This window comes from Dermochelys coriacea, chromosome 24, assembly GCF_009764565.3.
Source record: "Dermochelys coriacea isolate rDerCor1 chromosome 24, rDerCor1.pri.v4, whole genome shotgun sequence".
Taxonomy (NCBI): domain Eukaryota; kingdom Metazoa; phylum Chordata; order Testudines; family Dermochelyidae; genus Dermochelys; species Dermochelys coriacea.
The window spans coordinates 14,920,157-15,033,074 of record NC_050091.1 but is presented as its reverse complement, the minus strand read 5'-3'; the positions used below and the strand labels follow the sequence as shown (position 1 = coordinate 15,033,074).

The 112,918-nt window shown below is 50.3% G+C and overlaps 4 protein-coding genes and 2 long non-coding RNA genes across 9 annotated transcripts; 3 read left to right on the top strand and 3 right to left on the bottom strand.

Moving 5' to 3' along the window:
- Positions 1-8,262: 8,262 nt before the first annotated feature.
- Positions 8,263-11,793, top strand: LOC119847897. Its single transcript, XR_005290176.2, has 3 exons — positions 8,263-8,390; positions 10,072-10,142; positions 11,707-11,793. It is a non-coding gene; the product is annotated as an uncharacterized LOC119847897 (long non-coding RNA).
- A 22,471-nt stretch (positions 11,794-34,264) lies between these two features.
- On the top strand, positions 34,265-34,731 carry LOC119847606 (40S ribosomal protein S19-like). The gene is given in 3 exon segments (XM_038382522.2): positions 34,265-34,302; positions 34,337-34,436; positions 34,439-34,731. Coding segments are annotated over 2 exon segments (387 nt in total). The 5' UTR covers positions 34,265-34,302; positions 34,337-34,342.
- A 2,560-nt stretch (positions 34,732-37,291) lies between these two features.
- On the top strand, positions 37,292-45,768 carry LOC119847605 (CD276 antigen-like). 2 transcript variants are annotated; one of them, XM_043501970.1, is made up of 6 exons: positions 37,292-37,748; positions 38,424-38,619; positions 38,883-39,230; positions 40,720-41,013; positions 41,274-44,398; positions 44,493-45,768. In XM_043501970.1, the coding sequence occupies exons 1-5, from the start codon at positions 37,431-37,433 to the stop codon at positions 41,525-41,527; spliced, it is 1,410 nt and encodes a 469-aa protein (XP_043357905.1). In that variant the 5' UTR covers positions 37,292-37,430; the 3' UTR covers positions 41,528-44,398; positions 44,493-45,768. The 2 variants fall into 2 exon arrangements, with proteins under 2 accessions (XP_043357905.1, XP_043357906.1); XM_043501971.1 differs by having other exon boundaries at positions 37,298-37,748; positions 42,628-44,398.
- Positions 45,769-52,157: 6,389 nt separating this feature from the next.
- LOC119847847 (CD276 antigen-like) lies at positions 52,158-55,527 on the bottom strand. 3 transcript variants are annotated; one of them, XR_006276876.1, is made up of 3 exons: positions 55,432-55,457; positions 53,129-53,533; positions 52,158-52,573 (listed from the first exon to the last, which is right to left on the bottom strand). XR_006276876.1 is itself a non-coding variant. In XM_038382987.2 (3 exons), exons 1-3 carry the CDS (start codon positions 55,258-55,260, stop codon positions 52,506-52,508), a joined length of 531 nt encoding a protein of 176 aa, XP_038238915.1. In that variant the 5' UTR covers positions 55,261-55,527; the 3' UTR covers positions 52,158-52,505. The 3 variants fall into 3 exon arrangements, 1 of the variants encoding a protein (XP_038238915.1); XR_006276875.1 differs by lacking the exon at positions 55,432-55,457 and adding an exon at positions 53,837-54,084 and having other exon boundaries at positions 53,129-53,712; XM_038382987.2 differs by having other exon boundaries at positions 55,203-55,527.
- A 2,344-nt stretch (positions 55,528-57,871) lies between these two features.
- Positions 57,872-64,065, bottom strand: LOC119848133 (cytochrome c oxidase subunit 6B1). The gene is made up of 4 exons (XM_038383532.1): positions 63,913-64,065; positions 62,830-62,945; positions 59,113-59,213; positions 57,872-58,129 (listed from the first exon to the last, which is right to left on the bottom strand). Exons 1-4 carry the CDS (start codon positions 64,032-64,034, stop codon positions 58,076-58,078), a joined length of 393 nt encoding a protein of 130 aa, XP_038239460.1. The 5' UTR covers positions 64,035-64,065; the 3' UTR covers positions 57,872-58,075.
- Positions 64,066-82,877: 18,812 nt separating this feature from the next.
- LOC119847805 lies at positions 82,878-90,483 on the bottom strand. Its single transcript, XR_006276874.1, has 5 exons — positions 90,155-90,483; positions 89,619-89,704; positions 87,961-88,314; positions 84,822-85,114; positions 82,878-84,565 (listed from the first exon to the last, which is right to left on the bottom strand). It is a non-coding gene; the product is annotated as an uncharacterized LOC119847805 (long non-coding RNA).
- Between the last annotated feature and the right edge of the window lie 22,435 nt (positions 90,484-112,918).

The window sequence follows — 112,918 nt, the reverse complement described above, 5'->3', positions numbered from 1 at the left end:
CCTTAACAAACTTAAGGGCCACCGTCCTGGCAGTGCAATTGCGGCATGGGAAGTCTTCTGGCCATCCGCTGAATCGATCCACTAAGACAAGGAGATATTTGTACCCTTGGGTCCGAGGAAACTCAGTAAAATCTATTTGCCACAACCGTCCGAGGCCCGGAGTGGGTTCCAGAGCAGCGGGTGGCCCTGGATGTCCTGGTTGGGGGTTATTCTTTTGGCAGACTAAGCAGTCCGCCTGTACCTGGGTAGCCAGGGGTCGGAGTCCAGAAGTTATAAAGTATTTTCCCATCAGTTGGATAAGTGTTTCCCTGCCAGCATGAGTGGTTTGATGTAATTTCTGTAACTCTGGCTGGATCAGGCCCTTTGGTAGAAGGACCTTCCCTTCCGGGGAATGGAGCCATCCCTCCTTTTCCTGGAGACCGAGTTTGTCGGTTAGCTGTCTCTCCTCTCCAGAGTACTGGGGGGTCGGAAGTTCCCCCACGGATGGGATAAGGGCATGCATATGGGCATTCTCAGTCTGAGGGGATATCAGGGTGGCAGCATGCTTATCCTCTCTATCTGCCCGGGCGTTACCCCTGGCCATATCTTGATCTTCCCTTTGATGGGCTTTACAGCGTACCACCGCCACTTCCGAGGGGAGTTGTACGGCTTCTAGGAGCCGGAGGATTTGGGGCCCATACTTGACTGGGGAGCCTTGAGCTGTCAGCATTCCCCTTTGCTTCCATAACCAGCATGAGCAGGTAGCACTCCAAAGGCATATTTTGAATCGGTAAAAACATTGACCCACTTTCCTTTTGACAGTTCAAGCGCATGGGTCAGGGTGACTAGTTCAGCCAGCTGGGCAGAGGTCCCAGTGGACAAACCCTTGGCTTCCACGGTGTCATGGAGGGTTACGATAGGATAGCCCGCCCTCCTTTGCTCATTTATCACAGTGCTGCTACCATCAGTATACCACTCATGATCTGCAGTTAGGAGGGGTATATCTTTTAAGTCCGGGAGGCTAGAATATTGGGCATCTATGATCTCTAAACAATCATGTTCCTGTTCCTCAGTCTCCGGTAAGAGGGTGGCGGGGTTAAGGGAGGGGCAAGACTGTAAGGTAACTTCAGAGTTCTCCAGAAGTTTAGCCTGGTACTTAGCCATCCAAGCCTGCGTGAGCCAAAGGCCTCCCTTTGCATCCAATAAGGCTCGGACCATATGAGGGGTATATATCTGTATTGTCCCTCCCAAAGTTAGTTTCTCAGCTTCAGCCAGCGTCAGGACTGTGGCTGCAACTGCCCGCAGGCACGCTGGCCATCCCTTTGCCACTTGGTCCAGCTGCTTAGAGAAATAGGCCACGGGACGTTTCCATGCTCCCAACAACTGTGTGAGCACTCCTAGGGCCACCCCCTTTCGTTCATGTACATACAACTGAAACAGCTTAGTGAGATCCGGGAGGCCCAGAGCCGGAGCTTCCATCAACTTCCTTTTCAAGATTTAAATGCCCTGTCGGCCTCTGGGGTCCAATAGAAGGGGTCATGATCTGCTCCTTTTACACAATCATACAGGGGTCTAGCCCACAGTCCAAATTCCGGGATCCATATCCGACAGAACCCCGCCATGCTCAGGAAGGCTCTGAGGCGTTTACAATTAATGGGAACGGGAACCTGGCAGACAGCCTCCTTCCTCTCATTGGAAAGCTGATGCTCCCCCTGCCTTATGTGGAACCCCAGGAATTGTACCATCGGGAGGGCAATTTGAGCTTTGCTTCTCGATACCCGATATCCTCTGAGGCCAATAAAATTCAGGAGACCCACAGTGGCTTTGAGGCACGGGGTTAGGCCCACTGTAGCAATTAACAAATCATCTACATATTGAAGAAGAAGAGCCCCCTCCTCATTATTCCACTCTTCCAGATTCCTGACCAAAGCCTGGCCAAAAAGGGTGGGGGAATTTTTAAATCCCTGGGCCAATACTGTCCAGCATAGTTGCTTTTTCATCCTTTTTGTGTCCTCCCACTCAAAAGAAAAGATTTCTTGGGCGAGGTATCTACGGGAATAGCGAAGAACGCATCTTTCAAATCAAGGACCAAAAAACGGGTATACTGGCCTCCTACAGAAGCCAGTAAGGTATACGGATTCAGAACCAGGGGGTGCAGAGTTTTAACCCGTTCATTAACCACCCTCAGATCCTGTACCAAGCGATACGTGCCATCAGGTTTTCGTATGGGCAGGATGGGAGTGTTCCAGGCTGACTGGCATTCCCACAGGATTCCATATGTTAGGAACCGATCTATAGTGTCCTGTAAACCTTCTCTGGCTTCCCTCGCAATTGGATACTGTTTAACGCGCATCGGGCCTTTTCCTGGCAGGAGCTCAACCTTAACAGGGACTTGATGGGTAGCTTTTCCTGGGACCTCCGCTGCCCACACTAGAGGGTACATCCGGTCTTCCCACAGGCTCCATTCTGGGGCTTGCATAGCTGAGGGCTCAACTGTAAGGGTCATGATCCCTGCATTCTCGGGGGGTAGGGAAGGGTTATTTCGTCTTGAGTAAACTGCAAGGTGGCGCCTAGGTGACAAAGCAGATCCCGTCCCAGCAGAGGCATTGGGCACTCGGGGAGATAGACCAGCTTGTGAGATATAGTCCTGTTTCCCAAAGCGCATCCCCTGGGGCATACACTGGGCACTTGGTGCCTCTGCCTGGGGCGCCCACCACGGTAAGGGAGTCTGCTACCGGCAACTGAAGGGGTCGATTCACGGCAGTTCGTGCCACTCCAGAGTCCACTAAAAAGTCTATTTCCGAACTTTCAACCCGCATCTTTACTCGGGGTTCCGGGGGCAGGGCAGTCCGTCCCCCCTGACACCCCTATTCCTGTTCCTCCATTGCCATCATAGGAGCGCCCCCCTTTCCATTCCTCTCTGGGCACTCATTCTTCCAGTGTCCCTCTTGTCTACACAAGGCACACTGGTTGCGACCCAGTCGTCTCTCCTGCGGGCCCGGATGTCCGCGTCCACGGCCCCTTCCTCCCCGGCCACTTCCCGTAGTGCAGGCCTGTACCGCCGCTACCATCATTCTAACTTGCTTTTTCTCCTTTTCTGCCTCCCTTAGACTATAAGCTCGGTTTGCAGTCTCTAAGATTTGTGCCATGGTCATGCCCATTAGATCCTCTTTTTTCTGTAACTTTCTCTTAATATCAGGGGCTGCTCTGCTCGTGAAAATTCCCTTAATGATTGCCTCAGTTTCCTGATCATCGGGGTCTGCATTGGTGTTCTGTCGAATAGCATCCAGAATACGCTGTAGGAAGGCCCCTGGGCTTTCCTTTAGATCCTGCATTACCTCATACGGTTTTGCCCAATTATTATGTCGGACAGCCGAGTAACGGAGTCCATGCAAAAGCAACTGCTTATAGGTGGTAAGCCGGGTCATACCTGCAGGATCATTTGGGTTCCACCTGGGGTCTACTTGGGGGACCTGCTCATCCGGGTCAGGGACATTATTACGATCCTGGTTGTACTGTCTCTGTGCCTCCTCCTTAGCCTTGGACACGACCTGTTGTTGTTCGACCTCAGACAATAAGGTGTGCAGGAGGACGTTGCAATCGTCCCATTCTGGCTTATAGCTGCTAAGGGAGCCCTCAAAAACTGAAATAAACCTTCTCGGGTTGGTGGAAAACTCCCCAGCCTGTACTTTGAAAGCAGCAGATCCATAGGATTAAAGGGCACATGGGTATAAACCTGCATAGTCGTGGCCGGACGCCCTTCCGCACCAGTACGGGAGATTTTAGTTTCGGTAAGTAAAGGATATAAGCCCACTGTAGGGCCCTATCAGGCAGGCACCGGACCTGCCATCACAGTTGGGGTGGGGGTCTGGGGACTAACATTAGCCACTACCGAACCAGTCGGAGTCAAATTACATTGCTGTAAGACATCTGATCAATTACACAAAGCCAAAAACAAGTGCGCATACAGATGTTCATTCCATTTCCCCATTCGCTGACAGAACAAAAGTAATTGGAGGATCGTATTGTAATTAATTGACCCTCCTGGTGGCCACCGCTCCTGGTCCTCTAGTTGATATTGAGGCCAGTCAACTGTACAGTATCGTTTTAATTTATTCTTCGTCATCAGATCCGATCCAAATACCTTCCAATTTGCCAGGATACACTCTAGGGGCGTACACTGTGCCCTCCCTCCCGAGCTCTGTCCCTGTCCCATGCCTACAGGGTAACTCTGGGCATCCCCAGGTTCAAAACAGAGCAGACAATCCAGATTTCAAAAGGTTCCTACCTTATCCGAAGGACCGGTTCCCCACCGTCGCCCGCGGCACTTCTCCACTTATCAGGCGCGTTGCAACGTTGTGCCCTACGGGGCTGGTTGGGCTATGCCCCTCCGAGGCCCCCGGGAATCACAATGGTGTGCACTTGGCGTCGGTCGGAGTTCTCACCCGCCGGTCCCCGCAAGAGATCTGGGCAAGGCTTGTGTTGTAGCCTCTGGCCCACCCAGGGACGCCAAAAACTGTTGCTGGCACAGAGTGCCCGAGGCAAGCAACAGCTGGATTCGTTGCCTGGCGTGCGTCGCCCAATAATCACAACGGGGTGGAGAAGTAGAAAAGTTTATTTGAAGCTTCAAGCGGTACTGGGAGACAACAATCTCAAATCCTGCACACCAGTGCAAGCAGTTACACATATTTTATACATTCATTCTTTAGCATGCTTATCCAATAGCAAGCTGCCCTGAGTATCCATATAGCCAATCTGGTATACCAGCCAGTTCCCCTTTTTCCTCTTATCATCTATTCCCCCATATATGGAGTTGTTTGTTCAGCACTATCTAACATTCCTGTCCTGCTTGACCTAATCTTGCTCCAGCCAGTCTGCGCCTGCAATACACTGTTGCAAACTTCTCAGCATGACTGCTGTGAGTATCTCCAGGCAGAAAAGGGAAGGGGGGGCCTCTGGGCCTAGAGCGAGGGGGCTTCATCGACACTTGTGGTCTTCCATCCCCTTGAGTTACCTAGTGGCCATGCCTGGTGTCCCCAACAGAATGCTGGGAATAATTAAGAAAGGGATAGATAATAGGGCAGAATATATCATATTGCCTCTGTATAAATCCATGGTACGCCCACAGCTTCAATACTGTGTGAAGATGTGGTTGCCCATCTCAAAAAAGATGTATTGGAATTGGAAAAGGTACAGAGAAGGGCAACAAAAATGATGAGGGGTCTGGAACAACTTCCATATGAGGAGATTAGAGAGACTGTGACTTTTCAGCCTGGAAAAGACAACCAAGGAGGGATATGATCGAGGTCTATAAGATCATAATGAGTGTGGAGAAAGTAAATAGGGAAGTGTTATTTACCCCTTCTCATAACACAAAAACTAGGGGGCACTAAATGAAATTACTAGGCAGCTGGTTTATAATATAGGGAAGTGTTTCTTCCCACAACGCACAGTCAACCTGTGAAACTCTTTGCCAGAGGATATTGTGATGGCCAAAACTATAACAGGGTTCAAAAATGAACTAGATACTTTTATGGAGGACAGGTCCATCAATGGCTATTAGCCAGGATAGGCAGGGATGGTGTCCCTAGCCTCTGTTTGCCAGAAGCTGGGAATGGGCACAGGGGATGGATCACTTGATGATTCCCTGTTCTGTTCATTCCCTCAGGGACACCTGGCATTGGCCACTGTCAGAAGACAGGATACTGAGCTAGATGGACCTTTGGTCTGACCCAATCTGGCTGTTCTTATGTTCTCTCTCCCTGGCTTTGGTTCTTGCATGTTAAAGTTCTGGAGTCGAAGAATTAAACAGTGGGATGTTGCAATCTCCCAGTGAGATCTGACCAGTCTGTGTGTATGGCATGAATGTAACACTGAGCTCCTGGGGTTTCATAGAATCATAGAATCATAGAATATCAGGGTTGGAAGGGACCCCAGAAGGTCATCTAGTCCAACCCCCTGCTCAAAGCAGGACCAAGTCCCAGTTAAATCATCCCAGCTAGGGCTTTATCAAGCCTGACCTTAAAAACCTCTAAGGAAGGAGATTCTACCACCTCCCTAGGTAACGCATTCCAGTGTTTCACCACCCTCTTAGTGAAAAAGTTTTTCCTAATATCCAATCTAAACCTCCCCCATTGCAACTTGAGACCATTACTCCTCGTTCTGTCATCTGCTACCATTGAGAACAGTCTAGAGCCATCCTCTTTGAAACCCCCTTTCAGGTAGTTGAAAGCAGCTATCAAATCCCCCCTCATTCTTCTCTTCTGCAGACTAAACAATCCCAGCTCCCTCAGCCTCTCCTCATAAGTCATGTGCTCTAGACCCCTAATCATTTTCGTTGCCCTTCGTTGTACTCTTTCCAATTTATCCACATCCTTCCTGTAGTGTGGGGCCCAAAACTGGACACAGTACTCCAGATGAGGCCTCACCAGTGTCGAATAGAGGGGAACGATCACGTCCCTCGATCTGCTCTAGGGTTTGGCCTAGTCCTGGGCTGAGCCGATTCTTCCACTTTACCTAGGGGCTCCTGCCTGAGTCTTTTCCCCTGCGAGGTTCCCTGCCTGTGGCCAGCCCCATCCCATCAACTCTCGTCACTTCATTCTCTTCCTCTGCTCTTCTCCAAGCAGCTCCCAATTCCTGCCCTTTCTCCAGCCTTGTGTGACACCCCCAGGAATGCCCTGTTCCTGCTTCCCATTCCTCGTCCTTCCCAGCCACTGCCTGGCTCTTCACAGAGCCCAGGTGCCCTCTCTCAGGCCCCATTGGAGGCAGCTAATGAGTCACAGGGGATCTGGACCCATTCCCTCTTAGTGGGGCAACTCTCTGACATCCTCTCTTGTAGGAGGAGCTCCCTGTAAAAATCTGCCAACCTACCTGTACAGGGGTCCACTCACCACAGCAGCCCTTCCTTGCAGCTGGGTCTGGGAATTGGCTTTTAGCCAGCCTCCCCTTTCCGTCGGTTGCTTGTGCAGGGGCCCCTCTCTCTCTGTGACTCAGGGTGCTCCCTCTTCATGACTCAGGCCACCTTGTCGGCAAGTAGGGGAACCCAGGCTTTCCCTCTACACTGCTAGAAGCCTAGGGACCCTGTACCCAGCAGCCAAGGTTGGCACAGTTACACCCCTTGCTGCTGTTTCCCTGAGCTACTTCCTATCTACCTAGCAACCTCTCTTGGGCTTTCTTCCCGCCCCCCCCTTCACCCCAGTCTTATAATTATGATCTGTTTTGTACAATACATACCTTGTGAGGTATCAGTTTAAAAATCTTGATTTGCTGAACAGTAATATCCTGTTGGATTGTATATGCTAGCCTTGTACGTGAGGTTATGAGGTATTTCTACATGCGCTAAACTATGAATTTATTTTTATTTCTTAGGTAATCAGCTCTGATCTTTATGCCTGCTACTTATAATCACTTCAAATCCAGCTCTCTGTAGTTAATAAACCTGTTCTATATTTTACTTAAAACAGTATGTTTTAGTTGAGGTGCTTGGGAAATCTGGTAGGGTTACAAAGGCTGAGGCATGTCCACTTTCCTATGAAGAAGTGGCAAACTAAGTACTGAGCTTACACAGGCCAGGCTTCTGAGCAGGGCAAGATGGTACAGTCCCTGGGGTGCAAGGCTGGAGCTGGGGGGAATTGGCTGGAGCCTCCCTATTGATGGTTCATGAGGGTCTGGAAGACCATTAATATAACCCAGCTGGGTTTGTCCCAGCCTGTGGATGCTGTGTAAGTACAGTGCCTGTCAGAGGCTTCTAGCTTGATATCAGCATCCCGGTATGAGAGGCAGCTCAGGCTGGTGGATCTGAGGGCTCAGTGGTCCCGCAGTCCAGGTTGCACCCCAGGGACCCCAACACACTTGGCTGACTCAATTTTTCACAAAGCAACTTTCTTTCCATTGAATATGGTCCCCCAGTGCCATAGAATGTGATCAACTGTTTCTTTGGTTCTGGGCACATTACTCAGCCTGTTTTTCTGTTTTTTTCATAAGTTTAGCCTCTCGTTTAAGGCACAATGGCCTGTTAACGCCCTAAAAATGGTGACTTCACTTTTTCTGTCAAGACTGCGGAGTATAGCATTATCTGCCATTTTTCTGTGCACCCATCCTAGACCCTGTGCTGGGGCATCTGCCCCACACTGACATGTAAGGGGTTAATAGAGGTCTAGGGAGGCTGTGTGGGGAAGCAGCCAACAGGAGAGCGGCTGTGAGGAGCAGCCAATCTGGGCCCAGCATTCCCTTATAAGAAGAGCTGCAGGGCAGAGCAGGGTCAGTCCCTGCCTGGAGCTCAAGGATGGAGGACTGGTCCCTCCCCTCCGTACTGGGAAAGTGGATGGATGGTTGGCTGTACTACACCCGGAAAGGTGGCAGCACAGATGGTGATACAGCCAGAGGGAGGATGTCACAGTCCCTGTATTGATGTGGGTCTGGGAGCAGATGTGATGTGGGTGAGGCACCATTGGGGGAGGGTGCACTGACCTGCACAGCTAATCCCCAAGATGGCCAGCAGGAGGCACCAATAGTGAGTCACACCCCATCACAGATCCTTTGTTCTTTTCTTTCCTTAGTCCATAGTTCTTGCCATTCCTTCACAAGTACCCTCATGAGCATGCTTTTAAATTCTTGTCTACTTAAGAATATCGTAATATCCCCCTCTTTTGTTTTTTTTAGAGCACGTTTTGCTGCTTTGTTGTTTCCAGCTATTTGGAGATGTGGGAATGTTATTTCACTTATGTCATTTCTGCTTTCCAGAGTCCCTGTTTTGTTTGTCCTTCTGCCTGACAAGGAATCAGATCAAATTAGAGCTGTAGCCAGCTGCATGTCTCTAATCCAGTCTATGCCAATATCCTCAGTAGTGCAGCTGCCAGGATGATCACATAAGTCAATCGCCTTTTAGATTTCTAGACACCAAGGCTAGGAACACAGACGGCTGTCCTGCTCTACCCACCCTGTTATCTCTGCATCTATCTCTTCAGATGTCAGCCCCCTTCTGCTATAAACTTCCTTTCTTTATAGCACCAGCCTGCTCCAGCCCAGCTGGGCTTCAGGATGAATTAAGGCTGGGTCTCCTTCCAGGGGCAGCCAGGTGACACAATTGGCTTCCCAGGCCCACATTAACCACTCCAGGGCCTCTGTGGAGCATTCACCCCATCACACCCCCTCATCCTCTTCCTACAGATCCTCCCTGCAGACCTCCCCTTTGCTGTGATACTTGCAGAAGAACCTTGGCTGCAGTTCAGCTGCCAGTGCGCTGAGCCTGCTGCCGATCACGCTGCCCAGTAGCGTCTCCTTATCTGCTGTCTCTTGTCTTAGACTTCGGCTGTGTCAGCTCAGAGTCAGGAGAGTTGTTTTGTTCAGTGGGGTCCTGGTCCGTGACAGGGGCTCCTGAGCACCACCGTAATATACCTAATAGATAATGTACAGCTCATAGCACAGTGGGGTCCTGGCCCATGACTGGGGCTCCTGAGCACCACTGTAATACACCTAATAGATAATAATTATTATAATGAATAATAATATACACCCTGCTCTCATGGACACATCACTGCTGCTCCACCTCAGACAATGAGCCCCAGCAGCCTGAATCATATCTGTGCAAATGCAGATTTGTTAACAAAGCTTCAGTGCTCTAATCCAATCTCAACTGGGGTCAATCAGCCGTCGCTCCATTGGGGTCAAAGGGGCCAGATCCCCAGCTGGAGTCAATGGGCCATCGCTCCACTGGGGTCAATGGGGCCAGATCCCAGCGGGGATCAATGGGCCGTCGCTCCATTGGAGTCAATGGGGCCAGATCCCAATGGGGAGGTCAATCGGCGGTTGCTCCATTGTGGTCAATGGGGCACTTTCAATCTGAAAGTCAGGAAACAGGCACCGCATCTTTTAATCTGGCCAGGCAACAAGGACATGAATCCCACTGCCAGGCTCATCCCAGGCACATCTGAGCACCCTGACCACCAGTGAAATCGGAGGGAGATGGGGGAGCCCGTCTCTCACCTGAAGATATTGGGTGTCCTCGGAATGGTTAGGCCAGCTGGTGTTGATGCATGGGCTGGTCTCATTCATAACCGGGTCTAGCCCACCTGTCTGGTGTTTGTCTTGCAGATAAATGTGGGTCCGCTCCTTTTCCCAGTCCATGCTGCTTCCCTTCTTGATTCTCCACTTTGCCATGGCAGGTGAGTGATATCGGGGTCCCAGTAATGGAGGGAGAGTGGAGTGTTTATACAGAGCGAGATTGTGGAGCTTGGGGAATGGGATGCTCCAGGGGCAGGGACTATTGCTCGCTGTGTCTGGGCAGTGCCTGGCAAGATGGGGCCCTGATCTTACTTGGACTAAAGATGTTCCTGTGACATAAATAATTAATTACATCCATAATGCTACATTAGAGAACATTGTTAAGTTTACAAAGGCACACTCAAGAGGTATGAAATGCCAGAGTTAAGGTCACCCTGTGCAGCTGTATCTCTGCCCCTTTGTGCATCTGAATCATGACACAGCCTTTAATGGCAGGATAAAACACTGCCACCGGCCCCCTGCCTCATTCGATGCACATGGTGACATGCTCACTTAATGGACAGCTATTCAATACTTGGTTTAATCTTCCCTGGTCCATGTGTGGCCCCAGGCCTATTCCACTGCCAGCTAGTCAAACCCTGCTCTGGAGATTTTTTTACTTCCTCATGGGATTTTCTGTGGTGTTTCCTCACTGTAGCATCTCATTCCTTCATTCACTGCATCTTCCCAACTCCCCAGCAAGATGCGGGGGGCATGTTATCCACATTTTACAGCCGAGACCCTGGGAGATCAAGCAGCTCTGCTTTGGGGGCCCTTGTGTGAGATGCCTGGGAGCAGAGTTTGCAGAGTACTTAGCATTGCCTTTTTGGCCTAAGTAGCTCATTGAGCTCCAGGGCCTGGCAGGGTCATTCCAAGGGGAAGCGATAGTGTGAGTAAGACTTGTTCTCAGTGGACTCTCATTCCTTCCCAGTTAGTGTCCCCCCTGTCCTTTTCCCCAGAGCACAGTAGAAACAAAAGCAGGAGGCCATTCCTTGGCTCTGAAATCCCCAAGCCTGCCCCTCCAGTGAGCCCTGTTCTCATACAGCTCTGTCTTTCTGTTTCCTCCCATGGTCCTGCTGGCAACTCCTGGCTTCCTACCTGCCATAGAAGCATAGAAGGTTAAGGTTGGAAGAGACCTCAGGAGGTCATCTAGTCCAATCCCCTGCTCAAAGCAGGATCAACACCAATTAAATCATCCCAGCCAAGGCTTTGTCAAGCCGGGCCATAAAAACCTCTAAGGAAGGAGATTCCACCACCTCCCTAGGTAACCCATTCCAGTGCTTCAACATCCTCCTCATCATCTTCCTCGTCCCCCAAATCCGCATCCCTGTTGCATGAGATCCATTGACGGAGTCCACGCACAGGGCTGGGGTAGTTGTAGGGGCACCCCCTAGAATGGCATGCAGCTCATCATAGAAGCGGCATGTCTGGGGCTTCGACCCAGAGTGGCCATTTGCCTCTCTGGTTCTTTGGTAGGCTTGCCTGAGCTCCTTAAGTTTCACGTGGCACTTCTGCAGGTCCCTGTTATAGCCTCTGTCCTTCATGCCCTTGGAGATTTTTTTCAAATATTTTGGCATTTTGTCTTTTTGAACGGAGTTCTGATAGCACAGATTCGTCTCCCCATAAAAAGGCCTCAGACTGTTTGAACCAAACAGATGGTGTGACTCGTTTTCCACAACAATTTAGGGGCTCGTCCGGGATCCACCGTGTGCCATCCATGACTAGAGGACCGCAGGCTGTTTTCCTCCAAACCCAAGGTGCCATGTGAAAGGTAAGGGACCTTTTGAAAATCTCTGTACTGGGTTTTTGGTGGAGAACTGACTGTAGGCTCTGGAATTGGGTAAGCTGGATCTGAACTTTATTGTCAAACAGCTCTGACACTTTCAGGTAGGCCGGAAAAGTCACAAAGGTGGCTGTATAGGACTTGGTCTCTCTGTGTGTGTGCGCCAGTGTGAAGGCAAGGGTCACAGACTCCCAGAGTCCTCTGCGAAGCTGCAGCTCGTGACCAGAGGTGTCTTTAAAGCAAGCTCTGTGGCCCCAGCGGAGAAGGGCGGTAAAAGCCCTGGCCAAGATGGGCTGTTTTTGCATGGCTTGACCGGCAAAACGGGCCCCGTCTGAGGCAAGGAGTGCTTATCCCTATTTTTCCATCCTTAGACAACCCTAATTCTTTGGGTTATTGACTAATCCTACATCTCGCCAGACACAATAGAGTATGTGGCACTAGCTGACGCTCTTTGCTGAAGGGGGTTGTGAGAGTGTCATGGACATCCTCTGAATTTTCCTTGTACGAGTGTGTTTCCCTCAACTTCTTTCCTTTGGTTTCCCCTTTACCACCTAAGGATGGTCTAATAGACCATTGACTGGTCTGACCTCCTGAAAGAGAGTCGTGGAAACCCTGACAATAAACCTTCCCTGAAAGGGGAAGGAATGGGAGGCGGTGGGTCAAAAACGATCCCTGTCCCGCCAAAAGGCATGCCTGCATTTTATATGTACAAGAATTACAGTCCTAGCACTTGCAAGTATCTGGAGAAATGGAATTGGTATACCAGGGATAATCCGGACTTACAATTCCCCTTAGAGGGGAATTTTGACCTTGATAAAGTAGAACATCTTAGGGGCGCATTGTTGACTTATAAGATGGGCCAAGGTCAATTTAATGCATATTTTAGTTGGTATGGGGAAATGGAAAAATGGTGCCAAGAATCTCAGATAAAGAGTCTTAAGGACTCCAATGAGAAACTTAAAAATTCCCAAGAACATCTTAAGACCCAATTGCAAAAGGCAAACAAAAAATTAACGGTATCCCAAACCCCTTTCAAGTCCCAAACCCTATCCCAGACCGCTGCTGGCCAGCAAATCACTCTCTAGATCTCCCTCCTGAGAACCTCCCCATCCATCCCTACTCCGTCGGGTCCATCAATTGATCTTATCGATCTGTTTTCTGGAAACAAGACAACCTCCTGTTGCCCCGCCGCCAAATGTGCCAGGAAATCCTGGTCGGGGGTTACAAAGTCAAGGATCAGTGACACCACCCTTTAACCACAACTCCCCTCTGGATAGCTCCCAGCAAATGCCAAAGGCCTCCTCCGACAGCCCATCCCCAGAGGCTTCCCCTTCATCACTTATTGATTTCCCCGAACAACCAATGTCCCGAAACTTCAACAGCCTCCCTCCTAAACATAGTTCATCGACTATTTACTGAGGTGTCTCACACAGGAGACGTTCTTGATGACCTTATTGAACCAGGTGGTCAAATGATTCTATGTAGCTAAACCCACCCATCTACATCACATCTTAACATGCCCTTACGCCAACTCCCCGGTATAGGTGAAGAAGGTGGGGCCTTGGTGACTGTGCATACACCTTGGTCTCCCTTGGATTTGAATACCATCACCAGTAATTTTCCAAAAATTAGGGAAGACCCTATAAAATTTCAGGAAGAGCTAAAAACCATTATAAATTGTTATAACCCCACTTGGGTAGACCTAAATCAACTCCTCCAGGATGTCCTGCCCAAGGAGATATTAACTCACCTTTATGTGGCAGCTGGCTGGCCTAGCACTGACCCAGGCCACCAAAACCCAGAACAAACGGCCTCTTTGAGAGAACATAAGCAAAAATTGGTGGATGCAGTCCCCTTGGTCTGCCCCCACAGGGCGGACTGGACAAAAATCAACACTTGTAAACAAACTAAAGGAGAAGACCCTGCTGACTATTTGCAGCGCCTTCAGCAGGTCTTTGAAAGACATTCTGGCACAGATAATGTGAACCAAGGCATTACCCAAGCCATAGTGGCAGCCTTCGTTCAGGGACTCCTTCCCAGATTAGGAGACCAATTAAAATTAGGCATTATAGGGTGGGAAACAAAACCCCTCGATGACATCTTGGCAGCTGCCAAGCATTTTTATCACCAAGCAGAAAAGAAAAAGGACGAAACCGAGCAAAAATTGTTGACCCTCCAAATTCAGAACTTTCAGGGGCCTCAGAAGAATCGTCCATTCTGCGAAAAAGGGGGAAGTCTAACCAAGGACACCACCGTTCGCCTTCCCGGAGCCCACCCGACGGCGCTTACTATTATTGCAAGCATATGGGGCACTGGAAAAGCAAATGTCCCTTCTGCCCTGGTCAACCAGCTTACCCTCAGGTCCTAGTCCAGACTGTCCATCCCCTGCCTACCGTGCCTCCCCGGGAATACTAGGATTGCCAGGAGATTAGTAGCATCATCGCTTCACTCGTCCCCTTGGACCAGTCTGGCCCATATGTGACTTGTATTATCAATGATATGCCTACTTCTTGCTTGGTAGACACCGGCGCATCACGATTCACCCTTCGCGCCAGTGATTTTTCCCTCTGCCCCATTACTTCTCAAATAGTGAGCACTGTAGATATGAGTAATACTCCGATTCCTCATCCCCTATCTGCACCCCCCACTATCTCCGTTGGTCCTCTGTCTGATCAACACGCCTTCCTCCTCAGCCAGTGTTCACCTATTAATCTTCTGGGAATGGATTTGCTGTGTAAATTAGGCTGTAAAATCTATTGTACCCCTGATGGAGTATACTTAGACGTTCCCAATCCCAACCACAATGAGGTTCTGGTGGTCTTACAAACCAATGTTCCAGAGGAGGTACTTGACCTCGGCCCTTCCGTACTGCAGTGGGAACTGCTGGCTAATGTCCCTCCCTCCTTGAGGTCGGATCATACTAATGAGGTTGGGTGCATTGCTACTGCCCAACCTGTTAAAATTCGTTTAAACCCAGCAAAGCCGCTTCCCAGGCTACAGCAATAGCCTCTTTCTAGACAGGCTGAAGGAGGGATCTGACCAGTAATTGCATCCTTGATCCAACAGGGCGTTGTTGTCCCTACATTCAGCCAGTATAATACCCCCATCCTGCCCATCAAGAAACCTGGCAAACAAACCTGGCGCTTTGTCCAGGATCTCCGCGCCGTTAACGCTGCTGTTCTCCCTACCTTCCCTGTCATGCCAAATCCTGCTACTATCCATCCCATATTCCCTCGTCTGCCACCTATTTCACTGTGGTCGACTTGGTCACCATCCACACCGATAGCCAATTTTTGTTTGCTTTTACCTATCAAGGCCTTCAATACACCTGGACTAGACTGCCCCAAGGTTACACCAAGTCTCCCACTCTTTTCTCCCAGACCATTGAAAAGGGCCTGGACGATATCAAATTCCCTATGGGCTCCACCCTGGTCCAGTATGTGGATGACCTGCTTCTGGCATCACCTTCATTAGATGCGTCCCTGACCGATTCCCTCGTTCTGTTACAGGCTTTAGCCTACAAGGGCCACAAAGCATCTAAGTCCAAACTTCAGCTCTGTCTACCAAGGGTCTGCTATCTAGGACATGATGATTCAGCTGGAGAACAGCATCTATCTTCTTCGAGGATACAAGCCATTCTCCAGGTCCCCAAACCGACTACCAGGAAGCAAATGCATGGCTTCCTGGGCATGGTCAGTTATTGTTGCCAGTGGATCCTCTGGTATGCAGCTATTGTCAAGCCCCTGCAGCAGCTAACTCTTGATAAAGTTCTCAAACCGCTCCCATGGTCCCCTGAGACAACAGAGGCTTTCACATAGATTAAACAGGCCCTTACCAGGTCCTCTGCATTGGGCTTGCCAGACAACCAGAAACCCTTTACACTTTTCTGTCATGAGTGGGAGGGCATTGCTTTGGGAGTTACCCAGATGCACGGTGATGAACAGTGGCCCGTTGCATACTACAGTTCACCTCTCGACCCCGTGGCTGCTGGACTCCCTCCCTGCCTCTGTGTGGTAGCAGTGGCAGCTTCTCTTGTAGAAACTTCTGCCACTCTTGTCCTGGGATCCCCCTTGTGTGTTGCTGTCCCCCATGCTGTAACTGCATTACTCACAAAAAGCAAAACCTAACACCTTTCCAACTCAAGACTAACAAAATATGAATTGCTGCTTATTAACTCTTATCTATTGTCCCTTCCTCAACCCGGCTTCTCTGCTCCCTACTTCAACGGATGGCGAACCCCATGATTGTCTCACTGTGACCACCCAACTTACTTGTCCTAGGGTTGACCTAAAGGACACCCCGCTCCAGAATCCAAATCTGTTGTTCTATGAGGGTCCTGCCTCAAATTCTTCTGGCCAGCTGGTGGCTGGCTATGCTGTCTGTTATCAGTATAAAACAGTTGAAACCCACTCCCTCCCTGAAGCACGCTTGGCTCAGGTTGCAGAACTTGTCGCCCTTACTCGGGCCTGCACCCTGGCCAAGGGAAAATCTTACCATCTATATGGATTCACGATATGCTTTTGGAGTTGTCCATGACTATAGACAGCTCTGGAAATATCAGGGATTCCTCATGTTTGGAGGAAACAAAATCAGTCATAGGCCTTTTGTCGATACTCTTCTCTCTGCCCTCCAACTTCCTTCCACTGTGGCAATCGTAAAATGTGTTGTGCACCAGAAGCCCTATGATGATGTTACCAAAGGAAATGCCTTGGCAGACACTGCTGCCAAACAGGCGGCCATGTCCGGGTCTCTGGCTCCCTTTGACTTTATTTTCCTCTGTGCCCTGTCCCCCCTTGTACCTGACTCCCTCCGGGATTTAGCTCTCATGCAAAATTCTGCCCTGGACCAGGAGAGAGACGGGTGGGGGCAGGCCAGATGCTCATTGCATCCGGATGCCTTGTGGTGCTCCCCAAACAGCCTCTTGGTGGCACGCAAGGCTCTGCTCCCCTACCTCGCCTGCGTGTCCCATGGCCAGGCACACGTGGGCAAAGGGGGGATGACTGCGTCAGTACTGCTACATTGGTTTGCCCCCAATTTTTCCAGTATAGCACAACAATACTGTAATACCTGCCCCATCTGCCTAGCCCACAACAGTGGCAGGCCGATAAAGGCAAAACCAGCTGCATACCCTACACTATAGGGTCCCTTTGTCAATATCCAGATTGATTTTATCGATATGCTGAAATGTTGTTCTTATGAATATGTCCTTGTTTGCGTTTGCATGTATTCTGAATGGATCGAGGCCTATCCGTGGCCAAAAGACTGTTAAAAGACTTTATCCCTCAGTTTGGTTTACCAGTCTATACTAATAGTGATCGAGGCACTCACTTTACAGGCCAAGTTATGCAACTTGTTTGAAAGGCCCTGAACATTACCCAACATTTTCATTGTGCCTATCACCCCCCGCAAAGTGCGGGGGCAGTCCAATGCAAAAATGGTGACCTGAAAAACACAATCTCCAAGATCTGTGCTGAAACCAACCTGAAATGGCCCGATGCCTTGCCCTCATGCACATGAGGAGCACACCCATTTGTAAACATGGCTTGTCCCCACATTTAATCCTCATGGCCAGACCCATGAGAATGCCAGTAACCCCTCCCCCATTCTCTCATCAGCTGGACCTGCAGCTAAATGATGATCTGTACTGGCATACAATAGGAAGCTAATTCGTTGTGTCAGGTCTATTCACTCACAGGTACACAGTGCCTTACCAGAACCGGCTGACATTCCATGCCACTCATTACAGCCTGGAGACTGGGTTCACATTAAGGTGCACCAAAGAAAAACTTCCCTGGAGCCTCGCTGGAAAGGTCCCTACCAGGTCCTTCTGACCACCCATACTGCAGTCAAGTGCCAGGGACTCACCAGTTGGATCCACACCTCCCACTGCAAGAAAACTTCCCCTCCTTTGGGCCCAGATGCTGTGAACTCTCAGCCAGCAACTGAGAGCCTAACCTCAGAACACTGCCCAAAGGAGCCTCGGTATTGCCTAAGGAGGAGGAAATAGCACCTCCCTTCCAACAGCAAGGTCTTCAATTCTCGGACAATTAACCTCTAACCTCCAGTGAACTGCCTTCACAGCCAGTTAAAAATTTGTCCCGCTGGTAAAGGAGCACAGGGAACATAAGGCCATAATAACGCCTTCCAAGCCCAGTGGTGAGCCTAGCGCCCACTGGCTCCTTGCAACCATGACTGAGCCAGCTGCCAGAATGAAAGAATCAGCCATGGCATGCAAGTGGCTTATGCCTTCTACTTGGTTTGTGTGTGTGTAACCATGTTGTTGCTAAATTTGCATGACCCCATTATGTTCTTCTGGGCACACGACAGCGCTAACACCCCTGCCACCCCTCCCCTAAAACCCCCGGTAAGAATAAAAGTTGCCCATCTGTCCAGGGAGGAACAAAAGGTCCCTTCCCATAGGGAACTTGGGAACACCATTTCAGGTTTACAGGGAGGCTGGCATAAAAACCTCTACCTCAGTCTCACCCAACAAGTGGCTCGGGCCGCCAATCTAACAAATTCCTGGATCTGTTCACATATTCCAGAACACCAGGCACAGGGAATCCCAGTGGTAGGGCTGCCTGCAGATATATCTGAATGGGGAATGACCGAACAAGCTGGTTACATGCCTATACAAGAAAAAGATCAGGGCAAAAGGGCCCCCGGCTCCCTACTATTCATTAAACGCATAAGTTATTCCCCCTGGCTTTTTGCCCCACTCTGCTATAATTTTACCTATGCAGATACCTCAAAGGGACATTACGTAGGATCATACCCCCACTGTCAACATACACATGCCTATTTCCCTAACAGCAATTATGGCCAACCCCTAGGGAAGAATGTTAGTGCCTCTTAACTGCTCTACACATAATAACAGTAAGTGGAGGCTGGATTATGTTTTCCCAGGAAAGCAGACTATGCAAGACTTGGGAGTGTTCTTTCCTCAAAATACCCCAGCCTGCACCCCAAACTCCACCCTGGAGTCCCAAGTCAAAATACTGCCACAGCAAACCACAGATCTTGATAATAACAAGGTTCATGAGCACTGTGCTAATTATGAAACTGTCTTTCCATTATTCCTTATAAGGCTTTATTAATAATGCTTGAGTGGTGAAAAATAACTAATAAGGAAATGCATCATGTGGCTTGGATTTGGACCTATATAAGACTGGTATTAAAGGGGCAGGGGAGAGAGAGACCAGGGTGGCACCTGCATGTGACCGTCTCTGTCTCTAATGGAAACTGAATGTGGGGACGCTACAATAAATGGACGTGTTTCCAGTGTAAAGTGACATCTCTTCCTCTGTGTGCACTGACAAAAATCCACAAAAATCCAGGCAGGCTAGACGTTGGGCTGCTATAAATCTGCACAGCCCACCTGGCTGCAGCGAGTGACGCCAGCTGGGGATTTGGCCTTATTGGCTCCAGGGCGATCAATGGGCGATCAATGCCTGCTGGGATCGGGCCCTGTTGAATATATAAATCACACACACACACACACACACACACACACAGGAAGAGATGGGACTAGTACCATGTCCTTCAGCTTCATATACAGAGGACTCGACCATGGGAGCTGACAGGGAACTCCCTCAGCTGGTACTAGTAGTAGGCCACTTATAGTGTCTGAGGAGCAGCCAGCAGAGGTCAGCCTGGTCACTACACACAGAGCAGGTCTGACCAGAGAGCACTGGGCGTGTGTCTGTCTCACAGACATGGGGTTATGTAGGGTGGAGCCGTAGAGTCTCTGAGACACCTCCCACAGGATCAGGGATTCCACCTGCCCGTCTCGCAGCTGGGCCTGCTGGGGAGCTGGGTGATGCCCGATTGTCATGGTTCAGGGCAACTGCCCCTATATCTCCCTCACTGGTCCAGCAGGTCCCTCCTCACTCCGCCCGACTCGGTTACCAGCTCCCGCCTTTCTCCGTGGAGACCTGCATCTCTCTCCCTTAGGAGTGGGGGAGTGCTGGGCTGCACCGTTCCCTGCCTGCACTGGGCGAATCCCAGCACAGAGAGGCTGCCCAGAGCACGGCCTGGTTTCTCTTCCCAGGCTGAGGACAGAGGGAATCACGGCAGTTTTAAGCCACTCCCCAGCCCATCCTATGCAAGCCTGTGTAAGCAGGGGAATGGTCCCTCAATTGTGGGGCACTTTCCTGACTTATACACTACCCCAGAGGGATTGGCTCCCTCTCCCTTTCCCTTTCCCCAAGGGCCTGCCTGACCTTGGGACTCCCCTTCCACTCTCCTGTGTGGCAGAGTCCTCGTAACCCCGACAGGGCTGGGCCCAGGATTCCTGGGGGGATCGACCCCCCACCTGGTCGTGGTCACATGGGACAGGGTCTAGGGTGTCCCCACTCTGGGGTGCTCTCTCTGCACTGGACGCTTCCCTGACCCACTGATCATTTCATACAGTTCAAAGCAAATAAAATTTATTAAACAGCAACCAATTAAAAAATTAAGGAAAAAATGGAAAGGTGAAAGGAAAACCCGTCGCCCCGCTCTGTAGCACAGGGACATCACAGCCAGCGTCTCTGGGATGTAAGGAAAGGTCACAGCCTGTTCCTCACACGTGCCAGGCCCCTGCCCAGGCCCTGGCTGTGCTAATGCCGCAGGTCGGACACTTGCTCTGGCGGTGGCCACATGCCCTCAGGCTCTGGGTGGCAGGACCCTTCTTCCCAGTGTTGGCCCCCCCCCCCATCGGGGTAACGATCCCCCTGCCAGTCGTCCTGCAGGGCCTCTTGGCTGGGGGTGTCTCCCTGTGCTGGGTTCATAGCCCAGGGCCCCCCTCGCTCTCCCCAGCTGCTTCACTGCACCCGGCTCCGCACAGCTCCAGCCCCAGCTCCAGGCTGCCTCAGTGCTGCTGCTGCTCTGCCTCCAGCCGGCTCCTTGGGCTGATCCTCTGCCCTTCCAGCTGCGGTTCTCCTTAGCTCAGCCCCTCTCGCCAGGCACCTCATGCTCCCAGGCTGACCTGGTGCACTGGCCTCGCCCCATTGGCCCCGGGGACTATCAGTCTTAGGGTCCTGATTTCTCAAAAGAAAGGGTCCCTTTCTTTTGGCGCTGGGAGAGGGCCAACCAACTCCCTGCCCTGAGGGTTAATGAGGGGCCAGCAGCCCCCTGACACCTGCAGGATTCTTCAGGTAAAAGCCCCCCAAGAGGCTGCTTTGGGGTTCACCCCAGCTGCAGCTCAGAACCAACCCCAGCCTGATGGGACCTTTGCGGGCCCCGTCCTTCCCCCTCCCCAGGGAGTGGGGCCCTCCATGGGGCAGTGGCCCTGGCTGTTTGCTGGATTCATAGATTCATAGATACTAAGGTCAGAAGGGACCATTCTGATCATCTAGTCCGACCTCCTGCACAACGCAGGCCACAGAATCTCAGCCACCCACTCCTACAAAAACCTCACCTATGTCTGAGCTATTAAAGTCCTCAAATCGTGGTTTAAAGACTTCAAGGAGCAGAGAATCCTCCTTCAAGTGACCCGTGCCCCATGCTACAGAGGAAGGCAAAAAACCTCCAGGGCCTCTCCAATCTGCCCTGGAGGAAAATTCCTTCCCAACCCCAAATATGGCGATCAGCTGACCCTGAGCATATGGGCAAGATTCACCAGCCAGATACTACAGAAAATTCTTTCCTGGGTAACTCAGATCCCATCCATCTAATATCCCATCTCAGGGGATTAGGCCTATTTACCCTGAATATTTAAAGATCAATTAATTACCAAAATCACATTATCCCATCATACCATCTCCTCCATAAACTTATCGAGTAGAATCTTAAAGCCAGATAGATCTTTTGCCCCCACTGCTTCCCTTGGAAGGCTATGACAAAACTTCACTCCTCTGATGGTTAGAAACCTTCGTCTGATTTCAAGTCTAAACTTCCTGGTGGCCAGTTTATACCCATTTGTTCTTGTGTCCACATTGATGCTGAGTTTAAATAATTCCTCTCCCTCTCCTGTATTTATCCCTCTGATATATTTATAGAGAGCAATCATATCTCCCCTCAACCTTCTTTTAGTTAGGCTAAACAAGCCAAGCTCCTTAAGTCTCCTTTCATAAGACAAGTTTTCCATTCCTCGGATCATCCTAGTAGCCCTTCTCTGTACCTGCACCAGTTTGAATTCATCCTTTTTAAACATGGGAGACCAGAACTGCACACAGTATTCCAGGTGAGGTCTCACCAGTGCCTTGTCTAATGGTACTAAAACCTCCTTATCCCTACTGGAAATGCCTCTCCTGATGCATCCCAAAACCGCATTAGCTTTTTTCACAGCCATATCACATTGGCAGCTCATAGTCATCCTATGATCAACCAATACTCCAAGGTCCTTCTCCTCCTCCGTTACTTCTAATTGATGCGTCCTCAGCTTATAACTAAAATTCTTGTTATTAATCCCTAAATGCATAACCTTACACTTCACACTATTAAATTTCATCCTATTACTATTACTCTAGTTTACAAGGTCATCCAGATCCTCCTGTATAATACCCCGATCCTTCTCTGAATTGGCAATACCTCCCAGCTTTGTATCATCTGCAAACTTTATTAGCACACTCCCACTTTTTGTGCCAAGGTCAGTAATAAAAAGATTAAATAAGATTGGTCCCAAAACTGATCCCTGAGGAACTCCACTGGTAACCTCCCTCCAGCCTGACAGTTCACCTTTCAGTAGGACCCGTTGCAGTCTTCCCTTTAACCAATTCCTTATCCACCTTTTGATGTTCATATTGATCCCCATCTTTTCCAATTTAACTAATAATTCCCCATGTGGCACGGTATCAAACGCCTTACTGAAATCTAGATAAATTAGATCCACTAGGTAAATTAGATTGGATCAGCAGGAGGCCCCGAGCCAGACTAAACCCAGGGCTTTTAGCCAAAAGTCATTTCTTTGTCTTGGTCCCTGGAGAACCCAGTTGGACCCAGCACTGGCATCTCTGCCCCAGGGCTGGCTTTGAAGGGTGGATACCATAGGAGGGACATTGGGCCGCTGCTCTGCTGGAGGAGGTGCATACACTGCCCCAACAACCCTGCACAATTGCCACTTTTAACACAACGGACCCCAAAGCAATTCCCTGAGGCAGAGCTCAATGCAGCAAAGCCTCTCTCACTTCCATAAGATTTGTTCAGGATTTTATCAGCCCGGATGGGGACTCCAGCCCAGTGCCTGCAGCCCATCATGCCAGCTACCAATGAGAATTAGGGCACCTGAGCGTTTTTGCTGGGTATGGAGGCACTGATGCGGCTCTGGATGCCCTGTGGCCACCCACTCAGCCCTGGCAAAGGTTGATGAACGGCTCATTCAGGGCCGGGAAATGGCTGCCTGAACTATTCCACTCCCCTTTTGTAACAAAAAATATTTCTAGCCCCATGTTACAGGGAAAAGCCAGAGTCCTAGCCTTGAGTGTGAGCCTGACAGTTCCAAAACCAGAAAGTAAAGTTTTTAAAAAATCTCATGATTCGTAAGCCAATCTCATGATTTTTTGAGCTGGACTCATGATTTCTGAACTGGGTTGGCAGCGCTGAGCTACGTCAGCCTGTGATCTAAAGGAGATCAGATTAGATAACCTAATATTCCCCTGAAGCCATAAACTCTATGAAGGGGGCAGAGTTAAGGGCACACACACAAAGGGGAGGAGTTAAGGGTACTCACACAAGGGGCAGGGTTAATTACACACACAAGAGGGGTGGAGTTAAGAACGTACAGTTTCCTCAGTTTCCCCACCTGTTGGGCGGGGATAATAATGCTGTCTTTGTCTGATGCATTCAGACTGTAGCACTGTGTGCTGGACATGGGGCCGGCTGGGTTAATTGTATGTGATTGTGTTGCTGGCTAAAGGGCAGCCGTCTGTTGTGGTGTCTGTCCAGTGCCCGGCACCACGGGGCCTGGTTTGTGGCTGGAGCCCTTAGGTGCTAGACAAGACCAATTCTAAGGAAGGAGTTCAGTCAGTTTGAGCTAAATTCGGCTGCCGGAACCCAGCCCAGGGCCATATGCAAGGTCCAGGTGCCGGCACTTGCACAAGGGACCATTAATTCCTTTGGACGGTGCCGCAATGGCTCTGGTCTGGGGGCTCGCTGGGGGTGGGGAAGGAAAGTCCACAGCTGGGGACCCAGGGGGCTTTCAAACAAGGGCCTTGGGAGCAGTTGGAAAGTGGGGTCTCAGAGAACGGGACGGCACTGGATGGGGAAACTGGATTGAGGGGTAGAAGGGAGTGGGGCGCAGGCCGCTTTGCCTGTCCAAACTAGGGTTGCCAGGTGCCCAGTTTTCGACAGAAAGTCCATTAGAAAAGGGGACCTGGCCATGTCCGGTCAGATATACTGACTGGACACCAAATGTCTGGTTATCACAGGGCATGGGGAAGTGCCAGGTCGGTAACCTGAACCAGGCCTTGTTCAGCCAGGGTTGCCTCTAGGATGACCAGATAGCAAATGTGAAAAATTGGGATGGGATGGGGTGGGGAGTAATAGGTGCCTATATAAAACAAATCCCAGAATATCGGGACTGTCCCTATAAAATTGGGACATCTGGTCACCCTAGCTGCCTCCCCTCTGCAGGCAGGCTCCTTGTCAGGGTATAGCAGCTCCCGTCCCAGCCCCAGAGAAGAGGGAGCCCAGGGATGGGGCGGGCGGCGGAAAGAGCAGAAAGTGATGTGGGTAGGGGGTAGAGAAGCTAGTGGGGGCAGTGTCTTGGGGGAAGAGGTGGCGCAGGGGTCAGCGTCTTGGGGGAAGAGGTGGAGCAGGGGGCGGGGCCTTGGGTTTTCCCGTTGTCAGCAATTACCAAATTGGCAACTCTAATTCAAACTGCCACAGGAGGCCAAGGAAAAGTTGGTTTGGTTCTCTTTATCCCCTCCCTATCTGCTTGCAGTGCGGCCCCCTGGTTAAATGAATCCCACTTTGCCTAGAACACTTTGTGTCTCTGTCTGTTTTCACCAGCTGGCTCCCCGCTTCAGGAGAGGACCCCAGAGCAGCCACCGAATCCAGCTAGACTTGCTGGAGGTCAATATAGTAGGGAATGGAGGGGTGCTGTGACCTGGCGATCCGGCCTGCAAGGAGGGTGAACTCCCCTCTGAGAGGAGGACAGGGTACGCCTATGTTCCAACTCCAGTTGAGCCTGCTGTCTTCTGGGCTCGCGTGCACACACACGGAGAAGTTAGATCAAATTTTAAATACGCAGCTGGAAAGTTTGCAACATTATACAACTTGATTTGAACAGAACCTTAGAACGGCCATACCGGGTCAGCCCAATGCTCCATCTAGTCCAGTATCCCCTCTTCCCACTGTGGAAGAAAATAAATCCTCTCTCTCAGGTTGGAATGCAACAAAATCAGAGACAGCTTTATTTCAGGCAATTGCCAGGGAAGAAATACAGCTGACAGAGAGCATCTCTGCCTCAGTTTCTCCAAAGTACAAACAATAAGCCACTACCATTTATACTCTTTCATGGAATGCATTAATTAAAAACATCTGCAATTTATTTATGTTATGTCCTGCCCATTCCATTATTTTCTCACTTCTGTCTCACAACATCATTATCTTCAAGGTTAGGTCACACTGACTCTGTGTTGTTTCCCACCCGCTTCAGACACAGAGTCTGCTTTCCCAAGTCTCGCATTATGAGACTTCAGAGTTAGCTTGATGGTACTCCATCTTGACATAACTGAGGAGCCTATAGTCAAATCCTTTAATCCTTGTTTCCACACCACAGTGGCCAATGCCAGGAGCCCCAGAGGGAATGAACAGAACAGGTAATCAGAGAGGTTGTGGAATCTCTATCATTGGAGATTTTAAGAGTAGGGAAAAATCTGTCAGGGAAGGTCTAGATAATACTTAGTCCTGCCATGAGTGCAGGGGATTGGACTAGATGATTTCTCGAGGTCCTTCCAGTCCTATGATTCTATGATTCTGTGATTTTTCTCGGTAAATATCGGGGTTTATTTTGGTGGATGGAAAGACAAGGGGAAAAAGTATTCAGTAGATTAATGCTTTGAATTCCATTCATCACTGTGGTTGGCTGCAGAACTAATGAAGTGAGCTGTAGCGCACGAAAGCTTATGCTCAAATAAATGTGTTAGTCTCTAAGGTGCCACAAGTCCTCCTGTTCTTTTTGCGGATACAGACTAACACGGCTGCTACTCTGAGAACTAACACAGAACTCCAAACACAAGGCCACCTCTGAGTTTAAGAGAACAATGTATCTCTAATCCACAAATAAAACTTTTTACTTGAATAAGCAGTTGACTGTTGTAGACTTAGAACCATTAGCCTATAAATATTTACATTTAATAATTGGGCCCCACCATTAGCAGTGCATACACCTAACTTCATCCTTTTCTCCTGTTTTTGGTTTTTTTAAAGGTTTGAATATTTTCTTGTGTTCTAAACTGTACTCTGAGACAGAGTTTTGTTTTCTTCCCATTTTAATGTGTCAGATCTTTAAACCGTTATCTGCTAACAGCTTGAAATGTGTACATTACAGGGTGGGCATGAGAATCATAGAATATTAGGGGTGGAAGAGACCTTAGGAGGTGAGATTCATCAGTACGTTCAGATGCTCATGCACTTCACAGCTTGTGTGCGTGACTGTTTTTTTATTGTGTGTATCTTCTAGACCAGTTTTCAGAGTAGCAGCCGTGTTAGTCTGTATTCGCAAAAAGAAAAGGAGTACTTGTGGCACCTTAGAGACTAACAAATTTATTAGAGCATAAGCTTTCGTGAGCTACAGCTCACTTCATCGGATGCATTTGAATGCATCCGATGAAGTGAGCTGTAGCTCACGAAAGCTTATGCTCTAATAAATTTGTTAGTCTCTAAGGTGCCACAAGTACTCCTTTTCTTTCTAGACCAGTGGCTCTCAACCTTTCCAGACTACTGTACCCTTTTCAGGAGTCTGATTTGTCTAGCATACCCCAAGTTTCACCTCACTTAAGAACTACTTGCTTGCAAACTCAGACATAAAAATACAAAAGTATCACCACACATTATTACTGAAAAGTTGCTGACTTTCTCATTTTTACCATATCATTATAAAATAAATCGATTGGAATATAAATATTGTACTTACATTTCAGTATATAACATAAAGAGCGGTATAAATAAGTCATTGTCTGCATGAAATTTTACTTTGTACTGACTTTGCTAGTGCTTTTCATACAGAATGTTGTAAAACTAGACAAATATCTAGATGAGTTGCTGTACCGCCCGGTTGAGAACCACTGTTCTAGACTAATACTTCATTCAACTTCATTCAACAGCTTTGCATATACACACAAACTAATGTATAATAGTAATACATCTCTCTCATGCAATGGATTATGTTTTCCTAATAAAACAAGTTATTTTTTCTATATTTGAATGATATAAAAGTAGGGTGAAAATCAGAAAAAAATGAATAATACTAGTTGTAAAACCTAGGAATTTTCCCTTAAAAATCCGTTTAAACTGAAAACGAAGGGGCTTAACTATAGTTTCAACCAATTTGCCCGACCTGAAGTTAGGTTTACTGGCCTGTAATTGCCAGGATCACCTCTGGAGCCTTTTCTAAAAATAAGCGTAACATTTGTTCTCCTCCAATCATCTGGTACAGAAGTTGATTTAAATGATAGGTTACAAACCACACTCAGGGATGTCTATACTACCTGCTGGATCGGTGGGCAGCGTCTAGTCTAGATGCAATAAATCGACCCCTGAGCGCTCTCCCGTCGACTCCTGTACTCTGCTGCCACGAGGGGTACAGGAAGAGTCGACGGGGGAGCAGCAGCAGTCGACTCACGGCAATGAAGACACCGTGGTGAGTAGGTCTAAGTACATTGACTTCAGCTAGGTTACTCACGTAGCTGAAGTTGCGTAACTTAGATCAATCTCCCCCTCAGTGTAGACCAGGCCTTAGTAATGCTGCAAGTTCATATTTGAGTTCCTTCAGAACTTGGGTGAATACTTCCTCATCTGGTCCTGGTGACTTATTACTGTTTAATTTATCAATTTGTTCCAAGACGTCCTTTACTGACACCTCAATCTAGGACATTTCCTTAAGTTTGACACTTAAATGGAATGGCTCAGGTGAGGGAATCTCCCTCACATCCTCTGCAGTGAAGACCGATGCAAAGAATTCATTTAGTTTCTCCTCAATGGCTTTGTCTTTCTTGAGTGCTCCTTTAGTACCTTGATTGTCCAGTGCCCAATGGTGACCGAAGCATGAAGGGGCATACCAATGTTTAGCATAACTGGCATATCTTGCAACGACAGCTATAAAAGTGCCATGCAAACATCTGTTCTCACTTTCAGGTGACTTTGTAAATAAGAAGCAGGCAGCAGTATCTCCCAGCAATGTAAACAAACTTGTTTGTCTTAGCAATTGGCAGAATAAGAAGTAGAACTGAGTGGACTTGTAGGCTCTAAAGTTTTACACTGTTTTGCTTTTGAGTGCAGTTATGTAACAAAAAAAATCTGCATTTGTAAATTACACTTTCACGAGAAAGAGATCGCACTACGGTACTTGTATGAGATGAATTGAAAAATACAATTTCTTTTGTTTATCATTTTTACAGTGCATTGTAATCAAACATAATAATATAAAGTGAGCCCTGTGCACTTTGCATTCTGTGTTGTAATTGAAATCAATATTGAGAATATAGAAAAACATCCAAAAATATTTAATACATTTCCACTGGTATTCTATTGTTATAAGTGTGATTAATTGCAATTAATTTTTGTAATCACGATTAATTCTTTTGAGTGAATGGCGTGAGTTAACTGCGATTAATTGACAGCCCTAATTCTTATTATTCAAGCATGGGATTACTATCCATAGAGATTCTATGGTACAGTTTGGTTCATTTAAGATTTTTACTATATTTGTCTCTGTGCTTTCTTTCACATATAGTGCCGCCCCCGCACTATATGTGAAAGAAATGACCTACTTGGTCATTCCTAAATATCTTGTACGCTGGTATTACCATTTTGATTATGATCATTCCATCAAGTTTCTGTGATACCTATTGTGTCAATATCCTCATGTAATACCAGGCACTCAGGTTCACCCATTTTAGTATTTAGACGTCTACGATATGTATTTAAGCACTTATAAAAATGTGTCCCTTTTCAGCTGTCTGCCATTACGTGATGTAATTGAATGTATAAGTAGGGGCATAGCGAGCAGATCGAGGGACGTGATCGTTCCCCTCTATTCGACACTGGTGAGGCCTCATCTGGAGTACTGTGTCCAGCTTTGGGCCCCACACTACAAGAAGGATGTGGATAAATTGGAAAGAGTACAGCGAAGGGCAACAAAAATGATTAGGGGTCTAGAGCACATGACTTATGAGGAGAGGCTGAGGGAGCTGGGATTGTTTAGTCTGCAGAAGAGAAGAATGAGGGGGGATTTGATAGCTGCTTTCAACTACCTGAAAGGGGGTTTCAAAGAGGATGGCTCTAGACTGTTCTCAATGGTAGCAGATGACAGAACGAGGAGTAATGGTCTCAAGTTGCAATGGGGGAGGTTTAGATTGGATATTAGGAAAAACTTTTTCACTAAGAGGGTGGTGAAACACTGGAATGCGTTACCTAGGGAGGTGGTAGAATCTCCTTCCTTAGAGGTTTTTAAGGTCAGGCTTGACAAAGCCCTGGCTAGGATGATTTAACTGGGACTTGGTCCTGCTTTGAGCAGGGGGTTGGACTAGATGACCTTCTGGGGTCCCTTCCAACCCTGATATTCTATGATTCTATGATTCTATGAATGGGATTCTATCATTTGACTGTTTCTCATCAGATCCTACCTCTACATTATCATCTTCCCTCCTCTCTTCCTTCCTAGGATATAGCGAATCCCCATGAATAGATCCTCCCTTCAGGGATGTCTCTATCCAAACCGTGTGGTCCTCAGCACCTGTTGGCTTCACCCCCAGCTCTGAGGCTATGTCTACACTTTTCAGAGTAGCAGCCGTGTTAGTCTGTATTCGCAAAAAGAAAAGGAGTACTTGTGGCACCTTAGAGACTCACAAATTTATTAGAGCATAAGCTTTCGTGAGCTACAGCTCACTTCATCGGATGCATTTGGTGGAAAAAACAGAGGAGAGATTTATATACACACACAGAGAACATGAAACAATGGGTTTATCATACACACTGTAAGGAGAGTGATCACTTAAGATAAGCCATCACCAGCGGGGGGGGAGGGGGAGGAAAACCTTTCATGGTGACAAGCAGGTAGGCTAATTCCAGCAGTTAACAAGAATATCAGAGGAACAGTGGGGGGTGGGGTGGGAGGGAGAAATACCATGGGGAAATAGTTTTACTTTGTGTAATGACTCATCCATTCCCAGTCTCTATTCAAGCCTAAGTTAATTGTATCCAGTTTGCAAATTAATTCCAATTCAGCAGTCTCTCGTTGGAGTCTGTTTTTGAAGCTTTTTTGTTGAAGTATAGCCACTCTTAGGTCTGTGATCGAGTGACCAGAGAGATTGAAGTGTTCTCCAACTGGTTTTTGAATGTTATAATTCTTGACGTCTGATTTGTGTCCATTCATTCTTTTACGTAGAGACTGTCCAGTTTGGCCAATGTACATGGCAGAGGGGCATTGCTGGCACATGATGGCATAGATCACATTGGTAGATGCGCAGGTGAACGAGCCTCTGATAGTGTGGCTGATGTGATTAGGCCCTATGATGGTATCCCCTGAATAGATATGTGGACAGAGTTGGCAACGGGCTTTGTTGCAAGGATAGGTTCCTGGGTTAGTGGTTCTGTTGTGTGGTGTGTGGTTGCTGGTGAGTATTTGCTTCAGATTGGGGGGCTGTCTGTAAGCAAGGACTGGTCTGTCTCCCAAGATCTGAGAGAGCGATGGCTCGTCCTTCAGGATAGGTTGTAGATCCTTGATGATGCGTTGGAGAGGTTTTAGTTTGGGGCTGAAGGTGATGGCTAGTGGTGTTCTGTTGTTTTCTTTGTTGGGCCTGTCCTGTAGTAGGTGACTTCTGGGTACTCTTCTGGCTCTGTCAATCTGTTTCTTCACTTCAGCAGGTGGGTATTGTAGTTGTAGGAATGCATGATAGAGATCTTGTAGGTGTTTGTCTCTGTCTGAGGGGTTGGAGCAAATGCGGTTATATCGTAGCGCTTGGCTGTAGACAATGGATCGAGTGGTATGATCCATAAACCTGGAAATCCTGGACGCCCCATCATCTCAGGCATTGGCACCCTGACAGCAGGATTGTCTGGCTATGTAGACTCCCTCCTCAGGCCCTTCGTTACCAGCACTCCCAGCTATCTTCGAGACACCACCGATTTCCTGAGGAAACTACAGTCCATTGGTGATCTTCCTAAAAACACCATCCTAGCCACTATGGATGTAGAAGCCCTCTACACCAACATCCCACACAAAGATGGACTACAAGCCGTCAGGAACAGTATCCCCGATACTGTCACGGCTAACCTGGTGGCAAAACTTTGTGACTTTGTCCTGACCCATAACTATTTCACATTTGGTGACAATGTATACCTTCAAATCAGCGGCACTGCGATGGGTACCCGCATGGCCCCACAGTATGCCAACATTTTTATGGCTGACTTAGAACAACGCTTCCTCAGCTCTTGTCCCCTAATGCCCCTACTCTACTTGCGCTACATTGATGACATCTTCATCATCTGGACCCATGGAAAAGAAGCTCTTGAGGAATTCCACCATGATTTCAACAATTTCCATCCCACCATCAACCTCAGCCTGGACCAGTCCACACAAGAGATCCACTTCCTGGACACTACGGTGCTAATAAGCGATGGTCACATAAACACCACCCTATATCGGAAACCTACTGACTGCTATTGCTACCTACATGCCTCTAGCTTTCATCCAGATCATACCGCTCGATCCATTGTCTACAGCCAAGCGCTACGATATAACCGCATTTGCTCCAACCCCTCAGACAGAGACAAACACCTACAAGATCTCTATCATGCATTCCTACAACTACAATACCCACCTGCTGAAGTGAAGAAACAGATTGACAGAGCCAGAAGAGTACCCAGAAGTCACCTACTACAGGACAGGCCCAACAAAGAAAACAACAGAACACCACTAGCCATCACCTTCAGCCCCCAACTAAAACCTCTCCAACGCATCATCAAGGATCTACAACCTATCCTGAAGGACGAGCCATCGCTCTCTCAGATCTTGGGAGACAGACCAGTCCTTGCTTACAGACAGCCCCCCAATCTGAAGCAAATACTCACCAGCAACCACACACCACACAACAGAACCACTAACCCAGGAACCTATCCTTGCAACAAAGCCCGTTGCCAACTCTGTCCACATATCTATTCAGGGGATACCATCATAGGGCCTAATCACATCAGCCACACTATCAGAGGCTCCTTCACCTGCGCATCTACCAATGTGATATATGCCATCATGTGCCAGCAATGCCCCTCTGCCATGTACATTGGCCAAACTGGACAGTCTCTACGTAAAAGAATGAATGGACACAAATCAGACGTCAAGAATTATAACATTCAAAAACCAGTTGGAGAACACTTCAATCTCTCTGGTCACTCGATCACAGACCTAAGAGTGGCTATACTTCAACAAAAAAGCTTCAAAAACAGAATCCAACGAGAGACTGCTGAATTGGAATTAATTTGCAAACTGGATACAATTAACTTAGGCTTGAATAGAGACTGGGAATGGATGAGTCATTACACAAAGTAAAACTATTTCCCCATGGTATTTCTCCCTCCCACCCCACCCCCCACTGTTCCTCTGATATTCTTGTTAACTGCTGGAATTAGCCTACCTTGCTTGTCACCATGAAAGGTTTTCCTCCTTTCCCCCCCCCCCCCCCCCCCCGGCCCCGCTGCTGGTGATGGCTTATCTTAAGTGATCACTCTCCTTACAGTGTGTATGATAAACCCATTGTTTCATGTTCTCTGTGTGTGTGTATATAAATCTCTCCTCTGTTTTTTCCACCAAATGCATCCGATGAAGTGAGCTGTAGCTCACGAAAGCTTATGCTCTAATAAATTTGTTAGTCTCTAAGGTGCCACAAGTACTCCTTTTCTTTTTATGTCTACACTGTGCACCTTAAACAGTGCACTTTAAAACTGCTCTGAAACCTCTTTTTTACATGTGGTTTAGGTGGAGCCCTTCCTTTCTGAATTGAACCAAAACACCAAGACTGGGTGTTTTTCTAATCGTCTGCTCCGGCAAATAGTTCAGGCAGTTCTCTGGCCTGTGTGATGCAGGAGGTCAGACTGGAGGAGCACAATGGTCCCTGCTGTCCTTGGAATCTATTAAAATAACATCGGAGCAGAGCAGAGCAGGTGTGAAATGCAGGGGGGAGGTGGGTCCCAGCAGATCTCGGTTTGGACAGCGCAGCCCCACCCCCAGACCAGGCATCAGCCCCGGCTCGGCTCGCTGTCTGCAGGGAGCCTCTGGCGCAGATAGGGGAATTAACCCCTTGACGTCGGGTTGGACCTCCCCCTCCGCTCCCCCAGCCCGGCCCCTCCTGGAGGGGTGGGAAGTTTATTCCCTGATCCTGGGGCTGGGAGAGAAGGAAGGGGACAGGGAGATGGCAGGGGAGGGGGGAGGATACCAGGGCTGGGGGGCTCTGGAGCTGGAAAAGTCAGCCCAGGGCTGGGTAACAATGTAGCCCCCCCTCGCAGCTCCTCCCCCCCCTACACTCTGCCATTCATCAGCTGTCAGCTAATTAGAACCGCCCCCCCCCACCCCCACCTGTCCTTGCCCCACCCGAGTGACTCAGCGCGGCCGGGCAGCCCTCAGCTGGTGTCAATCGGACCTCATGCCATTGCAACGGGTCCCAGGCTGGATGGGCCCCGGGTCTGATCCAGGGCAGCTGGGGGAATGGGGGAGGGACCAGATGGGCCCTGGGGTCTGATCTGGTCTAGCAAACCCCACAGCCTGGGTACCAGGCAAGCCAGGCCCGAGTCGCTGCCTGATCCAAATCACTGTAACTATTTTATTGCTAGCTAATGTAACCCTTCTGCCCGTCAGAGTTGGCAGCAACAAGGGCCGGGTTCAGTATCTAGGGGTTCCATTCCAATAACACAATGCAAAACCGGGTCGAGCCCCCACTCAGTGACCTGGGACAAATATATACCACCCCCGCTGGGCGCCTCCAAGAGGCAATACTTCCCCTTTCGCAAGCACATAGTCTGAGTGTAGCAAAAAGCCTTTTAATAACAGAGAGAAACAATAAGAAAAGGAGCACTTGTGGCACCTTAGAGAATAACCAATTTATTTGAGCATAAGCTTTCGTGAGCTACAGCTCACTTCATCGGATGTAGCTCATGAAAACTTATGCTCAGATAAATTTGTTAGTCTCTAAGGTGCCACAAGTCCTCCTTTTCTTTTTGCGAATACAGACTAACACGGCTGCTACTCTGAAACCATATATCTTCAGTCCCCCCCCCCCCCAACACAGTGATTTCAGCTCTTAGTAAGTTTAGCTCTTTTGTGAGTTCAACTTGTAGCTTTCCGAGCCCGGCAGCGCAGAGCCAGCCGTGAGATGCCTGGTGTCATGGTGAAAGATGTTAAGCGAGATGCCTGGTGTCACGGTGAAAGATGTTAACCAGCAGCAGGAGTTTGTCAGGGCCCTGGCTGCTTTCCTCAAGAAGTCAGGAAAGCTGAAGGTCCTGACTGGTTCGATACGGTCAAGCTGGCCAAGCACAAGGAGTTGGCCCCGTACAATACGGGGGGCCGCAATGGCATCATACCCAGCCACTTCAGCCGGGGCTCCAAGAGCATGGTCAGGCGGGTGCTGCAGGCCCTGGAGGAGCTGAAAATGGTGGAGAAGGATCAGGACAGAGGTCACAAACTCACCCCCCCAGGGACAGAGAGAGCTGACAGAATCACCAGCCAGGTGGCAGCTGCAAACAAGAAACATGTAGTAAGGGAGCCTCAGGCCTGGGGCACCATTAACCCAAAGTGAACTCAGCTCAGCAGCCTGTAACTAGACTCCTAAAGGAATCAAAATTATCTCTGATATTCCACAGGGGAGAGAGGAAAAAGTGCAATTAGCATGTAAGGCTCCCCCCAGGGTGCCCAGACCACCAAGTATTAACACCTCCCCCAGCCTCTCTCCATTCACTGGGCTTTGGAACCCATGATCCTTGCCTAGCGAGTGCTGCACGTTGATGGTGAGTCCCTCCATCATAACAAAAGGCCGAGTACAGTTCCACTGTCCTTGATTCACATAATCAGAATACAGGTTTCAGAGTAGCAGCCGTGTTAGTCTATATTCGCAAAAAGAAAAGGAGTACTTGTGGCACCTTAGAGACTAACAAATTTATTAGAGCATAAGCTTTCGTGAGCTACAGCTCACTTCATCGGAATAATATAATAATATAATCAAAATAATAACCGTTTATTCCTGCCCCAATAACAGAGAAACTGGGGCTCCTACAGCAGCCAAAGTGACCGTATAGGCAGGGTGGGGGGGCCTATGCAAATGAGATCAGCCCCTGAAGTTCTTTTCCACAACCCGCCATGACTCGCCACCAGATGTCAGGGTAGAGCTCGTCCTGACTCTGCTTACACTAGCCTTGCATAATGACAGGTTTCAGAGTAGCAGCCGTGTTAGTCTGTATTCGCAAAAAGAAAAGGAGTACTTGTGGCACCTTAGAGACTAACAAATTTATTAGAGCATAAGCTTTTGTGAGCTACAGCTCACTTCATCGGATGCATTACAAATTTATTAGAGCATAAGCTTTCGTGAGCTACAGCTCACTTCATCGGATGCATTAAATGCATCCGATGAAGTGAGCTGTAGCTCACAAAAGCTTATGCTCTAATAAATTTGTTAGTCTCTAAGGTGCCACAAGTACTCCTTTTCTTTCTGCTTACACTAGTAAGTCTGCTGTGAAAAGTGATCTTAATGAACATACACGTATGACAAATTAAGCCCTGGAGGGAGGGTCGGGGGAGGCAGTGGGGGTCAAGGGAGATGGGGTGGGGGACTGGGAGAGGCAGTGGGGGCTGGAGCCTGAAGCCCTGCTGCCAGAGCCCAAAGCCCCGTGTCCAGAGCCTGCCATGCCGCCACCCCAGGGCTGAAGCCCGAAACCTGAGCCCCACCACCCTAGGGAAAGTGGGGAACTCGCTGGTTGCTTGCTTGCGTGGTGTTGTGCCCCAGGTGACTCCAGAGGGGGGGCAGGGCCTTTAATTCCTGCTGGTGACCACAGCAACCAACACCAAGGCGGTGCATCCAGGAGCAACAGGGATGGGGAGGGAGAACTAATTTGCCCTCCCCCCATCATAGCCCAGGAGGCTGTGGCCGCAAGAAATACCCCTGGTGTCTGCATTTGAGAAACACTAACTATCACACTCAACTCTGCTTCCCACCCAGCAGCTCCTGGACCAGTCCCTGTAGGAAGCCTCCGGTGTATTTCTGCAGGTGGGCAGCTTGCCCAGCTGCATTGTTAGCATTCAGGGTCTGGAACAAATTACCCCCGGGGGTAGACTGGCCGGGACGGGAAGGTTTTTCCCCCTTCCTCTGTGGTGTGGATCACCTGGGTGTGGCAAGCAGCCAGTTCCAACCCGGCATCCACACGTGTCCAGCTCTTTTTGTGACCCAGCCCCCAGTCAGGTCATGATTTCATCCCACCCCTTTTAGTCCCTGTGGCCTTAGAAAAAGATCTTCAGCCCTGAGTCTAGGCCCCATGGTTCTGGCCTTTCTCCAGTTTCGCACCATCTCCCCTGTGGCTGGCAGGGGAACCCACTGGCTGCACTGGGTTCCAGTCTGGGGACCCTAAGGCCAGCCACCAGAATTCAGTCCACCAGACCTTTTGCTGCTACTTCCCTGGACTTCCTCCCACCCATCCACCCTCAGCCCTTCTCCCCATGACCTCTCGAGTCTCCCCCCTCCTTTTGCGGTCAGAAATCCCCCAGTAAATCTCCACCAACATGTATACACTCAAATCCAGAGCCAACGCCTTCCCTGCGCTCTAATCCCAGCCTGCGACCACAGAGCCCCTTTGCCATCCCACCTTCCTTGCATTATAATCCTCTCCCCAGCTGGGGTTCATCACCACGGGGCCCATCCTCCAGATGTGCCCCTCTGTGCACTGATCTGTGAAGAGTTGGGTGTTTTAACCCTTCAGGCACTGAGCTGTGCTCCCAACCTTCACGTAGTTCTTTGTCTGGGAATTTCCTAGGGTTTTTTTTCTTTTCATTATTAAAAAATTCCACCAAGCCTGAGGTTGCCCCCGGGCGACATGTTGACTGATTTGAAGATCGGCAGGATTAAGTTCAAACTGTTTTTTAAACGTAAACATTTAAAGGGCTGTTCCCCAGTGCCCCAGCACAGCAGAAAGCCACTAGAGCCCCCCGGCCGGATACAGCTGGGTTTATAGCTGCTTTGCATTTCCAACTGCCGAATCTGGCCCTTAATGTGCAATTGACTCACTGGTTTAGGGTTATGTCTTGCAGAGCAGAGCTCTGTAGACTGGATGTAGGGAGCTGTCCCTGAGTCACCGTATCTCTTTGTCTTTAAAGGGGGGGCTCCTGTCTCAGTTTCCCCAGCAGGGCTGCCTTGCCACACAGGGGAGCCTGGAAGTCTGAAGAGCAGCGACAGATGGGCCAATATTGACTTTAGCTCTCAGCCCGAGGAAGCCAGCTGGTGCCCAGGTAACCATGGTTACAATTATGCAGCGAAACATCGGGCCTTGGCGCGGGGCGAGAGCTGGTAACAAAGGGGATGTCGGCCGGGGAGAAGAATCAGCCCCTGGGAAGGGAGCATCGCAGTTCGAGGTAACTGCACCTGCCTTCCCCCTCCATGAGCCACGTTTCTCTCCCTCCCGGCTACACAGTCCCCTGGCTACCGGGGCTACGCCCAGACGGCCTCCCCGGCCCAGCGCCCACGCTCTGCTTCTTCTCTGGAGGCTGCAGCCGGAGGAATTGCCACAGCGCCAAGTGCCCAGCCAGCTGCTTCTGAGCAAGCCCCGTGCGGAGGTAACCTGACAACCCATAAAAGACCCCATGGTCCCATGTGCCTGGGAAAAGCTCCCTGGAGCTCAGCCCCATTCCAGCCTGGGGCTCTGGTCCGGGTCAGTCCTTCCAACCCCACCGGGAGCCGAGGTGAGTCTCAGCCGAGCATGGCCTTTTGGGGCCACCGTGCCCCTGGGCCGAGCTCTGGAGATGTTGGATTCCAGCTGAGTAATAACCGCTGCGGTGGTTTGAAGAGGTTGCCCCGATTCCCAGCAGAACCTCCCCTTCCACATCACTTCCTGACAGCTCTCCAGGCATCCAGTCTAAGGGGTCTTGCTCGAGGAGCTCATGGCAGGAAATGGGGGGGTGTCGGGGCAGAAGACCTAGTCCTGGAGGCCCTGAGTCAGTGGGGCTGGGGGGACGTGAGAGAGGGAATCTCTGTACTGGTTAAGGGGCTGTTTGAAGACCCAGGCCTGATTCCACGACCCCTGTAAATTCCCTAATCAGTTTTCTGCATTAAAATGACTTTACAAATGAGGCCTTTTACAAAATTTTGCCCCTGGTGTGAAACAATCTGACAGGAATAACACTGGGAACATTCCCGCTGGGGGGATGAATTGAAATCTCGTGCACTGGGTGGGCCGACAGGAATCTGGTGGTGACCGAGACACAGGATGCCTTGGTGTTCCCCTGTTACAGATGGTGAAACTGAGGCACAGAGGCAGACATGCTGCATCCGAGGTGCACAGAGGGTGTGTGGCAGAACAAGGATTCGAACCCAGGACTCCTGAGTCCCAGCCATTAATCACTAGGCACCGTTCCCTGCTGTCTGCAACAGCCCTGAAGGCTTGCCTCATCCATTGGCTATACCTTCCCATTCTGTTCATAGGAAAAGGTAACTGGGAATGTCACTCATGGCACCGTACTGGGATAATGGCAAATCCTTGTGCATCACAGCTGGAGTGAGTTACTCCCACAGCCGGCATTCCTGCCCCCCTCCCCACAGCGCCCCTCACACGGCCAGGCTGGGGCTGGAGTAGCCAGGAGCTCCCACAAGGCCGACAGTCCCACCCGGCTGCCCACAGCACCCCCTGCTGGGTGAGGCTAGGATTTCACACCCTAAATCTCACTAACCCCTGTGTTTTTTCCTCCCTGCAGTGCAGTCGGCACCAGACGTGGTAGCTCATTTCAGGGGGGATGTCACCCTGAGATGCCTCTTCCTGTCCCAGCCCGGCATGAACCTCCAGCATCTGATCCTCACCTGGCAGAAGGAGCAGGTGGGGGCAGAGGCCCTGGTGGTTCATAGTTACTATTACGGGAGGGACCAGCTGGAGAAACAGGACAAGGCTTATAGGAACCGGACCCAGCTGGAACCAGAGGGGCTGGCCCGGGGGAATGCGTCCCTGACACTGAGGGACATCCACTTGCAGGACGAAGGCGTCTATCAGTGCCACATCACCTCGGAGCTAGGCACGATGTCTGAACTCTGGGAGCTGAGAGTGGGAGGTGAGCGCTGGGGATGCTGCATCCCGGGATGGGTCTGGTTAATGCAGAGTGGTTCCATGTAGTGACTGCAGCCTGCGTGGCTCCCTCTAGTAGCTGCAGCCTGTGTGGCACCGTGTGCCCATCTAGTGGCCGCAGGCTGCATGGTTCTGTGTCCCTCTTTAGTGGTTGCAGGCTACATGGCACTTTATTAGCCTCCTCGCTGTTGGAATTCCCGCCAAGACCTCTTTACACCTGGCTTCCCGAGGACTCAGTTCCACGTCATATTTTGTTGCTCAGGTATTTTTAGCTGGCTCACAGCAACACTACGCTGAGCTGATCTGCTTCAAATGCAGGGGATTCGTCTCGGCTCCAAAATCCCCAAGAAACTTGTTCTTGTTATACACATTTACAGATCGCATCACATTTACTCTACACTGCGTCCGACTTTACAATTGGCTTGGTTACTTAGCAGAAACCAGTCTTTGAGCCACATGCTCTGTCCACTTTTCGACATCCTCTTTACCTCTCTCTCCATTCCTAATGTATCCTGCCCCTTGTTAGCTGATTAAAAGTAAATTGGTTCCTGGGTGTTCTCCCTCTTATCTTAGCTGGCTCAGACATTCTCTTTTTTTAGCCTACTGACCACTTGACTTATCTTATTTAGCATAAATGTTGTGTTTTCAGCCTGATGAGTCATTTGCCTCCCTAATCCTTTCTTCCAAGGAATGAGGTCTCATGTCAGGCCAGGTCTCAGCTACACTCCCATTGTTGCGTTACTGCGGCTGGTTCTTTAGCTCAGCCGGCTGCTGCTCAAGGGGTTAGACCCACACTTCATTGGTTCAAGCCCCAGAGACAACCTGACGTTGCCATCTTTAAAACATCTTCCCAGCTGATGAGGTAGGCTGCTGTCTTCCCTGCTGCTTGTTGCTAACCTGTTATTTCCTGCATCTGACTATCGCAGGGGTTCTCAAACTTCATTGCACCGCGACCCCCTTCTGACAACAAAAATTGCTACACAACCCCAGGAGGGGGGACCGAATCCTAAGCCCGCTCGAGCCCCACTACCCTGAGTGTGGGGGCCAAAACCGAAGCCCAAGGGCTTCAGCCACAGGCAAGGAGCCTATAACCTGATCCCCGCCGCCCAGGGCTTCAGCTTTGGCCCCAGGTCCCAGCAAGCCTAAGTCAGCCCTGGCAACCCCATTAAAACAGGGTCCCAACCCACTTTGGGGTCCTGATCCACAGTTTGAGAACCGCTGTAGTATCAGGTTAATCCCATGTGCTGGAGCTGGAGCCCTCAGAGCCTGGCTTGAATCTCTCTGCGCTGAGGCTGCCCTGTATGTCCCAGCTGCTAATTGCTGAGTGCACCTTCAGTGACCCCAGTGTGAGCTCTGCTCCAGAGTGGACTCAATCCGGATTCACATTGGATTCACAACTCAGGGCAGGACCCAGCCCATGGGGCCCAATTCTGAGCCCCCTCCCTAAATCCACCCCCCTTGTTTCTTCTCTCCAGCCCTGTTCAGCGAGCCCCAGCTGACCTTCAGCCTCTCCAGTGCCGGGGTCATGCTGACCGTCCACACATGGGGCGGGTACCCCGCGGCCACGGTGCAGTGGCTGGATGAGGCGGGCAGGGACGTCACAGCAGAGGGCGCCACGGAGCAGCAGGTGGATGAACAGGGGCTATACCACATCACCAGCTGGGTCACGGTGCCGCCTGTGACCCACAGCACCAGGCTGACCTTCGTGTTAACCCCTCGTGTGCTGGGGGCACCAATCACCCGGCCACTGAGCCTGCAGCTGAGCCCAGGTGAGTCAGGGAGGGGAGATCTGGTTTTCAGCCCCCAGGGGCAGCTCAGCCCTGGGGACCCTGAAAGACAGTGGGGGCAGGAAGCCAAATGGGGTTGGGGGACCACCATCTATTCCTCCCCCCCGTCTATTCCTCCCAATGGTAAATCCGCTCAGCCAATGGGATTGGGCCCCCGCCCCTTTCTCTGAGCATTCGCCCCAGCTGTTGTCAGGCGTGGCCCCTGCACTGCATTGCAGCCCCATCCCCTCTCTCTGTTGTAGGACTCCTGAGTCCCCCGGCCTCCTGCCTTGGGGTCCACCTGGCTGTCATCTGCGCTGCCTGCCTCTTCATCGTCCTGCTGGCCGTTGCATTTCTCTACCATCTCCACCAGGGCCCGGCTGGATCCCGCTCCTGGAGGAAGGCTGAGAAGATAGAGGAGGAGCAGAAAGAGATCTCTTGTCCTATCTCAGCCAGCCCCAGCTCAGAACAAGCCTGCCCCACTGGCCATGAGCAGCCAGCTGGGGCCAAGCCCTAGGGATTGGCTGGGGCAGAGCTTGAGCCACCAGGAGCAAGATCTAGCACCACCCGGGCTCTGTCATCTCCCGGCAACCAAGCCCCAGAGGACCTAGAACAACCCCTGCTCCCCCGGCTCCACCATCTGGCCATGCCCCTCCGCTGGGTGCCCTTGACCTTGGCCAAGAGCTGGGAGACCCGCCTCATCCTCTAGCAGCATCACCGAGGGGCCTTCACCCCCCACACTGAGAATCAGGCTCCATCCGCGGCCTCAGACCAGGGCCCCCGACATGATGTGCCCTCCCCCGCCCCCGACAGCACCCCTCCTGGGAATGGAGAGGCAGCTGCAGCCACTGCCCCAGGCACGAGATGGGTGAATGAGCCCAGCTGGGCTGCAGCAGAACCACTGGACCAGCCGGCCCGCGGATTGGCAGACTGGGGCCAGGGTTCTGCATGTCAGCCCAGTGGCAGGTCCTTGGCTGCCCAACGCTTATGCCCGCAGCTGTGATCACTCCTTTGCCTGCCTTGGTCCTGTCCTGCTCCCGCCCTGCTCCAGCCCGGCTTCTGACCCCTGGCTCCGGTTATTAGCTTGGATCTGGCTTTTAATCTTAGCGGATTCCTAGTTGCAGCTTTGGCCTGTGGCTCTGGCTTGGACCTGACTCTAACCACTAGATCAGATGGCCTAGACTAACCACAACCTGGCACCGGTGCAATCTCTTCTCTAGCTGTCCCTTTTTAGCCCCCTCCCCCGCACATACTGCACCTTCCTCATCAGCCATCCTATTCCCTGCTGCATTCTCCTCCTGGGACAGGATCAGCCCGCTGTCCTCTTGTCTTGCATCGTGTACAGGTTCCTATACCGCCCTCATCACTGCATAGCTGAGTGCCTGCCAGGTCGGGCATGACCCACCGCGATTATACATCTGTCACGTGCTGTTTGTTCTCTCAGCCTCTCCCCGGATGGAGAAGTGAGTGCACAGGAGGCTCTTGTTTTGGTAGGGTGTCCTTTTTGGTTACTAGAAATAGACCTGTTGCTACATGTTTATGCTGGAGAAGACAGGCCCAAGAGTCTTTGGAGCAGTCAGCAGTCAGGTTTCTAATAAGCCTTGGCTCCTGTGGCAGGTAGTTCCGCAGTCTTGGACCATGCTTGAAGAAGGTTCTTGCTGCTGAACAGACCAGCTTTACTCCTATGGTTGAGAATTTCACAGTCCAGAGCTGTCAACCAGAGTCTGTTCCTCCGAGCTTTACATGGGCTATTGGATAGGCTGGGCCTAGGCCATGAAGCGCTGTGAAGATAATGACTGCTCACTATCTGGCAGGAAGCCAGCGTAGAGAGCGGAGCAGAGGTGGGATGTGCTCGTGGCGGCTTGCACCGCTGAGGAGATGCACTGCAGCATTTGGCCCTTGTCGGAGTCCCTGCGTGCCGGACTTCCTGCCCGGACCCATCGCGCTGCTGTCATCTAGCCGGGAGATGCCGAAGGCGTGAAGCACAGGTCGTCCCCCGCCAGGACGGACAGAGTCTCCTAGCCAGCCAGAGATGGCAGAAAGCGCCATGCGTGGCCCTTGGGATGTGAGAGTCCAGCAATAGCGAGGAATCCCGGGGCACTCCTGGACTATGGGCCTGACTGGCCGGTGCGGGACGTGAACTTCAATCGAAGGCAGCTGTTCCAGGGCTGTGAACATCCCCGAGTGCTCTCCTCTGCCTGCCTTGCTCGGGGTTCAGCGCCAGCCAGCTGCTCCCATCCCAGAGTTGATCTTGCCTGTCACGGGGCAATGGCGGGGGGGGTGGGGTGTCTGTGAGTGGGTGCGCTGAAGGACAGGTCGAGCTGGGGGTCACCCGCTGATTGCTGGCGCTTGAGTCTGTGGTGTCTGACCAGTTCCCATAGTAGTGCATGGTGTCGAAACGGACCAGAGAGAAAACTGACTCTGGGGGAGCCGCTCTAGCCAGGGGTCTGGGGCGGAGGAGCCGTTCCCCATTGCTACTCGCTGGGTGTGTCCATTGAGCAACGGTGCAAGTAGAAATAATTTCTTGCCGGTACGCTGCACTCATGGGAGTGACTCAAAGGGGCGGGGGCACGTGACCTCTGCACGTGACCCCCCCACGTGACTCCTCCCTGCCCTGCCCCCAGCCCGAGGCCCTGGCGCCCTCCCTGTCACTTCCCCAGGATCCACATCCATCCCATGTTACCTGGGGGCAGAGGGGGCTCTCTTCTCCTCCCGCTGCACCAGAGACTTCTGCTGTACAGACCCCAGGCCGGAGGACTCAGGAGACACAGCTGTGTGGAAGGGCTGGGGATGGGCTCTTCCTGTGTCTTTGCGGCTATACATATCACAGTGGCACAGCAGACTTGACCGGAGCACCCTATTTGCCCCACTGCCGTTGAGGAAGGAATCCAACCATGGGCTCCTGGCACCTCTCTCCGCATCCCACACTCGACGGGGGGGGGCTATCCATCGGTGCCATGAAACAATTTCAGCTCCGTGTCCTGGCCTGAATCCTGCTTGGGCCAAGTCCCACACGTTGGCTTGAGTCAGATGAGCCTGTGGGTGGCTTTGGAGCAAAGCTCAGGAGCGATGGGTCTGAGACAAGGCAACAGTTGACTACAGCCTAGGGCTGCAGGGCGGGTTTCTGCAGTGCTGTCCTGTGTGGGGAGGTGGAAGGGACGGTCCCTTCTCTCTGTGGCTGTTTCAGCCAGGAGCGGCACCAGGGATTCCCGACTCTCTTACAAGCCAGGAAGAGCCTGGGCCGGGTTCCCATGTCCTGGACCAGGACTGTTTTGGGGAGTCCTTCGTGTCTTGCCCAGTGACTGTCCCGAATGCTCGGCCTTGTTGGCCTGTAGCCAGCTTTGGAATCTGTTGGAGGGCGTGAGTCTCCTTGGTTGAATTATGACAGGTTTCAGAGTAGCAGCCGTGTTAGTCTGTATTCGCAAAAAGAAAAGGAGTACTTGTGGTGCCACAAGTACTCCTTTTCTTTTTGGTTGAATTAGGCTCATTGGTCTTTCTTGCTTCTGGGTGACCTCGAGCAAGTCAGCCCTGCCTGTGCCTCAGTTTCCCATCTATGAAACGGGGATAACACTACTGCTCTTCTTTATTTGTTATTTGTTTGTATTGTTAAAGTGTTTGTTATTTATTATTTGTATTGTTAAATCTGTCCATCTTTGGCCTTAAAATCCATGAACATGTGTCATGCAGGGACTGAAGGAGATTGAGCTTTTTAGCTCAGCGAAGAGGCAACTTGATTCTGTTCTATCAACATGGCCCTGGGAAAGCAATTTCTGAGAGCGGAAACACACTGGTCTGATCTAGAGCATGGTTGGGGCAGCTGTGCCAGGATACCAGGCTGGCTGGGCCCATGGGTCTGATGCAGGGCGGCAGGGAGGGGTTTCGGGGGGGTGGAATAAAAATATCCCAGAATTCCCCATATGACAGAGGGGGCTCAGCTCCACAACCACCTCCACAGCTGATTGGGCGCAGAAGAGAGTAGGGTCGGAGCGGCTGCTGTGGTGCCCTGGATCGGGCCGAGGTGCGTTAGGCACCAGAGCAATCAAGCGGGAAGAACCTTCCTGTCCCATCCCCTCTGCCCTGGACTGACCCCCAGCCCCCTCCTGTCCCTGACACCCCAAATTCCTCCTGCCTCTCCCCACTCCCCATGGGATGGGCAGGGCGATACAATCTCATGGTCCATACAGGAAAAAATAACCAACCCCACAACCCACAAACAGTGAAGTGGAACCCCCAGAAAAAAAAACAAAGTCAAAATCCTGACTGATTTCTCACCTTCTCTGGGGCTGTGAAAACCATCCGGAGTTTATGAGCAGCTTACGGCCGACTGTTCTCAGGAGCCCCAGTTGTCTCCATTTCCTCCCACAATAAAACAGCTCGTGCAGAAATATTTGACCCGCCGGACCTACAGTCTGCCCCGGCTGTACAAAAAGGGCCTGGGAGTGGGGTGGATGCTATAATCCTGAATGCAGATTAAGTCATTTGCCAGTGCCACAATGGGCTACAGAACACATACATGATGGGCCAGTGTTGATGAATATATATTTATATGCTAGCCAGCCTGTATCATGTTAATAGCGTGCCTTAGCTGCACCCTTTCTTTACGTTAGTAAACATTAAGCACCACTAGCACTAGCAAATGCATCCGACGAAGTGAGCTGTAGCTCACGAAAGCTTATGTTCAAATAAATTTGTTAGTCTCTAAGGTGCCGCAAGTCCCCCTGTTCTTTTTGCGAATACAGACTAACACGGCTGCTACTCTGAAACCCACCACTAGCATGAAGCACAGATACCGTAACCGTGCTGTAGGCTAAGCTGGCCTGGACCAGAGCCCTGTTCCTTTATGCCAAGTACCCCAGAACTCCTTGCGTTTACTGAAATAGGGATTTGGCAGAAGCCAATAGGAAACGTGTCAAAAGCAAGATACTGTTGTTCCACACCTTAGTACAGGCTGGGCAGGAGCTTCACGGTGCAGGCCCTGGAAGGCCAGTCCCAACCCGGAGATAAGGGAGGAACAGAACAGGTTAGAGAACTGGGACAAACTGAAGGGTTGGTTCCAGTGACGTGGGAAGAAATTTACAACTTGTAAAATTGTATCACCGAGACCAGGGGACCAAATCTTCTGCATCGGGCGACTGTAAAGAGATTGCACAGGTCGGCTCTTCGGCGACTGGCATTGTTTAGAACCTCTCCTATGTAGCGTATTAATAAACCTGACTGACACTGGTTATTTTGTCTCTTGAGCATATTTCATAACGAATAATGAACCAAAGTGCGGTCAAGCTATTGACCATACCAGTGGTGTTCAACCTGAGGTCCATGGACCCTTGGGGAGCCACGGACTATGTTTAAGATTTCCAAAGGGCTCCCCACCTCCATTTGAAATTTTTAGGGGTCTGCCAATGAAAACCTGTTGAAAGCCACCAGCCTATACGATTTTGCCTGCAGGGGATAATGTGCATATTACACACGCTATGCAAAGTAGCATTAGATTGTGTCACTCTGCAATTCATAGAGTCTTAGGCAGAAGGGACCATTGCAAGTGGCTACTCCGTGGATTCTCAATCTATGGAGCGGGCCTCCCAATAGAGGCACAGGAATGTGTGAAGGGAGGTGTGAGCTAAGTGCTTTTTTGGGGTTGTTTTTTGTTAAGAGTGCTGGCTGGGGCTCGTGCAGAAGGGCCATGCAGACCCCAGAGGCGGGGATAAAGGCAACAGCTAGAGCGCCCTGGTCCCCAGGGTACAAACTGCAACTGTGAGATCACTGTGCCCACTTAACTCCGCAGCCTGAGCTCTGTCACACTGCTATGCCAGTGACAGGCAGCAAACCCCTCCAGGTGCTGTGGTCACTCAGCCTCTGCATGAATGATCCCGGAGCTACTCGTGAGCTTACGGAGAGAGGCACCAGACAATCACTCCAGCTCCCGCCTTGCACCCCACCGACATACCATCTTACTGCCCAAGAATCCCTTGGACAGCACAAACTCATTAAGTAGTTCGCCACGTTATCAAAGGAAAGTGGACAGGCACCAGCCCTTGTAAGCTGGGCTGAGAGTCCGTGTGTGACGGGTTCGGACACAGAGACCCCCTTAGGACTGTCACCTGACGCGCTGAATTTACTTCTGACCCCGTCTTTAACCAGAAACTGCTTAGCAAGTTACCTCTCTCCAGCACTGAGACACCCAGCTCTCAGTGGGATCCAAACCCCAAATAAATCCGTTTTACTCTGTATAAAGCTTAATACAGGGTAAACTCATAAATTCTCAACCCTCTATAACACTGATAGAGAGATATGCACCACTGTTTAATACCTGGGGGAGCAATCACTTACTCGGGGTTATTAATTGAGTATAAAAAGTAGGATTTAAGTGGTTTCAAGTAATAACAGACAGAACAAAGGCAGTTACCAAGCAAAATAAAACAAAACACGCAATCAAAACCTAATACATTAAAAAACTGATTACAGATAAAAATCTCATCCTCAGAGAAGTTCTGATAAGCTTCTTTCACAGACTGGACTCCTTCCTAGTCTGGGCCCAATCCTTTCCCCTGTACAGTTCTTGTTAGTTCAACTTCAGGTGGTAACTAGGGGATTTCTCATGACTGGCAGCCATCTTTGCTCTGTTCCACCCCCTTTTATAGCTTTGGCACAAGGCGGGAATCCTTTGTTTCTCTCCATCTTCCCACCCCTCCTTCTAAATGGAAAAGCGCCAGGTGAAAGTTGGGTTCCAGTATCATGTGACAGGTTTGAGTAGCAGCTGTGTTAGTCTGTATTCACAAAAAGAAAAGGAGTACCTGTGGCACGTTAGAGACGAACAAATTTATTTCAGCATAAGCTTTCGTGAGCTACAGCTCACTTCATCAGATGCATCACCGATTAAGTGAGCTGTAGCTCACGAAAGCTTATGCTGAAATAAATTTGTTCGTCTCTAAGGTGCCACAAGTACTCCTTTTCTTTTTGAGTATCATGTGACATGTTCACATGTCCTGTGAGCCCCCCTCCATTCTTTCAGGACTGGCCTGCAGCAGGTATGCAGTGGAGGCTTGTAGGTAAACAGAGCCATCTACAGTCAATTGTCCTAGTCGATGGAAGCCATCAAGATTCCAAGCCACCATTAATGGCCCCCACTTTGCATAATTATAATCACAGGTTTCAGAGTAGCAGGCGTGTTAGTCTGTATTCGCAAAAAGAAAAGGAGTACTTATGGCACCTTAGAGACTAACAAATTTATTAGAGCATAAGCTTCCGTGAGCTACAGCTCACTTCATCGGATGCATTTGGTGGAAAAAACAGAGGAGCGATTTATATACACACACACACACAGAGAACATGAAACAATGGGTTTATCATACACACTGTAAGGAGAGTGATCACTTAAGATAAGCCATCACCAACAGCAGGGGGGGGAAAGGAGGAAAACCTTTCATGGTGACAAGCAGGTAGGCTAATTCCAGCAGTTAACAAGAATATCAGAGGAACAGTGGGGGGTGGGGGGGGAGGGAGAAATACCATGGGGAAATAGTTTTACTTTGTGTAATGACTCATCCATTCCCAGTCTCTATTCAAGCCTAAGTTAATTGTATCCAGTTTGCAAATTAATTCCAATTCAGCAGTCTCTCGTTGGAGTCTGTTTTTGAAGCTTTTTTGTTGAAGTATAGCCACTCTTAGGTCTGTGATCGAGTGACCAGAGAGATTGAAGTGTTCTCCAACTGGTTTTTGAATGTTATAATTCTTGACGTCTGATTTGTGTCCATTCATTCTTTTACGTAGAGACTGTCCAGTTTGGCCAATGTACATGGCAGAGGGGCATTGCTGGCACATGATGGCATAGATCACATTGGTAGATGCGCAGGTGAACGAGCCTCTGATAGTGTGGCTGATGTGATTAGGCCCTATGATGGTATCCCCTGAATAGATATGTGGACAGAGTTGGCAACGGGCTTTGTTGCAAGGATAGGTTCCTGGGTTAGTGGTTCTGTTGTGTGGTGTGTGGTTGCTGGTGAGTATTTGCTTCAGATTGGGGGGCTGTCTGTAAGCAAGGACTGGTCTGTCTCCCAAGATCTGAGAGAGCGATGGCTCGTCCTTCAGGATAGGTTGTAGATCCTTGATGATGCGTTGGAGAGGTTTTAGTTGGGGGCTGAAGGTGATGGCTAGTGGCGTTCTGTTGTTTTCTTTGTTGGGCCTGTCCTGTAGTAGGTGACTTCTGGGTACTCTTCTGGCTCTGTCAATCTGTTTCTTCACTTCAGCAGGTGGGTATTGTAGTTGTAGGAATGCATGATAGAGATCTTGTAGGTGTTTGTCTCTGTCTGAGGGGTTGGAGCAAATGCGGTTATATCGTAGCGCTTGGCTGTAGACAATGGATCGAGTGGTATGATCTGGATGAAAGCTAGAGGCATGTAGGTAGGAATAGCGGTCAGTAGGTTTCTGATATAGGGTGGTGTTTATGTGACCATCGCTTATTAGCACCGTAGTGTCCAGGAAGTGGATCTCTTGTGTGGACTGGTCCAGGCTGAGGTTGATGGTGGGATGGAAATTGTTGAAATCATGGTGGAATTCCTCAAGAGCTTCTTTTCCATGGGTCCAGATGATGAAGATGTCATCAATGTAGCGCAAGTAGAGTAGGGGCATTAGGGGACGAGAGCTGAGGAAGCGTTGTTCTAAGTCAGCCATAAAAATGTTGGCATACTGTGGGGCCATGCGGGTACCCATCGCAGTGCCGCTGATTTGAAGGTATACATTGTCACCAAATGTGAAATAGTTATGGGTCAGGACAAAGTCACAAAGTTCTGCCACCAGGTTAGCCGTGACAGTATCGGGGATACTGTTCCTGACGGCTTGTAGTCCATCTTTGTGTGGAATGTTGGTGTAGAGGCTTCTACATCCATAGTGGCTAGGATGGTGTTTTTAGGAAGATCACCAATGGACTGTAGTTTCCTCAGGAAATCGGTGGTGTCTCGAAGATAGCTGGGAGTGCTGGTAACGAAGGGCCTGAGTAGGGAGTCTGCATAGCCAGACAATCCTGCTGTCAGGGTGCCAATGCCTGAGATGATGGGGCGTCCAGGATTTCCAGGTTTATGGATCTTGGGTAGCAGATAGAATACTCCAGGTCGGGGCTCCAGGGGTGTGTCTGTGCGGATTTGTTCTTGTGCTTTTTCAGGGAGTTTCTTGAGCAAATGCTGTAGTTTTTTAAGAGTGGCTATACTTCAACAAAAAAGCTTCAAAAACAGACTCCAACGAGAGACTGCTGAATTGGAATTAATTTGCAGACTGGATACAATTAACTTAGGCTTGAATAGAGACTGGGAATGGATGAGTCATTACACAAAGTAAAACTATTTCCCCATGGTATTTCTCCCTCCCACCCCACCCCCCACTGTTCCTCTGATATTCTTGTTAACTGCTGGAATTAGCCTACCTGCTTGTCACCATGAAAGGTTTTCCTCCTTTCCCCCCCCTGCTGTTGGTGATGGCTTATCTTAAGTGATCACTCTCCTTACAGTGTGTATGATAAACCCATTGTTTCATGTTCTCTGTGTGTGTGTGTATATAAATCGCTCCTCTGTTTTTTCCACCAAATGCATCCGATGAAGTGAGCTGTAGCTCACGAAAGCTTATGCTCTAATAAATTTGTTAGTCTCTAAGGTGCCACAAGTACTCCTTTTCTTTTTGCATAATTATAATAGTACCTCAGAATTATACTTGATATTTCTAGCTTCAGATACAGGAATGATACATGCATACAAATAGGATGACCACACTCAGATTATAAAACTTTGTAATGATATTTTACAAGAGACCTTTTGCATAAAGCGTATTCCCATGACATTATATTCACTTATTAGGGTATTTCCATAAAACATTTAGAGTGCAACATCATACCCCAACCAAGACAGATTTATTAATTACAGTAAAATAAATGTTAAGAGATTATAAGTAGCAGGCACAGAGATCAGAGGTAGTAACACAGAAATAAAAAATTTGCAAGATAAATTCTACAAAGCACAATTTGAGTCAAGCAGTATGTCCCTCTCATAGCACGGCTGCTACTCTGAAAATAGATGTTACAGGCAGCTAACACTTCTCAATACACAGGCTGGATTCTTTTCCCAGCTTGGGACTAATCACCCTCATTCAAAGTCTTTGGGTTTGTCTACTGGCACTTTGTTGGCAAAACTTTTGTCGTTCAAGGGTGTTAAAAAAAAACAAAAAAAAACCCACCTCACCCCTACACAACAAAAGTTTTACCGACAAGCTCCGGTGTGAACAGCGTCCTCCTGCCGACACAGTCGCTGCCGTTCATGGAGGGTGGAAGTTTATTGTCACTAAAAGCCTTGAACTCTAGCCATAGTCTTTGACTTCCAGAGGATCTTCCAGGAGTTGTGATGGGGGAGGAGAGAGGCCAAGTGATGATGCCACTGTCCCTCTTTTATACTTTCTTCCTGTGACATGGGGTCAGGCAGTGAGGACTGTGTACAGGCCCTCCCTGAGGAGTCTCTGGGATAGTGGATTCTTCTTGATGGGCCATCAACGCCCGTCTGGCCAGTGAGGGTTGTCCTTACTGAAAGTCCAGCTGTTGGCATCTCCCAACCTCACTACATATTTCAGTCACACACACACACAGCAAAACTTCATAACTTCACATATAGTGCTAGCACATACAATTCAACTGGGTATTAATGCTCAAGAGATCAAGATTTTTTCAATTATACCTCACAAGACATACTTTGTACAAAAGACATCATAACTATGTCTGAGAATTATTCACAGAGGTCACGGCTTCCATGACCTCCGTGAATTTTGCAGCGCTGGTGCGGCTGACCCCAGGACCACCCCAGCAGCTGGGGAAGCCTAGGGGCCAGCCACATCAGCTGCTGCTCTTGCGGCCCCAGGCAGCCGGCTTCCAGTGCTGCCCTGGAGTAGCAGTCAGGGACCACCGGTGGCCTGGGGCACCGGGCTGCTCCTTCCCCCCTCCACCTCCAGTGGCAGCAGGAGGCAATGGGCCGCTTCCTTTGCCCTGCCCCAGAAGGTAAGATTTAGTCATGGGTATTTTTAGTGAAAGTCATGGACAGGTCATGGGCAATAAACAAAAAGTCACGTCCCTGTGACCTGTCCATGACTTTCACTAAAAATACCCGTGACTAAAACAGAGCCTGAATCATAACAATATCACAGTGGTTAATATGGAGGCTAATTTTGCCCAAGGACAATAAATGGAGTGCTAAGTGGAGTTTGTAGCTGCTCTGTACAAAGAAAGTCTTCATTGCCTGGGGAATCCTGACAAGCAGCCCTGGTCCCGTCCCCCAGGAGATGTCTCCAGGGGGCTGAGCCCATTGTGTCCAGCACGGACATGTAGCACTTACAGTCTGCGCGCACAGGGATCTCTCAGTGCAGCCCTTGGTACCCCGATCTGGTTTCCCACACAGCAGTTTCTTTGGCGAGGCCAGTGCCTAGGTGTCGCTGGCGGCCAGGACTTGTCTGCAGGGGGCATTTTAGTGATGTCATCTGAGAACGGGTATGATCAGCACCAGCCAGAGACTCAGCAAAGGGACCCAGTTGCCACCCAGCCCTGCAGCAAGAGAGGAAAGCCGGGGGGAACTGGCAATGAGTTACTGCAGGAGTAGTCAATTATTTTTTGTCAAGGTCCAAATTTGTTAGTCAAGCTCCAGAGAAACATTTTTCACACCCCAATAACAATAATGATAAGTACATAAAATTTTTTTTGCTGTCCATTTGACAGCGTCTGGTGGTCCGGATTTGGCCCGTAGTCTGCATATCGACCACCGCCGAGTTACAGACACAGTGCCCTCAGGCTGGCCCGCACCACCGTAGGATCGAGCAGTTCACAGCTTTGCCACCAGATGGCAGCAAATGTGCATCCAAACTGGGCCTGATCTGCATAGAACGCCTAGGGGCGGCCTAGGCTAGATCTCGTGAGAATCCCAGCAACTAGATGCAGGGCAGCTGGTGGTGGGGCTCAGTGAAGAAGTGATTGACTGTCCTCGCCCGCGGCTGTCCCCCACGGCTCTTCCAGCACCCCACAATCCTGATCTGTAGCCCCCTCTAGCGCAACCCTGGGCTCCCCGCCCCACCCCCAGACTCACTGGTACACCAGAATACTCACCTGCAGCATTTCCTGCAGTCCCAGCCAGCTTGTTCAGGATGTGGCTGGTTTGAGTCACTGTAAGTTGTATAGTTTGCAAAGTCCCATCTAGCTCAGAATGAACATAGCAGCGATAGACGCCCTCGTCCTGCGTGCGGACGCCCCTCAGCGTCAGGGATGCGTTCCCCCGGGCCAGCCCCTCAGGATCTAGCCAGGTCCGGTTCCTATAAACCTTGTCCTGTCTCACCAGCTGGTCCTTCCCGTAATAGTAACTATGAACCACCAGGTCCTCTGCCCCCACCTGCTCCTTCTGCCAGGAGACGGTCAGGTACTGGAGCTTCAACCCAGGCTGGGACGGGAAGGGGCAGCTCAGGGTGACGTCCTCCCCAAACCGAGCATTGATGGGCGACTTGGCTGCAATGAGCCCTGAAAGGGAAAAAGAGTCAGGGGTAGCGATGCCAGCTGCTGCCCTGACCTCCCCACTTCCCAGCCACCCCAGATGCAGCCCCTCCCCCCGAAGTGACCCCACAAATCACAGCTGCAGTTATACACAAGCATCACAATTTAGTTCACAGATGGAAGAATGGAGGCACAAAGGCACTGAACTGACTTCAGAGTAGCAGCCGTGTTAGTCTGTATTCGCAAAAAGAAAAGGAGGACTTGTGGCACCTTAGAGACTAACAAATTTGTTAGTCTCTAAGGTGCCACAAGTACTCCTTTTCTTTTTACTGAACTGACTGACTCAGAAGTCACCCAGACAGTCAGTGACAAAGTCAGGAAGAGAACCCAGGAGTCCTGTATCCCAGCCCCCTCCCACCACTAGGCCCCACTCCTGTCCCAGAGCCAGGGATAGAACCCAGGAGTCCTGGCTCCCAGCCTGGTCTCTGCCCAGGGACTGCTCAGCTGGAGCTCCAGGGGTCCCGGCACTGCAGGGGGCAGGGGAGGGGCAGAGGCAGTGACCCAGCTCACACAGGAGGGGGGGGGGGAGGAGACTGAGCTCTGATTGGTTGATCCGCCCCTGGTATAGGCAGGGCAGTGAGGCAGACCGCCAATCAGAACGCAACTTCCGCCCCCCCCGCCGTACTTTTTCCGATAATTGGCCGCGGCTCCCTGGTTGGCAGCGGCTCCCGGCGGGATTTGACCCCCCGCGCTGGGGAGAGACCCGCGGCACGTGCTGCACCTCCCGCCCCGGACCCCGCCCCGTGGGGAGAGCTCGGGGCGGCTCCCACTCCCCGGCCGCTCCCGCCCCGGCTACAGTGCCTCGCTCGTCCGCCCGCGGGGAACCACACAGGGGGCGGTCGTCCCCCCCGCCGCGCCCCCCTCCAGCAGGGGGGTCCTCCCCAACCTCGCGGCCAGCAGGGGGCGGTCCTCCTCCCCCCCCCGCGCCCCCCTCCAGCAAGGGGGTCCTCCCCCCCACGGCCTGCAGAGGGCGGTCCTCCTCCCCCTCTCGCCGCGCCCCCCTCCAGCAGGGGGGTCCTCCCCAACCTCGCGGCCAGCAGGGGGCGGTCCTCCTCCCCCCCCCCGCGCCCCCCTCCAGCAAGGGGGTCCTCCCCCCCACGGCCTGCAGAGGGCGGTCCTCCTCCCCCCCCGCCGCGCCACCCTCCAGCAGGGGGGTCCTCCCCCCCCTCGCGGCCAGCAGGGGGCGGTCCTCCTCCCCCCCCCGCCGCGCCCCCCTCCAGCAAGGGGGTCCTCCCCCCCACGGCCTGCAGAGGGCGGTCCTCCTCCCCCTCTCGCCGCGCCCCCCTCCAGCAGGGGGGTCCTCCCCAACCTCGCGGCCAGCAGGGGGCGGTCCTCCTCCCCCCCCCCCGCGCCCCCCTCCAGCAAGGGGGTCCTCCCCCCCACGGCCTGCAGAGGGCGGTCCTCCTCCCCCCCCGCCGCGCCACCCTCCAGCAGGGGGGTCCTCCCCCCCCACGGCCTGCAGAGGGCGGTCCTCCTCCCCCTCTCGCCGCGCCACCCTCCAGCAGGGGGGTCCTCCCCCCCTGGCGGCCAGCAGGGGGCGGTCCTCCCCCCCCCCGCTGCGCCCCCCTCGCGGCCAGCAGGGGGCGGTCCTCCTCCCCCCCCGCCGCGCCCCCCTCCAGCAGGGGGCGGTACTCACCCCACAGCGCCCCCCACGCGGCGAGCAGGAGCAGGGGGCGGCCGAACCCCAGGACCATCGCGCTGCAGAGGGGCGAGAGCAACTGGAAGAGACGGGGGGAGGGTGGGTGTTAGCAGGGGCCGGGCCCAGCATCTGCCACCAGCGGGGGGGACTGGGCTCTGCCTCTGCCACTGCCCCGCATTGCACCCCCCCCCCCACTGCCGGTCACCGGCCCCAGCCCCACACGCACCTGCCCGTCTCCGAGAGTGTCCAGGCTAGCGTCTGGGATGGGGGGGGTTGAATCTGCCGCGTGCTATCCCTATTGGACAATCTTCTCCCAGGAGCGCCGCCCCCTGCCTCCCTTACCCCCGTTGATTGGGTTGCCCCCCCCATTCCCCCGCCCCTCGTTTCCTTGTAAATCTGCATCCCTGGACGTTGGGGACTTTGCCCCGGGCGGGAGTCCAGCTCTGCCCCCACCCACGTGGGGCTCGGAGGCCAGCGGGGTGGGGCGCTACCCCCTGCAGCAGGGCTGGGAGAGCCAAAGACCGAAGAAGCTCGATCTGGTTCCTTTCTCCCGGGGAGGGACTTGATCCCGGTCTGGCAGCGCCCCCCGGGGAGCAGGGGGCTCCTTAACCCAAGGGACAAGGGCTGAGGGAGACCCGGTGGCCAGAGCCAGACCAATCCCGACTGCAAACAAGGGGCAGATTTTCCTCAGGGAAGGGAATTGACCCTTGGAACAACTGCCCCCGGGACAGGATGGCCCCTTCAGCCCTTGGAGTGGCCCCATAGAGATGGGTGTCTGCCTGTAAAAGTGCTGTGCTAGCTCTCCCATCAGATGTGGGCTGAAGGGGGGGTGTGTGTGTGTGTGCGCTCCTCACCTACCCCTCATCCCCAGCCCCCTGGAGCTTAGCATCCAGCCCCTGCCCCACAAGCCTCCCCAACCACTCCCTCCCCCAAGCAGGCTGAGCAACACCCAGCCCATCTGCCTCCAAATCAAGCCTAGGAAACACCCTTGTGCTTCACACCATGCTTCCTTTGCTCTCACATCCTGCCCCACACCAAATGGTGGGACCTACTGTGACCTGTAGAGGACAGAGAACCCCAGGAGGGCAGCCTGCACCCCACTCTGGATCCATAGCCTCTCAGGCGTATCAGCTGCCTGCTCATCCACCGAGCCACGAGCACAGGCATGTAGCTGGTATGGTGCACAAACCCCTCCGCCACCAGCCCCTTCTGCAGCAAGGGAGACCCTGGCACACATCTCAAAGGGCGTGTCAGCCTGCAGCCCCTCCTAACCTTCTGTCTAGATTCTGACTGCACTTGTCCCCCCCACCTCCTAGTCCACGCGCACCCTGGCCGTACAAAGTCACAGGACTTCCTCGGCAGCCTGCTCCCAGCGCTCGCCACAACTGTCGTCCCTCTGGAGCGATGGAAACTGGACACTCCCCCGCAAATCACACCTTCCACTGGTGTCCACTGACTCCTTAGATGAGCGGCAAGTGCTAGTGGCGGCTCTCTGCTCATTGGTCCACCCCCCCACACCCAATCCTCGACTTTTAACCTTCCCTCCCATCTCTGGTTTTTCATTGGTTGACTCCAGAATTTCAGTCCAATGGCTCCTCCCCTTGGATTGAGGGGGCCTTTACCCAGGGGTGGGGGGGGGGTCTTAGGCCAACAGTCTCCTGCTAATCCAATAGGGCACAGCTGTTGTGCCACTGACAGCACCAGTCTAGTGAAAGCTACACCGGCCTCCTAGGGGGGATGATACCATTACAAAACTGCTTGTACTGGTCTAGCTTGTTCCCAGTACAGGAAAGCCCCTTTGTCCTCGTTTACCATCAGGGAACAGACTGGTGTGATGGCCGCAGTCCCATGACACTGCTCAGCAAACTGGGTAGCCTGGTACAAAAGCCAACCACAGATCAGAGCTAATTCTCACCCCTTCATTACAGCGTTGCGTGTCGGCAGGGTGAAGAAACATTTATGAGATGCGTCAGTCAAATGCCTTGAGGACACAGAGCAAGACCTGGCACACACTAGGTACTGTACAAACCCCTAACACTGCAGTAATGGGGAAAGTGCCATTGGCCAAACAGGCAGAGAGCAGCCGGGAGAGCAGGGGTTAAACGCTGCAGGAGACGGGAATTCATGCTTGAAGGGTTGGGGCAGAACAGACAGGCTAGCGCCCAGCCGTCAGCATTCGCCGGTGGAGCAATCTAGGCCGGGATTGTCAGGATGTCTGCACGAGTTGAGGGTGGAGAACTAGCCCAGCTGTCTCGGATTCAGGGTGGGGGCTAGCGGTGCTGTGCCACCTGTTGCTATTCATTGCCTCTCTACCGCAGCGAGCTGCCAGCAGGAAGCGCTGCAACAAGCTTGCCAAGCTGAGGCACAAGCAGCCCAAGTGCCAGACAGCCTCCTGCCACATGACGATTCTTCCTTTCATCCCCGTCCACAACCCCTGGGGGCACGGGAGAGAGAACGGAGCTGCTTCCTCGGCGCAGAACGCTGGTTTAGAAGGGTGACAGAGGATGGGCCAGTGTCACCCTCTAATTGCACAGGCAAGACTCCTGGGTTCTCTCCACATCTGGGGGAGGGGAGTGGAGTCTAGTGGTTAGAGCCAGGGGGCTGGGAGGGAATAGCTCCTTAGCATATCCCATTATGGTCTCAACGAAAGAGAGAGACAGATAATGTAGGTTTCATCCCTTTACTTTTATCATCAGAGTCTGCAAGGCCCAGACTCTGCCCCATAGCAGGACACCAAACTCTCGAGCAGATGGGACCGAAGACAAAGACAATCAAAGAATTGGCCGGAGACATCGAACCAAGGGGCGGAGCAGAGCCACTGTGCCCCGGGGCGAGGGGGCACAAGTGGCCGACGCACCAACATCAGCCAATCAGATCTTGCCAGGAAAGGTCCCTTCTGCCCGGCGCTCATCCCACGCGTTGACCTGAAAGAGACCAACAGGTTCTATTGATCACCCATTCCGGTGTGATCAGAAGAAAGGAGCTCCGGCTTGGGGCGGGAGGGGATGTCCAGGACTAAGGCTAGCTGGACAATGGCTTCTTGACTTCCCACTGGCAGAAAACTGGACTTTTCTGTACCATTTGTTGGCGGAAAAGCCAGAATTTTGGTTAGTGCCTCATGGAAATTGTACTTCAGGGGCCTCTCACCCCCATTCTCTATTGGTGGAGCATCCTAGTTGGACTACAGCTCCCATGATGCACAAGGATCTCCGCTTGGGGAGGCAGTTCATTCATGCCAACCCCTGACCACAGTGTATCATGGGAAATGTAATGCAGCCAGGAAACCTAGTTCCTAGAGGGCAGGGGGCCAGGAAGAAAAACTACAATGCCCATGAGACATTGCAGCAGAGGAACCAAATGGAAATATTTTGGTTTTCAAGCTTTCGGATTTGATGACAATTTGTGATTTTTTTCCTGCAAGAAGCAGACACTTGTCATGAAAAATTGTTCCATTGTGGATCTGATTTTCCATCAGAATCACCCAACAGGGATGTGCCAGAGCTAGGACATGTAGATTAATCGCCTGTATGATAACAAGGCAGCACTTTTTCTTAGTGCTCCAGGCAAGGGGCTAAAGGCTGGGGATTCTCCAAAGGGAACTCCCTATATCCCACAATCCTTTGGGCCTGCAAAGGATTATGGGAACTGGGTCCATGGGCAATTTTTCAGGAGGAGGGGCTGGTGTGACTGAAGACAACAGGGGCCCACATAGGGCCCTGGGGCTCTAGATCAGAGAGACCCTTATGTTGCAGCTTCCTAGCTACACCAATCTCTAAACAGCCATCTCTAAACAGAATTAACGCAGATGTAGGCCCAATTCCGCAAGGTGCTGAGCGCCCTCTGCCCTCCCCCACATGCCTGATAACCCTGCTTTCTAGCCAAGAACCTTTCAGCCTCAGTGACCTACCCAAGAGATGGGACAGAGGGATGTGTACACACGGCGGTACCACTGGCAGCATGTGGTGTCGGCTCCCTTGGCTGCCATGGCTTTCTCACAGCGATGGAAGTCTACGAGAGACAGAGAGAGGGAGAGAAGTTTCAAGGCTAGAAAAACTCCCCAAAGGACAATCCTGATGCTTCTGGGGCAGCAGTTTCATAGATTCCAAGGCCAGAGGGGACCCCTACAATCATCTATCTGACCTCCTGTACAAAACAGGCCATAAAACTTCCCTGAATTCCTTCCCAGAGCAGATCTTTTAGGAAAACATCCAAACTTGATTTAAAAATTACCGGTGATGGAGAATCCACCACAACCCTTGGGAAACTGTTCCAATGGTTATTACTCAGTCAAAAATTAACACCTCATTTCCAGTCTGAATTTGTCTAGCTTCAACTTGCAACCCCTGGATGGTGTTAGACCTTCATCTACTACAGTGAAGAGCCCATTATTAAATATTTGTTCCCCACTGCAGGAATATAGGCCCACGTTACATGTGGGTTAACTGTGGTTTTAAACTGAGTTTGGATATTAGCACAAGCAACCAGCCCAAAGCACATGAGATCAGGAATAAGAGTAGTTGTGACACACATGTAGTGACCCATCATGGTATCAGCGTTATCTTACTTAAGGCTTGAGCTGAAGTAACAAATAAAACAAGGTTAATTGGGTACCAGGGCAGTAAATAATTGGCTATTTAAGGAACTGCTTCATCCAGCCATAGCTAAGGTCTGATAATTGGCAACAACATCATAGGTTTATTACAGGGTATTAAAGGATTCTCTGCAAATACCCGCCTGACCAAGTTGGAGGCAAGCAATATGGGGCCAGGTCTACGCTGAAGTCCCATCTTGGCATAAAGGGAAAGCTTCTCCCATTGACCATGGACAAAGCTACCACCTCTCGAGGAGGTGGATTAACTTCACCCACGGGAGAGCTCTCCGTCATCGGTGGCGGAGCATCTTCACTTAAATGCTGCGCCGATGCAGCGTTTTAAGTGTAGACCTGCAAGATTTAGCACATTTGTAAGAATCTTGGTCAAATGCTTATCAAGGTTTTTTTACTGTAGTAGACTGCTTATTATTTAGATGTCTTTAGAGTAATTGAATTAATAACATTTGGCCTTTGGATTTAATAGAGGAATTTGTGGTTAAATTAGTGTCATGGGAATACCCTGTTTAACTCCTCCAACTCCCACACAGGTGCTTACAGACTGGGATCAAGCCACCGCTTAACCTTCTCCTGAAGCTAAACAGATTGAGCTCCTGGAGTTTCTCACTATAAGGCAGCTTTTCTAACCCTTTAATCTTTCTCCTGGCTCTTCTCTGAATCCTGCCAATTTATCCTTCCTGAACTGTGGACACAGGACTCCAGCCGCGGTCGCACCAATCCCGATTCAAAGGGAAATCAACCTCCCTGCTCCTGTTCAAGACTCCCCTGTTTACGCATCCCAGGATCGCATTAGCTCACATTGGGCTGATTACACAGCATGACCCCAGATCTGTTTCAGAGTCATCGCTTCCCAGGAGAGAGTTCCCCAAATGAAAAGCTGAGGGATTAAAGACACCCATGGCTGATAGCATCGGTGTAGCTTCCTCAAGGCCTAATAGCGACAGGTGCTGAGCACTGGAAGTCAATAGAAATTGACAGCCGGCTGCTAGCCCTGAATATACATGCTCAAGGACACAGCTTGCTTCTCCACTGCTCTCTAATGCACCTTAGAGAGGGCTCGGTGCTAATCTGGCCCCCATTACCATTGTATCTGAGCACCTCAAAATTTTTTTCCATAGATCAGTTTTCCACTGGAAAATGCAGTTTCACCAGAATCACAGACTTTGCAGGAACACATTGATTTCAAAAATTTTCAAGGGGAAAGAGTCAAAACAAGTCTTTTCATCAAAGTCAAAATGTTTTTTTGAGACTATCACTTAAATTTGTACATTATGTTAACTTTTTATACGATATTTATATTATATGAAGAGTCAAAACAAAACATTGTGATGGTTCTGAACCAAGTTTTGAGGAAATTTTCGTTCCATGAAAATTTCAGAATTTGGAAAGTTCTGCTATTTGTTCTGATTTGGTACCAAAATGTTCAGAATTTCCCACTGAATGGAAAAGCACCTTCCAACCGGCTCTGCTTTAATGGATTTATCTTCACCACACTCCTGTGAAGCAGGGCAGTGCTATTACCCCATTGGACAGATGGGGAAAGTGAAGTACAGCGAAGCTAAATCTCACACATGGAACTGAGCAGGGAATTTAATCCCAGGTTTCTGCAGTTCCAGGCTAGCAATGCCCTAATCACTTGGCCATCCTCTCTCTCGTTACCGAGACACAATATGCTACCAAAGCCTTTAAGAGGAGAAATTTTTTAAGCCGAATATTGTTTAGGCCTTATTAAATGAAAGCTAAAAAGCCCAGAGCTAGATCTCTCCTTGCAGTGTTGGAAGCCAGACATATCGGTGATATGGATAAAAACACACAGACGTCATCAGCAGATTTTTTTTTGTGGGGGAGAGGGGGAAATCATTGAAGGTTCTCTCTGTCCTTCAAACGGCAGCATAATTCCAATTTTCCATCTTTCACAGATGATGTTTGAATGAAAGCTGCTGCAGCTTTACTCACATGTGTCCAGTTGAGCTACTCGCAGGAGTAACAGGCTGAGACACAGAGTCACTCAAGAGCCTAGGAAAAATGAGGTGTTCAAAGCAATTCTGGATTCATGGAAGCCTGAATTGGCCATTATAAAGCAGCAATTCAGGATGAATTGCCTAGGACTGGAAGTTCAGACAATTCCATCATAGCATCTAATGAGGGCCTGTTACGTTAGATTAATAAACAAACTTCCCTCATTGCCTTTAGATTGATCTTCGGGGCAGGACTTCTGTACTGTGCACTGTACAACATTTAACAAACCAATCGTCTCACGGGTACCTCAAGTTTGGGATGGCATGTACCAGAGCTTTCTATTTCCTGGTTTTCAGAGGGTTAAGTTTAGCCCCTGCCCATATTCTGAAGAGCATGAGGCAGCACCAGCTGCCTTAAACTCTGCATTAACTAAATCTGGAGGCTGTTAACATGCACCTAATGGAATGTGAAGCAAATTGGTATTGGGCTCAAAACAGTGGTGGCCAGGTCAAATTCTCTGGCCTGGGTTATATGGAGGTCAGACTAGATGATTTAATGGGCCTTCTGGCCTTTAAATCTGTTCATCTCATTCAGGGGACTTCAAAGGGTCTACACACCATGTGTAGAGCCCTGCAAATCTGTGGATATCCACTTTATATCTGCAGACTATGTTTGCAGATTGGATGCGGATACATATTTTGTATCCGCGCAGAGCTCTAACCATGTGCCAAGTTACCCAGGTCCTTAAGCCTTTGCAGAATCAGGGCTTCAGGTTATAAACTCTTCAAGACAAGGACTGTCTTTTCATGGCATGTGTGCTGAGCATGCAGCACAATGGGGCCCCCATGGATCGAGGCCATTAGACGCTACCTTAGCAGGGCATAAATTTAGAGTCAGTTACAGGAGGGGAACGCAAATGTGTTTCATCATTACCTGGATATTTTTAACTATCTAAACAATAGACAAGAAGCGAAACTGACTAGTCCTGTGTCACCAGCCAAAGTGAACAAGCTGCATCAGAGTTCAGATCATTTGGTTGCTAACAGCCCATCTCACCGAGGTAGTTCTGCCAGCAGTTGCGAGTCTGGTTCTGATTCGGGAACCTGCTGTCGAAGGGGGCAGTTTTGTAGTTGTCCAACTTGGCCTGGATGCTGTCAGTCATTTTCCTTATTCTAGGGAGAGGGGGGAAAAAATCATGTCATTTGTATTGTGGCAGTGCCTAAAGATCCCAAACGGGGTCCCATTGTGCCGGGCACGGCACAGACACAGAGTGAGAGACAGTCCCTGCCCCAGTTGAGATTGTGGTCCCGTTGTGCCAGGCACTGCCCAGACACACAGACAGAATCAATCTCTACCTCAAGGAGCTAACAATTTAATCCCAGCAAAGCCTCTGAGCTTTGAGCAGTGGGGGCACCCCAGGAAGCATGACAGCGCTCTGAGCACGGGCTTCACACCCTTTTGCTCTGGGATCTGGTTCCCCCACCATGGTATTTAGACTCGCAGCTACATTCCTGTCCATGGGAGGCAGCAAGTGAAGCCCCCTTCGAGGTACCAATGCGACTGGTTTGCAACACCCCTACATCAATGAATCCAGAGAGCCAGCTCCAAGGAAAGGAAACCTTTGCAGTCTTCCTCCACTGACGGCTCTGCAAGGAGAGTCCTGAGAGGAAACCGGGGTGAGCTCTGGGGCTTCCCATGGCCCTCGTCATATTCCGCAAGAGCCAAGCCCTGATCTCACCCCATCCGCCCCTTGGGGTTGAAACCCTTCGGATCCTGGCGGAGTGACCCGCCCCCGAGAACCCAGACCCCCCTCGCGGGCCGCTCCGCCCAAGCCGGTTTCGGGGGCGGGGGGGGTTAAGCCCCGGCGCGACCCCCCCCCCCCGAGCCCTCCGGCGGGTTCCCCCCAGCGAGGAGGCCGGAGAAAGGCCGCGGATCCCGGCCAGGGCTGAGCCAGGTCCCGGGCGGGGGGGGGGGGGGGGTTGGCCCCAGGTTCGCGGGCTTCAGGGCGGCGGCTCCGGCCGCGGGAGGGGCCCAGGTTCGAGTCTTCGGGGCGGGGGGTCCCCCAGGGACAGGCGGTGCCGGGGCGGGGGGAGGAGCTGGGGGGCGGAGGGGGATCCCCCGTCCCGGTCCGCGCCTCACCCGGGCGGCGGCGGCGGCGGCGGCTCTTCCTGAAAGTGACTTTCACCCTGAGACCGACAGCCTGAGACCGGAACCACAGAGGCGGATGAGGCTAGAGCGGCACCGGAAGTGACGGTTATCATGGAGGGACGCGACGCGCAGGCTTAAGAGAGCGGGGCAGAGCGTCTCCGCGAGAATCATCGAGAGGGGAGGGCTAGAGCGGCACCGGAAGACGGCGGGGAGCATGGACAGGGATGGCCCCATCGGCGCTGCGACCTCCCGCTGTTACCATAATACACATAATAAACGGGCACACGAAAAGAGACACTGTTACCATAATACTCATAATAATCGGGCACGCGCAGAAGACACTGTAGATTCAGCTCCTGCTCAGCCACCAGCTGATCCCACCCCGCGTGCAGTGAGAGAGGCTCCTGGGGAGTGCTGCAGTCACCAGCCCAAGGGGAAACGTTGCCCCAAGTGGCTCGGTAGCAGAACCATGCCAGTTGCCAGGCCCCTTAACACGCATCGAACACCCAGAGCCTCTGCCAGTAAGAAGCAACCAGCCCCGAGCTCCTTGCAGCTGCACCAGGCCAGCTTGTTCAAGGCGTGAGCTGTGGGCCGGCTAGGTGATGGCCCAGGGAAGCTTGTTCAAGGGGGCACTAATGGGGCTCTGCAAAGGGGGGTTGTCAGTGGGATGGTGCCGCTTACGGTGACACCCATCCCTTATTTTAAGGGACATGCCTTGTTCATTTTAACATTACATTGAAGCTCATAGGAACATAAGAATGGCCATCCTGGGTCAGACCAAAGGTCCATGTAGCCCAGTATCCTTCCTGTCTTCCAACAGTGGCCAAAGCTAGGTGCTTCAGAGGGAATGAATAGAACAGGGTAAGCATCAAGTGATCCATTCCCAGCTTCTGGCACTGCGTTGTATGCGTGAGAGCAGTGGAAATGCAAACTGGAGAAAAAATATCCCATCTGCAAATGGAAATGGTGTTTCCTTAAATGTCCCTTAAAATAAAGCACCCTCCCTTATTTTTAATGTCCTTTTCCCTTATTTCTATCCAACAAAGGTGGTCACCCTGACCCCTAGGGAGGGGCTGTTCAATTTTAACTCTGAGGCCTGGTCTAAACTTAAAATTTAGGCAGATGCTACGGCCCACGGGGCTGTGATATATCCACCCCCCTGAAAGACGTAGTTATCATGACCTAACCCCTGCTATAGACACAGCTAGGCCAGTGGAAGAATGCTTCTATTGACCCAGCTGCTGTCGCCTGGGGAGGTGGTGTTCTTACAGGATATGTCTACACTTAAAACATGGTGCCGTTGTAGCGCTTCAGGGTAGATGCTCACTACAGTGATGGGAGGGGTTCTCACATCGCTGGAGTTAATCCACCTCCCCGAGAGATAGACACTGTCAACAGAGGCCAGGTCTACACTAGAGAGTTAGGCCGATATAAAGCAGATTATGTCGCTCTAACTCTGTAAGTGTCTACACTAAAATGTAGCTCCCACTGATGTAACTCACCCACTACACTGACTGTAGCGTAGACATGGCCTAGGTCGTGCTGCTTTCAGGACACACATGTTTTGCTGTCTTCTGGGGGCTTGGCAGAATTCAATTTTTGTTTCTTTTTATAATTTAAACAGAAAACATTGATGTTTATTTATAAGCATTTGTAAAAGCTGTGTAACCATTTAAATTTTCACGGTTCTGGGACATTATGGTGGGTGGAGATCAGGCAATAATTATTCAATGACTGTAGATATTGAGACCAACAAGTTAAAACTTTATAACCATTGAAACACAAGGTGTCAACATCCCATGTCAAAATATACCAAGTAAATAGCCTTAAATCAGATATGTTCTCAAGCTGTGTTTTTCTTCCTTTGCCTCTCTGTATAGTCCGCTTATTCTCAGTGGAAATAGTTTTCTGTTGGGGTGTGTGTGCACAGTGAAATTGACGCTCGGCAACATTTACTGACACAAATTGAATCCTTCCAAACTTAACTGCCATTCAGTTTTTAACAAATGTCAGGCTTCTTCCGCATTTCAGCGGCTTTAGCCCTGGCACGTTCCTGACTGGTGGTTTGGACTCTGTTTAAAGGGTGCTAGATGCTGTTTGCCCCTCCCTGTCAAGAGTTTGAAAGAAAGACGGAGCTAACCAGGCTGGTGTCTTCTCAGTGACCGTTAGCTCTGAAATCACTGATCCAGCTGGTGCAGTGGGCTGATGAGCTGGGATGGGGACAGTATTGTGGTGGAAGACAATGAGGAGGCAGCAGGAGCAGCAAGGTTGCCTAGTGAAATGAAGAATGGCTTTGGATCACAGCAAAGGCTGAAGGGGGTGGGGGAGGCAAACCAATGAATGCAGCCTGGGACTTGCTGACCTCGAACCCCCAACTGCGTGGGGTACAGCGGAGGGAAAGGGGAGTGGTGCATTAGAGGGGCATTCGTTCAATAGACATTTGTCCAGTACAAGATGGGAAACTGAGGCAAAGCACTATTACTAAGGATACCATGGGGCAGGTGTTTTACAAATGGTTTGCACTGCTGTGATGCATTCCCACATCAGTGCTGAGTTCCCTCTCCCCTTAATATGGTTTCTCTTGCTATAGATTCAGACAGACTTGGAGCTCGTGACTAGGAAAATTAGAGGGGTCCAGAGGCAGCAGAAAGATCAAAAATCCCCCTCCTGTAGCTCCTGACCGTTGGTTCTTTCTCTGCTAGCAGCTGGTCTCCCCCAGCCCCCTGAGCCAAGCTGGCGAAAGCCTGTGAAATTGTGGCTACCAAGTGACTGACTTTGCTCACGGAGGGGTGGAGCTGCTGTCGCTCACACCTGGGATCAGGGACTCTGCGGTGGCGGTGTGGGGGGGTTTGCATAGCAAGGTATGTTTCCAGCAGCAGCCAGCTGATCACCTAGGCGCACAGACACCCCAGCAGCCTGTTGGGGGGTGGGGGGGTTGAATCTGCCATGTAAAGATCCTATTGGACAATCTCCTCCCAGCAGCCCCACCCGCTGCCTTCCGCCCCTCCCTGCCCCAGTCTTTGATTGGTGCAGGGCTGCAACCGTTTGCAAGTTGATACTTTGCTTCCGGTTTGGGCTCCCCCCTCCCCAGTGGCCCAGTGGCCCACACAGCCCTGGCAGTCAGCTACAGCCCCAGTTGCCCTCCCTGGCCGGCTGGGGTTACCAGTTTTGGCTGGACGTATTCCTGGAGCCAGGTTTCATCACATGATGTAATCTTTAATTAAAGATTATAGATTCATAGATACTAAGGTCAGAAGGGACCATTCTGATCATCTAGTCCGACCTCCTGCACAGCGCAGGCCACAGAATCTCACCCACCCACTCCTACGAAAAACCTCACCTATGTCTGAGCTATTGAAGTCCTCAAATCGTGGTTTAAAGACTTCAAGGAGCAGAGAAGCCTCCCTCAAGTGACCCGTGCCCCATGCTACAGAGGAAGGCGAAAAACCTCCAGGGCCTCTCCAATCTGCCCTGGAGGAAAATTCCTTCCCGACCCCAAATATGGCAATCAGCTAAACCCTGAGCATATGGGCAAGATTCACCAGCCAGATACCCAGGAAAGAATTTTCTGTAGTAACTCAGATCCCATCCATCTAATATCCCATCTCAGGGGATTAGGCCTATTTACCCTGAATATTTAAAGATCAATTAATTACCAAAATCCCATTATCCCATCATATCATCTCCTCCATAAACTTATCGAGTAGAATCTTAAAGCCAGATAGATCTTTTGCCCCCACTGCTTCCCTTGGAAGGCTATGACAAAACTTCACTCCTCTGATGGTTAGAAATCTTCGTCTGATTTCAAGTCTAAACTTCCTGGTGGCCAGTTTATACCCATTTGTTCCGGTGTCCACATTGGTGCTCAGTTTAAATAATTCCTCTCCCTCTCCTGTATTTATCCCTCTGATATATTTATAGAGAGCAATCATATCTCCCCTCAACCTTCTTTTAGTTAGGCTAAACAAGCCAAGCTCCTTAGTCTCCTTTCATAAGACAAGTTTCAGAGTAGCAGCCGTGTTAGTCTGTATTCGCAAAAAGAAAAGGAGTACTTGTGGCACCTTAGAGACTAACAAATTTATTAGAGCATAAGCTTTCCTGAGCTACAGCTCACTTCATCGGATGCATTTGGTGGAAAAAACAGAGGAGAGATTTATATACACACACACACAGAGAATCATGTTCTCTGTGTGTGTGTATATAAATCTCTCCTCTGTTTTTTCCACCAAATGCATCCGATGAAGTGAGCTGTAGCTCACGAAAGCTTATGCTCTAATAAATTTGTTAGTCTCTAAGGTGCCACAAGTACTCCTTTTCTTTTTTCATAAGACAAGTTTTCCATTCCTCGGATCATCCTAGTAGCCCTTCTTTGTACCTGCTCCAGTTTGAATTCATCCTTTTTAAACATGGGAGACCAGAACTGCACACAGTATTCTAGGTGAGGTCTCACCAGTGCCTTGTCTAATGGTACTAAAACCTCCTTATCCCTACTGGAAATGCCTCTCCTGATGCATCCCAAAACCGCATTAGCTTTTTTCACAGCCATATCACATTGGCAGCTCATAGTCATCCTATGATCAACCAATACTCCAAGGTCGTTCTCCTCTTCCGTTACTTCTAATTGATGTGTCCCCAATTTATAACTAAAATTCTTGTTATTAATCCCTAAATGCATAACCTTACACTTCTCACTATTAAATTTCATCCTATTACTATTACTCCAGTTTACAAGATCATCCAGATCCTCCTGTATAATATCCCAATCCTTCTCTGAATTGGCAATACCTCCCAGCTTTGTATCATCTGCAAACTTTATTAGCTATTATTTTTGTGCCAAGGTCAGTAATAAAAAGATTAAATAAGATTGGTCCCAAAACCGATCCCTGAGGAACTCCATTGGTAACCTCCCTCCAGCCTAACAGTTCGCCTTTCAGTAGGACCCGTTGCAGTCTCCCCTTTAACCAATTCCTTATCCACCTTTTGATGTTCATATTGATCCCCATCTTTTCCAATTTAACTAATAATTCCCCATGTGGCATGGTATCAAATGCCTTACTGAAATCTAGGTAAATTAGATCCATTGCATTTCCTTTATCTAAATAATCTGTTACTTTCTCAAAAAAGGAGATTAGGTTGGTTTGGCACGATCTACCTTTTGTAAAACCATGTTGTATTTTGTCCCATTTACCATTGACTTCAATGTCCTTAACTAATTTCTCCTTCAAAATTTTTTCCAGGACCTTGCATACTACAGATGTCAAACTAACTGGCCTGTAGTTACCCGGATCACTTTTTTTTCCCCTTTCTTAAAAATAGGAACTATATTAGCAATTCTCCAATCATTCGGTACTACTCCTGAGTTTACAGATTCATTAAAAATTCTTGCTAATGGGCTTGCAATTTCAGGTGCCAATTCCTTTAATATTCTTGGATGAAGATTATCTGGGCCCCCCGATTTAGTCCCATTAAGCTGTTTGAGTTTCGCTTCTACCTCAGATATGGTAATATCTACCTCCATATTCTCATTCCCATTTGTCATGCTACCATTATCCCCAAGTTCCTCTTTAGCCTTATTAAAGACTGAGGCAAAGTATTTGTTTAGATATTGGGCCATGCCTAGATTATCTTTAACCTCCACTCCATCCTCAGTGTTTAGTGGCCCCACTTCTTTCTTAGTTTTCTTCTTATTTATATGGCTATAGAACCTTTTACTATTGGTTTTAATTCCCTTTGCAAGGTCCAACTCTACTCGACTTTTAGCCTGTCTCACTTTATCCCTACATGTTCTGGCCTCAATTAGGTAGCTTTCCTTGCTGATCCCTCCCATCTTCCACTCCCTGTATGCTTTCTGCTTCTTCTTAATCACCTCACTAAGATGCTTGCTCATCCAGCTTGGTCTACAACTCCTTCCTATAAATTTTTTCCCCTTTCTTGGGATACAGGCTTCCGATAGCTTCTGCAGCTTTGATTTAAAGTAATCCCAGGCCTCCTCTACTGTTAGATCCATACATTCTTCAGTCCAATCCACTTCCCTAACTAATTTCCTTAATTTTTGAAAGTCAGCCCTTTTGAAATCAAAAACTCTAGTTGTAGATTTATTTTTGTTAATCCTTCCGTTCAGTTTGAACTGAATTAGCTCATGATCACTTGAACCAAGATTATCCCCTACAACCATTTCTTCTATGAGGTCCTCACTACTCACCAAAATTAAATCTAAAATGGCATCCCCTCTAGTTGGTTCAGCAACTACTTGATGAAGGAATCCATCAGCTATCGCATCTAGGAAAATCTGAGCCCTATTATTATTACTAGCACTGGTCCTCCAGTCTATATCTGGGAAGTTAAAGTCTCTCATGATCATGCAGTTTCCATTAGTATTTACTTTATTAAAAACATTAAAAAGGGCTCTATCTATATCCAAATTAGATCCCGGAGGTCTATAGCACACCCCAAGCACTATCGTAGGAGAGGCTCTACTAGTTATCTTCCCCAATGTAATTTTTGCCCAGACGGACTCTGTCGTATCCATTGCATCGCTTCTTATTTTTTTACATTCTACGTCATCATTGATATACAATGCTACTCCACCACCTTTACCTTTATTTCTGTCTTTCCTAAACAGCACATACCCTTCAATACCTGTAGTCCAGTCATGACTACTATTCCACCATGTTTCTGTTATCCCTATAATATCTGTTTTCACTTCCTGCACCAGTAGCTCTAGTTCCTCCATTTTGTTACCTAGGCTCCTCGCATTGGTGTACAAACATCTTAATATTTGCTGTTTGGCCTCGCTCACATTTTGTACCCTATTAGGCACAGTCATTCTACAGCCAGTATAACCTATTACACTGGTATCCACACTGCCCTCGCTACTTATATACATTCTCCTACCCACGGCTGTATCCTTTCTTACTTCGTCTTCTTCCCTCTCAATGCTAAAATCTGGCGTGGAGATTTTCTGGACATCTCCCAACCATCTCCCCCACCCCCCACCAGAGATTGAAGAGCCCCATGGGGCCAAAGCCACCTGAGAGCAGGAGACCGAAGATGCTTGCTTTATTTCTTTTCTCCTAGGGAGCGACTTGATCCCAGTCTATCAGCTGCCACCCCGTCTCCACTCCCAGGGAGGAGATTTTGGGGAGCAGAGGGCTCATTAGTCCAGCAGACGGGTGGAGTGAGAGCCCATGGCTGGACGATGAAGCCAGACAAATCCAGACTGGAAATAAAGGGCAGATTTTCCTCAGGGAGGGGAATTGACCCTTGGAATGACTGCCCCAGGGCTGGAATGGATTTTTCCAGCCCTTGGAGTCTTTCGATGGAGGTCGGGCATCTCTCTGTAAAAGCTCTGCTCTAGCTCGACCATCAGATCGGGGCTGGAGGCCAGGATCCCCGGGGAAGGTTCTCCAGCCTCAGCTAGGCAACAGGGCAGGTTGGATGGTCCTTTGGAGCTTAATCAAATAACAGGGCTATAAGTACAGTACAGAGGTTCTGGCTGGTTTCTTTCCTATGCCTTGCCTACGCACACATGTTGTTTCTCTTGCTTCTCTGAAACAGGCCTGATACCAGTCAGCTATGTTTTCTTGAGAACCAGGGCGCTGTAAGACACCCCCCCAGCCCCCGCTTGAACCAAAACCAATCAGAGAAAAGACCTGCAGAGAGCAGTGAAGGGTGGTGGGAGACACACCTAGACCCCTCCTGACAAGGGTGATAGGATTAAGACAACTCCCCTAGCCTCATCTGCATCAAAGATGGGACAGGGAGGCATCTCCATTAGCATACAGAATGGAGAACAGAGATTCCAAGGCAAGAACCGCACTGAACTCTGGGACCAGTAAATCAGGGAAGCACTTCATCCTGGGGGAATCTCTGCTCCAGATATTAATGAACCTACGCCTGCACACATCCAGCTCAGCAGTTATCAGACCAATTCTAGTAATGAATCTTTGATTGATATCCAAAATACGGAAGCTGGAAGGAGCACAACGCATAGCCAAGAGTGATCAGCCCCTATTGTCTAGCCGACTGAAAACCCTTCAGTCATCAGTTTACCCATAAACAAATCTAGTGTTCTCCCTTGAACCATTGTTGTTTCCCTACAAGAAACCCCTACCCACGCTCAAGTGGTGTTCTGATGCCTGGATCCAAACTCTGTATCCGTTCCACTGGGATTTCATCTTCTCCTGACTGATCGTGCTGGGGGCTCTGCCTGTCTCCAGCACTCAGGACCCTGAGATACCACCATCACCTGGGAACCCCGACCAGTTCAAACTTCATAGAATGGTGAGATCCCAGCTCTCTCTCTGTTTTCTTTTCTACCTTAGGTATAACTTTCCAACCCTGACTTGTTTGATCAGGTATAGTTGTCTATATATGACTTTGGTGATCTTTAATAATGTAACTATTGTGTTTGTTTAGCCTCTTCTTGTGTGATTATCACTACTTTTCAAGAAATCACTTTTATGGTTAAGCTGGCTACTTCCCTCCCTCTCCCTCTGAACTTTACTCTTGTGTGTTTTTACTCTGCAACAACGCTTCTCTTACTTAAGCTAAAGATCCCTGTAGTGCCCAAAAATATTGTGGGGTTTGCTCATCATGTGGGTTACTGCCAGAACAATTGTGATGTGAAAGGGGGGATAGGCACATGCTGAGCCTGTGACATATGAGGGTGGCAGCTTGGAAGTGCTGCTCGACCCAGCCTACTCAGGCTTACTCTATTCCGGTGCGGTACCTGTGGCACCGAAGGGTGGCAGCTTGGAAGTGGTGCTTGGCCCAGCCCACTGAGTCCAGGGATATGTAAGGGGTCAGCCTGAAAGTGCTGATTGACCCAGTCCACTCAGACTTGCTCTGTTAGTGTGTGTGTGTGTGTGTGTGTGTGTGTGTGTGTTCATCCGGTTCTGGGGCTGGAGAAACCCAGCCCTGGGGATCCTAGGTGCTGCAGATAGCTCCATTGGGAAGGGACTTGCAGAAGGGAGAAGTAGCGCTCCATATGAAAACACACGTGACACAAGCGGTACATTGATAGAATTACAGAACACTGCCCCCCCCCCCAGAAGAATAACCCTAATAAATGAATATACCCCAAAATAATGGGCAAATCTGGTAACAGGCCCTCCAGGAGGGTGCTCCTCACTCCTGGCCCTCTGAAGTTCGTCATTGGGCCTGCGACCCTCTCTGGCCACCCCGACACCACCTGAACCAGCTGGTCTGCCCAGTACAAAATAAGCCGGGTCCACTGACCAGGAGAGGTTGGGGCTGAGTCCTAGGGGATCGGCTAGGGCAGAGCTGGAGTCACCGTGAGCAAGATCTTGCATCACATGGGCTCAGTCATCACCCAGTGACTGAGCCCTGGGAGGAGCTAGGACAACCCCTGCTGTCCCGGCTCTACCATCCGGCTGTACCCCTCTGCCTGATGCCCTTGACTTTGGCCAAGAACTGGGAGACCCTCCTCCCACCGTGAGAATCGAGGCCCCTGCCGTGGCCTGTTAAGTTCCCGGCATGCGCACACAGAGACGTTAGATCAAAACAGAAAATCCTCCTTTTGGGAGGCTGCCACGTCCCACAACTTTTTTGCCTAGACCCCGCGACCCTCACCTGACACCCAAGAACCCAGCCCAGCGAGAGACAAAGCAGGCTGCTCTCGAAGGGAACGAGGTACAACTCCCCCCACTTTGCTTTAAGCTGACTCAGACTGACTCCAGAGCACTCTATCCTGCCAGCTGGCCTGGTAACACCACTGGGAATATGCCAGGTGAGGCCTGCATTTGCCCCCCTTCCCATGCGCCTGTCCCACCCGGGAACCCGGTGCATGGAGCCCCGGGTCTGCTGATGCCTGGGCAGCTGCTGTATCCACGCTGCCAACTCTGGTGCAGCAGGGAACAGCAGCTTATGAGCCCTGTGGGTTCAAGCACCATTCACTATCCCTCCCACTGAGGTCTTGATCAATTGGTGGAGCCTACTGCCGTCCCTGATTGGCCAGGCACGCTATTTCAGGCCCCACTGGCGGGGCTGAGCTGTAGCAGGACTGACACACTCTCAAAGAGGGTGGCAGGTGCCTATGTGGCTGGGGCAGGTGACTGGCAATGGGGCAGTTGCAGAGCCCAGCTGCTGGCAGACGCTTGACCTGGTCTCTGCTAACAGGGTCTCCCCCCCTTGTCTCTTCCAGATTTGTCCCCCTGCAGTACAATGGTCCTGGGCCCTGACCAGCCCTTACCCCTGCTGTCTGTGTGTGGGGGCCCTGTGGGGTAAGTACCACCCCCTGCTGGGGGTCTGGAGTCCCTGCCCCTCACCCATCCCCTGTGTGTTTTCCATCCCCACTGACTTGGCGGGGCAGGGCAGAGACCTGCCGGGAGAGACCCGCTCTGGATCCACACCGAGCTCAGGCCGGGGCATGCAGCCGGTGTCGCTGGTCTCTCCCCAGTGCAGGGGTTAAATCCCACTGCGGGCCCCTCGGCCAGGATCCTGGCCCCCCACTCCGGGGCACAGGCTGGAGCTGCTGCCTGTGCTGGTGCTAGCCAGGGAGACCCGTAGAGCTGGGGTGGGAGCAGCGGTTCCCTCCCCCTGCATGCAGCTGAACTGTGCTCTCACTGGCTGTGAGAACAAGGCGGGAGCCACCTTCGGATTGGCCGTCTGCCTCACTGCCCCGCCCACTCCAGGGCTGGAACAACCAATTGGAGCTCAACCTCCCCTCCTGTATGAGCAGGGAGTCAGCGCCTCTGCCCCTCCCCTTCCCTCCTGCAGCCCCTGGAGCTCTAGGTGTGCCATACCAGAGAAAAGGGTGGGAGCAGTAGAGGCTGGGAGCCAGGACTCCTGGGTTCTAACCCCGGCCCTGGGCGGGGAGCGGAGTCATAGAAGATTAGGGTTGGAAGAGACCTCAGGTCACAGCTAGAGCTGCCAACTTTCTAGTTGCAAAAACTGAACATCCTAGCTCCGCCCCTTCTCTGAGGCCCCGCCCCTTCCCCCACCCACTACATTCCCCCTCCCTCAGTGGCTTGCTCTCCCCCACCCTCAGTCACTTTCGCTGGGCTGGGGCAGGGGGTTGGGGGTCTAACTGAGGGTGCAGGTTCCAGGGTAGGGCCAGAAATTAGGGGTTTAGGGGGCGGGACTGGGCTCTGGGCTGGAGCAGGGATAAAGGCTCTGGGCTGGGGGTGCGAGCTCTGGCGTGGAGCTGAGGGATTCGGAATGTGGGAGGGGGCTGTGAGTTGAGACAGGGGGTGGGGTTGGGAGGGGGTCAGGGCTCTGGGCTGGGGATGCTGGCTCTGGGGTGAGGCCAGGGATGAGAGGTTTAGGGTGCAGGAGGGGGCTCTGGGCTAGGGGGTGGAGCTGAGGGATTCGGAATGTGGGTTGAGGCAGGGGATTAGGGTGTGGGAGGGGGAGAGGGCTCTGGGCTGGGGGTGCTGGCTCTGGGGTGAGGCTGGGGATGAGAGGTTTGGGGTTCAGGGGGGGGCTCCAGGCTGGGGGGAGGGATTTGGAGTACAGGAGGGGACTGCAGATTGAGGTTTGGGATTGGGGTGCAGACTTGCCTCCGGTGGCTCCCGGTCAGTGGTGCAGTGGGGGGGCTAAGGCAGGCTGCCTGCCTGCCTGCCTGTCCTGGTACCGCGCTGTGCGCTCCCCAGAACCGGCCAGCAGGTCCAGGTCTTAGGTGGAGGCGCGGCCAAGTTCTGTGCACTGCTCTTGCCCATAGGCACCATCCCCCCTTCCCAGCTTCCATTGGCCGGGAACAATTGGCCATAGCTCCGCTGGGGTCAATGGGGCCAGATCAGAGGCACCAACTCTGTGGGTGCTCCAGGGTTCAAGCACCCAAGGAAAAAAATGGGGGGTGCTCAGCACCCATCAGCCACAGCTGTTTGGTGGGGCCCAGGCCTGCCCCTGATCAGCTGTTTGATGGCTGGCAGGAGGTGCTGGGTGGGATGGAGAGGAGCCAGCAGTGGGGGATGGGGGGAACTTGTGGGAGGGGCCTGAGGAGTGAATAAAGGGCAGGCAGGGGGACCTGGGGAGAGGGTGGGAAGAGGTGCAGCGAGGGTGGGGTGGAGCTGCTTTGTCCAAACTGAGATCTGCTAGGACCCAGTTCTCCCCCCACCCCACCCCTGCATGTCTCTCTGCTCTGGATGTTATTTTAATAGATTCCAGGGCCAGCAGGGACCATTGTGCTCATCCAGTCTAACCTCCTGCATCACACAGGCCAGAGACCTTCCCTGAATTATTTCCCGGAGCAGATCTGTTTGAAAAAAAGAGCTACTCTTGATTGGTTTTGGGTTCTATACAGGAAGGAAGGACTCCACTGAAACCAAACCAGAACCAGATTGCTGGCGTGTAAAATTAAATAGGTTGCAGAGGAGTTTTTAAACTTAGGCTTTGTCTACGCTGGCATTTTTGTCGCTAACAATTTTGTTGCTCAGGGGTGAGAAAAAACACCCCCCTGAATGACAAAAGTTTTATCCATGGAAAGTGGCGGTGTGGACAGCGCTTCGTTGGCTGGAGCCGTGTTGGCGTGACAAAGCTACTGCCCCTCGTTGGAGGTGGTTTTATTTTGTTGATGGGAGAGCTCTGTCCCAGCGATAAAGAGCGGCCACACAGCGCACCTTACAACGGCATGGTTAAAGTGGCACAGCTGCACCGTTGTAAGGTGCGCAGTATAGACATAGCCTCAGAGCTGGGGGAAAGCCAGCAGGTGCTGAGGAGCACAGGGTTTGGACAGAGACATCCGTTAGGAGAAGAACTATTAACAGGGATTCTCTATATCCTAGTAAGGAGGATGGGATGGAAGATGATGATGTACAGGTAGGATCTGATGAGAAACAGTCAAATGAAAAAGTCTCATTCAATTACATCATTCAATAGCAGACAGCTAAAAGGGGACAAATTTTATAAGTGCTTAAATACAAATGTTAGATATCTAAACACAGACAGGTTAATTTGAGTGCCTGGTATTAAGTGAAGATATTGCTGTAACAGGCATCACAGAAACTTGGTGGAATGATGCTAATGGATAGGACACAGTAATACCAGGGTACGAGACGTATAGAAATGACAGAGCAGGTCGTGCTGGTGGAGGAGTGGCATTATATGGGAAAGATGGTGATAGTGACTGAGATGCTCAAGGAGATGAGAGGCTATACAAATACAAAACTTAATAATAATGGGGGATTTCAATTATCCATGCTGACTGGGTACATGTCACCTCAGGACAGGATGCAGAGCTGAAATTTCTTAACACCTTAAATGACTGCTTCTTGGAGCAGCTGGCCCTGGAACCCACAAAGGGGGAGGCAATTCTTGATTTAGTCCTAAGTGGAGCACAGGATCTGGTCCAAGAGGTGACTAGAGCTGAACCGCTTGGTAATAGCAACCATAATATAATTAAATTTAAATTCCCTGTGGCAGGGAAACCACCACAGCAGCCCACTGTGGTAGCATTTAACTTCAGAAAGGGGAGCTACACAAAAATGAGGAAGTTAGTTAAACAGAAATTAAAAGAAAAGGAGTACTTGTGGCACCTTAGAGACGAACAAATTTATTTGAGCATAAGCTTTTGTGTGCTACAGCTCACTTCATCGGGTGCATTCAGTGGAAAATACAGTGGGGAGATTTATATACACAGAGAACATGAAACAATGGGTGTTACCATACACACGGTAACCAGAGTGATCGCTTAAGGTGAGCTATTACCAGCAGGAGAGCGGTGGGGGGGGACCTTTTGTAGTGATAATCAAGGTGGGCCATTTCCAGTAGTTGAGAAGAACGTCTGAGGAACAGTGGGGGGAATAAACATGGGGAAATAGTTTTACTTTGTGTAATGACCTATCCACTCCCAGTCTTTATTCAAGCCTAAATTAAATTGTATCCCGTTTGCAAATTAATTCCAATTCAGCAGTCTCTGGTTGGAGTACAAGAGGTACAATGCCAAAAGTGAAATCCCTGCAAGCTGCATAGAAACTTTTAAAAAACACCATAATAGAGGCTTAAATTAAGTGTACCCCAAATTAAAACACATAGTAAGAGGATTAAAAAAGTTCCACCATGGCTAGACAAAGTAAAAGAGGCAGTTGAGGCAAAAAGGCATCCTTTAAAAATTAGAAGTTAAATCCTACTGAGGAAAATAGAAAGGAGCATAAACTCTGGCAAATCAAGTGTAAAAGTATAATTAGGCAGCCCAAAAAGGAATGTGAAGAGCAGCTAGCCAAAGATTTAAAAACTAACAGCAATATTTTTTTGAAAGTACATCAGAAGCAAGAAGCCAGCCAAACCACCAGTGGGGTCTCTGGATGATCGAGATGCTAAAGGAGCACTCAAGGACAATAAGTCCATCGAGAAGAAACTAAATGAATTCTTTGCATCAGTCTTCAAGGCTGAGGATGTGAGGGAGATCCTCAAATTTGTCACCTAAAAAGAATGACTCAAGTTTGGGAAACTGTCCCAGATTGAGGTGTCATTAGAGGAGGTTTTGGAACAAATTGATAAATTAAATAGTAATCAGTCACCAGGACCAGATGCTATTCACCCAAGAGTTCAAATATGAAATTGCAGAACTACTAACTAGTATAAAGAAAAGGAGTATTTGTGGCACCTTAGAGACTAACAAATTTATTTGAGCATAAGCTATTGTGAGCTACAGCTCACTTCATCGGATGCATTCAATGGAAAATATAAATCTCCGCACTTTATTTTCCACTATATGCATCCGATGAAGTGAGCTGTAGCTCACAAAAGCTTATGCTCAAATAAATTTGTTAGTCTCTAAGGTGCCACAAGTACTCCTTTTCTTTTTGCGAATACAGACTAACACGGCTGCTACTCTGAAAACTAACTAGTATGTAACCTATTGTTTAAATCAGCTTCTGTACCAGATGACTGGAGAATAGCTAATGTGATGCCTATTTTTAAAAAGGCATTTTAGAGGTGATCCTGGCAATTACAGGCTGGTGAGCCTAACTTCAGTACCAGGCAAATTGGTTGAAACTATAGTAAAGAACAGAATTATCAGACACATAGATGAAAACGATTTGTTGGGGAAGAGTCAACTTGTCTTTTCTAACAGGAAATCATGCATCACCAATCTATTGCAATTCTTTGAGGGGGTGTCATCAATATAAAGGGAAGGGTAACCATCTTTCTGTATACAGAACTATAAAATCCCTCCTGGCCAGAGGCAAAACCCTTTCACCTGTAAAGGGTTAAGAAGCTAAGATAACCTCGCTGGCACCTGATCAAAATGACCAATGAGGAGATAAGATACTTTCAAGGCTGGTGGGGGAACAAAGGGTCTGTCTGTGTGATGCTTTTGCCGGGACCAGGTCAGGAATGCTCTTCAGAACTTCTGTTAAGTTAGTAAGTAATCTAGCTAGAAATGCGTTAGATTTCCTTTTGTTTAAATGGCTAGTAAATAAGCTGTGCTGAATGGAATGTATATTCCTGTTTTTGTGTCTTTTTGTAACTTAAGGTTTTGCCTAGAGGGATTCTCTATGTTTTGAATCTGATTACCCTATAAAGTATTTACCATCCTGATTTTACAGAGGTGATTCTTTTACTTTTTCTTTAATTAAAATTCTTCTTAAGATCTAAGGGTTTGGGTCTGTGTTCACCTATACAAATTGGTGAGGATTTTTATCAAGCCTTCCCCAGGAAAGGGGGTGTAGGGCTTGGGAGGATATTTTGGGGGAAGACTTCTTCAAATGGGCTTTTTCCCTGTTCTTTGTTTAACATGCTTGGTGGTGGTAGCATAAGGTTCAAGGACAAGGCAAAGTTTGTACCTTGGGGAAGTTTTTAGCCTAAGCTGGTAAAAAGAAGCTTAGGGGGTCTTTCATGCAGGTCCCTACATCTGTACCCTAGAGTTCAGAGTGGGGAAGGAACATTGATGGGGGGGGTCCAACAGAAATGTGGACAAGGGGGATGCAGTGGATATAGTGTACTTGGACTTTCAGAAAGCCTTTGACAAGGTCCATCAACAAAGGCTCTTAGGCAAAGTAAGCTGTCATGGGATAAGAGACCAGGTCCTCTCCTAGACCAGTAACTGGTTAAAAGACTGGAAACAAAGGTAGGAATAAATGGTGAGTTTTCAGAATGGAGAGAGGTAAATAGCAGGGTCCCCCAGGGAATTGTACTGGAGGACCTGTGCTGTTCAATATATTCAGAAGTGATCTAGAAAAAGGGGTAAACTGAGGTGGCAAAATTTGCAGATGATACAAAAAGAAAAGGAGTACTTGTGGCACCTTAGAGACTAACAAATTTATTTGAGCATAAGCTTCCATGAGCTACAGCTCACTTCATCGGATGCATTCAGCAAATGCATCCGATGAAGTGAGCTGTAGCTCACGAAAGCTTATGCTCAAATAAATTTATTAGTCTCTAAGGTGCCACAAGTACTCCTTTTCTTTTTGCAAATACAGACTAACACGGCTGCTACTCTGAAAGATGATACAAAATTACTCAAGATAGTTAAGTCCTAAGGAGACTGCGAAAAGTTACAAAGGGACCTCACAAAACTGGGTGACTGGGCAACAAAGTGACAGATGAAATTCATTTGTTGATAAATGCAAAGTAGTGCACATTGGAAAACATCATTCCAACTCGACATACAAAATGATGCGGTCTAAATTAGCTGTTACCACTCTAGAAACAGATCTTGGGGTCATGGTGGATAGTTCTCTGAAAACATCCGCTCAATGTGCAGCGGCAGTCAAAAAAGCAAACAGAACGTTAGGAACTATTGGAAAAGGATAGATAAGAAGACAGAAAATATCTTAATGCCACATCTTGAATAGTGTGTGCAGAGGTAGCCACCCCATCTTAAAAAAATATATAATTAGCATCGGAAAAGGTACAGAGAAGGGCAACAAAAATTATTAGGGGTATGGAACAGCTACCATGTGAGGAGAGATTAACAAGACCGGGACTGTTCAGCTTCGAAAAGAGAAGACTAAGGGGAGATATGATTGAGGTCTATAAAATCTTGACTGGTGTGGAGAAAGTGAAGAGAGAAGTGTTATTTACTCCTTCACAACACAAGAACTAGGGGTCACCCAAGGAAATTAACAAACAGCAGGTTTAAAAACAAATAAAAGGAAATACTTCACACAACGCACAGTCAACCTGTGGAACTCCTTGCTAGGAGATGTTGTGAAAGCCAAAAGTAAAACAGGGTTCAAAAAAGAACTAGATAAGTTCCTGGAGGATAGGCCCATCAATGGCTATTAGCCAGGATGAGCAGGGATGCACTCATGCTCTGAAGTTTCCCTGGCCTCTGTTTGCCAGAAGCTGGGAATGAGCGACAGGGGATGGATCACTTGATGATTCCCTGATCTGTTCATTCCCTCTGGGGCACCTGGTGGGGGTCAATGGCGCCTGATCCCAGGTGGGGTCAATGGTTTAGGCCATGCAGCTTTGCAGCAGCCCAGAATCTAGCTTGTGCGGGGTTGTGGATTTGTGTCAGTGCACACAAAGGAAGAAACTTCGCTTTACAGTGAAAACATCTGTTCATTGTGGTGTCCCTGTCCTCAGTCTCCATTAACCACTACTCCACTGGGGGTGCCTGCATGGATTGAAATGTCCCTTGGGGCGGGAGACACAGAAACAACCCTTTTCCAGAGAAACCCCAGCAGATCCAGGTACAGTAACTCCTTGCTTAACATGGTAGTTATGTTCCTAAAAAAATGCAACTTTAAGCGAAATGATGTTAAGCAAATCCAATTACCCCTTAGAATTAATGTAAATGGGGGGGGGGGTTTAGGTTCTAGGGAAACTTTTTTCGTCAGACAAAAAGTATATTATATATGTACACACACACACACTAAGTTTTAAAAAAATTAATACTGTACATAGCAATGATGATTGTGAAGCTTGGTTGAGGTGGTGAAGTTAGAGGGTGGAAGAGGGTAGAATATTTCCCAGGGAATGCCTTACTGCTAAATGATGAACTAGCACTCGGCTGAGCCCTCAAGGTTTAACACATTGTTGTCAATGTAGCCTCTCACTCTACTAGGCAGCACGAATGGAGGGGGACAGCATGGCAGAGAGACACAGACACACACCCTGTGTGTGGGAGAGAGAGAGGTGCATATTGCCCCTTTAAGTACGCTGACTCGACTCTAAGTACATTGCCTTTAAAAAGATCAGGAAGTTGAGACAGCAGCTGCAGTCTCTCTGTCCTGAGCCCTGTCCTGACCCCACCCTGCTCTATATGGAGAAGGGGTAAGCGAGTGGCAGGAGTGGGACACCCTGACATTAGCCCTCCTATTCCCCCCCTCTCCTGCACAGCAAGCAGGAGGGCCCCAGGAGCATCTCCAAGGCAGAGGACAGGAGCAGCACATGACAGTGGGGAGAGGGACAACTGAGCTGCTGCACAGGGAACTTAAGGGAGTGGGGAGTTGATAGGGGGGCAGCCGGTCCACCCTGGTTCCCAGCCCCCACACTGGCTGCTCTTCCTGCAAGCAGTGGACAAAGCAGGCAGCTGCCAAATAACATTATAAGGGAGCATTGCGCAACTTTAAATGAGCACGTTCCCTAATTGATCAGCAACGTAACAATGACACCTTAACCGGGATGACTTTAAGTGAGGAGTTACTGTACTGAACCCGGCCCTTATTGCTGCTGGCTGCAACACTGTAACGATGCTGCCCTTAGGGGGACACTTCTGACAGTACCAATTCAGGACAAATCGCTTAGAGCAGGGCAGTTAGAGCCCAAGGCTGAGGTTCCTTTACTTTTAAGGCACACCAAACCCACCAGAGAGGACTTCAGTTTTACCCAAGTGGCTAACCATAAGTCACACAAGAAATTCCCTCAGACATTCCAGTTTCCCAGTATCACCACCAGTGCCACTCATTATGGGGACAAATGGTTATCAAAACCAATACCCCAGTGAAAGAAAAAAAGGTTCTCTCGATCCCAAAGGACCAAGCCCCAGACCCAGGTTAATATACCAATCAGATCTTACCCACAAATCACGCTGTTGCCAAACCTTTAGAATCTAAAATCTAAAGGTTTATTCATAAAAAGAAAGAAATATAGCTGAGAGTTAAAATTGGTTAAATGGAATCATATACATACAGTAATGGCAAAGTTCTTGGTTCAGGCTTGTAGGAATGATGGAATAAACTTCAGGTTCAAATCAGGTCTCTGGAGAACATCCCCAGCTGGGATGGGTCATTCAGTCCTTTGTTCAGAGCATCAGTTTGCAGCAAGGTTCCTCCAGAAGACAAAATGGAGATGAGGCAGCTGCCTTTTATAGTCTCTTCCAGGTGGAAGGACACCTCTTTGTTCTTGCTGTGGAAAATCACAGCAGCGAGATGGAGCTTGGAGTCACATGGGCGAGTCACATGTCCATGCATGACTCAGTTTGCAGGCCAACACCATTGTTTACAAGTTAGTTTGAACATTCCCAAGAAAGCTCAGATGTGGATTGGCATCTCCCAAAGTCCATTGTCAGTTAAGTGTTTCTTGATTGGGCACTTATTGAGAATAGTCCCTTCTCAAGAAGCTGATCAAATGCTTCACTGAAGCTACTTAGAATCAAAACACATTGATATATAAATACATAGCCAATATTCATAACTTCAACTACCCAAATGACACACACATACAGCTAGCATAATTATAACCAGCAAATTATAACCTCTTCATAGACACCTGGGGACAGCTCGGGGGCAGTTTGGGAGTCATGTCCTTCCGCTAAGCCTAGGGTGGGGGAGCTGCCGTCCTATTGATCTCCATCCCATCCTTACTACTTCATACTCCCCAGTCCACCTCCTACCCACCCCAATCCCTTGGTCTCCCTCCTGCCCCTGGTGATAAATTGTTCTCCATTTCCACTGGAGGCAGGAGAAGCAGCACTGGACTTAACCTGCAGCAAGGGAGAGTGAGGGTAGATATCAGGAACCACTTCCTAGCTCCCAGGGGAGTTTAGCTCTGGACTCTGTGTGCAAGGGAAGTTGTGGGATCCCTGCCACTGGAGGTTTCTAAGCCCAGGCTGGACAAACCCATGTCTGGGCAGCTCTAGGGTTACTTGGTTCCACCTCTGCAGGGGGGGGTGGACTGGCTGCCCTCAGAGGTCCTTCCTCTGGGGCTCTATAAATACCTTTGAGGCTTTAGTCCTAGCCCTGCAGGGGTCTCACTAAATGCTCTGATGTGGGGCAGTGATTAGAGGGGGACAAAGAGCTGCCCTGCATGGGCGGGGTTAGGTTCCCCCGTGGGGGCCACAGTGTATGAGCCCTGTTGTATTGACATGGGTCAGTCCCCGCTTTGCAGGGAGCTCTCCCATCACAAGGGTCAGGGACAAAAGCAAGCCCTGGTGCAGTGGCTCTGTGCTGAACATAGAACTCCGCTGTCCTTGCTATAAAGTGTGGCCATTGGGTCTAGAGACCCCTGGCTCCCAACTACAGAGCCTTGGCATGAAGATGGCCAGAGGGAGCCACCAGGAGATCAGCACCAAGGGTGATGGTGGGTGTACACATGGCTGGGCAGGTGCCAGGGCCCAGCTGGCCCTGGAGTAAAGGATCCTCCACATCCATTGTCCTGGTGAAGGGATTCTCTGAGCAGCGTCCGCAAGTCCCACGGCTGGGAGGGCGAAGGATCCCCGCAGCCACTATCACAGAAATGGTCAGGGCACCCAGACAGGCCAATAGCAGCCAGACATGACTGCATCTCTGCCCTGCAAGAGAGAGCCCAGAGCTTCCTGTGAACAGGGCCTGAGAGCCGGAGCGAGCTCCCCTGGCTCAGCGTGTTGCCCTCCCACCTGGGCCAACACAGTGAAGTCCAAACTCGGGGCTGCTGAGCAGCAATACCCTGCTCTGCCACTGGGGAGCGACAATGGGTTAAATAATTGTGCTCAGCCACTAATCCCCTCCCCACGTCCCACTGTAGGGCAGAGCCTTGCACTGGCTGGACTATTCCCTTCCCCCACTCACCGGGTCCTTCTGCCACTGTGACGTGCTGCACAGGGGTCTCCCGTCCGTGTGCTGTCACCAGGAGCATGGTGAGGTTGGTGCTCCGCCCCACGGGCACAACCAGCTCACTGCGCAGGGTGTAAAGGCCCTGGGCGTCCATGGACTCTGTAGTACTGCTGAGCTCTGCTAGGTTCCCATCCCGTTCCTCCACACCACGCTTGCTCGGGGGTACCTGCCCCCTGAGCTGAAGGTCAAAAGAGCGTGGCCCAGCCGAAACGAGGGATCAAGGGTCAGATGAGGCTCACTGTAGGGTACTGAAAGGAAAAAACACTTCCCATGTCTCTGGAGTTTTTCACCTCCAGTTGCTTGACAGGCTCCAAACACAGGAATTGCTTCCCCAGTGCAGAGATGCAGCCACCTCTGGGGTGGAACAGCCAGGTAAACAGCTGCCCAGAAACACAGCACAAGAGGTTAAACTGTGCAGTTTGAGGTTAAACCATGAAGTTTGGTGTTTGAGCCAGCTTTGAGGAGGGACATCATCTACAGTTTGTCTGAGATCAGATCCACTTGGGATGGCCACAGTGTTCACCCTACACATGAAAACTCCCCCCACCTTGGTCTTACCAGCCAGAGCCAGTTACCATTTACAGGAATACTGGTTTCCTTCTGCAGAAAGTGTTTTGGGCCAGATCCCCAGCTGGTGTCAATCGGCAATGGCACCATTGGAATCATGCTGGATATCTCAGCTGAGAATCTTGTCCTTGGGCTTTCAGTCATGTTTCCAACATTAGCTTCATTTTCCTCCCGCTGATATTTAAGAACATAAAAATGGCCAGGATGGGTCAGACCAAAGGTCCATCTAGCCCAGTATCCTGTCTTCCGACAATGGCCAATGCCAGGTGCCCCAGTGGGAATGAACAGAACAGGGAATCATCAAATGATCCATCCCCTGTTTGCCAGAAGCTGGGAATGGGTGACAGAGGCCAGGGACACCATTCCTGCCCATCCTGGCTAATAGCCATTGATGGACCCATCCTCCAGGAACTTATCTTGTTCTTTTCTGAACCCGGTTATAGTCTTGGTCTTCACCATATCTACCGGTTGACTGTCCGTTGTGTGAGGAAATACTTCCCTACGTTATAAACCTGCTGCCTATTAATTTAATTGGGTGACCCCTAGTTCTTGTGTTATGGGAAGGAGTAAATAACAGCTCCTTATTGACTTTCTCCACACCCGTCATGAGTTTATAGACCTCAATCAGATCCCCCCTTAGTCGTCTCTTTTCCAAACTGAACAATCCCAGCCTTATTAATCTCTCTTCATATGGCAGCTGTTCCAGACCCCTCATCATTTTTGATGCCCTTTTCTGAACCTTTTCCAATTCCAATATATCTTTTTTGAGATGGGGCCACCAGAACTGCACGCAGTATTCAAGCTGTGGGCGTACCATGGATTTATGTAGAGGCAAGATGATATTTTCTGTCCTATTATCTATCCCTTTCCTAACGATTCCAAACATTCTCTACGCTTTTTTAACTGCTGCTGCACACTGAGCGGATGTTTTCAGAGAACTATCCACAATGACTCCAAGATCTCTCTCTTGAGTGGTAACAGCTAATTTAGACCCCATCATTTTACATGTATGGTTGGGATTATGTTTTCCAATGTGCATTACTTTGAATTTTTCAATGCTGAATTTCATCTGCCATTTTGTTGCCCAGTCACCCAGTTTTGTGAGATCCCTTTGTAACTCTTCACAGTCTGCTTTGGACTTAACTTGAGTAGTTTTGTATCATCTGCAAATTTTGTCTCTTCACTGTTTACCCCTTTTCCCAGATCCTTTATGAAAATGTTAAATAGGACTGGGCCCAGCACAGCCCCCTGGGGGACACCATTATTTACCTCTCTCCATTCTGAGAACTGACCATTTATTCCTACCTTTGTTTCCAGTCTTTTAACCAAAAAAACAACAAGGAGTCTGGTGGCACCTTAAAGATTAACAGATTTATTTGGGCATAAGCTTTCATGGGTAAAAAACCCACTTCTTCAGATTCCATGCATCTGAAGAAGAGGGTTTTTTACCCACGAAAGCTGAGATTTATTTGGGCATAAGCTTTCATGGGTAAAAAACTCTCTTCTTCAGATTTATGGAATCTGAAGAAGTGGGTTTTTTACCCATGAAAGCTTATGCCCAAATAAATCTGTTAGTCTTTAAGGTGCCACCAGACTCCTTGTTGTTTTTGTAGATACAGACTAACACGGCTACCCCCTGATACTTGTCTTTTAACCAGTTACCAATCCATCAGAGAACCTTCCCTCTTATCCCATAATGGCTTACCTTGCTTAAGAGACAGAACCCCAATTTGTGCCTCTAGTTCTACCCACCCTACCCCAGTCTGAACTGTAGAATCTGGAATGCCGGTGGCCAGCCTAGAAGGACACAATGCCGAATCTGTGGATAACTACCAATCTCTGCCATCCTTCAGCCCTCTATGGCACATTGCTTTGAGCCCCAGACCCCTAAATGGAGTTGATAGAGCAGTAAAGGCTGATTGTAGGCAATATTTCTCCGTCCACAGTACATGCCTAACCCATGGAATTCCTTGCCATGGATATCACTCAGGCCAGGACCATCGAAAGATTGAAGAAATGATTGGACATTGCTATGGACCAAAGCATCCAGAGTCATGGTTGAGGGCTGCAAACCCTTCTGCTTTGGGGAATTAGCTGTAGATCTTCGGAGATCTTCGAATCTTTGTTCCTGACAGCAGACCTCTCGAGGTCCCTTCCAGCCCCACATTTCAATGCTAAGATGCCGTGTCCATGTTCGTCCATCACTGTGCACTAGAGTTACCCTTGCCTCTGTCTCTCAAGCGGCTGGCTGTGCTTGGAAACAGGCTACCAGGCTATGTGGCCCCATGGGTCCGAGTCAACCTTATCTTCTCTGGGCAGCTGGTGGAGCCTGTAAACCTACATCACAGCATCTGGTGTCAGCGCTGATTATTCCCACAGTGCCAGGCACTGACCTCTCCTGTGCCCACTGGTGTTAGGTGGGAGATTATCTCTGAATAAACCAGCTTCCAGTGCAGTCTCCCTCAGCTCCTCAGATATCGAAGGGCAACGGAGCCTTAGGAGAAACCTCAGGTTGAACGAGACATACCCATCACTGTAACCTGCCTCATCTCCGAAGTTGTGCCCAGCTCCGAGGTTACATGGCAGCGATAATTGCCCTCGTCCTGCGTGCGGACACCCCTCAGTGTCAGGGATCCATTCCCCCGGGCCAGCCCCTCTGGATCCAGCCAGGTCCGGTTCCTATAAGCCTCGTCCTGTCTCGCCAGCTGGTCCTTCCCGTAATAGTGACTATGAACCACCAGGGCCTCTGTCCCCGCCCGCTCCTTTTCCCAGGTGAGGATCAGGTGCTGGAGGTTCATCCGGGGCTGGGATGGGAAAAGGCAGCTCAGGGTGACGTCCCTCCCGAACTGAGCAGTGATGGGTGACTCGGCTGTGATGAGCCCTGAAAGGGAAACAGAGTCAGGGACAGAGATCCCAGCCACTGCCCAGCCTCCCCCTGCCCTGGGACCTCTGTAACCCCAGGGGGTTAGCGCCAAACGGGGTGGGAGCTTGGGGGCAAGAAGAGATGAAAGGGGACATGAGCTGACATGCTCAAGGGACCGGGACATGGAGCCTTTCACATGTCAGCCATTAGGTCAGTCAGTGGCTCACATGTGAGACGAGTTGATGGATCTCAGCCCAGTTCCTGGAAGGACTTGCTGTCCACGCCGAGAAAACCACCCTCCCAACTGGCCCTTTGCTTAGCAGCAGAGCCGAAGGCTCGACAGGCTCCAGAGCTTGATCTCCTGCCATCCCCCTATATGGCAATGAGGCAAATGGGTGGAGGGACAAGAAAAGGGTCTCCATTATGCTCTCTCCCCTAGCATGGACATGACTGACACCAAAACAGAAAGGCTGGGGAGAAGTTTGAACACTGGGGGGCCTAGTGAGTTCCGTATCACCTGCCCCAAACCCTCAAATCCTCATGATTCAGGCCCCCAAAAGTCATGAGCTCAGCTTAGAAATCAGGCGAATATAACTATAATACACTTGCTGTTCTGCTCATTGGCCTTCTGAGCCCATGGGTTGCACCCAGGTTGGGTTTGCAATAGAGCGGGTCGTAAGTTTGGTCTGAAATGTTGTTTTCAAACAAAAAATGGCTTCTTAGGTTTAAATGAACACACGTCCCCCCCCCGTCCCCAATGGCTGAACGGTTTTGGGCAGCCAAAATCGCCCAAATTTCAGTCACAAGCAAAAATATTTTCAGTTTTCTAGTTTTCAGGATTTTCAATGAAAACACCCCAAAAATTCTGAGGAAAAATTTCAGCAAAACTCCAAACTTTTCTACTGACGTTTTTCTTGCAACAAAAATCCACATCCCAGCCTGCTCAGGTTTCCAAGCTTTTCTCCACAAATGTGGGGGCGGAAATCTTAGTTTTTAACCAAATAATTCTTCTGTAATCCAGAATCAGCAAGATCTGGGCTTTTCGTGAAATGCTCAATATCACCATCAAGTCATGACTCTCTGGCACCAAACGGGCAGGGTGTGATTAAGAGGAGGTTTCTTAATAAAATGGTTTTAGAGAACTGAACGAATATCAACTCAGTTTCCTGTTAGTGTTCAATAACACCACTTCCCCCACTGTTGGGCACTAGAGCATCTGCCCCGAAGCTGAGCTCGGGAGCTACAAGAGAGCTTGGGAAACTCCCCGTGGTTTGTAAACAGGGCAGGACAGGACAGCAGGGGCTAGCAAGTGAGATACTCACACCAATGAGCCCCCCCACACAAGGAACAGGAAAATTGGGGAACAAAGGCCGGGGCATATCACACGCTGTAGAGACTCAGATTTGCCCTGCAAGAGAAGCGCAGACACTGATTGGCAAAGTGACCCCCTCCCCCAACACCCTACAAAACTGATTTCACAGTTACTCCCCCCATCCTCCAATAACATCTCCCAGCTCCCAAGCAGGATCCAACTCAAACCAGTGACTTTGTCCTGGCCCCAGGTCAGCAACGAGCAAAGGCTCGTCCCCTTTGACACCTCCTAATGGATGTACTGGCTCAACCAGCCCCATTCTGAGCGTATCAGCACCCTCCTGAGCCCACTGTCCCACCCCCACACCGCATTCCCCTCCCTCTGCCTCTTGCTGCACCACAACCACTCCCCGGCCATGATCAGAGGTCAAGACAGTCCATGCCTGGATCAGACATTGCCGCTCAGCCATGGGGCAGATCCCGTCCCAACCGTGGAGACAGATGGATGCTGTCTGAGACAAGCAACCCAAGTCACTGACGTACTCACTGGCGCAGCCCAGCTGGATCCTGGCAGACAGAGAGCCCAGAGAGAGTTGCAGTCATGAAAAGGGGGACTGGCACAGGCAGTGTGGCCTCCTGAAGCCTGCTCTGAATAACAGTCACTCCTTGTTGGGTTTTTAAATCGCTGAGCTAAGGGAATTCCTGGCAGCCCATTACTATGGGGGAAGTCCAGGGGTTTGCAATACAATGAAAGCAAATGTCCCCAAACATTGGATCATGCCGGCATGTGACTGTGGAGTTTCCATCAGCACAGCTCTGTCACGAGGGTCTGGTCTCAGGAAAAATTTACTGAAACCTCGGCTGCTTCTAAGGCTGTGTAACACAATTAGGAAGTTGTTTTAGCCCACCATGTAACCAATTTTCCGTAACCAGGGTGAAAGGCAAAACAAATACAGAATCACCTGCAGTTTGCTTTAGTCCTCCACCCACCCGCACAGGCAGGCTCTGAGAGACCTGCTGCTTCTCACCGTGGAGCTGTCAGACCCGTCAATGGACGGGGGGTTAAACGGCCTGTGACCACAGCGTATCCTGCGGTCACTGAACTCTGCTGCCAGGTGGAGTCGGCAGCAACAAGGGCCGGGTTCCATACCCAGGGGTCCCTCTTAACAACACAGTGCAAGCCAGCTCGAGCCCCCAGCCAGTAATCTGGGGAAATTACACACCAGCCCCAGGAGCCTCTAAGATTCCCGAAACCCTGAGTCAATGCTCAGCAAAAAAACTTTTAATTAAAAGTTCCCATTAATTTGGGAAAACACCACAGTCATGACTGAAACATCTGACCACGAGCAAAACCCCCGTCCCCAAGTACAGCATCCTTGGCCTCAATTTCTCACCGTGCAGCATGAAAGTCTGACGGACGAATGCCCCTTTAACACCCTGCTCCCACTTCCCCCCCCCACCGCACCCCACTCACCACTGCTGCCCTGGGTCCAGGAAGACCCAGAGGTCAGAGGTGCATTCACGTGAGTTCATCTCCCACCAGAGGGGAACGTAGAGCAGCGCCTCCTTTGCGATCACCACTGTGCCGCCGTCTGCCGTGCCGGCGATGGTCCTGCTCCGTCAGTTTCTGCTGCCACCTGCCTCTCTGCCGCTCGGTGTCTTGAGGCTCCCCCGGCTCTCTGGGATTTCAGTGGATAGTGGGGGAACCTCATGGCTAGGGCAGATTCTTCCACAGGAATATTGTGCCACAGCAGGGGTAAGCAAGGTTGGCCTTAGGGAAAATGGTGCCTTGGGTGAACTTGTATTTTGCCCCCCCATTACCCCTCCCTGGCTCCCATGGGTTCCCCACTCCCCCATCACCTCTGGGCCCCACTGCCTACCCCCAGTCCTTAATTTGTATTGAAAGAGATGCCAGAGCTCAGCCCTGGCAAAAATTAAGCACTGGCAGTGCGGCCTGATACCTGTGGGTGCTGGCCGGGCGCCCAGCTCTGAAGACACCACTGCCAGCAACAGCGCAGACGGAAGGGTGGCCTGGCATATGGTGTATTGCCACCCTTCCGTCTGCACTGCTGCTGTGGCTTGTGAGGCCTGGTGCTCGGTATGTGGCTCAAGGCTTCACGCTGTCACGTGGGGGCTGTATTTTGCCAGAGCCCACGGCCCTCCTGCAGCCCTCTGGCCTGGCTCACCGGGGCCCCATTTCAGATTTTCAGGAGTGGAAGGAAACTTTAAACATGATTCCAGGGACTGCTTAGGCACCTGAAGACTCTAGGGGCTTTTGCAGATAACAACTTAGGAATTAGCCGAGAGGAGCTCCGTATCTAATTGTTGAAAAAATATATACAAACGCCAATTAAAGCCTCGTTTAAAGTTTCTATGTAAATTTAGAACAATCAGGAGATAATACAGCGAAATATTCCCAATCCCAAACCTTAGGTATCAGTTCTGGTGCTTTAACACTGTTATCAGAAACACGTTTGATACTTTGTACCCGAGGTTCTCATGGTAAATTTTTTGGTGGCCTCAGAGTGCGGCTGGTGGTTGCTCTGATAATTTCCCCTTAAATAATTAACTTTGGGAAAAACAAATACATATGCACAACAAAATCATTGTAATTTAATTATTACTAGCTAGGAAGTCTGCTGCTGTGAAAAGTGATATGAAAAGTGATATTAACAAACATACAGGTATCACTTTTCACAGCAGACTTACTCAGCCTTGGGAAGCCTGGGGACAAATTAAGGCCTGGATGGGGAGGTTAGGCAGCAGGGACCAGGGGCGATGAGAGGTGGGGGAGGCAGCAGGGAGCCTGAAGAGGGTGAGAGCCTGAAGCCCGGGGGATGGGGCCCCCGGAAGGAGCTTGAAGCCGGGGCCAGAGCCCGAAGCCCCGTGGCCAGAGCCTGCCACCCCACAATCCCAGGGCTGAAGCCCAAGCCCCACCACTGGGAAAGCAAGAAATTCACAGTCTGTCTTCTCCTCCAGTGTTGTGTCCCAGGTGTCTCCAGAGGGAGGCAGTGGCAGGGCCCAACCCCTGCTGGCAGCCGCAGCGGCCAACAACAAGTTGGCGCATCCAGGAGCAACAGGGAAGGGGAGGGGTGGCTGCTTTGCCTCCCAGGATACTGTACCACAAAAAAGCCCATGGTGGCCACATGCAGCTATGGTGGTTGCATTTGAGAATCGCTGCTTTATACACGATCTTTAGCAGAGATAAATACAAATAAATAAATCTGATTAAAATCTGTTTACTTTCTCTGACAGCCATACTCTGTGTTACTACCATTATCTTAGTCAATTGTTTTTCACTCCACTAAAACATAAACATACACGATTAATGACAGGTTTCAGAGTAGCAGCCGTGTTAGTCTGTATTCGCAAAAAGAAAAGCTGTACTTGTGGCACCTTAGAGACTAACAAATTTATTAGAGCATAAGCTTTCGTGAGCGCTGCACGAAAGCTTATGCTCTAATAAATTTGTTAGTCTCTAAGGTGTCACAAGTACTGCTTTTCTTTATACACGATTAAGGGTTTATTAAAAACAGGAATTTATTTTTCTAATTATTCTGGCATTTATGTTTCCCGATCACAATCATGTACGTGACTCCCTAACATTGGACTCCATCATTGCTATTAGTACCATACTGGGAACTTCACTGATTTTCCATACACATATTAAGTTATTTTACAGATATAACTAAAAATACAATTTGAAAATATGTGATCTTCATAAGCCCAGTATCTAAAGTTATGTTTTTAGCTAATGTTTTTTAAACTGGCACTAGCTTGTACTCACCTTAGCAAAGTTACACTCTAGAAGGATACTATTATTTGATTGTACTGTTTTAAATAAGGAATGACAAAGCACAATATGGTAATAACAGTTATAATGATAATTATGCCAGCCAGGACAGGTTAGGCATTTTAGAACTCACTACTCAAAGAATTAAATTTCAGCATTAGGGGGAAATATAATTATGAAATGCACAGACCAGTCAAAACCTGAAAATAACAGCACTGCAATCCTTAACAAAGTTTGAAAAAATAAAATTCCAGAGAATACATGTGCATTGCACATTTCAACAGGAAGTACCAAAGTAAGTACTAAGCACAGACTCTTGTCCCCCACCCCAGCTCAGGAGAGACAGGGTACACAGGCAGAGGTGGAGAGAACAGCCTGAAATCAGCCCCCGCAACCCTCTGCACAGCAGACAGGAAGCTCCTGGGAGCATCTTGGTCGGGGGGGGGGTACAGATGGCAGCAGAACAAGGAGGGGCACCCCTGGGCAGTCACCCAACCTACCCACCCCTAAAACCAGCCCTGGGTGTAAGGCTCAATGCTTCACCCTGGTTATCAGTGATTTCAGCTCTAGCCATCACGCACCACTAACCCCAAGACTTTCAGACGAGTCTAATCAGCTCTGTCTTTAAACAGTGCAGAAAGGGAGGATCAAAAAATGTCCATGCCACTTAGGCAGAGCCCACAGCCTTAGCCAATGCACGTTCGTCGAGGGTGAAAGCCCTCGATCAGGGCGTGCGAAGCACAGTTCTGCCACCCCTTTGGGCACACAATCGGATAACAACATTTCATTACTGCTGCCCTCAATACTAGTGTGATTTGTAGCAGAGTGGGCATGTCTGTGCAAACAAGGCCTGATCCTCAAGGTTTTGGCCCTAGCTCATCGGTAGATGTCGGGGAGCTCATTCAGACCCTGCTTAGAGCCCTGCAAATCGTTTGACAAGCATGGAGCAAATCCAGGACAGCAGAGTCCTGAGCCCCACAGGGTCCACCCGCCTTCCGCAGTCAGCGGCTCCAGTCCCCATTTGGACCAGCCTGGTAGGTGCCATCACAGGAGCCGCTGTTGCTGCCAGTGGGGTTAGTTTGCTGGGGAAAAGGGGAATGAGAGGGAGCCCAGGATGGGATGGGGAAGTCAGTGGTGGAAGAGAGGGTTGGGTGACATCCCTCTCCCCATATGGGCCAGGCACTCCTCTGTTCCTCCCACCCATCCCTGGCCAGGTGCGCTGGAAAAGGCTAGACTGGAACCATGGGAAACCATCTTCATGGTTGCCCAGGCACCGTGGAGCAAAGTAAGGCATGGGGCTTGGGGGGGAGGGAGGTCAGCCAACTTGTGGGTGGGGGTGGCTCTGTTCTACATTAGGCTCAATGGGAAGGGGGGGATCTGTGGCTCGTAGGCAAAGGTCCTGGGGATGGACTGGAGAAAGGCCCTCCAGGGTGGGGAGCCACGAGCTGGCAGGCAGAGCCAAAGGGCGAACGTCCTAGCCGAAATGTGGGAGAATTACCTCGAGTGCTGGGGTTTTGGGGGAGGGTGGAGGCATTTTTAAGTGCCAGCTCCGAGAACGCGACCCTGGAGAGAAGCGTCGCAACCATCCCAAGTTGAACAACCCTCCCTCGCCCCCGTTTCTCGTGGGTTTCAGGTTCCTTTTCACGCTCTCATGAAACTGAAACTCACCAAAATACCCCAGGTTGCTGCCCAGATTTGGCCCCGTCCCCACTGGTGCAACACGCGGAGGCCGGTGGTGGGGAACAGTCCCCAGGAGGTTGGGGGTGGGGGGAAGAGTTTGGTGTAGCCCAGCAAGCTCAGGGGAACTTTGTTGGCCTGCTCATTTCTGAGCCTTGTCTTCTAGCTTTCCTCTGCAGCCGGGTGAGCGCCGAGCCGCTCCCTTGACTCCAGGAGCTCAGCAAATATCACTAGGTTTCAGTGTCACTTAAACTATCCTGCAAGTGAGACGCCCCCAATGAAATAGTTCATCCCCTCCCTGCTCCGTCACTCATTGTGCTCCCCTCCCAGCGCCCTTCTCCCCCGCCTGCCCCCTATCCTCCCTCCCAGCCCCCTTCTCCCCCTCCTACCCCCTCCTCTCTCATCCTGTCTCTCCCCCACCCCTCCTCAGCTCCTGTCCCCATCCCCCTTCCCCCCAGTACTTCCCTCTCCCCACCCCATCTCTCCTCCCAGCTGGATTCAGCACTCACACCCTGCTGCTCCTGGGGCTGACCCTGCCACTGCCAGGAGCCATGCGGCTGGGTCTGGAGGGCCAGACAAAAGGGGCTCGTAGGGGATGGTAGAGGGGGTGCGGGTGAAGCAGCTGGCAGGATGAGGGTGTCACTGCTGCCCGCCTCAGGGCAGATTCCAGACTGTTAGAACACAGGGCAAACACACCAAGCGGGTGGGGTGGTTTATAATTAGATTTCACCCAGCCTGGAACAAACGTGAACAGCTGGATTATGGCACCAGTCTCACCGCAGAGTCCCAGACAGTTCCCCAGGGCTCTCCCCCAGGCAAGCTGGATTTAGTGATCAGTGGTGACCGACACCAAAAATACCACCACATCCAGGTTGCTCCTAGTCCCAAGAGACCAGTCACTCACCCTAAATCCGATGGTACCCTAGAGCAGTCCGTGGATCCCGGGGGAGCCGCAGACAGGGTCTACGATTTCCAAAAGGGGCCACGCCACTCTTCAGAATTTTTTAGGAGTCAACAAATGTAAAAAGGTTGAAAACCCCTGGTTTAGATCTTCCCCCAAAGATAACACCTGTTGCCAATTTTAGCGTAAACCAACGAAAGGCTTATTAGCTAAGAAAAAGAAAAGGGAGTTCCTGAGAGGTTAAAGCAGGTTCAGTATAGGGAGAAGTGAGACAGTCTGTAATTCCCAGAGGTAGCAGAGAGGTAGTAAACTGCTAGTTGCACAGAAGGCTCTCAGGACTGCCCAGAATTACCATGGGGATTTCCGTCTTCTCGTTCGGTTATTCCACCATTAGAATCCAAACGGTCCAGAGATGCAGGATCTTTCCCTGAATCCATACAAGGAAAACAAGCCGACAGTGTCACCACCCATGTGGGCTCTTCCTTTGAGGATGGAGAGACAGGCACGCATCTAGAGGCTTTGACCTCCGATCATCACACACAGCACCCACTTGCTTTGAAATTAGCCCTTCTCTGTTAAAATGTTTCATTTGCATAAGGTTGCCAGGTGTCTGGTTTTCGACTGGAACATCCAGTCGAAAAGGGGACCTGGCAGTGTCTGGTCAGATGTACTGATGAAAGCTTATGCTCAAATAAATTTATTAGTCTCTAAGGGTATGTCTACACTACGAAATTAGGTCGAATTTATAGAAGTCGGTTTTGTAGAAAGCGTTTTTATATAGTCAAGTGTATGTGTCCCCACACAAATGCTCTAAGTGCATGTAGTCGGCAGACTGTGTCCACAGTACTGAGGCAACAGTCGACTTCCGGAGCTTTGCACTGTGGGTAGCTATCCCACAGTTCCTGCAGTCTCCACCGCCCATTTGAATTCTGGGTAGAAATCCCAGTGCCTGATGGGGCTAAAACATTGTCGCGGGTGGTTCTGGGTACATATCGTCAGGTCCCCGTTCCCTCCCTCCCTCCGTAAAAGCAAGGGCAGACAATCGTTTTGCATCTTTTTTCTTGAGTTACCTGTGCAGACGCCATACCACGGCAAGCATGGAGCCCGCTCAGCTAACCGTCACCATATGTCTCCTGGGTGCTGGCGGACATGGTACTGCATTGCTACACAGCAGCAGTTTATTGCCTTTTGACAGCAGACAGTGCAGTATGACTGGTAGCCGTCGTTGACGTAGTCCTGGGTGCTCTTTTAATCGGGCGCCTGGGCAAACATGGGAGTGACTCAGCCAGGTCATTCCCCTTGTTTTGTCTCATGGCGATTGAGTCCTACCGGCAGTGCACTGTCTTTTAATTTGCAGCCAGCAGAAGACGATGGCCAGTAGTCATACTGCACTGTCTTCTTCTGAGCACCCAGGAGGGGACGATGGCTCGCGGTCGTACTGCACAATCTGCTGCCAGCATGATGTATAAAGATACATGAAGTGGCTCAAAACAAGAAATAGACCAGATTTGTTTTGTATTCATTTTCTCCTCCCTCCCTCTGTGAAATCGATGGCCTGCTAAACCCAGTTTTGAGTTCTATCCTTGAGGTTTTGAGTTCTATCCTTGAGGCAGCCATTCAGTTTCTCGCAAAGCCACCCCCTTTGTTGATTTTAATTCCCTGTAAGCCAACCCTGTAAGCCATGTCGTCAGTTGCCCCTCCCTCCGTCAGGGCAACAGCAGACAATCGTTCCGCGCCTTTTTTCTGTGCAGATGCCATACCACGGCAAGCATGGAGCCCACTCAGATCACTTTAGCAATTAGGAGCACATTAAACACCACACGCATTATCCAGCAGTGTATGCAGCACCAGAACCTGGCAAAGCGAAACCGGGCGAGTAGGTGACATCAGCGTGGTGACGAGAGTGATGAGTACATGGACACAGATTTCTCTCAAAGCACGGGCCCTGCCAATGTGGGCATCATGCTGCTAATCGGGCAGGTTATGCAGTGGAACGCCGATTCTGGGCTCGGGAAACAAACACGGACTGGTGGGACCACATAGTGTTGCAGGTCTGGGACGATTCCCAGTGGCTGCGAAACTTTCACATGGATAAGGGCACTTTCATGGAACTTTGTGACTTGCTTTCCCCTGCCCTGAGGCACAAGAATACCAAGATGAGAGCAGCTCTCACAGTTGAGAAGCGAGTGGTAATAGCTCTGTGGAAACTCGCAACGCCAGACAGCTACCGGCCAGTCGGGAATCAATTTGGAGTGGGCAAATCTACTGTGGGGGCTGCTGTGATGCAAGTAGCCAACACAATCAAAGATCTGCTGCTACCAAGGGTAGTGACCCTGGGAAATGAGCAGGTCATAGTAGATGGCTTTGCTGCAATGGGATTCCCTAACTGTGGTGGGGCCATAGACGGAACCCATATCCCTATCTTGGCACCAGAGCACCAAGCCAGGGAGTACATAAACCTCAAGGGGTACTTTTCAATAGTGCTGCAAGCACTGGTGGATCACAAGGGTAGTTTCACCAACATCAACGTGAGATGGCCGGGAAAGGTACATGATGCTCGCATCTTCAGGAACTCTGGTCTGTTTCAAAAGCTGCAGAAAGGGACTTTCTTCCCAGACCAGAAAATAACCTTTGGGGATGTTGAAATGCCTATAGTTATCCTTGGGGACCCAGCCTACCCCTTAATGCCATGGCTCATGAAGCCATACACAGGCAGCCTGGAGAGTAGTCAGGAGCTGTTCAACTACAGGCTGAGCAAGTGCAGAATGGTGGTAGAATGTGCATTTGGACGTTTAAAAGTGTGCTGGCGCAGTTTACTGACTCGGTTAGACCTCAGCGAAACCAATATTCCCACTGTTATTACTGCTTGCTGTGCGTTCCACAATATCTGTGAGAGTAAGCGGGAGATGTTTATGGTGGGGTGGGAGGTTGAGGCAAATCACCTGGCTGCTGGTTACGCACAGCCAGACACCAGGTCAGTTAGAAGAGCACAGGAGGGTGCGGTGCGCATCAGAGAAGCGTTGAAAACCAGTTTCATGACTGGCCAGGCTACGGTGTGAAAGTTCTGTTTGTTTCTCCTTGATGAAATCCCCCACCCCTTGGTTCACTCTACTTCCCTGTAAGCTAACCACCCTCCCCACCTCCCTTCGATCACCGTTTGCAGAGGCAATAAAGTCATTGTTGCTTCACATTCATGCATTCTTTATTAATTCATCACGCAGATAGGGGGATAATTACCAAGGTAGCCCAGGAGGGGTGGTGGAGGAGGGAAGGACAAGGCCACACAGCACTTTAAAAGTTTAAAACTTATTGAATGCCAGCCTTCTGTTACTTGGGCAATCCTCTGGGGTGGAGTGGCTGGGTGGCCAGAGGCCCCCCCAACGCATTCTTGGGTGTCTGGGTGAGGAGGCTATGGAACTTGGGGAGGAGGGCAGTTGGTTACACAGGGGCTGTAGCGGTGGTCTGTACTCCTGCTGCCTTTCCTGCAACTCAACCATACGCTGGAGCATATTAGTTTGATCCTCTAGCAGCCTCAGCATTGCATCCTGCCTCCTCTTATCACGCTGCTGCCACCTTTCAGCTTCATCCCTCTCTTCAGCCCGCCACTTACTCTCCTCAGCCTGCCACCTCTCCTCCCGGTCATTTTGTGCTTTCCCGCACTCTAACATTGTCTGCCTCCATGAATTCGTCTGTGCTCTGTCAGTGTGGGAGGACAGCATGAGCTCAGAGAACATTTCATTGTGAGTGCTTTTTTTTTCGCCTTCTACTCTTCGCTAGCCTCTGGGAAGGAGAAGATCCTGTGATCCTTGGAACAGATGCAGCTGGTGGAGAAAAAAAAAAAAAAGGGACAGTGGTATTTTAAAAGACACATTTTATAGAACAATGGGTACACTCTTTCACGGTAAACCTTGCTGTTAACATTACACACATAGCACATGTGCTTTCGTTACAAGGTCACATTTTGCCTCCCCGCCGCCCCGCGTGGCTAACAGCGGGGAACATTTCTTTTCAGCCATAGGCAAACAGCCCAGCAGGAACAGGCACCTCTGAATGTCCCCTTAAGAAAAGTACCCTATTTCAACCAGGTGACCATGTATGATATCACTGTCCTGAGGATAACACAGAGAGATAATGAACGGATGTTGTTTGAACGCCAGCAAACATACACTGCAATGCTTTGTTCTACAATGATTCCCGAGTACGTGCTACTGGCCTGGAGTGGTAAAGTGTCCTACCATGGTGGATGGAATAAGGCTGCCCTCCCCAGAACCCTTTTGCAAAGGCTTTGGGAGTATATCCAGGAGAGCCACAAATGCCAGGGCAAATTAATCATTAAACATGCTGGCTTTTAAACCTTTTATAGTATTTTAAAAGGTACACTCACCAGAGGTCCCTTCTCCGCCTGGTGGGTCTCGGAGGCAGCCTTGGGTGGGTTCGGGGGGGTACTGGCTCCAGGTCCAGGGTGAGAAACAGTTTCTGGCTGTCGGGAAAATCGGTTTCTCTGTTTGTTTGCTGTGAGCTATCTACAGCCTCCTCCTCATCGTCTTCCTCGTCCCCAAAACCTGCTTCCGTGTTGCCTCCATCTCCATTGAAGGAGTCAAACAACACGGCTGGGGTAGTGGTGGGTGAACCCCCTAAAATGGCATGCAGCTCATCATAGAAGCGGCATGTTTGGGGCTCTGACCCGGAGCGGCCGTTGGCCTCTCTGGTTTTCTGGTAGGCTTGCCTCAGCTCCTTAAGTTTCACGTGGCACTGCTTTGGGTCCCTGTTATGTCCTCTGTCCTTCATGCCCTGGGAGATTTTCACAAATGTTTTGGCATTTCGAAAACTGGAACGTAGTTCTGATAGCATGGATTCCTCTTCCCATACAGCAATCAGATCCCGTACCTCCCGTTCGGTCTATGCTGGAGCTCTTTTGCGATTCTAGGACTCCATCATGGTCACCTCTGCTGATGAGCTCTGCATGGTCACTTGCAGCTTGTCACACTGGCCAAACAGGAAATTCAAAAGTTCGCGGGCCTTTTCCTGTCTACTTGGCCAGTGCATCTGAGTTGAGAGTGCTGCCCAGAGCGGTCACAATGGAGCACTCTAGGATAGCTCCCAGAGGCCAATACCATCTAATTGCGTCCACACTACCCCAAATTCGACCCAGCAAAACTGATTTCAGCGCTAATCCCCTTGTCGGGGGTGAAGTAAGGAAATTGATTTTAAGAGCCCTTTAAGTCGAAAAAAAGGGCTTCGTCATGTGGACGGGTGCAGGGTTACATTGATTTAACGCTGCTAAATTCGACCTCAACGCCTAGTGTAGACCAGGGCTAAGGTGCCACAAGTCCTCCTTTTCTTTTTGCGAATACAGACTAACACGGCTGCTACTCTGAAACCTGACCAAACACTGAACTTCCGGTGAGTGCAGGGCAGGGGGAGGTGCCAAGGGCTGTCTTCTACCTGCAGACAGGTTTCTTTCCAGGCTGCAGCAGCTAGGGAGCCCAGCTGGTGGAAGGGAGGTGGAGACTACCCAGAGATGAGGAAAGGGGTGGGGAGAGGAGCAAGTGGGATAGGGTCTTAGGGGAAGAGGTAGAGTAGGGGGCAGGGCCTGGGGAAGAGGCAGAGTAGGGGGCGGGGCCTCAGGAATCTAGTTGTCAGCAATTAGAAAGTTGCCAACCCATTCCACAAGGCATCTTTCTGGCTGGGTGGGTTATTTAGTTACAGGGATGTACACCATGTAAATGTTTGCTGTTACGTTATAACGGGGTACAGATAAGTAAAAGCAAGGCATGTAACACCCCATTCGTTTTCATGATGTTTAAACACCAACTACTTTTATACATCTCACAATCACTTAGATCCATACTAATACACAAGTGAATCAGCCTAGCTTCCAGCCATGCATCTGTAAGCATCTGCCAGTGTCACATAGGGTGCAGAGGGTGAGATGGCGGAGGCTGGAGCATGGGGAATATCCCCCGCCCCAAACACGCTGGCTCAGACCAAAAGTTCCATCTAGCCTGGTATCCTGTCTCTGGCAGTGAGGACGGCACAAGGCACCAGCTAACCTGGGGGAATTTTGTATCACTGTGCATGCAGAAATTAATGTTTTTTGCACAGAATTTCCTTTTCCTCCACAGAAACGGGCTGCAGAGCTGCTGGCCCCCACTCGGGCCCGCTGGGCCTGGCAGGGAGGTGGGGGAAGAGGGCGGGGGAGGGAGCCGGAGGGTTGCCCGCAGCTGCAGTTCTCAGCAGGCCCTGAAGGAAGGAGGTTGCAGGTGGGACACTCCATACAAGCCTGGGACCCAGCATCAGGCTCTCTCTCTGGAGCTAGAGCAGGAGGTCTCAAACTGGGGGTCGGGACCCCTCAGGGTCCCAAGGTTATTACATGGGCGGGGGTCATGAGCTGTCAACCTCCACCCCAAACCCCGCTTTGCCTCCAGCATTTATAATGGTGTTAAATATATAAAAAAAGGGTTTTTAATTTTTAAAGGGGGGGGTCACACTCAGAGGTTTGCTATGTGAAAGGGGTCACTCGTAAAAAAGTTTGAGAGCTGCTGATCGAGGGTCTCTGGATCTAATTCCAGAAAACAGAACACCCTTGTCCCTCTCACGGCCCCGCCCCATCCCCGAGGTCTCCCCGCCCGCTCCATCCCTTGCTCTCCCCCACCCTCTCTTACATGCTCATTTTCACTGCAAGACCCAAACAGTCATTTGTTGTTTTGATAGATGTATTATGCCAAGTTCAGGTTTTATTTGTTACAGGATGCTAGACCTAGCCGCAAAATAGTCAAAAAGGGCAATTTAAAAAAAAAAAAAAAGAAATTTCACAAAGTTTTTCATGATTCTTTCCTGCCTCTCTTCCCATTTTTCATAACCAGCTCCATGTGTTTTGTTCACTCAAGTTATCATAATTTTGTGTGTGGAATTAGGACCACACAGTATCGCAGCTGCAATGGGTTGATTAAAGGCCCACTCCTGAAGCCCAAATACAAATCCATAGAGCACAGTCACAGAAATGCACACCTGTCCAGATACCTATATAAATAAATCTGTAAAACTGACTCCCATACCTAAATGCAGATACACATGTGTATTCATGGGTACACATCTAGCATGCGCTAACACATATACTTCCACATTACAGTATTTAATATTACAATTGTCGTTTCGTACCTAGAGACCCCAGCAAAGATCAGAGTTCCAGGGTGGTATGTGCTGGACACACACATAAAAAGAGAGAGTCTGCAACAAAGAGTTTATAATGTAGCTCGACAAAGAATGGAATGGGGAGAAAGGTATGATACATTGGCTCTTCTGCAATTACTAGTCAACAACATTCACTTTTAAAGAAATAATATTTCTTTTAGAGTAACCTTCTCTTTTAAAAACTTGTTATGAAATTAATACACACATTTTATGTCAATTTTTTTGTGCACAAGCCAGCAAAAGGAATAAAAGTCAAAGAGTTAGGCTGCAAGTTTTATTCACACAGGTATACACACATGCAGCAATACACACACCTCCCTACACAAAGACACACAGTCTCTTACACACATACAATGCATGCATGCACACACTTGTCTGCACAGAGACACTTTTCACATACACTTTTCCATGGGCTGCCTAAATCACCCAGCCGGGAAGGGAGGAGGGCAGGTTGGAGGGGAAAAAATGGTGGAGGGGGGGAGAGGAGAGGAGAGAGGATGGGGAGGGAAAGAGGCCAAGGATGAAAGCAGGGTGGGGTGAGAGGGGGCAATGAAGGAAAGAGGAGGGTATGTGGGATGGATGGGGATGCAGGGTGAGGCAGAAGGCTACAGGTGCATGAGGAAGTGGGGGGCACAGGGGTGTATATGGACATAATAGGAGTGCAGCAGTGAATGGAGGTGAATGGGGTGCAGAGCTGTGGGGGGTGAGGGACATGGGGGTGGTGGCTCTGGGAGGTGGAGAGGATGGGTGGGAGACCGCTGTAAGGGGTACAGGGCTGGGATGGGTAGGTGGGGGGGAGGCAGGACAGGATGGGATGGGGAGGGATGGGAGTGCGGTGGGTGGATGGGGAAGGATGGGGGTGCAAGGGGATGGGGGGGTGCAGTGATTTGGGTGAAGCCCCATTCCAGCACTCAGAGAGGGGGATACACATACCTCGAACTCCTGGGTGCCGGCGATGGGGCGACAGATTGCCCGTGGTTCGCCGCAGAAGCAGGCGCCCGAACTCAAGCCCAGCCACACAAGGAGCACGAGGAGAGAGGGGCAGGCCACGACTCCTCATTAGCCGTCTGCCGAGTGCTCAGGAGTTGCGCTAGCTCTGCCCCTGCCCTGACCCGGCCAATGGGAGCCGCACCTGCAGGCAGGGAACAGGGCAGCATGTGGACGCCCCTGGCCACCCCTAAGGCTAGGAGCCGGACATGTCTGACCCAGCCCCACTGCACAGCGCGGCAGCGCCACCAACCGGACAGTCAACGGCCCGGTCAGCAGTGAGCTTTGCCCTGGGGTTCTGGAGCCAGGGCTGCGGCCAGGATCTCTGAGGTCGCTGGGCAGTGGGATTTCTGCCCCGACTTTGTTTCCCTTTCAGGGCTCATCACAGCCAAGTCACCCGTCACCACTTGGTTGGGGGGGGGGGGGCGGGAAACGTGACCCTGAGTTGCCTCTTCCCATCCCACCTCAGGATGAATCTCCAGCACCTGACCCTCACCTGGCAGAAGGAGGGGGATCTGACCCCTCCTTTTCCCTCAGTTCCTGGCCCAGGGTCCTGAGCTGCTCACACCTCTAAGTAGCAGGGCTGGATCTTTCTCCCAGCCATGAGGGGGGCATGCAGGACACTTTCCTGGGCTGCTCCCTATGCAAGTCCATAAGTTCGGGGCATGGCCCCATTAGTCCAGTTAGCTTAGCTGTAGGTTCCCCTTAGCAGGGGAAAACATACTAATTTCCTGTGACTGGCAGGGTGCCAGTCATTGCCTTCCGGCAGGCAAACAGAGGTTCCTGCCTCTTCGCCAGTCAGCCCCTGACTGAGGGGGGCTCCCTTCTTTTCTCCTTCCTCCCGGCTTGGCATTGGCTGCAGGTATGACGCAGGGGGCAAGCTGAACCCACAGGTTTTCTTTAACCCCTGATGTGCCAGACAGCAGTCTCTCTGTTCCTTCACAATTACACACATGAAAACAAAAGTGCCTGAAACAACAGCAAATTCAGAAGACTAACCGTCCAAACACAACGGTTGCAGGAACTGAGTCCAGTCACTTTAGCTGTTCATGTGTTCCAGGCATTGACATTATGGCATCCGCAATATCGCAAATGAAGTCGGGCCTTAGGAAGAACAGAAAGTGACAGGCAGGCTGAGGAAGAAAAATGCTGCTCAAGACACATCAGAATTTGATTTCAGGATATTTACAGATGCATAGTTTGACCTGGGATGCTGCTAATTTGGGTTGTTGTAGCCGTGTTGGTCCCAGGATCTTAGAGAGACAAGCAGGCTGAGGGAACAGCTTTTATTGAACCAACTTTTTCTGGTGACAGGGACACGCTTTGGAGCTACCCAGAGCTCTTCTTCAGGTCCACTGTTCAGGGGATCCCCCCACACCAGTAACGGGGTTTCTTGCCACCTGCAATGTAACTTTAGGTGGCTTAATGCTCTGCTCCCATGGCTCAGAGCCCTGACACCAGTACCCCGCCCACACGCATAAAGGTTTCACCCTGGCTCCGGACAGCCTGGCTGCCCCTTGTAGGATGACCTCAGCTGCCCTTCCAGCCTGGTGTGTCCCCGAATCCTTCCACTGCGAGTTCTCAACGACCAGCTGGTTGGACTTTTCCCCTTGGTTCATCACCCCCAGAGGGGTGGAATCAGCCCCCCGCTATCACTTCACTCTGGCCCATACCATTTGTACCCCAGATCCACCCGGGTTTAAAAATAAACAAAAGTCTATTTAATAAAGAGAAACTCACAGATTCAAAGCAAGGCACAGCTCCCGTAGGAGGAGAGGTTCAAGAGACTGGAACTGTTCAGCTTGGAAAAGGGACACCTAAGGGGGGATCTGATCGAGGTCTACAAAGCATGATGGGTGCGGAGAAAGTGAATATAGATGTGTTATTTACTCCTTCCCATAACACAAGAACTAGGGGTCACCCAATGAAATTAATAAGCAGCAGGTTTAAAACTAACAGAAGGAAGTATTTGTTCACACAACACACAGTCAACCTGTGGAACTTGTTGCCAGGGGTGGGGATGTTGTGAAGGCCAAAACTATAATTGTGTTCAAAAAAGAACTAGATAAGTTCCTGGAGAATAAGTCCATCAGTAGGGTCATGCCAGTGGGGGGTGGGGTCATGTTGGCATGGGCAGGGTCATGTTGGCATGGGGGGGTGTCAAGGTTCCTTCCCCACTCTGAACTTTAGGGTACAGATGTGGGGACCTGCGTGAAAGACCCCCTAAGTTTATTCTTACCAGTTTAGGTTAAAAAACTTCCCCAAGGTACAAACTTTGCCTTGGCCTTGAACCCTATGCTGCCACCACCAAGTATTTTAAACAAAGAACAGGGAAAGAGACCACTTGGAGACGTCTTCCCCCCAAATATCCCCCCCCCCAAAGCCCTACACCCCCTTTCCTGGGGAAGGCTTGATAATAATCCTCACCAATTTGTACAGGTGAACACAGATCCAAACCCTTGGATCTTAAGGGCAATGAAAACTTAATTAGGTTCTTAAAAGAAGAATTTTAATTAAAGAAAAGGTAAAAGAATCACCTCTGTAAAATTAGGATGGTAAATACCTTACAGGGTAATCAGATTCAAAACATAGAGAATCCCTCTAGGCAAAACCTTAAGTTACAAAAAGACACAAAAACAGGAATATACATTCCCTCCAGCACAGATTATTTTACCAGCCATTAAACAAAAGTAAATCTAACGCATGTTCTAGGTAGATTACTTAGTAACTTTACTGGAGTTATAAGGCTGCATTCCTGATCTGTTCCCAGCAAAAGCATCCCACAGACAGACCGAACCCTTTGTTTCCCCCCGTCCAGATTTTAAAGTATCTTGTTCTCTCATTGGTCATTTTGGTCAGGTGCCAGCGAGGTTACCTTAGCTTTTTAACCTTTTACAGGTGAAAGTGTTTTGCCTCTGGCCAGGAGGGATTTTATAGAACTGTATACAGAAAGGTGGTTACCCTTCCCTTTATATTATATTATTATGACAGGGGGTCATGCCAATAGGAGCAGGGGAGGGGTCATTAAGGTGAGGGTTGGATCATGCCTATGAGGGGCAGGGTCACACTGGCAGGGTTGGGGGTCATTCAGGTGGGGGTAGGGGACATACTGGTGTGGGCAGGGTCAGTCAGGTGAGGGAGCAGGGTCACACCAGCAGTGGATGGGGGTCACACCAGTGGGGGCGTGGCCATGCCGGCAGTGGGCAAGCTCACACTGTTCCTGGAAGTACCAGAGTAGCCCATATTCCGGGAATGGGTCAGTGGCCCCCTTCCTGGGGGGCTGTAAATTCAAGCAACTGGTGCTACAGGTGGTAGCTCAGCTGGAAGAAGGCACTAAAAGCTTGGTGGTGGGGAAGGAGCCTGCGTGGCCTGGCCTGTATTTAAGGCGACAAAAGATTCATGGGGCGGGATTTATCCCAAAATGGAGTTGGAAAGACTTTGGCCTCTTGAAGCTGCCTAAGACCGCCAAGCAGGTGCTGGTCAGCTTGTTGCACATGGACGGGAATGTCTGTCAGGTTTTGATGGTTTCTCTGTAAGCTTTTACCCAAAGGAGAAGCCGCTCTTGCTGTGTGAAGGCTGGGCAGAGAAGACGTTTGGTGCTGGAGCTGCTGGAGAAGGGGTGATCACGGGCGCAGCAGTTGGGTTGGGGAATGGGGAAGACACACTGAGGTGCAGCGGGATGGCAAAGCTAAGGCCTCTGGTCGGGAGGGAGACACCAGTCTCTACCCAATCAAGGTGGCAGCTGGGAGCTGAAAATCTTTAATCAGGTGCCCTTGGGCAAGATCAGGGGCAGGGTGCCAATCTTATGGTATGCCAGGTGATGGGGCCTGGGCAGGAAACCCTTGGACAATGGGCTAGAATGGTTTCAGAACCAGGCAAATGCGGGGCAAGGGGTGTGGGGAATAGCCCTCAGCCGGTGGGTAGCCATGGGGCGATGGAGTTAAGTCATCCCAGTCTCTCTCTGTACTGGGATGTTGTCAAGGCTGATTCCCCACTCTTGCACTTCGAGTGCAGAAGGTGGAGGACAGCCAGGATTCTAAAAATTAATACTGGCAGAACTAAAATTCATTTGCAATTTAACACCATTAATTTGGGCTTGAACAGGGACTGGGAGTGGCTGGCTCACTACAAAAGCAGCTTTGCCTCTCCTGGAATTGACACCTCCTCATCGATTATTAGGAGTGGACTACATCCACCCTGATTGAATTGGCCCTGTCAACACTGGTTCTACACTTGTAAGGTAACTCCCTTCTCTTCATGTGTCAGTATAAAAATGCCTGCATCTGTAATTTTCGATCCATGCATCTGAAGAAGTGGGTTTTTACCCACAAAATCTTATGCCCAAATAAATCTGTTAGTTTTTAAGGTGCCACTGGACTCCTTGTTACAATACCAACTGTACATATAAAATGATGGGGTCTAAATTAGCTGTCACCACTCAAGAAAGAGATCTTGGAGTCATTGTGGACGGTTCTCTGAAAACATCCACTCAATGTACGGTTGCCACGTGTGTGGTTTTCAACTGGAACACCTGGTCAAAAAGGGACCCTGGCGGCTCCGCTCAGCACTGCTGACTGGACCGTTAAAAGTCTGGTTGGAGTGGGGCAGGCAAGCTTCCTACCTGGCTCTGCGCAACTCCTGGGAAGCAGCTGGTATGTCCCTCCAGCTCGGAGGAACCATGAGGGCTCTGTGCGCTGCCCCTGCCCTGAGCACCAGCTCTGCAACTCTCATTGACCTGGAACTGTGGCCAGTGGGAGCTGTGGGACCGGTGCCTGCAGTCGGGGGCAGCACGCAGAGCAGCCTTGATGAGCCTCTGCCTATGAGCCTGAGGGAATGCAATCCGCTTTCTGGGAGCTGCCTGAGGTCAATGCCGTCCGGAGCCCACACCTCAAACACCCTCCCACACCACAACCCCCTGCCCCAGTCCCGAGTCCTCTCCTGCACCCAAACTGCCTCCAGAAGCCTGCACCCCATGCCCCCTCCCACACCACAACCTCCTGCCCCAGTCCTGAGCCCAGCCTGGAGCCCCCTCCTGTATCCCAAACCCCTCATCCCTGCCCGCACCCCAAAGCCCGCACCCCCAGCTGGAGCCCTCACCTCTCCCACACTCCAACCCTCTGCCTCAGCCCAGTGAAAATGAGCGAGTGAGTGAAGGTGGGGGAGAGCGAGCGATGGAGGGAGGGGCGATGGAGTGAGCAGGGGGTGGGGGCCTCAGGAAAGGGGTGGGGAAGCGGCGGGGCAATGGTGTTCGGTTTTGTGAGATCAGAAAGTTGGCAACCCTAGCTCAATGTGTAGCACCAGTCAAAAAAGCGAACAGAATGCTAGGAACCATTAGGAACGGGAGAGATAAGACGACAGAAAGTATCTTAATGCCCCTGTATAAATCCATGGTACGCCCACATATTGAACACTGCCTGCAGGTGTGGTGGCCCCATCTCAAAAGAGATTTACTGGAATTGGAAACGTTTTAGAAAAGGGCGATAAAAATGATGAGGGGTACAGAACGGCTGCTGTCTGAGGGGAGATTAAGAAGACTGGGACAGTTCATCTTGGGGAAGAGACAATTAAGGGGGGATCTGATACAGGTCTATAAAAATAAAATCATGACTGGTGTGGAGAAAGTAAATAGAGAAGTGTCATTGACCCCTCATAACCAGAAGCGGCGGGTAGAAGCGGCTAGGGGAGGCTAAGCCTCCCCAGACAGCGGGCCCACCACCTTTGGAGACCACGGCTGCTGAAAGAGTGGGTGCCCCGCCCCGAGGCCCCGCTCCCGATTGTCCGACCCCACCTTCCTTCCGCCTCTTCCTGCCCCACTCCACCAGCATGGGGGTCTTGAGGGAGGGGTGAAGAGGGGTGCACGGGCAATGAGCAACCGGCCGGCTGGTCAGCCGGTGGGTGGGTGGGGAGGGAGGCCGGGGGAGAGGGTGAAGAGGTGTGCGCATGCGAGCAGTGAGCTGGCTGGCCAGTGGGTGAGCGGCAGGTGTGTGTCTGGGTGAAGAGGCATGAGCAGTGGGGAGGCGGGGGGGGGAGGGTAGGCAGGGGCGGAGCATTGGAAGGCCTTTCAGAGATGGCGACTGACCAGGGGTAGGCCTCGGAGCGGAGCCACGGCCCAGGCGCACCCAGCCTACCCTAATGGAGGAGTCACATGCTGCCCATGCTCATAACACAAGAAATAGGGGCCACCAAATGAAATTAATAGGAAGCAGGTTTAAAACAAACAAAAGGAAGTATTTCTTCACACAATGCACCATCAACCTGTGGAACTCCTTGCCAGAGGATGTTGTGAAGGCCAAGACCATAACAGGGTTCAGAAAAGAACTAAATAAGTTCCTGGAGGATAGGTCCATCAATGGCTATTAGCCAGGATGGGCAGGGATGGTGTCCCTAGCCTGTGTCTGCCAGAAGGTGAGATCGGGGACCTGTCGTGCCTGGTGTTGCACAGACACAGTATCCAGAAGAACTTACAATCAAAATAGACAAAGGACAGGAAGAGAAACTAAGAAGGGAAGGTCCAAGGTCACGCAAGAGAGCTGAGTCTAAAACCTACGTCTTCCAACTCCCAGCCCAGTGTTTTAGCCCCAAGACCACACTGCCTTTAACCTTTACCTGCTACTGTGTATTCCATCTCCCTCCCCTTGTCTCCCCATAGGGGGTCAGTCACACACTCACTTGTTCTTTAATTCGTTTTTCCTCTTCTTCATTCATCTGGGTTATAATTCTTTACATGGGATAAGCATTTGAACTGACTTTCCTGTCAGTTCGAGGGCATCGTCTCCTCCCATCGGGTTGTACTCCCGGCTTCTCTGGAACAAAGACTATGTGCACTGGGCTGACATATGATCCAGCTAGGCTTTGATTACCCCTGGGATTTGGCCATGAGGGATCCTGGCTCTTCCTTTATGCAGATTGTGACGTTCCTCAGGTGTTATCTGGACCGGTGATCTGCTAGGTCACTCCAATTCTCAACACTGGGAGCCAGCCTTACCTTGCTCTGCTGTGAGAACCCCCACTCCTGGGCTGTTCACGCACAACTTCTGGCATGTAAGCTGCTCCCAGCTACATGACTGGGCACTTTTGGCCAGCCCGCTGCTTGGATTGTGCACACGAATGACACTAGCCAATATCTCTGGTCCTAGATACAACCCTAGGAACCTCCATCTTGCAGTGTCCAGTTATGCCCACTGGATGCTGCAAGCTTATATGAGTTTGTCAATTTAACAAAGAAATTGATATGTACCAGGCTTGTTATCCCAAGGGGAGTCTCTGACTTGCTTCAAACCAAATGCACTGCTTCAGGTAGAATAAACAAACAAATTTATTAGCTACAAAAGAGATTTTAAGTGATTATAAGTCAAAGTACAACAAGTCGAATTTGATCAAATGAAATAAAAGCAAAACGCATTCTAAGCTGATCTTAACACTTTCAATGCCCTTACAAACTTAGATGCTTCTCACCACAGGCTGGCTGGTTGCCCTTCAGCCAGGCTCTCCCCTTTGATCAGCACTTCAGTTATTTGGTGGTGATGTCTGTAGATGGAGGTGGAAGAGAGAGGAAGAGCATGGCAAACGTCTCTCCCTTTTATCATGTTCTTTCTTTCCTCTTGGCTTTGCTCCCCCTTTTCAGAGTCAGGTGTGCATTACCTCATTGCAGTCCCCAACTGACCAAAGGAAGGGGAATGACTCTCTGGGAAGTCCAACAGATCCTTTGTTGCTGCCTAGGCCAGTGTCCTTTGTTCCTGTGAGGCTGGGCTGGGTTTGTCCCATCCATGCCCTGATGAGGTGTGAACTGCCCCTCTGCTTTTGGAGCGTTTTTGCCTGGGCTTGTTTTAAGCCATGAGGACACATTTTCAGCCTCATAACAATATACATGAAATTACTACCTATAACATTACTATAAACAACAATGCTCAGTGCATCATGAGCCTTCTGAAGACACCTGACATGACAAACTTTGCATTGGATACCACACAATCATATTATAAAGATGAACATGGGGGTACAGGGTGTTCCCTTGAGGAACAGAATGTCACAGAGATGCCAAGACCTGCTTGACTGTGGTTCTTTGGCTATTCCAGTCCTACCCTGTTTGGATTAATGGAAGCCAAGCTGGAATTCCCTCCTGGCTATCATGCAATTTCTGGTAAATCTTTGGTATCCAAAGGTCATATACTCTGCCTGATTAATTACACCTCTGTGCCTGGACTCCCAATCAGTAACTCATCTCCATCTGCAAGGAGCATGAGAAGAGCAGATGAGCTGACCTGGCTTGGAGAGCACTGGGTTCTGTAGAAATGCTCTTAACATCTTCCCTGTAGAGCTGGTCCTCTGATAGCTGCACTTGTTTGGCTATTCCCACAACCTGGAGCCAGAGGCCCTTGTGATTTGCTAGTTTCACTTGGTTGAGAACAGCTTTGTGCTTAGCAGTCAAGTCTTCTAAGTGTTCTGAAATCCATTTGGTTGCCCAGATTGCTTTGAAATTTTGTATGCCTCAGGGGACACCGGGTAGGATTAGTGACCCAAATCTGAGGTCATTTGAACAAGGAGTTCCTGAAATCCAGCCCCCCCAAATAAAATAGATTTTCTTATGGTTGGCTGATTCTACCATTTTTTTTTTTTTTTTGCAGAGACCTAGGATCAAACCAGTGTGGCCACATGGTCTGACATTATCCCCATTAGCGCATAGCACCTGCTGCCCCTTTAGGGGAAAAACAGGTAAAATGGTATTAGAAAAAGCATTTGACTCTCTAGATAGGGCCACG

What these genes read in the sequence shown, in the direction of transcription:
- LOC119847605 (XM_043501970.1), top strand. Translation starts at nt 37,431, where the DNA reads ATGGTTACAATTATGCAGCGAAACATCGGGCCTTGGCGCGGGGCGAGA. An exon ending in CTGGGAGCTGAGAGTGGGAG is followed by an intron (nt 39,231 to 40,719) that starts GTGAGCGCTGGG and finishes TCTTCTCTCCAG; the next exon opens with CCCTGTTCAGCGAGCCCCAG. An exon ending in GAGCCTGCAGCTGAGCCCAG is followed by an intron (nt 41,014 to 41,273) that starts GTGAGTCAGGGA and finishes TCTCTGTTGTAG; the next exon opens with GACTCCTGAGTCCCCCGGCC.
- LOC119847847 (XM_038382987.2), bottom strand. Translation starts at nt 55,260, where the DNA reads ATGGTCCTGGGGTTCGGCCGCCCCCTGCTCCTGCTCGCCGCGTGGGGG. An exon ending in CGCGTGGGGGGCGCTGTGGG is followed by an intron (nt 53,534 to 55,202) that starts GTGAGTACCGCC and finishes TTTCCCTTTCAG; the next exon opens with GGCTCATTGCAGCCAAGTCG. An exon ending in GACTGCAGGAAATGCTGCAG is followed by an intron (nt 52,574 to 53,128) that starts GTGAGTATTCTG and finishes CTCTTGCTGCAG; the next exon opens with GGCTGGGTGGCAACTGGGTC.
- LOC119848133 (XM_038383532.1), bottom strand. Translation starts at nt 64,034, where the DNA reads ATGATAACCGTCACTTCCGGTGCCGCTCTAGCCTCATCCGCCTCTGTG. An exon ending in CTGCTGGCAGAACTACCTCG is followed by an intron (nt 59,214 to 62,829) that starts GTGAGATGGGCT and finishes TGTCTCTCGTAG; the next exon opens with ACTTCCATCGCTGTGAGAAA. An exon ending in CCCTCTGTCCCATCTCTTGG is followed by an intron (nt 58,130 to 59,112) that starts GTAGGTCACTGA and finishes GGTCTCTTTCAG; the next exon opens with GTCAACGCGTGGGATGAGCG.